General features: G+C 37.2%; 1 protein-coding gene and 3 long non-coding RNA genes across 5 annotated transcripts; 1 reads left to right on the top strand and 3 right to left on the bottom strand.

Annotated features, from left to right (window-relative positions):
* Positions 1-19,942: 19,942 nt before the first annotated feature.
* Positions 19,943-27,076, bottom strand: LOC102546573 (uncharacterized). Its single transcript, XR_015624651.1, has 3 exons — positions 26,817-27,076; positions 21,938-21,998; positions 19,943-20,592 (listed from the first exon to the last, which is right to left on the bottom strand). It is a non-coding gene; the product is annotated as an uncharacterized LOC102546573 (long non-coding RNA).
* Positions 27,077-31,717: 4,641 nt separating this feature from the next.
* On the bottom strand, positions 31,718-104,743 carry LOC134479690 (uncharacterized). 2 transcript variants are annotated; one of them, XR_015624650.1, is made up of 7 exons: positions 104,604-104,743; positions 101,993-102,095; positions 101,006-101,102; positions 95,283-95,411; positions 94,456-94,568; positions 33,705-33,763; positions 31,718-32,031 (listed from the first exon to the last, which is right to left on the bottom strand). It is a non-coding gene; the product is annotated as an uncharacterized LOC134479690 (long non-coding RNA). The 2 variants fall into 2 exon arrangements; XR_015624649.1 differs by lacking the exons at positions 31,718-32,031; positions 33,705-33,763; positions 94,456-94,568; positions 95,283-95,411; positions 101,006-101,102 and having other exon boundaries at positions 101,893-102,095.
* Positions 104,744-104,798: 55 nt separating this feature from the next.
* On the top strand, positions 104,799-108,323 carry Atxn7l3b (ataxin 7-like 3B). Its single transcript, NM_001136261.1, is given in 1 exon segment — positions 104,799-108,323. A coding segment is annotated over 1 exon segment (294 nt). The 5' UTR covers positions 104,799-105,069; the 3' UTR covers positions 105,364-108,323.
* A 10,846-nt stretch (positions 108,324-119,169) lies between these two features.
* Positions 119,170-136,605, bottom strand: LOC148004676 (uncharacterized). The gene is made up of 3 exons (XR_015624652.1): positions 136,384-136,605; positions 121,890-121,955; positions 119,170-121,299 (listed from the first exon to the last, which is right to left on the bottom strand). It is a non-coding gene; the product is annotated as an uncharacterized LOC148004676 (long non-coding RNA).
* Between the last annotated feature and the right edge of the window lie 7,574 nt (positions 136,606-144,179).

The raw sequence follows: 144,179 nt of genomic DNA, 5'->3' as shown, positions 1-144,179 counted from the left end.
AGGGGTGAGTGGATAGGTGGGGGAACACCCTCATAGAGCAGGGGGAGGAGGGATGGAATAGGAAGCTTATGGACAGGAAACCGGAAAAGGAGATAACATTTGAAATGTAAATAAAAAAATCCAATTAAAAAAAGAAAAAAATGATTGTGTGTTGTTCAGAACAAGTCATCCCTCTGACTGGCTGGCTCTCTGTCTCTGTCTCTGTCTCTGTCTCTCTCTCTGTCTCTCTCTCTCTCTGTCTCTGTCTCTGTCTCTGTCTCTCTGTCTCTCTCTCTCTCTCTCCACACACACACACACACACACACACACACACACACACACACACACACACACACACCCGGACCAGATAATTTGAGAAGATATAATTAAATCAACAATAAAATTAAACATAGAGTTTCCCCTGAAGATAAATGAGTTCTAAAGAACTTGTTCGTGAAGCTTCCAAGTAGTACATGTCTATAAGCAAGGAAATTCAAAAACACCACAGTGGCAGTACAACACCGTCAGTCTTAGGTTAAACTTCTGTTTCCTCTTTAGCCAGAATTCCCACTGCTTTGCAACTTCCTTCCAATACTGAACCCCTTAGCTTCTTTGAATCATCCCTCATTTGAAATCTGCTTTGCGAACCGGGAGAGAACTGTGCCTATTTTCAGCTGCCATCCTTTCTCGTACTAAACAGAGCTCCTTCTACTAATTCTCCAGCATTAACTGTGCACCCTTAATCCCGAAGATCATAGACCAAACAAGTTCCTGATATGAGGAGATAAGGAAATGTAGTCTGGATAGGATCCAGAGAAATTTCCTTTGGAAATCTTTACACGATTGTTCCTTCATCAGAGCAGCTTATGATCCATTTCTGTTATATGTTCAATGTACAGTCAACGCTCTGGTTATTTAGATGGCTGGGGGTCCTGTGTATCTTTTCCTAGTCATTCTATTCAGTTGCTGTCCTTCAACAAAGCTTTTCAATTTCAGAGGAAAAGTTAACAAAGCAAAAATCACCTGTAAAATGCATTTCCCATAAAAGATTTTAAGACAAATCCTCTGGATATGGCCCATATACATATGGAAAGCATCAGAGTGTTGAAAATCATGGTGTGAGTGATGAAACCATGGTGACTGAACAACGGAAAGCAAATTTATACTGAACAGTGTAACTAATATATAAAATAATTTATATTACAGCGAAATAATATATCTATAATCTGTGATGTGCACAGAATTATTTGACACAGTGATGGAAGTAAGATTTTCCATTATCTCTGTGGACAGTTTTATTTAGACAATGGGAATGTTGCACATCAATATACAGCTTTCTCTAAGCTCTAGGCTCATGAATAAAGGAAATCCTTCTTTCTTAAAAGCTTTTTTTTTTGCTCATGATAAAATTAACCTACCTTTAATCCCAAAATTCTTGATCATAAACGTGTCTTTTCTAGTTCAGGATCACTGAAGTTCTGTTGTAGAAAATTAAATGTTAACTCAGCCAATTTTGACTGAAAAGAACACAGACTTCATACTTCCTTTGTTAGCACACTGCCATCCATGGTCGATTTTTACAGCCTCCCAGGGCAGATGCAATATTTCCTCTAAGCACTCACACTATTATTAAATAATTATTTAAGTGAATACAAACATTGAGGTTCAGCCAAGAGTGATGCTAGCACAAAACTGAATTTGCTCATAGCATCTTGCCCCTGTTCTTTATCTTATGCCTGCCTTCTGCTTGCACTGGAACACATAGCTTTGATTGTGAAGAATCATAATCTCATTCCTGTCTGAGTCTGCGATCACATAGGACATAATATTTATGCTAACTAACAGTGACATTAATATTAGGTGATGAATTCTCTCACTATTAGCTGCCAGTGCTTATTTAAATGTTCTAATTTGTTTCTGGTTTGGGGAAAAATTCAAAACAGGAAATGTTTTAAAACCTCCAGCACTGAAGAATCCCTCACAAGTAGTCCAACATCTATTCCAACAATGCCCTCTCATTGTGCCGAATATCATGTCTCTAGGCACTCATGATCAGTTGATTCCTATGTTTATGTTTATTCCTATGTTTTATTCCCTAACATCTATTTCATTTAGTTTTAGATATATTATTCATCTGTATGAGTATTTTGCCTACGTATAACCATTGTTCTGTGTTATCAATGAAATAACAGGAAGGTCACATGACACATGAAAGGTTAGCTATGTTGAAAGAGCATCATCCAATCTGGGCTGATTTAATTTTTGTTTGTTTGTTTCTCTGTGAAAAGGAAGATGGTGAACCCTTGTTTCTTAACTATGGACATTTTCATTTGAATATAAGTGCAAAAAAATATTTTCAGAGTGGATCCTGTAAGATAGTGAACATTTCTACACTGCCTCCACCTGGTGCCAGAAGCAATTTCTCAACCACAAAAAAAAAAAAAAACAAAAAAAAACAAAAAACAAAAACAAACAAAAAAAAACAAAAAAAACAAAAGCAAATCCAGAATTCACGAAAACTTCCCTCTGTGTCACACTCACCATGGGCTGGGAAATTCTATGGATAACTTCAGAAATTTATACTTAACAACATCTTCATTTTTATAAATATTGTCTTCATAATAATACTAACAGAAGTCCATTTCTGTAATTGTTAGATGAGAAGAGTGAGGAACAACCAAGGGAAAGAAAAAAATGATTGCACTTGAACTTTCATTCATTACAGCAGGCGTTGTCTGAGTAAATACTGAGCATACATTTATTACAGCTTTTCCTAGCATGCATCAAATAACTAATTATTCAGAGAAGTTCTCAGTTGATAACTTGACATAAAAATCTGACATTTATTACTCCTACCCTTTCATTTAATTTGTAAATTAGAATTCCAAGTGTATGTTTTTAAAATTACTTCTTCACAACATGCAATGAAATTCATTAAATTAGTAACAGAAATTGCTTATAGAAACAGATTCATGCAATGTTTTGTGGACACCCAGCCACTGATTTTCATCACCAAATCCTGCTATACATAAATATGCAAGCCGAGCTTAAGCATACTTTTCTTCCTGCAGGAAATTCACATATGAAGGCCTAAAAGGGGGACGAGAATTCACGGTCTCTGTTTTTCAAATAACCATCATTCGTGGGTGGTATTTTTTTCAGGAGCAAAGTTTAAAAGTAATTTTGGAAGGGACTGAGGATACATCCAGCTCAACCTTGTCAAAACAATAGTAACAGCAACAAAAACCTCAAAGTTTCTGTCTTGGTCACCGTGCTTTTTAATCAAAAAACGTTTGTACTTTGTTCTGGATTCACACCAATGTGCCCAACCCTATCTGTGAGAGAGCGCAGAGGCAGTTACGTGAACTGTCTCCTTGAAAAAGACGTATTTTTCTCAGCCCTGATCACTTCTATGGAATCCTCGAGGCACCTGGCCCTAAATGATTCTGATATCTAATGTTCATTACTAGACACAAAACCAAGACTATTTTGGCACGAGGCAATGAAAATATAGTGACACAGAATTACTGTGATTAGTGCCCATTTCAAAGTCAAGAATTGCACTGAAGATGTCTGGCTCAGTTCCAGGATGTTCGGTTTCCTGCTGCTGTCCTCGTACAGGTAATTATCATTTTTGATTAGAGTGTACATCAACTTTTAAATACTGATTTGGCCACTGACATGTCAGGTGTGTGGTAACTCTTCAAAGGAGCAGGACTTGAAGCCTTCTGCATAAACTCCACGATAAAAATCCCATAGACTTCTCTTGACTGCCACCTCGTGGTGGATTTTTCAAAGTGAAACTGAAAGCCACGTTTTTTTACTTACGTTAAAAACAAGGAATTTTCCTTTGGTTTTCTATATCCAGGGTTGTCTCCCTTTATGCTTTCTTTATTGTTTCTATTTCCATTTTTCAATTCCTTCACCTGTTTGGTTGTGTTTTCCTATAATTCTTTCTTGGATTTTTGTGTTTCCTCTCTAAGGGCTTCTACTTGTTTACTTGTGCTTTCCTGCATTTCTCTAAGGGAGTTCTTTATGTCTTTCTTAAAGTCCTCCATAATTACCTAAAAGTGTGATTTCAAATCTAAATCTTGCTTTTCTGGTGTATTTGGATATCCAGTATTTTCTTTGGTGTGAGAACTGGCCTCTGATGACACCAAGTAGTCTTGGTTTCTGTTGCTCAGGTTCCTGCACTTGCCTCTCACCATTGGGTTGTCTCTGGTGCTTGCTTGTCTTGCTGTTTCTGGGAGTGACTTGGCCCTGCTGTAGGTCTCTGTGTCAGCATTCCTGTAGAACTGTTTTCCTGTTTTCTTTCAGCCTTTCCTGAGAGCAGGTGCTCTGCCTTCAGCTGTGGCTTCGCTCCTAGAGACTGTCTTCCAGCTCTAGGCGTGGACAGGAATCAAAGGGTCCTGCCCCTGATTGCTCCTGTAGGTCCTTTCACCCAGCGGGCACAGAATTCGATAATCTTTTCATTATGTTGACAGCTACTTTTATAAAATCAGCTTTAATTTGAAATCACCATCAAGATAAATACTCCTAATTTCTCCAGTGCTTTGATCAATAGGGAAGAAATCAGGAAAAATATCATTTCCACTTATTTTAAAGTGTGATATCACCAAATTAATTCAACACAATCCTCTGTTTCGGTTATTACTTCCTAACTGCTTAAAAAAATCAAAATGCTTAACAAATATTTATTTAACTAGAAATTATATTTAGCACAAGCAAAGTTTCAATATACTGTCAATTTCTAAAAGTATCTACTTTCAGTTAAACATCTGACACACGGTTTGGCAATTAATTTTACTTCCATTATAATCAAATCAAGCAACTGATAAATAATATTATGTTATTAATATATCTGAAAAAAGTATAATCTCCTCTTTCCTCTTGGAATACATCTTCTGCGTCTTTCAAGGTACATTAATTTGTGCTTTTTTACCCCTAAGAAAAACCTAATTCCCTCACAGGAATAAAATAATTTGATTGCAGCCTACAATTGAAAAGCTACAATAGTCTAACAATAAGGAATAAAGCAAAATCTTGCTCAATTGCAGTGCTAGCCTAAATATTGATACAAAGATACTTACGATGTTCCGTGTTCATAAACCAGGGGTTAGTGACTTTTTCATCGCTGAGGCAAAATTGTCCATCAACTTAAAGACAGAATGGTTTCTTTACAAACAGCTTACAGATTGAAGGAACATAATTCATTATGATGGGGGAAGGCAGCGAAAGCATGAGGCGTCTGCGTACTTCATATCTGCCGTTACTACGTAAAAGATGATGTTTCCTCAAGGAAAGATGGATGCTGGGTCACCTCTCCCTCAGTTCAGGACTCCAGCCAGTGGAACGAAGCTAACCACCTTCAAGGCTAACCTTCGCATCTAAATTAATCCAACTTAAAACTCCTTCCAAGGGGTTGGGGATTTAGCTCAGTGGTAGAGCGCTTGCCTACCAAGTGCAAGGCCCTGGGTTCGGTCGCCAGCTCCGAAAAAAAAAAAAAACACAAAAAACAAACAAACAAACAAAAAAACCCAAAAAAACAAAAAACAAAACAACTCCTTCCACACATGCCCAGAAATTGATCACTAAGGAAGGTCTATATCCAGTCAAGTTGACAATCAGTGATAAACATCATACCAGACGCTCCGAAGGCAAATTTACATAATGGTAGGTCATTAAAAATTTAACTTTTTAAAACAAAATTAAACGTTCTCACCAACTACCTGTATTGTAAATTTGAAATGAGTTGGGATGATCAGATGGACTGGAAAGTCTTGCTTCAAATACGATTTCACAGGCTAAGAACTTTTGTGGTTGTTGGAAATAACATTTTTATTTTTTCTTTCCCCACCATGTCTTTACCAGTGTAATTTATCCCTTCAAGAAAAAAAAAACAGTTTGACTCTGAAGTCAAAGATTCTCTTATAGGGACCCAGACAAGGCAGGGTGACAAGAGTGATGAGTGGTTTGGATTCTAGTAGGTAACATATTGTCCACAGGATAGCATATTTAAATTGAACCCAAGTCTAAGTGAGAAACCATCCTTCCTTACAAAACCCAAGCATCCTCATCATTTCCAGTGATCCTCCAAAGAATAATGTGTGACAATGGCTAGGACGTCATCCTTGGACCAAGGATATGGTCGTTTTCAATTGCTATTGGCTCAGAAAATAACCGTGCAAGAAACTGTTGCAGCTTTTAAAAAATCCTAGATAGGATGTGGAACTCTTGGCAGTAAATAATGATGATGATCATAAGAACAATAATGACAAAAAGAGGTCAAAATCCATAGGGAGACAGACTTAAATGAAGGAGTGCTTTAGGATAACTGTTAATCCATAGCTACCTTAGGATGCCTAAACTCCTATAAACACTCACAGCATCCACATTTATCACGAATTCTAGAACATACGCCTTGTGTCTCACACCATATAATATGATCTTTCATTACAACTCTCTAACAGCAGTGGCTATGGAGCAAAAAAAAAAAAAAAAATCATTCAAGTTTCCACTGGTTTCTTTACATTGCACATGTTTCTTTCATTCAGTCTGCCCCAACTATTGCAAAGTTTGTGCTTTAATGACTTTATGAAATCTTTTTCACTATGCCTTTGAGGTGGTCCCATTTTCTTAATGGGTGAAATATATTTAAATTGTCTAAGAGATGTGTTTGTTCTCCCTGCTTGCCGCCCTAGGATATGTGAGACTAGAAACTCTATCAAAAATAGTCTTAATTTACTTGCTACCATTCCCTCTCTCGGTAGGACTAATTTTGATTAGTAGGGAAAGTGGCTTTCTCATTGCTTTCCTTCACAGGCAAATAATGCATTACAGTTGTGTCTCTCTTTGTCGAGCCTGGGAGCCTTCGGATTCACTGTCTAATTAATTCTCCTAACACTGCAGTAGAGTAACACTAGGGAGTAAATTCGCATTCTACATCCAGGGATATTAAATGGCTTGTACTATGTCACCATGCCAGTAAAAGGCAGACTTGAGGAAACTGCTTGGGGCCGGCTTTTATTGCAACAGTGGTTCATTATTTATCATATTACAAGAAACTCTTCAGAGATCACTGGTCGTAAGAGTGGAGAACTGAGCAACTTTCTCTGTGTTTCATTGTAAAAGCTTTCCTAAGGTGGTCTTCTACAGAAACTGGAATATAAAGCCATTTACAGCAGCATAACATAATGCCTGATATTCTAATGACATAACTACTTAGCATTCATTAGTAAGTGTGCAACATTAAGATTCATTAATAAGTGATTGTAGAATTGAATGTATTTTATTCAGTTGTTCCTTTCATTTATTATTAATAAACCAGTCTAATCACCCCGAACATCCCATGAGAACTATGCACTCAAATACATTTTAGTTCATTATTATAACAATGTATTTTAAAAAGTAACCTTGATATCCATAAAGGAACAATTTAAGCAATAACATTATTTCATCTCTATCACTTCTATATCTAAATAAGATTCAATTCTACGTATAGTCAAAGAAATATAAAGGATTAAAATGTGTGTTTTAACAATTTTTCTTGATGAATTCAAAAAGAAAGAAAAAGAATAAAAAACTAGAAAATGACTATGTATAATAGATATAGTCCATTTGATTATAGTCCTAAAATTTATATGTTAGAAATTTCTGAAGCAGAGGATTAGCATTTCCTGAAAGACTAGATGGTGAAGTGTGTAGTTCAAGAAAGACTGGGAATTTGATTTGGATTCAGGTGCCTACTTGAACGTTGGTATCTTTAGAAGAACAGAGATTCAAATTCATTTGATTTCGGCAAGTCAGTGGATATTAGGTATGAAGCAGTTTAAGAAATGCTTTTGAATTTCCCTTTTGCATAAACACTTATGGAATAACTGAAGTGAAAAGTGAAGCTACGAGGTCACAGAGAGTGTGAACAGCTCTGTCCCAGTCAGTCTCATGGGTTAGTGTCACCTCATGGGACTTGAGAAGGACTCCACTGTCTGTTAGAACAGGCATGGAAATCTAAGATTCAGAAAAGTTCATAACTAAAATTGATACAGTAGAAATGCACGACTTGACATTGCTCCTACATTCATTTTATATTTTTAATTTGATGCATGGGTGCTCTATTTATATTATTTCTACTCTCAAATCCATGAGCTCTTATTCTACAATTATTATAGTCACACACATATACATGTAGGCTCATATAAACATGTTTAAGGCTGACTACATGGGATTGAAATCCTTTTAGGAACTCTTTCTTTGAGAAAACTAACTTTCCTTATCTCATAGAGGAACCACGTGAAATTTCTCCCATTTGTGAGGCATAAAATTATTTTCCCTGTCTTATTATTTTTAGTTACTGTATCATTTGGGTGATCTAGACACTGCTCTTGCCATTGTCAATTAAGAGAACAAAGACATCTTCAAGAGATACTCTTGGTTTAAATATCCACAAGAAGATGAACTATTTTGTTGTCACTTGTGATTATAAATGTAATCAGAAGTCAATACAAGATTATTAGAGATGCTTGACATTATTTCCAGACTATTTACTGAAGCTCTTAAGTCATTCTCTGAAAGAAACCCTAGATTATACATTACTCTTAGGACTGCACTATGTGTACATAGACTTAGAATAATAGCATCAAAAGTCTTGTCCAGCTTAAGATGTACGTTACAACTTCTTAATGGCTCCTAAAAAAACATAGGGGAAATTTTCCTTATTACAATCTAATATTTTTTGGATTAAGTGGTGCATCATTGCTGATACAAAGAGCAACCATTGCTGGAAAGCCAACGGCTCTGCTACCTTTTCATGGTGAAACTTCTGCCAGTGAATCATGGGTAGTGCTGGAGAATGGTAATAGAAGCAAAAGAACATGAAGAGGCCTGAGGAAGCAGTGAAAGGTGATTTACCACAAGAGAGACTGATGGCTTAGACCAGAGGTTGGTAGAGCTAGAAAGGAAGTAATTAAAGCTGTGAGGGCTGCGTGATCATAACTGCAGCACCTAACTCTGTCATTGTTCAATATAAACACCCTTATATGATAAGCACATAAACTGATGCAGCTGTGTTCCAATAAATTTTGTTATACAAGTGAACTAAATTTGTTGGGTGACCCATAGTGTATTAATGCCCATGTTAAAGTGGAAATAATGTTTGATACACTGATTTGTCACAGGAAGAGTCATTAACTCAAACTCTGGAACTAGCTGTCAAGAGAAGGCTTTTTTTTTCCTTTTGAGAAGTAGTTATCTTGGGAGACATTGCATTTGTCTTCTCAAAAGTTACTCCATAAAATATAGTTTTACAGTAACAGAAATCATTTTTTTTCTGTAGTCAATAAAAAGCATTCAGAAAATCATTCTAATTGTTTTAGTTTTCTTAATGGTTTTTCTTTGGTAGGAAGAAAAAAAGGAAACTCATGCCACATGTATTTCTTTATTGTCTTTTCTTGGTGAATCATCAGAATTCATCATGATTCCCTTTTAAAAAAAATCCAAACAGATTTCAGGGAATGTGAAATCCTGGGAATCATAGCACAGGCTAAAGCATTTGTTTCTGACTGGACTGATCATATTTATAGAGAGAACATGTTTGGTTTGCTTATTCAAAGACATGCATTTTATCACTCTGGAGTATAAATCTCAGGTTTGGATTCCATCCCCTGCTTTGTCTGATTCTAAAATTCTCAAGGATGACTCACTTTCTGGGTTGATGAAAGCACAGTACCTGTGTCTCTATAATTTCTGATATCCTTGTATCTCTACCTATTTCATGCTATGTTTGTGTCAATACCTTCCTACAAATAAGAAATTATGTTGTTCAAAAGCCTTCGGAATTCTCATGTGGCCCTGTCTAGCCATGTCTTCCACCAGAACCAGGCCAGGAAATTCCATCCTTACTTAGCCTTCCTCTCAGGATGGTTGGACTATTATGATGGTGTTAATGGGTTATATACTTCATAAAGATAAAGTGACACATTTAATAATCTTGTGTTCAAATGGTATAAATAAGAATTGGCTAAATTCAAAGCATGTTTATATTTATTTTTTATTCTAACACAGGTGCTAAACTAGCCAACTGGATTCAATCATAATCATTTATGAATTCACCAGTTATTGTAACTAGAGTATATTTAATATTGGTTCTCACACTTGCCATGATCTCCAGGTTCAAATGAGTAATGAGTGATATGTAATTCAATGATCACAGGAAAAGAAGGCATATTCACAGAAATGGAACAGAATAACAAAAGGCAAGAAGGAATAAATGAAAAATCTTTAGAGAAATATCAAGCACATCAAGGCCAGATCTTGAAGGATATGAGTTAAGATGAAGATTTTTTTAAAACATAGACTTAAAGTGAATTGTGAAACCATTGAATATCACAGTGAGGAAATCCAATTCTTTTTTACCCCTAAGCCCAATGACACTAGGTATGTAGGAAAGAAGTAACATTATCAAATTTATAAACTCAGCTTGTATTAAATCATTGAAAATGTATAAGATAATGGAAAATCTGGAGGAAGGGAGACAGGAATGTAATGAATTCTTCCCTGCACAGTATTGAACTGAAGTTGGATTTACAAGGACAGAAAAAGCTGAGAAACTTTAAGATCTAAGAAACGAAAAGGCAACTGCTGGATAACATCTGTTGACTTGACACTCTCACCGTTACTAATCTTTATCGTCAACTAACCAGACCCACTAGAGCTCCTGGGAACTAAATCTCAAACCAAAGAATATACATGGATGGGTCCATGGCTACAGCTCATATGTAGCAGAGGTTGCTTTTATCTGACATCAATGGAAGGGGAGGCCCTTGGTCCTGTGGAAGCTTGTTGCCTTAGCATAGGGGGATGGTAGAAGGGTGAGGCTGGAATTAGTGGACGGGTAGGTGGAGAACTAATGTGGCTTCTACAAGAAGGCAAGTATCACTGATTGACTGATAAAATAATAAAAGTATAACAGAGGGTCATAAAAGACATCCTATGACCGCTGGATACTTTAGAAGTCTGTTTTAGATATAGAAAGTGAAAGTGGAGGGGGAAAGGGGAGATGGGATAGGGATTATTGAGGGAGACTGGAAAGGGGAATAATATTTGAAATGGAAATACATAAAATAACCAATTAATAAAAAAAAGGAAGGAAGGAAGGAAGGAAAGAAAGAAGGAAGAGAGAGAGAGAGAGAGAGAGAGAGAGAGAGAGAGAGAGAGAGAGAGAGAGATGCTCTGCTTTGAAAGGGCTTTTGCTTTCTTCTTGGGAAGGACTAGATTCATTTCATGACAGTGAGGTTGAGCTTTAGCACCCTCATAGAAGGGGGCATGGAATAGGGGGATTGTGGAGGGGAAACCAGGAAGGGGGCTAACATCTGAAATATAAATAAATAGAATAACCAATTAATAACTTAAAAAAAGAGATTGAGCTTTGCTCCACTTGCTATGTTCTCTAATTAAATATCTAGCAATTTATTAACTTGATTTATTTTACCTACCTAATGCTTGCTTCATTTCGGCATATTCTTCACACACTTGTTCTCCTCAGATCCTGCTGCAAAGATCTCATTCTGCTTTGTGAGGGGTACTACATGAGGGGATTTTTATGTCCACTTGAAAATGAGGGTGATCTTTGGAAGAATGGTTTTATAAGATTAATGTCTGTTCCAAACAACATCTGACAGTGAGAAGGTATAGAAATTTAAAATACAAATGATAAAGAATGTAACTGTAACACCAAAAATAAAAAAGTATTTTATTAAAAATAGTCTATTGCATCTATTATGGTTTTATACAAATGAAGTAGATTTTGATTCATTTGGTTTGTTTTGTTCTAAATGATTTTTATTTTGGTTTTGGGTTTAAGTATGAAAAAATCCGTAGAAACAGCAGGGAAAAGAATAGTGTTCAATAGATAGAATGATACACTTTTAATATCATAAAATTGTTAAAATTAAATTACAATTGTAAATAAATATTAAGAACCACTAATAAATAACATGTAATATATGAAGGGGTACAAATAATAGAATAAGTGTACCAAAATAAGACGTTATTATGTCATCTAATCTAGTGGTCAGCATTTGGAAGAGTCTTAGTGTGGATATGGCAAATGAACTAAATCGATACCAAATGACTTCCTTTATCTAAAACAGACTTCTAAAATATCCAGCGGTCACAGGATGTCTTTTATGACCGTCTGTTATGCTTTTATTATTCTTCCAGTCAATCAGTGACACTTGCCTTCTTGTGAACCATTTGTTCTAAGGTATTGGTAGAAGCCACATTAGTTCTAAACCCACTGTTTGTTTGACATCCTTAAGGAGAATAGCACAAGTAATCATGGTTTAATTAACTAATGCACTACAGCTATTCTTAAATATTAACATTTAAAATAAAGTGAAATTAATACTCGACTTTTTTTGGTTGCTAGACAGTCAATTTATGAGCTAAGAATTCAAAAGGGGTGAGAATGTCTTTACCTCAAATGATTCCCAAGTTAGTACTGGCTATAGAAAATAGTCTATTCATCATCATAATGCTAGGATTGGAGAGACAGCACAGAGGTTGAGAACTCTGCCTCTTTTTCCAGAGGACTCATGTTGGATTCCTAGCACCCACATGGTAGGTAGCAAGTCTCTGTAACTACGTTTCCAGAAGATCCAATCCTTTATTCTAGATTACATGAGCATTGTACACATGGGGTAGACAGAATAACAAGCAGGCAAGATACCCATACACATGGGTTTTAAAAAATAATAAAATCTTAAAGAAGAAAAATAGTTATAAATCTAAGCGATAATTCCAGATTTGATATACAACATTGAATTTAATGTAGTCACATAAAATGAATAAAGTCATTTTCAGAAACCACACATTGCTCACTGACTCCATACCATATTGTAATTACAGGCCCTTTTCACTTTACCACAGAATAATAACTCAGTCTACTAGAGTGACATGTAAGCGAACACATTGAAATATATACTGGTAAGTACAAAATTAGAATAAACTAAGTATCGCACTGGGTAGACCTTTGTATCTACTTGAGTCACCCAAGGAGCTGACACTCATTAGAAACCTGATGTGAACAATCCAGTATTTGGGAGAACCTCTGATGAACGTAAATGAACAGAAATATATGGGGAGGATGGTCAGACCACAAAGGACTACATTGAAAGAAGAAAATGAGAGTTGAGCAGAAAGGTCCTTGGATGGCATCAAACCTTCTAGAAAATTCTTTGCCATACTAATGAGAATCTTAAGGAAATGTTTCTCCTTTAGATGCCTTTAAGATCACCTGGTCACATGAAGAATCTCTGCCAGTTCCTTTAGTTTCTGCCTTCTATGATACAGAGATCATTCAGTCATCTCCATTTTTGTCATCATAGGTCCCCATCATCCTAAGTCAGTAGTTTTCTTCTCTGAGGAGTCCATGTAGGGTTACATCCTATGTTGTAATAAAATATTCATAATTGGATGGACTTATGACCTTTTTACATTTTGGTCTACTGGGCACCTTCAAAGCACATGTTCTGTGTCTCATTTCTGTTCTACCATTGACCTGTGATTTGTTTCTGTAAGAAGCTGAATGTAGGATAAATGTAGTTTGTAGCAGGAACAGTGGGGCCACCTCTCTGTATATTCTAGGAACCGTGCAGCTGCAAAAGCATGTTCTGCAAGAGGACCAAATCGAGCACTGCCTGAGAGACCAAGGATTACAAGTACAAATAATGCCAGCCAATCAGGAACTACTGTTTAGAAGAGATGCTTTCTTGGGACTAATAGGGGTGTGGGTGAAGAGTATTAAAGGAGATTGTACCAATACACAAAGGAGCTTGCTGCAACATTTCCCACCTGCTACCAGAGTCTGTGTCCTTGACTCTGTGCCAACTCACCCCCACAACCACAAGGGCAGATAGGGTCAAGTGGAGACCTGTCCAGGGCACAGGCAACAATAGTTGTTGACCAGTGTACTGCTTCTACAGAGGACCCGAATGCTGTTCCCAGCACCCTAGTAGAATCTTTCCCAACTACCGTCGACTGCACCACTAGGGTACACAACATTGTCAACTAAATTCTGAGTGACCTTGCACTCATGTATGCATAAACACCTCCCCTCAAAAATACACAAAACTTAAAATATATTAAATTAAAGTATTCCAAACACACAGAGAAATTTGTTAGGACCCTGTACACTTAAGAGGTCTTAAGGTATGGATATATATCTAAGCTCAAGTGTCTCATTACTAAATGTGGGATTAATCTTATTCATAAATTAACTTGAGTGTTAATTTTTAAGTGTCCATTAAATTAAACACTTGTAAGACTTATTAAAATATTAAAATGAGTGTGATTGGAGGGATTAATTAGCAGAGGCTGTTTTTCCAAAGAACCTGAGTTTAAATTCTAGTACTACATGGTGGCCAACAATTTTCTGTGTCTCCAGTTCCAGGAGACTTTATGCCTTATTCGTCATGCCCAATTATTCATACAGAAGGAACTACACAGTACACTTGTATACCTGTAAAACACTCCCAAACATAAAATAAAATTAAAAATTAAAAAAGGTTTTAAAAATGAAAGTTTAAAAATGGCTTATTCCTTTAAATAATTTCAATCCTAAGAGAACCCTTCTGGATCTTTCTAGGATATAGTAAGGAATCGTTGTAATTTTACTCTTGGTATGTGATTTCTTAGCTTCATTATTAGCTTCACTACTTTGTTGGTTAGCTTACTGCACGACAGATAACATGTATGTAGCACCGTGCTTGGCTTATGCTGGTCTGTAACATGGGCTGTTGGCCTAGGAGTCAGGTAAGGGGCAATTCACTGGAACAAACTTTACTACGGGGTACAGGAAGAGTCCCCAGCTTTGTGTTTTGATTCAGTGCAGCTCATTTCAGCAAATCTGGGAAGCCTGTACAAATTCTGAGAGCTGAGGAATATCAACAGTAGGGTCAACCTCAGTGGTATAAATCTTATATTTAAGTTCCCATGTTTTTTCTTTTTCTTTTTTCCTTTTGCTTTTTGATGTTTTTAAATTTATTCTCTCATATCCTACAACTGGACCAAAAATTTTCCCTAATTTTTCCCTACTCTTTTTAAATACTATCTTAACTGTATCGCATCAAATTCATCAGATGTTCAAGACTTCTGGTCTAAGAGAAGAAAAAAAAAACTAAATGAAGAAATTAAATAAATTAAATAAATTTTGTTATTTAAATTCCATGAGCTAAAAATTAGGTTAAAAATAATAATTTGCAATGTTTATTTTTCCAGGTAACATAAATGCATCTGTTATGGAACAATGTTTTGTTGGGAATACATTTAAATAACAAGTTGTATAAACAGACATGTTGTAGGTATTTGGGAAACATCCACCTCATCAAAAATAGGAGAGGTATTGTTACCAAACAAGTACACATTTATGGTCATGTTTTCATGCAAATAATATTTTCAAACAAATCAGGAAAGGACAACTACCAATAACATGAAGTTGAAACATTTTATAGTTGAAAGCAAGAGCCAATATTACCATGTAAAAGTCCCTTCTGAATGACCATGGCTCTTTCTGTCTGCCACATCTCCATCCTGACTAAATGTTTTTATCTATTTAACTTGTGATACATTCTTCTCCCAGCAGAAAATTTCTTGAACCTTTAGATCCCAAACTGTCTAGTTGCTTGAAATATTATCACAAAACGAAGCAGATTCCCAAAGACTGTTTACTTGGAAATCGGCAGTGTACTGTAAAGAAGCTCCATCAACATCAGTAGACAGCAGCTGAGGTCACCCATGTCAATAAGCAAATGTCAGAGACATTGCTCATGAATGCCATAGCTCTTCTTTATGTAGAAAGCAGTAGTCATACCTGCCAAGAACACAGTCACATTTCTTCCAAGTTGCATGCTTTCTAGTGCCACAAGTAGGAACATCATAAATTTCAACTTCTACCAGAGAATGTCTTTATTTTCTAGTTGAGAGCACAATATACACTACGATTTATTCAGTTAAAGATAAAAGAACTGTTCTTTTTATGAAAGGGTTTCCAGTTTCATAGGGAAATTACTATTATTATAATTTATTGCCGAGTGGTAAGGTAGCTGTCACAAGTTATTTGAGCACGTTTGCTTTAAAGATGCTGTTGTTATCTGCTGGCATTTATAGAGCAGAAGATGTTCCTGTATCTAACACTTTAAAATGTTAGCAAGCCCCAGCTATTAATTATGCTGCCTATAATGTGTGCATGTAATTCAACTTCTGGAGAGTGGAGGACTAGGATAAAATTAATATTTATGGAGAGCTAACTTCATTTCAGGAGCTATACTAAGCTTGTAATGCTTATTTTCTTATTAAATCATTAGAGTGGCATGAAATGAGTATTGCCCAACTTTGACAACAAGTACCAGAGAACCTGCCTGACATGGGGATGTCATACTAAGTATCCAAGATGTAACACAAGCCATGTCAACCATCACACCATACTTTAGGGGTCAGTTTATGACAGGATACAGACAGATTATTTCCCAAGTACTAATTACAAAATCAGAATCATCCTAGTATATCAAGTACTAACTGGCAATCATATGCATAATTATATTCACACTAATACTGACATTGTAAGCAGTGTATGCAATAGATTCCTGTCTTCTACAGTTACACATGGCTTTTATAAGTCAGTCTGTGATGGAAGGAGCTAACAAATTTGAAAGCGACAAAATCTCAGGACTTAGTAACATGTACAACAATCTCTACAGAAGAGATAAACTGTGGTAGGAGTATGGCGGGTGACGTTAAGATTCCATGCTGTACCTTTACACGTTGTTACAAATGTTCTTAAGGGATGGATGTGTACTGGGCTTTGTATGATTAGGTGGGCAATTATATCTTATCAATTGGGTCAAAGATTATTGTGTTGTGTGTTCTTTTATGTGACGGTTTGAGTGTAGGAAAGTGTGCGGCGGCTGGAGACACTGGGCCGCCGAGGAGTTGGGATGTGTTTCCCCTGAGATATCTAGCAGATATGTTGGGGCACTGTGGTGCCAGACCTAGTGGGGTAAAAGACCAAAATAATTTTTTATTTTTGTATTTTTACAACAGATGGCGAACTAATGTGATGGGCAAGAACCCACTAGTAACCCTAAGAGTTGAGAGAAAGTTTTTATTTTCTAAGTAAGAGGAAGCCAGCGCCATGTTAAGTCATGTGATATCTTAAGGGAGGGAATTCAAACAAAGAAACAGGGAAGTAGCCTGGGCTGGCAGGCTGTAGGTCCCCTGCTGTGTGATAAGTATTGGCAGCTCAGAGAGTTAGAGATTAAAGCTGCTTTTTAAAGGAAGTTGTTTAGAAAGTCTTTCAGGATACTCATATTTTTTTTAATGTGGGCTCCACAGAAATTTTGGGTTGAAATCCTAGTTAGACAAGCTCCTTCTTAATTACAGGTATTATTAAAAGGTGATTGAGTTTGTTTTTAGAAAGAGGAGAGTAAAGAGATTACCTGAATCAGGTAGGGATTTTCATTCATGGTTCAGAATTTAGATAGGGAAAAATTAGTCACTACCTCCAAGTAGAGAGTTGTGATGAATGTCTGTAACACCAGGGAGAGTGAATGTAGACATATATTATAGAAGTTATTAAGGTTAAATAAAAATCTGTGGCTCCAGGTAGAGAGTTTGACAGATTGAGATATTTTGGGCTAAAGTCCTGGTTTGATATGTTGCTTATTGATATTGAAATTGCTAGAAAGTATTTGGTTTATGAATTACCCTGCTAAAGGCCATATGGCTCGTTGATGCTGGCTAGCCAGGGGTTTGTGGTTACTTTTGATATTTACCACAACAGGAAGTTCGGATTCTCTTAACATGGGCTCCATGGGAATTTTGGGTTAATTTCCTGATATCACAGAGTACAAACGCCTATCAGGCTCATTGTGTAGCTTACCTCCTTTTTAAAAAATTGTTTAGTCTTCATGATGGGTATGACTTTTGAGTTTTATGGTTATATTATTACTCTGGGAGAGAGAGCAAGATACAAGCTTTTCTGGTTTCAGACTAAGGGACACAGTATTTTGGGAGAAAGATTTTGTCTTTGTGCTTTTAAAATTTGTGATTAGGCTCTGGAAACCTCACAGAGTCATACTGATCAGATTTGATAGAGGTAGACCACCTGAAAAATTTATTCAGGAGAATCAAACAAAAAGATATCTTGATTCTAAACTTTTGTCTTGAGAGTTGTATTTTACAGAGTGTGCCTACTTAAAATCCTGGACTCAAGGACTTTCAGCTGTGTCCAGTCAGGACACATCAGCTACAGCATTTGCTTCATTTTTCCTACCCCCTACCCCCAAGGACATCTCAACGCCCATGTACAGCTTGAAGAAGTTATGGAGGAGTCGTCGCCCCAATTCCCTGGACTTTGAGGGGGCTGAAAGTGGTAATTCTAAAGTTGTTTTTATGAGGAATTTAAAATTGGTTGTAATTTAACAGGGAGGAATTAGCTAGATTGAATTGTACAGTCATAATCTCATTTGGTGACTAATCTTAAATCATATGTTTGGGTATAGAATTTATTTGTCAAAAAAGTTTAAAAGTACAAGATTTAGAGTCAGTCCTTCTATTGTTGTCATTACAAACTTCTGAGTTGATTACACCTGTGAGTTAAGATTCAAATAGCAAAGTCAAGGCTCTGAGGTTGTGAGAGTACTTTCAAGATAAAATTTAGGATATGGAGACATCAGTTCAGATTACCTTATATAGATAGATGGTTTTCAAAACGTCAGATATCCACAAAATTTGAGATTTAAAGTTATTTATCTTTTGTTGAGACATATCTGCTCCTAACAGTTCCCCTTTGGAGGATTTAATGAAGAATGTGAACATCTCTACCTCCAGGTGACGCAATACTTTGTGGTTAGGCAGCCACTAGACAAATCTGCATGTTTCATCTGCAGACTAATACTGTCCAGAAAAGGACAAATTATGCAGTATAGTTGACTGATTAAACTCTGCCAAGACAGGGTGATCAGCCCTTCGAAATCTGCATTTCAACAGTCTGTCAGTTGATTTTGAGCCAGAAGGCTGAAGACTTGTGCTCACATGTTGCTAACAGGGGACTGTGCTAGTGGAGATTTGTCTCTACCACCTCTCAGTTCTGGAAGCCGTGTTAGGCTTCCTATGTGTATAGATATTTGGTCATTCTCAGATTTCTGACGGGGTTGAAGACTGATTATAATCTCATAGCCTATCAGGCTGTTTAACTCTGAAAATACATATTTTATTGGATAGTTATCAGACAATATACAAGCTAGCCAAGATATAATACAGATTTTAAGCCTTTCTTAAGCTGGAATGGATAACTAAATGTTCTGTTTAACTGATATAGTGTAGTGAGCCATACTGGATTTGGGCCTAGCCGCTTTGTGACTGCATAGCTCAAGGTGGCTACTTGACTCTGGGCTGCATGGCCACAGAGGTTTAACCTTGAAATGACTGCCATACAGACTTGAGATTGTTGAACTAAGAGCCTCTGACAGGAGCAATGACAGGATGTTTCAGCCTGAGCAAAACACTGGATGTCCCTGAGCAGATTCCTAAGAAGGGTTCGACCTTTTCAAAGAACATGTCCCCGGAAGACTGTTGCCTCTTTGTTATAGGAGGATATCTTGCAGTATAGTGATTCACCTTATATCCTTGGGCACTTCCCAAACTCCCCCACCCTAAGCTTCAGTTCCCGCTTCTATTCCTGCCTCAGAGCTTTAAATGCTGTACATTTCTCTCAATAAACGAGACCTTGACAACAGAACTTTTGCTTGGTCTCCTTCTTCTCTTCACCCCCATTTTGGCCCACAGGTAGAAAGCCTCTTCGGGACCCTGAATGACTGGGTCCCCGCTGGCGGGGACAATATAGTGTTGGACTGGGTTAGATATATTTTACGCTCTTCATTACAAAATGATAATAGTTGCACTCAGCTTATATTTGAGAGAAGTTTTTTTTTTAATTAGACAAAAAGGGTGAAATGTGGGATGATGTTACAGGTGAGGCAGGCACAAGATAGAAGGAGGCCTGTCATTGGATGTGAAGGAAGATGGGCGGGAGAGAAGTTTGAAGGAAGAGGAGGAGACTAGGACACAAAGGAGGAGACAGGAGGGAGAGAGGAGGGAGAGAAGCTGAGACAGGAATGTGGTGGGTGACGTTAAGATTCCACACTGTACCTTTACAGGTTGTTACAAATGTTCTTAAGGGATGGATGGTACTGGGCTTTGTATGTTTAGGTGGGCAATTATATCTTATCAATTGGGTCAAAGATTATTGTGTTGTGTGTTCTTTTATATGATGGTTTGAGTGTAGGAAAATGTGCAGCGGCAGGAGACTCTAGGCCCCGAGGGGTTGGGATATCTAGCAGATATCTTGTGGCACTGCGGTGCCGGACCTAGCAGGGTAAAAGACCACAGTACTTTTTTATTTTTATATTTTTACAACAACATTGAAGTAGTAAATAAGTCTCCAGTTCCCAAACCTCTTAGCTCACTTGGGAAGTTAAGGTAGGAGGATTGTGAGTTCCAAATCGGCCTGGGCTACATCGTGAATTCCAAGCCAGTCTGGGTTACACAGTGAGAACCTGTCTGAAGAAAAAAAAAAGGAAATACAAATTAACTTGTTTTGCTTAGTACATACTGTATGTTTTCATGATGTACCACATTGTACTTACAAACTAAGTAAAATTATTAAGAACCCATCAAATAGCTTTACAATGCTTAAAGAGATGTAAATGTTAAATAGTCTGATTTGGTCTCTATACAGGTATCAAACTGTTGTACTGCCTTCAACAAATAATACAATTAAAACTTGATAAAAGCAAAAAAAAATCTCTATAGAAAATTCTATAGAGAATTTTATGAATCTTGTCATACAAGGCTTTGTCTAGAGCTGTGTTTATAGACACAAAGATTTTACCTAATGGCTAAGTAGAAAAAAATCTGTGTCACTGTTGTCAACCAGCAAGGAAGAAATGATGCAACCCACAGGGAAGCAATAATGAATTATTATATAAAACAAAAAATACATAATATTCTGTTACTATATTAACACATCCATGATAGAACTGTGAAAACAATGTCAGCATGCCGTCATACACATGGTTATAATGAATGAATGATAAGTTATTAATGGCAATGTCATTATCATAGGGTGAATTATCCAATAGCTGAATGAAACTAACTCATCAAGCCAAGCCTAATTCCTCATTAAGCCTATCTTGTGGAATATCATATTCCATTAATTAATTAAAATTCTTTTTATTGCTCAAAGATTTAATGAATCGCTTTCTCAAAAACGTAACTAGCCATCAAAACATGAAAGATACAACTGAGTTAAATGATTATTGGCAAGCCTCAATAGAGTGCCAGCTTATGGATGATAGCACATATACCCTATGTGTAATTAAAACAGGGGGAGATAAATAAAGGAAAACGAAGATGCATTCATTACTTTTCTACACATAACAGAGATTCAATCTAGATAGCTCTTTCCCTGTTAAGAGAAAGTTTCTTTACTAACTTTAATTTTTATGATTTCCATTTCTATTGGTCAGCATCACAAAGAGTGTCTCATCCACGTAACAAGGATGCATTTTTCAATGGAAAGCAGATTCAAAGACTAAAACGCTGATAAACTTTCAGGATGCAAAAGGGTGAGGATTGGAACCCATCTCAGTCCCTGATATGATGAAGCTTTATCAAGAGTTTATCAAGAGTTAAACATTGATAATATTAGGCTGCTTATTTAAAGGTTTTCTCAGGTAGAGCACAAGAATCCCTAAAATTATTCTCACAGAGTATTTATTTCATCCTTTAAATTTCAATATGTTCTTCTAAAAAATACCTAAGGATAACTTCTTCCCAAATAACTCCAACTCAAATTATTGTTTTCCCAAGTAAACTAGGTAAATATTAATATCAGGAAACTTACCAGGCAGTTTAATCCTTCCATTCTTTCAACAGAATAGACCTGTGAGGTTTGATTTTGTCACCTATGTATGTGTTAAGACAAGAAAAGTTTTAAGATGGTTAGTTCCTTTTCAGTTACCAAAGCTTATCCTAGTCACTGACTGTTCATTGTAACTCTGAAACCTTCATGAATCTGAAGTGCTTGGGAAGAGAGACTGTGTTTGGCTTCTTTTCAAACTTTCAATGGTTCATTGCTTGTAATGTGGGCAATTGTGTTATGATGCCACTGAACTGTCTTTGGGACCTATCTGGAAAAAGGAAGTAATGGGGGCACTTGGTTTTGTTTTCTCTGCCCCGTGCATTATATATAATGGTTCTCTCATATATAATTCTATGTTAGCTTGCCAGCTTTAGATTTGTGATACCGCAGCTACTATATGGCAGCAATTATTTGAAAAAGCATTATTGCACTTACCGGACGTTTTACATTCTCACAGCTTTAAAAAGGGTGTATCTGTTTAAAAGATTAAAGTGTGGATCACATAAAATTGCCAACAAGGTAGAAGACTTAAGTCTTTTGAGGGCAATTACTGTTTTATGTATCAAAATAAAATGTTCACCTGTCTTTAATCAAATAGTTATCATGCTCAAATAAAATCTAGGAAGTTGCACTAAAACTCAGGTACTGTAATCTTGAATACTTTCGACATTTTTAAGTAATGAAAACTATCTGATTAAGATACTCTGCTGTAGTAAATATAGTGTCAGAGTGAACACACAGGTACTCACACATGTCTGTCTCACATACACACACAGATGCACACATTAATGTGTGTGCATGCACATATAGGCAAGTACTCTTCTATTATAGTTTTTAGTTCAATTCAAAGTAATTCAAAGAATTCCCTTTCATTCTTTCACATCACACCCTAAATGTAAAAAATGATGAATACCCTCTAGAGTGGAGAAGTGCGCATCAATGAGGTACAGTTTCCAATAGCGATATTAAAAAAAAAATTAGCTTTGCTTGCCAATGGTCTTGAACCCACTTCATACTCAGAATCGGTACAAATGTCAACCACAGTGCTAAATCCTCACTGTTTAAGTGTATCCACGTGGCCGAGCAAGCACTTCTAAAAAGAAGCTTGTGTATACTCAAGATCTTTACAATCCAATACTCAAACTAAAATGATGCATAGAGAATTTAAGAACAAAAGTAGACTAAAATATCTGAGCAATTGAGAGCATTAAAAATAAACCCCTCTCCCCATTTTCTGGAGATCTCTTGGGTCTGTGTCTTGCTTTAACAGTGTTTGGACAGGGGGTTGGGGATTTAGCTCAGTGGTAGAGCACTTGCCTAGTAAGCACAAGGCCCTGGGTTTGGTTCTCAGCTCCGAAAAACAAAACAAAACAAAACAAAACAAAAAAAAACAAAAACAAAACAAAAACAAAAACAGTGTTTGGAAGGAACAGACCCGGGGACTCCCACTTTATTAAATTCCAGTCACCTCATAAGCTGCCTTGGCCCTGGAGAAGAACCTGAACCAGGCCCTCTTGGACCTGAATGCCCTGGGTTCTGACTGCACAGCCCCTCACCTCTGTGACTTCTTGGAAAGCCACTTACTGGATAAGGAGGTGAAGCTCATCAAGAAGATGACCAACCTCCATAGGGTAGCAGGGACACAACTAGCGCAGAGGGTCCATCTCTGGACCAGTATCTGTTTGAGCGCCTCACTCTCAAGCACAACTAGGCCTCTGCGCCTTCCAAGAGGCTCCCTCCTCTGATCTGCATCAGACGCCTCAGACCTCCACTTGAATGAACATCTAAAGCCGCTGGGCACCATTGTAACCACCCTGGAGCCTCTCACAAGTCTTGGACCAAGTAAAAAGAAAGCTTTTTGAAGCAGAAAATAGAAAAACCCATAATGAAAATTCAATTTTAAGTTCTTACTAAGAATTTAATAATCAAATTACTCTAATATAAAATAATTTCAAATTTCACATAAGATTAAAATATAATACATGATTCAAATAATGTGACTAATCTAAAGCTGGCTAATGAGTTTATTTTAAGAGACCAAGGCAGTGAACTTATTACTCGGTACCTCAGTTATTATTGCTGAGTGAGAAACACATCCCAAACCTCTGTGTCATCAATAAATGGATAGAGCATGTTCCAGAAATCAAGGGTCAGGCTTTAGACAGCATTCAGAGGGTATGGATGGTACTGATCTCTGTGTTAGGCACATACTGGAAAGATGCAATGTTTAGACCAGAGCCATTCAGTGGAGCATCCTCAGGCATGCCTAAAGGCTGACCCTGAGGTTGGCAGGGGTCATCCTGAGAGTGGTGTTATCTCAAACACACCCCTCCCCTCCTAGTGACTGAACCTCACTGTGGCACTGTGATTGGCTGCTAGAGTGAGCCCATCTAGATAACCTGTCTGACCTTCAGTGACCCCTGCTTACTCACTTCCACTGCACACACTTCAGTCAGATTTAATGGGATGAGCAGTGTGCTCTGGTGGAAAAGTATACGGCAAGGGAGCTAGCCTCAAACACTCACCATTTCCTTCACTAAAACAGCGAGGAATGCAAACAACATTCTACTGGATGGTACTTTCCATCCACCTTGTTCTCTCTTTCTTTCTTTCTTCCTTCCTTCCTTCCTTCCTTTCTTTCTTTCCTTCTTTCTTTCTTTCTTTCTTGTTTGAATTTGGGGAGAATGTGTTTACATCTAAGTTGAAGCAAAGATAAACTTTGTATATATAATGTGAAGGGGTTTCTATTAAGAATAGGAAGGTACATTTCTCATGTGTTTCAGATTTTAAAAAAATGTATACCTAGTAACCTGGAAGGGCATAGACAACGCACAGGCACCTGGAGCACAGTCCACACCAATACTCCTGAATTAACTCCAGTCACTTGCAATGCCTCAGCCTCTGCCTCTGAACAACATCACAATCTCTGATATTCTGTTAGTAAGTGTTGACATGTCTGTATGAATTAGAGACTTGGGAGTAGGATCTGAAGCTTTCTAAGCTGGATAATATGACAAATCAATAGCCAAGATTGATACCTTTAAACTGATACAACGATATCAACAAATTAGCAAAGACAGGATTTGTACTTAACCTGGTAATGCCCCCTGTATGTTTTACTTTTTGCAAATCACTTTCAAGAGGCTCGGTTTGGGTGTCTGATCGGGCAAGGATGTCATGAGTAGCAAATCTTACTTCCCCCAAGAAGATATACTGCAGCTAATGAGTTAGCTAAGACACTCGCAGTGACAGGAAGCCTTGGCATGGAGCTCAGCTAGGTCCAGCTCGATCCCCGGATGAAACAAGCATGCATTCAGAAACAAGAAGGATGCGATCTATTTCTCCTCCTCTAAGGCAGTGACAAGGATTTCTCCACTGCTGGATTTGCAATTAAAATAGCCTCTATCCCAGGCACAATGATTCAGCTTTATCTGCTGTTTGCACTCTGTCCATTGCATAAGCCTTGTGGAAAGAAATGGCATTCCCTTGTGCCACCACTCCCACCACATCAACTGTCATTTTAAATGGCAAGAGATTAAGAAACCTCTGAGCAGTGCATTTTCTGATATTTCCAGAGCAAATAAACTGCAGGAAGAAAAATTAACTTACTCTATCAAGGGAAAGTTATCAGTATTCTTCCCCAAATTGAGAGCAATTCCATCCATGGAGCTACACATAAACATTTTATAATGCATTTAAGATTCAAAATCCTATGAACTAATACTTGGTGCAAACCCTTATTGTCAAAGGAGAAAGTCAGGAGTTCTTTTGTGTGAGGGAAATCCAATATACACAAAAATGAAACTGTGGGATAGGCACATGGAGAGAAAGGTTTTTTTTTTTTTAATTCTGTTCATGTGGACACAAACATGCCTTAGCCAGCTAAATATAATGTTTTCTTAACAAAATATACATCTCACCCAAATGTTTACATTTTAAAAGAAGTAAATCCACACGCAACATTTATAATGGGTTGTACACTCACATAACACTGTGACTGAAACACTGAACAGAAGAGAAACAGCATCCATTCTCACGAAGCACTGCCCAGCCCCAGTTAAAAGGCTATTACATGATCAACAGTTGTATAAGTGGACAGAAGCTCCTCACTTTCTCAACATGGCAAAAGCTTTACTCTTCTGAGGAAAGTCTAGACATTAAGTGAGAGTTAACCTGAGACATGCCCTTTGGAAGAGTGAATGGCTCCAGGATGGTAAGGAATACAGCCCAAGACCCAAGGAGCATTTGAATGTGTGCCAGAACTAAAGCATAGAACAGGACAAACAGACTGACACCCGGACAGGCACCTGAAGGTGTGCAAACCCCTTCAGCTCCTTCAGTCCTTTCTCTAGCTCCTTTGTTTTGTGGAGTGACTTTGGTTTCTTCTGTAATTCAATTTCTCTGTTGATTTCAACTTGGACTACAATATAATCAATTTCGGAGAAAGTGTCATGCACCTTTGAGAAGAATGTGTATTCTCCATCTCTTATCAGGAATAGTTTGTATATGTCTGTTAAATCCGACTGATCTACTTGTTTGTATAAGATCTTTGCTGTTTCTAGTTTGGAAGTCCTATCTAAATGCAAGCATAGGTATCAAAGCCTTCAACTATTACTGTGTCAATACCTGTATGGACTTCTGTATTGACTTTAATATATGATATTTATTAAATATACATTCGCACACATATATCTTTGGCACATCGATGTTTACCATTACCTTTCAATAAAACATTTACTTTTTACCTGTATGAGTCTTTTGTCTGAATTTCTATATGTACACTGAGTGCATGCAGTTTTCTTGGAAGCCAGAAGAGGACATCAGATCCCCTACAACAGGAGTATAGAAGGTTGTGACTCACTTTTCTGGATATTGAATCTGTATTCTCTGCCAAAGAAGAACATGTTCTTGACTAATGATGCCTGGATGGATTCTTCCCATGTAGAAAGTTGTTTACCCTGTTCCTACTGTGTGGCATTCCTTTGAGAATTTTCCAGAGTAGTGGCCATGAATTACTTTAATTCACATGTGTCTTAAAATAACTTTTATTTCTCCATCAATCTTGAAAGATAGCTTTGCTGTGTGGAGAAATCTTTGTTCACAGCTTTTCAAGTTAGAACCTGAAATATGTCATAATGTTAGTCTAGCTTCTAAGGTTGCTGATGGAATGTCGGATGTTATTTTGATAACCTTGCCTTTGTACATGACTCCTCAGTTTTCTTATATGATTTTTAGTATTATTTCTTTCCTTTGAATTTTTTGGAATCTTACCTAAGACACCTTTGGGGTCTGTTCATGTTCATGTCTGTTTGAGATTCTAAATGTCTTTTATTCTTGTGTTGGGATGTCTAATCCATTCTCAGATTTGCAAAATCTTCTGCTATAATTTCATCAAATGTTCTATTTATCCCTCGTGATTTATCTCAACTCCCTTTTCTGCCCTGTGAGTTCTCAGGTTGAATGTCTTGACTATATCCCACAACTGGTTAACATATTGGTCACATTCCTCTTTTCCATCTTATTAATATCTGAATGTATTATTTTTCTCACCTGGTTTTTGCACAATCCTGATATTTACTCTTCTATGTGGGCTTGTCTATCACTGTGCTTCCTGATGCGGTTCATATATATATGACTACTTCTGTCAAGCTTCTTTCTTCCTTTCAGTGTTTCAATTTTTCTGCTAAACTTTTCCTTCATATTATACTTTCTTTTCCAATTTACTGTCTCATTTATTTTGTGAACTGTCTTACCGAAATCTTAGTCACATTTCCACAAATCATGTATCTTTTGTTGGAATCTTCTCTTAAGTTGTTAATTATTTTGAAAGGTAAAAATGTAAACTCTTTCTAATCAGGTAAGTTATCTCGATAATCTTGAATTGCACCCAGCTGGCTTCAAACTTACGATGTAGAATAGGTGGGCTGTAAGTAGCAGATCTTTTTCACTTTCTCCTGTGTTAGGGTTACAAATACACATCACCATGCTCAGCTGCCCCAAACTTTTGTCTACCTAAAGGACAAGTAGATTTCGGTTTCAAGTGAACATGGTACAATTATTTACCATAATTTCCCAATTCATTTAATTATTCCTTCTTTGCAAAACAAAAGAAAATTAACTTGGCTGATAAACCTAAAGATCACTCTGAATCCTACCCCAATGTAAATCTGTTATATCTAAGAGTTTTTAGGGTCTGATAGGAAAAATGTTAATAAAACTTATTTTCAAACTGAACGAGTATAGAGAGATTCTAATTATAGTAGATTTTAACTTCTCAGGCTCTCTAATCCTGGGATACATCTTTAGATTTGGACATAACTCTAAGCCAGGGGACAGTAGAAGGCAGAGAAACCTCTAAGCTGGTTCACCAAGCCCTATACCATGAACTAGGTATTATAGAAATAAACATTCAGAAGAAAAACAGACTAAAAAGACTTTCTCTTGTCAAAAATAGTCATAAGTGATACTGATCACACCACTCTAATATGTTGTTTCACAGCACCTGAAGTCCACCTTTGGTATTTATGTCTTCTAATTGTTTCCTGTGGGAATATTTTCATAACTCTATTAATCACAAAACAAATTCCAATTGCATAAAGTTCCTAGTTCAGATTTCTATCATAGAGTTTGAGTTTATGAGTTTCAATATCATTTAATATGTATCGCCCACTTTGTAATACACAGTAGATGAAGGTGACCTCATTCCCAGACATTTATGTTCTATGTAGAAAACAGGTGGATGGATAATGGATACTGATGAAGAACGAGACTGTTATTGCCCTCAGTGGCCCCCTTTACCTGCCCTATGGCAATGTTTTAGATTCAGGATGCTCAGTGTTGATTGAATAACAATTCACAGCTATCTCCTTTCCTTGATAGTTGTGCCCCCTCCCCCTTCAAATTCCGGTGCATTGGCCAGTGAACTTGAAAATGAGATACAGAGAGAGACAACTCTCTGTGTTACAGGTCAAACTAACACTAAATATAGTGGAATGTGTAACACAGATACTCATTCCCCAAGATCCTTCCTCCAGAAGAGCCACACTTTCCCTTGAGTTTGTTTCTGTCTGCTTTATTTCTTGTAGTTCCCTTTTCCTGTGAGCAACCCTTCTAAAAATTATTTTTTAAATAGTTCTTTATGTCACTGTCTACCTCTTGCATTGAGGAAGGAAGGGAAAAAAGAAAGAATTAAAAAAAACTGTATGAATGTAAAAGTCTGTCAAGGTCTGGACTAAAAGCAAGAATATCATGAATACAGACTCTGAAACTAGAGGTAATGATGCTTGGGCAAGAAGTCAGGTACATAAACCTTCATGGGGTTATCCTTGAAACTCTGTAAGCAGGTTTCACTCTGGGTTTAGTTCCTGCATGCAAGCTTTTGCAAGTAATTCAAAAACACCACTGAGTAGTTCAGAGCCAGACAACGCTTTACAGAAAGATAAATATAAAACAAGACATGAAATCTATCCAAATCTGGGTAGGTAGCTTAAATATCAAGCTTAGAAAGTTCAAGAATATTCCTGTGAGAAAGGAAAGGAGTCTAAATTACTTTCTCTGAGAGCAAGAACAAATCTCAACATGTTGCTGTCCAACATGATTTTACCCCAGGATGTGACTACAGATCTGAAGCTCAGATACCTTCAGTAGTATCACTGTGTTGATATTTGATATTCCATATAGCAACTGAAATTCATGGAATGTGAGCCCTCCTGTGTATACGTGAAAAGTTTAGTGTAACTTTAACATAAAAATAAGGAAAGGCAAATATGAAATTTATTTTTTAAAAATTAAAGAATTTTTTACAATTTGGTTTTATTTTATCCTAAGAGAAAACCAATCTTGCTGCCTATGGTATACATTATATCAAAAAGTACTGTACCACAGAACTGAATAAAAAACTAAATAATATTATTTTAATTTCAAAAGGAACCTCCAAACTCCTAATGGCAAAAGTAACAAATTCAATGGGAAATTTTGAGAACAAGGTGATCTGAGGTAGGAATTTTCAAGAAATGGCTCTGAGGAATGCACTGAGAATATGAAAGAAAGCAAATAACACAACAGACCAAAAATGTACCTGCTGTTGCAATTGAGAACAAAACTCCGTGTACTCCCCCAGAAACTTTGTGAGCTTCCTGCTCTGTGAGGGGAGATTACTGAATCTCAGCAGACACTGACCCCTGCACATAGAAACCTCCAGCAAGAGTGAGGAGACTGGAAGGGCTGATCACAGTTCCAGAAGGGATTTGCTATAAACTGTTAATCTCAGACATCAGCATCTAGAGCACCAAGAAGCACTCAGTGTCTCTACTGCATCCTGTGTGTACACATGTGAGTGTGGGTATGAGAGAGAGAGACAAAGAGAAAAGAAAGTAGTGTGCCGTGTTTACATATGTTTATTTGGTGGACTGAGGCATTTTTTATGGTTTACCAGTCCCTATTTGAAAAATAGTTTTGCTTTTCCCCTCCCTCTTTATGCCCACTTTTGCAACACAATATATTCAATCCAAACCTCAAGGGATTAAAATCTAAACAGCTTCCTTACGGTAATGGTGTTTTCACTCTCACAGATTTGTCCCACAGGGACATTCACAGCCGCCCTTTATAAAATACTAGCTATAACTGGAGCAGAGACGAGTGTTTTTACAGATTTGTATAATCCTTTTCATCAGGATTATTAAGATTTGCCAAACTCAGCCTCATATTTTATAGCTTGTGTAGGCTTTAGCTGGAAATATCAAGCAAATTCCATGAAGAGTCAAAACTGTCTCACACCGAGCTGACAAGTTCATGAGAAACCTAAATGTTATACAGAGAAAATAGTCCAAATTCCTCTCGTGATATGCAGAATGAACAAACTAGAATTAGGCAAAAATCATTCCCACTTATGAAAAATTGAAAATGCCCAATGTATACATGATTAAATTCATATAATTTAATCAAAATATTTTGTGTTTATAACCTAACACTCTAAGATTCGATATCATTGAGTTTAGTTGTTTTTGTCTCCAATGTTTATACATGGAATTGACTTAAAATTAATTCATTAAAATAATATTTCCATCATCCCTGTCAATGTGATTATAGACAGAAGATTTGCCTATAGATTACTGTGAGGGTTGAATAATATTACCCAGTAGAATTCCTAGTAGCCCAAACACTACTTTTCCCCCACAGGTCATGAGAGCTGAAAGTAACAAGCATTTGCAGTGGTTCTCAACCTTTCTAATGGTGACATATTTTAATAAAATTCTTATCCTCAATCATAAAATTATTTTCTATGCTAAATTATAACTGTGATTTTGATACTCTTAAGAATTGTAATGTAGGGCTGGAGAGATGGCTCAGCAGTTAAGAGCACTGGTTGCTCTTCCAGAGGTCCTGAGTTCAATTTCCAGCAACCACATGGTGGCTCACAACCCTCTGTAATGGGATCCAATGCCCTCTTCTGCTGTGTCTGAAGACAGTGACAGTGTACTCATATAAATAAAAAAAAACTAATACATAAAAAAAAATTGTAATGTAAACATCTGATATCCAGGATATCTGATGTGCTACCCTTAGGAAAGGAGATGTTCAAACCCCCTATAAAGGTCAAGACCCATAGGTTGAGAAACAATAAGCTGTAATGGTGTTCAAGTTGTAATGATCTTTATAATTTGATCATGATTTGACTTGCTTTTAAATTGGTGTTTAGAAAATAAAGAAAAAGCATAGCCTGTCGCTTGTTTCGGACCCGCAGAAAAGAGCAACGACATAGCATTCTTCTCAAAGCAGTTTATTCAGGAACCTTACAGCATGCAAGCAGGAATCTTTCCTTTCTTTTTTCTCCTCCTCAGCCCCCAGCACACTCCCTTACATCCTCCCTCAACTCCGCCTCCTCAGTCCAGACTGTGTAATCTCAGTTCATAGGTCCACGTCACATGGCCTGATCTTGCGTCATGGTGCGCCTGCGCAGCTCTCACAATGGACGTGGCTAGTCTCAGGTGTGTGAGGAAGTCAGGTGCTAGTCATGAGACTTAGCTGTAGTCCCGGAGCATCTTGAGACTGCCGCCACACCCCCTCCGCACAATAGCCTGTATTTTGTGAGGAGATTTAATTTTAGGAAAAGCAACATCTGTAATTCTAGAGAGTTCTAAAGAGAGACTCAAGGAGGAGTCATGGTATTCAGGGAGCTGAAGAAGTTACCTCAGTGTTAAATAGAAATAGAGCAGGCCGGTCTTCAGAGAGACAGTTATAACTAGGTATTGATCCTTTTCTGACATGCCAATATAATATTGGGGGTCAGTGCTTACCAACTTAGTTTACTTTTGCTGGCATTTAAGTTCTACACGAGCTAGGAACTCACCTGTCTTCCTGCATTCTGAGAATATAAGGGATTTCCTGAGTTATACAAGATTGGTAGAATACAATAATATATGTAGTATAATCAAAGCATGAAATACAAGGGAAGGTAGCATGGAAAAGCAAATTTGAAGATTTTGTAATTAGACTCAATTGATACAATGAAATATTTGTTGTTTTTTTTTAATAAAAATAACCTTACATGTTACTATATTTTATGAACTCCTGGGATTCACCGGGAACATTATTTAATAGGTCCAGATCATTTGTGAGTCAAGAGATTCGCTTATTTTACAAGCTGTGGCAAAATGCAATAGTGATGCCGCTGAAGTTGTGGAAGCACATGCGGCGACCAGTATTCAAAAGGAATAACCAAAGGATAAGGTCTAAATACGGAAATTGAAAAAATCCAAAGTGGATATATCAGCAGTCAAGCCTCCGATGCACCAAATGCTACATAGACCAGTAGTTCTCACCTACGGAAATCCCTGTCTCGGAAGCTCATTTCTAACTAGTTCAAGACAGCCTTAATTCTCATGGTCACAGGCATGTACAACTAAGGGATGATTCTAAGCATCCTGTAATGTGTGACCAAGATCCATACAAGAATCATCTGGCCCAAAGTGTGGCCAAGTGTGGAAATTAGACATCCCTTATGAAAACAAATTGGAATAAGTTCTTATAAACATCATAATTATCATCATAAGTGGGAATCTGTTGAAAGATTAACAAGGTCCAGAATTTTTCACAATAACTAACTCATTTAATTAATATTTCATTTAATTCAGAATAACATGTGCATTAAGTATTATTATTTCTCTCTCTCTCTCTCTCTCTCTCTCTCTATATATATATATATATATATATATATATATATATATATATATATATATGTATAGTTAACATGGTGTCCCAAAATCCACAGCGCCTCTTCTGCTTTACCTGTCTAAAGTAGAAACTGCATTCTAGGGAAAAAAACAGATATTTCTTACTGATGGTGTACTAGATTATAAAAATGAACTTACGTTCACAAAATATTGTCTTTCAACCATAAGGTTGAAGGGAGGAAGGAAAGCAAGAGAATTGAAGAAAAGAAGGAAATGAGAGAGAGCAAGAGAGAGAGAGATACAAAGGAGATACTTTCTGTTTTTGTTAGAACACATTATTTATTTATAGTACAAATTTGCATGCATAGATATCCTCTATTTTTATTTTGACTTTTTGAAACTCCATATCAGGTACCCCATGACCTCTCTAAGTCTTCAAATGTCTCTCTCTCTCTCTCTCTCTCTCTCTCTCTCTCTCTCTCTCTCTCTCTCTCTCTCTCCTCTCTCTCCTTAATCTTGTCTCTGTCAACTGTGCTATAATTTTAAAATTATATTTAAAAATATAAACCTTAACTTACCTTATTTCTTAATCTTTGCAATAAATATGCATAACATCATACAGCTTGGTAGATACTACCTTTGGGGGGAAAACAGCAAGAATGAGCAAATAGGCATGGAGCATGTTGGAATAATAATGAATTTGTGTTTATTTTTATGCCATACATAAAACAAATTTAGTGCAATTTAATTTGCTCTTTGTTATTTTGTTACACAATGGCTGATAATTAAATGTCAGAAAACAGGTGAGAAATTTAAGTTAGGAAGGCCATTACTGCTGCTGAGATCCTCACAGCCTATTGAATAGGGAAGAAAACAATATTATATAGCAGAAGGAAAGTCACAAAGTTAGAGAGTGTAGAAGGAGACCTAAATGAGAAAACACAAGAACAGGGACTGTTAAATCTTCCTCTTGCCTGAAGTCATAGGTATCTTGGGTAATGTTACCATGGTGGCCTAGAGATGAGCATCAGAGATAGTGCCCAATCCTTTGTTGTTGTTGTTGATGTTGTTGTTGTTGTTGTTGTTGTTGTTGACATAGCCTGCTAGACTGTCATGCATTTTTGTTGAATCACTTAAACATTATTCAGGACTAACTGGAAAACATTTACATCTACAAGCCTTTCTCTTTTTCTATTTTTTATTGGATATTTTATGTATTTACACTTCAAATGTTACCCCCTTTCCCAGTTCCCCCCTCTCCCATACTTCCTATCCCTGTTTCTAGGAGGATGCTCCCCCTCCCACTCACCACTCCCACCTCACTGCCTTGGCCTTCCCCTACACTGGGGAATCGACCCATCATAGGACCAAGGTTTTCTTCTCCTAATGATGCCAGACAATGTTATCCTCTGCTACATATGCAGCTGGAGCCATGGGTCCTTCCATGTGCACTCTTTGGTTGGTGGTTTAGTCCCTCGAAGCTCTGGGTGTTCTGGTTGGTTGATGTTGTTCTTCCAGTGGGGTTGCAAACCGCTTCAGCTCCTTCATTCCTTTCTCTAACTCCTCCATTTGGGTCCCTGTACTCAGTCTGATGGTTAGCTACAATCATCCTCATCTGTATCACTAAGGCTCTAGTAGAGCCTCTCGGGAAACATCGATATCTGGCTCCTGTCAGCAAGCATCAGCAATAGTGCCTGGGTTTGGTGTCTGCATTTGGGATGGATCCCCAGATAGGACAGTCTCTGAATGGCCTTTCCTTCAGTCTCTGTTCCAATCTTTGTCCCTGTATTTTCTTTAACAGTGACATGCTGCCACCTTCTTCAATAAAATCATCACTCTAAAATTAAAAAATCTCCTAAACTTTTCAATGCTTTCATCCAGCAAATGGTAACCACTATTTGGCTGTCTGTATTTACAAGTCTGATGATCTTACTATTTCACTAACGTGTGAGATGATACAATACCTAACTTTCTGTGATTGACTTACTGTATTTTTATTTAAAGTAATGGCTTTCAGGTGCATCTCCACTGTTGAAATGACAATATTTCCTCTTCTGGATTAATAAATATTATTCCCTCATTTATATTTATTTCAATTAATATATGAATATATAATTATACTATATATTTACGTGAATAATATTTGGCTATATATAAATATATATACAAGACATACATGCATGCATACATACCATATGGTTTTTACTTTTTCATAATGAGCATTAAAACTACTTCAATAATGGCTCACAATAAATGTAAAAATAAACAGAATTTAATTTTCTTTTAAACATATACTCATACTGGAGTTACTGGATGACATGGAATAATTAGTTTTTGAAGGACCTCTATTCTGCTTTATAAATAACAATGCTCAGAGGAAGATTTTTAAAACCAGTGGGAAAACTCACTTAATATTGAATAATAAATACTATCAGAATGATCTGCATGGTCATTAATAACTTAAGAAAAGAAATGAAGAAATAAAACATCGATGTCAAATACAAGTTATGCATATCAGGATTGAAAACATGAACAATGAGATATGACAAAAACAGAAAGAAATTTGAAGACTAATTTGTTTGCCAAGATGACAGAAGGAAAGGTAAGAAGTCACATGAAGGAAAAACCAAGTAAAAAGTACTGAAACACAAATCAATGTACAAGTCTATGCAAAATACGAATATAAGAGTTCCAGTCGGAGAGTGGTCACACATGCCTCTACCACTTAGAAGGCAGAGGCAGCTCAAACTCTGAGTTCAAGGCCAACATGCTCTATAGAGTGAGTTCCAGGATAGCCACAGCTGTTACACAGAGAAACAATGTTTTGGAAAAACAAAATAAAACAAAACAAACAACAGCAACAACAACCAACAAAAAAAAAGACAAAGAGAGAGGGGGTGGGGGAAAAAGGAAGAAAGAAACAGAGAGAGAGAGAGAGAGAGAGAGAGAGAGAGAGAGAGAGAGAGAGAGAGTTAGTTCCACAAAAAGAAACTGAAACATACAAGGAAGTTTTCCAACACATACACATACATTGGTAAAGACATTTAAAAAATGTAACCAAAAGACCCAATACATTTTTTAAAGGTTAAAAACTTGTTTGAAATAATTCGTTGAATGGTAACAATTTCATGTCCAGAAAAACTGTCATTCACTAAATAAACTTAAAACTATATAAATATTCCAAGATATCATCTATCATCTAGCTGGATAGTACTTAGACCCAGGTCTTCATGAGGAGTCTCTGCAGAGACATCTGATTTTTAGGAAATGATATTTGATTAATACATTCAAAGTAATTGATAAAATTAAATCAATGTGAATGATAATTATGCAGAAATTAATATCTGTAACAATATATTAAGAATCTGACATTGTTTTCCAGCTCAAATTGAGTGAGAACACCCCTTTAGAAGACAAAGACAATAAATGAAACCAGGAAATTGGCAAGGAACGCTGAGATTGATCCTCAAGTTTTTGTTTGTTTGTTTGTTTTGTTTTTGTTTTTATTGGATATTCTTAATTTACATTTCAAATGTTATTCCCTTTCCCAGTTTCCCATCCATACACCCCCATCCCATCCCCCTTCTTCTATGAGCGTGCCCTACCAACCAACCACCCCTTCTCATCTCCCCATCCTGACATTCCCCTAAACTGGGGGTTCCAGCCGTGGCAGGACCAAGGGCTTCTCTTCCCATTGGTGCCCACCAAGGCCATCCTCTGCTACATATGCAGCTGGAGCCATGGGTCTGTCCATGTATACTCAAGTAGTGGTCTCCCATGTGCTCTCAAGATTGTCTGCACTTCTGAGAGTCCAGCTCTCTCCCCCACAGGATTTGGGTACAGAGAGCAGTGGGACTGGGTCAGCTCCAGGCATAGGCCAAAACCGGAAGGGTCCTGTCCCAGACTGCTCCTGCCTTTGTGAGTCCTGAGGGCTCCAGGCAGGTCCCTCAGAGCAGAAATGGTGGTCTTATCTCTGCTCTCAAGTGTGCCAGCGCTCCTGACGACTGGCTTTCAACTCTGAGCGCAGGCAGAGACCAGAAGGATCCTCTCCCTGACTATTCCAAGGTTCCTGTGTCCAGAAGTCTTCAGGTGGGTTCCTCTTCGGCCAGGAATGTGAGCAGAAGGGGCAGTCTTCCCCTGAGCTCTCAGGATTGTCTGCACTTTTGAGAATCCAGCTCTCTCCCCCATGGGATTCGGGAACCTATCTTGAAGTTTTATAACCTATATTTCTATTTCGACATTTAAGGAACCATCCGCTTGTCAGATTTCCATGACTACATTTAACTACGCAGTACAGGTTATAAATAGGAAAGGTCAATTTTACCTTTGAGCCCTGTTCCTTAGACTCTCAGAAATAGAATTTTCTAGAAGAATCTGTTATTGCTTACATTTTTCCACTTCTAGCCTCGGGTACATCCACTTGCCTAATGCACATATAGAAGAGGCATTGTTACCCTTCTCCATTCCCTTGATACTAGAGAAGTTATTTTGAGCTCAAAGGAACCAGGCTAAAGACAGGGTTTTAGAAAGAGAATTACGGTTTGCTGATTTTCTTAATTTAGAACCCAAAGAAAAGCTAAAGCTTTCTACCCCACATAAGAATCCATCTACGTTATTTTGGGTTACAAACTTGTACAATAAAGAGAGTTGTTTGATTATTGTTTCCATTCTTTCTATGTCCAGGTAAGAGTAAGAATCTTCCTCCAGGGGCTATAAGCTTTAATTATGAGAAAACCTATTACAATTTGGGGGAAATCATTTGAAAAGAGCAACCAAGTAAATCAATTATAAGCCTTTAGTAGTTGCCCTAGTCTGTTATCTTCAGAAGGATTTTGTCTACTTAATTATTAAAAATAAGCATAAAACCAATGGATCCCATGATATCCATTCAATTCAAATCCTAAAATTATTCAAAGAGAGGCTGGAACTAGCTCTCAGGTAAGGATGATATAAATACCATAGGGAAAGTAGAGATGAGCAATGTTTTACTTCCCATAAGTATATTAAACCAGTATTTCAAAGTTACAGTACTGCCTGTAAAGCTAATCCAATATTTAATAGTGTTATTTAATGACTTAGTAATGTACTCATCTTAAATGTAAAGCTGTACTAAAAGGTTATCCTTTGCCAATATTTTATAAGCTCTTACTAGAGTTGTATCTGAGGATGAAAAGGATCAGCTAGCCCTGACTTTTCACTGAAGCATTCAACATGGCTTCGAGCTGTAAGTGGTAATGTTATAAATTTACAAGTGAGATGCATAGGCAACTAGAAACTAATTGTAGATATTATCAAAGTTGAAGAATTCATCCTGCATGTTAATTTACAGAATTGATTCCCTCCTCTTTCTGCACTTTAATATACGGTACTTCTGTTATATGTCATTAGAGTGAAGGACTAGGAGATGAACTAAATTGGAAAATATGATCGCAGTTTCTTGTGTTCTGCCGAGGACCTGCAAGAAGCAAAAGCAATTATGCATCTAAAATGATTAACACAGATGCTACAAACTTCAGGTGTGATGGAACCCTGGAACAAGTTCCTGGTACTTCACTCCAGACATAATTAGACTGGTTGAGCTCTGGATCATCATTTGATAAATGTTTCATTCTTCCACACTACAGCACTGTCTTGCCCCAGGAGGCTTTGTCTTTGGTCTTACCTTACTTACTGCCTGATAAGTGTATATATGTCCTAATTCTTCTGGCGGTAACATTTTCAGCAGTATGTAAAAATATGGTGAAATAATTCAGTTTTAAAATCTTCCTGAGAATGGCAGGGGGAAATCAATGACGAGTCTCCAGAGGTTAATGATATTTCTAAATGGCAAATATTTTCCTTATTATTGCAAAATACATTAGCATCAAATGACCAAGCCAGCTCGGTCAGTCAACAGGGTCTCCAGGGAGGGAGTGAGAACTGAAAAGAAAAAGACAATTAGGCATAACATGACTCCAGCCAGTGCTGAGGCTGAGGCCACATATTTCTCGCCAGCCTGCTTTTATATCTTTCTATAGTATATGCAAAAACCATGATCAGTTCTTAGATCAACAACAACATAATGAAGACAAGTAGTAAACAAGGAGATCATACAAGATAGTAATCAAACGAAGTAGGAAACAAAGAGATCACATAGGGTAGCAATCAAGCAAAATAGAAAGTAAAGAGATCACACAAGGTAGTAATAAAGCACAGCAGTAAAAAAAACCCATGGTCACTATGTCTAATATTCTTATCTGAGCCTGCTCCCTTGTCCGAACCCAGTGACAAATGCCAAATTTCTAGAAGTGGCACCAAAAGCTCTCCACAATGAAAGGCAGTCACTAAACTAAGATGCATGAAACATTAAATCAACTTTTCATCACGCTGTACACACTTTCCCAAAGACAAAATATTTTATCAAGTTTGAAGAAATAGCTCAGTACCATTTTTCCATTAGACAGTGAAATAATTTTTTTAATTTTTTTAATTTTAATTAACATAAAACATTAATCCTCAGACTATTATGCCGATACTAAGAAATAACTTCAGTTTTCCCACTCAGCACATATCAAAATAATCTTCATTTATCAGAAGCTAATCTATGTTTAAGTGAGGAAATTTCCCTTGATTCAGATAACTAGTAGTTATTTCTATTCCACTATTGAATACTCATCAATGAAAGATAAAATATTACACCATTTCATCATCTGTTTCTATAAAGTATAGTTTGTAGAATACTGCTTAGCAACAGGCGTTATTACCTTATTTGATAGCTCCTACTTAGCTGAGAGATTATATTTATTTAATAGACTTATTAATATGGGACAAATCATTGCTCTTAATATAAAGCTTCTTACATTGTAACTTTGAAATCACCATCATTCCATCTTAAGAAACAAACAAAAACCAAACCATACAACAGAACAACAAAAACAAAAACAAAATAAAAAACCAGGGAACTTCCAGAAGCTCCTTTCCATGCACTTCTCCATGGGACAAGGAGCATGTCCCCCACACCCCCACACCCACATACTTAACAGTGAGAGACACTCATATTCCCATGGGTGACTTCTGGGAAACAGTCCATCCGAAACTTTTGAAAACTCTTTTATAGCTCTCTAAACCACTTAGCAGAACCTAAAGTTAAGAATTTGTGAGCAAGGCTGTTACATAGAAGTTTAGGGGTTAATTCTGGCACCCAAGAACCTTTTATATAGATGGCTGACATTGTAACATTTAACACCATTAATTCCTTAGCTATAAATAGTTGAGAGTGATCAGTGTTTATAACTTGGAAATTAACAAAAAAGATTCTTGTAACACAACAGAACGTTTTTTAAAACGGGGACAATTACTATGTACAAAAGAAAGGGAGGAATGGATCATTGTCTCTGGAGTCTGCATGCTTTCTCTCTTGCACACTGAATAGTAATGCTTCAGTGAAGTCTGGTTAGTTAACAAACACTGTGGGATTGTGTTTTACAGTCCCAAAAGGCTTTGGACACCCAGCACTTTCAAGTACTTAATTAGCTCTCTTTCAAGTGTGCTCACTGGAACATTTCACCCTATTTATCCCTGCCGCTCAATCTCAATATAATCCTGACCACAGTTCCTCTTCCCAGGAATGTAACATTTCATCGCACTTACTGTTATTTCTGCTTGACCTCTCTAGATTTTCTATTTGATGTTCTCCCAATACACAGACTTGACACATAATAAAAGCTCAAATATATTTGTTGAATCAATGAACTAAATAGCAGAGAAACCTAGGTAGACTCAAATACATCTTAAACTAAACTACAAAATTCAAGATTGTTTATAATGTTTCTGTGACTCTTGATCCAACCAGCATGTATTCCATTGGCTGTAGAAAGACCAGAGCTTATAAGTTTCCCTTAGTGCTAATATTCTATAAGTACCTAACCTTTAGCTTGGCTATTGCTCGCCTTGATTTCCCCAAAGGATACCAATCAAATTATAAACCCATGCATGTATCTGTCATCTTAAAAAAAAAAACATAACCTACACTAAAGGGAATATAATCACATTTCTGAGAATTCTTTAATGCCTTACTATTATTCATTTGGTTGGAGGAATTTTAAGACTGTAGTCAGTTTAGAAATTGGTTTATTTTTATTTTTAAAAGTTTTATTTTTAATTACTTGTGTACACATGTGCGTGTGCGTGTGCATATGTGTGTGTGTGTGTGTGTGTGTGTGTGTGTGTGTGTGTGTGTGTGTGTACATGTGCATGCATGGGTATGCAAAGGCCTACAGAGGCCAGAAAAGGGCATCAGGTCTCACTGCAGTTCAAGTTATAGGCATGCATGGGCCACCAGAATTGGATGTTCGGAGTGGTACCCTCTTGGAAGAGAGTACAGACTCTTAACCATTGAACTATCTTCCCTTAGTTTTGTTTTTAAACTAGAGTTTAAGGTATCAGACTTTTTCTTTTCAGATCCCATTGACACTGAGAAGTCATTACCTCATATTCCCACAACCCTATTGCATCTCTCAGTAATAAGGGAAAATTATATCTCTACAGTTCCTAAGACTTCTTAGAGCTTTCTTTCAGTGTATATGGGACAAATTGACTTGTTTGCTGAGATTAACAGGGCACGAGACCAATCTCAGCTCGAAGTTCTGGAACTATACACAAAGGACATGAAGAATATAGGAAACGTCACGTAGATCAATGGTGGGAGTGCTCCATGACCTATGGCAGACATGTAAGAAATATTCAGTTTATTTTCAGCTTTTATATACATATACCAAGGCTGTAAAAGAAATGACTTGTAAAGACCCTTAGGGAATGATGTTTTCATGCTGAACTGTTCAGGGAAGTAAGTTCTCCAGCTAGAATATATGTCTCCAGCTCCAGGACATTTAAGAGAGAATTAAAGAGGACCATTTGGAGAGTTCAATGAGCTGGTCTTGCAGCTCCTTAGTAAATAAATGACCCTACTATCCAAAGTATGTGTCATGCCTTCTAAAGATTCAGTGATGTCAACAAGGCTCTTTTAAAGACTGGAGAAGACAAACAGTTCTCAATGACTCTTACGATGCTGCCACAAGTCAGGATCATAGCCAAAGCTGACTTGTTTTAACTGAATCACAATGTACTGTGCTTCTCATAAAGAAAGGAAAAACTATACTTCAAGGGAAGCAAGCATGCTAACTTGAGATGGTATTTAAAAAAACCTGACGAAGAGAGAAAATGGGAAAAATGGTTAGGGATGCCATAGCTGACTACTGGAGATAAAAGAAACTTTAATTTATGTAAGGAGCTATTATTGCAATAAATATTGAGAGTCTTGTATTATTAATAAGCCTAAGGTGGAAGAATATATTTTTAAACATTTTTAAAGATAAAGAAAGAAAATGAATACCTGTTTACAGGATAAAATTTATAAATATTGAATATACAATCATCCCTTCTTCATTTATGACCATTGAGTATTTGATACAGTATTAATCAACACTAATTTACTCCAAAGACAGTAAAAGATGGAGACATATTAAGCAAAATCATATTTTTCTAACCATTCCATATTTCTGCCTAAGATAAATAAACTGCATATAGATGTACCATCAAATGACCATCATTAAATTATAAGGCCTAATCACTGCATAACTTTGAAAGCTATAGTGAGCTGTAGGCATAAATAAGATTCAGTTTCTAGTCGTCAGCTACCCAGCAGAGGCAGTGGAAGAGAAAAGTTATTAGGACATGGGTCAGTGGACCTGCCCAGCATCAATTCTTTGGGGGCGAGCTTAATCTTCTTTGGCAATACATAGCAAACACCAAATATGATTCAGCAGGTAGAGATCAGTCCTCTAGTCAGGCAGAGGCCAGGCTTAACCAGCAGCTACAGTCCAGTCCTCTCAGCAAGCAGATAAAAGGCAGCTGTAGTTCAATCTTGAAGAAGCCACCAAGCTCACTCACTGGCCTGAGGCAAGGCAACAGAAGCCACAAGCTTCCACAGGAACTTCGGGAGCAATATTTTGGGAGTTTCTCTCAGTGGTAGGATTAGCACAAGTTGAGCTCAACAACACTATGTAAGGATAACCAATACATACCTGTCTTTTGTGAAGAATGGTGAGGCAGAGCAAACCAAACCAATGTTTAGTGATCGTCTCCCACTGTCTGTGTGCTCATATTTATGCTCCCTCCTCAAGCATGCTTTCACGTGTCTACTTTATCCAAACATCCTTTCACCTGTGTCTGTCTCAGGAAAACAGTCTTTCACGTGTTTGTTTTAGCAAGACATCCCGTGTGCCCCAGAAAAACATCATTTGACATAACTAACTTTCCAAAGAACTAGAAATTTCCACCTCGGTGAGGCTATATGCACAGTGTCCAGGAAATTCTTTACCTACCTTGTATATCTTCCCAAGGTAAAAAAAATGAAAAAAAATCTAGAAGATAACTGACAATGTTGTCTGGAATAAAAATAAATAAACACTGAAATACATACACTGTTGCCTATTGCCTCTGGATTTTAATTTTCATAATTAAAATTTGTAAATTATCAAGAAGAAATCTTTTTTATTCAAAATACTTTTTTAAACTCTACAGTACAAGTAAATTATAGCCTCCTTGGATCTATTCATTGTTCACTGGTTTTATTCTTTTATGTACCTCCAGTCAACCTAAGTTCTCTCTTTCCTTCATCTGTCTTTTCTTTCTCATATATGAGGGTTTAACTTTTATGAGACATTTTAGAATACTTAACTTTGGCACTTTTCTTATTACTTTAGTCCATATTATAAAATTTTTGCTTGTTTTTCTGCATATAGTGCATTTATATCATGTCTATCCTCCCTCAACTTCTCCCAGATCTTCCCATGCATATCCCTCCCTCTCCCTCTCCCCCACCCCGCACACTCCCCCCTCTCTCTCTGGCTATTTCAGATAAAAGAATAAACAGACAAAAAGAAAGCAAACAAAAAATAAGACAAAAGAAATTAAAAACAAAGAAACAAAATGAAGTAAAACTCTGCCAAAGGTATGAAGTTTTCTCTGGGTTAGCCAACTATACCTGAACATGGGTCTGGGGTCATCCACTTGGTATGGGAACCTTATCATAGTCATATTTCCTCCTCCAGTAGCCTGCAAGTGCCTTTAAACTCATCAGCTAAGAGTGGAACCTCAGAAGAATCTCCTTGGGGGCTGGAGAGATGGTTCAGTGGGTAAGAGCACCCTCTGCTCTTCCAGAGGTCCTGAGTTCAATTCCCAGGAACCACATGGTGGCTCACAGCCATCTGTAATGGGATCCGATGCCCTCTTCTGGTGAGTCAGAAGTCAGCCACACTGTATTATAATATACAATAAATAAATATTTTTAAAAAAAGAAGACGAAGAATCTCTTCACCAAGATGAAATTGTAAATTGGCTTAATTTGTATTTTAATTTCTTTTGTTTTCGACATTATAATACTATTACATTTCATTTCCTATCCTCTCTCCAAACCTTCCCATATACACCCATAAAGTCTTACCAACATGATCGCCTAAACACTAGCTGAACAAAGATAATAACAATGGTCACGCTAACGTGTAACAGGTGAATACCCGAGTCCTCCATCCTGCACAGAGAGTACCAGCGACTAAGCAAAGCTGAGAATACGAAAAATGAACTCAACACCAAATACTCAGCTCTGAAATCTACCTGCGAGAAACATTACACGGACTAAGAAGGTTACATTAAGGAATATATGTGTACATACATATATGCATGTAGCAACAATTAACAGTATCGACAAAAAGAAGTGGCCAAAAATTCAAGAGAGCAAGTAGAAGTCTATGAGGGGGGTTGACAAAAGTAAAGGATGATTGATGATAATAAGGTAACTAAAATATAATCTCAAAACATAGAAGATACAGTAAAACACAAATTTAACAAAGCCACCCTGAAATTTCTTACCTATTCACTTGGCAAGTATGTACTATCCTTGAAAACAGACTTTGTTCTCATGCCAATAAAAACATAAAAGCCTTGAATCCTTGGAGAGTGTAAAGCATTTGAAGGAAAGTTTTACATCTTTCAGAGTTAAAATGCCAGGTGCAGCTTGGTTCAGCCACATCGCACCCTAAGACTATATTATGCAGTCACGTTGGTAGAAAGCTCTACTATCCACATTAAAACACATGCAAAAACACAACATGCCTCAGAAAGACACATGCACAATTTGCATGTATATGAGTAACAGCACTCTTTGTTCTGTTACATATTTGTACTCACAAGAACATAACTCCTTTATAAATGAAGGGTTTCTATGTCTATTCACTTTTATGAAGTGAAATTTTAGTTTTGTATTTATGTCTGAATTTTCCATTGGTGCTATAGTTCCCTTGGTAGAATGCGTGCATACAGTAAAATCATGCATTCTATTCCAGCAGCACATAAATTGGCCATAGTTGTGTATCCCTCTGACACCAGTACTTAGCAGTGCTGGCAAACCTCAAGATCAGAAGAACTTCAGTAACTTTCCTACACTGGAACCAATCTCAGGGCTTTGCAAAGCTAATCAGTGCTGGACAATCACATAAAAAGAAAGGATCTTGAGGATGACAATTGGCATGAGCATGAGCACAGCTACCAGAATGCTAGGGTAACACCAGGACTTTAGTGTTAAACGAGAAGGAAAATTAAACAAAGAAATATTATATATAGGTTTTATATATATATATATATATATATGTATATGTATACATATATATGTATATATATTGTATAAATAACATTTTGCCTGCTTAGAGCAATATTTTGTGAGTGGTGGAGTTGTTAATGCCATTTTGAATCTTTTATGCCTTTTATTGATGGAGATGAGTTATTTTAAGGAGTTTTCTAGATGGTTGCAAAAAATATGAACTGCAGATCTGATAGGAGTGAGATTCGTGTCCTCTAGGGCTAAACTTAAATTGGAAATATGAGAAGCCAATACTTGAATAAACCCACTTTTTTTCTTAATGTATGTGGCATAGGCATGAAAACATGCCCAACTGTACAGGGCAACTGACAAAAATATTACATTCTATCTATGAAATCGAGTTGGAAACATTTGGATGTTTAAGTATAGATTGTAATGTGTTCCATATCAGAAATCATAGAAAAGAGATCAGTTGAGTCCTGCTCTTCTGTCTAATTGTGAGCATTTACCAGCACACCCACTGTTAAACATTCTGAGTAACTATGAACAGACGTTGTGATGAGGTCAGGATGTGACAACAAGAAAACACACTATTTAGAAAACCACCAGTCCTGCCTTTTTTTTTTAAGAACAGCTTTGTTTGATGGTATGTGTTAGAGATTGAGTCATGCGCTTTCAGAAACTTTCTCTATCACACTTCAAAAAGGTGCTTGACAGCAATTATTATACATACATACATACATACATACATACATACATACCATGCATATGATATGTACCCTGTGCCATATGGTATTATACATACCATACATATAATATTTACTCTGTACCAGCTAGTTTTGAGTACATGTCTATGAACTAATTTAATTTTTACATAATTAGAAACATTTTCAGATGTATAAACCAAGACTCAGACAGATGAAGCAGCGTAGTTCAGGGTGTACGTACATTTCTGGTGCACAGGACTGAAGTCTAGAAAGCATGAATTAGAGCCTGAACTCTTAGTCGTCTGAATGTACTGCAAGCCAACACAAGCCCAATAATGCTTTAAGATATTACAGGACTCATAAGAAAAACTTGCCACCAGGAAAAATATATTGAGAACCATAAATATGTTTTAATGTGCACTATGTATATAGTAACAGTTATTGCTTCCAAATATTTTATTTAGTCAAATTACTACATAGACACACAGACTTAGAGAAATACAATTTTTCCTTTGTGAGAGCATCAACTGTATTTTATTAAAATTGATAAAACGTTCCAGGACAATTGAAACTTTGATATATGTGTTTAAATCACCAAAACTAGTCCAAAAATCTTTCTATGGCAACAGGTGAAAGAACTCATCAAATTTCTGTAGATAACTTAAAACTTCAATTCAAATGTCTCAAAAAACAAATCCCATGTAGATGTTTAAACACTACTGTACTGTTCTTTGTGACCTAGTTACAAAGTCTCTATTATATTTCATTTATTGGCTTCACAAGTATTAGAGTGGATATAATATCCCCACCTAAAGGACCCATGTGAAAAAAAAACCCACAATATACGTGAGGATTATTCTATTATTTTATTTATTCTTTTTGTCTCACTTTAGCATTTCCAAATGCCTTCTTATTTTTCTCCTTGCCTTGCAATGATGCTTTAGTAGGATAATTATAATTAGGATAAAAAGAGAGGAACCACTAAAAGATAATAATAACCCTTCCTTTACTAGTCCTACAAGAAATGATGGAAGGCTTTTATTTATAGATAGATCTTTAAAAAAGAAACTACAGCGAAGCACAAATAGGCACTGTACAATAATAATTAAATTGATTGGATAAATATGCAGTTTAGTTAGTTTAATACATATATGCAGGAGTTGTCTTCAGAACACCTGAGGATTTTTCCCTATCTCCAGTGTGACAAAAGGTCTCCAATAAAATTTAGAAATGCTCTCTGTGTTGTTATTATGGAATCTATCTCAAAGAATGCATTAGAAATTGCTGGTTTTATCTCCACATATAGGAAAAAGGCCTAATAATTTAGACTGGTCTCCTATCAGCTATAAATGATTTCTGCCTCAGATATTCTTTTGCAGTTTGAATTACTCGCATTTTATAAACTAATAAAAAATATTTATGGAATGATCCTTGCTTGCTTTTAGAAATAAAGTCTGAGTGGATGAATAAATTTGCTGAAAGATTTTCCAGTCCTTATCTATCCACTGAGGGTAATTGGTTCTACTATTTTCTAACAAGCAAGTTCCATTTACATCTATTTTGATAATTACCCCCTTTGCCTCCGTAATATAGGAAACCAGTGTTAACACTATGTGACAGAATGCTAATTGTTCCCAAGAGTACGTTGAGGCTTCGCGTTTTCTGAACAACATTAATGCCTCTAATTTTTAAAGTGCATTATTTGTCACACGTATGGAAACTTCTAGAAGCTTTACTGTGATGTACAGCAAAGGTTCTGTCTCTGAAAGGGTAAATAATGCCATGCCTCAGTGTCATTAATGGACATTAGGCTATCATAGGCACCAGATGTAGGAGTAACGGCTACTCACCTGTTTTAATTGTCATCTCCAATGCTTATAGCTGCCACCGGCTAAACCTAGAAGCCTCTGTTCAATCTTTTCTAGGCCTCGAAGGTTTTTACTCTTTGAGACTTGCTGCTGATAAGTTTACCCTTTCTAGCTCTTTCTGTGCTCTGGTTGATTGTTTCAACTCAGCTGTCCTGGCTCAAACTCCTCTCCAAGCTGACTGATTCAATCTAGCTTCTCTTGGTTTCTTACTGAATTATTCTGTCTCGCCTCATACTAACTTTGACGATCTGTTTTAGCCTTCTGGCTCCTTCTCATTCTCTGACTCATTCTACCGTCACCTGCGTCTAATTATTCTATCTTTAACCTGTCTCTGTAAAGCTCTCCCAATAAAACTGCCTCCTTCAGAGAGGTCCTTGGTCCAGTGAAGGCTCGATGCCCCAGCATAGAGGAATGCCAGGACCGGGAGGCGAGAGGAAGTGGGTGGGTAGGTTGGTGGGGGAACAGCCTCATGGAGGCAAGGGGTGGGAGATGGGATGGGGATTTCTGGAGGGGAAATGTGGAAAGAGGATAACATTTGAACTGTAAATAAAGAAAATACCCAAAAAAGAAAAAAGAAAATGGAAAAAAAAAAACCCTGCCTCCTTCATCTCTTTGCACTGCCCCTTAAGTAACTTCCCCACTCTCTGTCATGAGAGTCAGACATATCCTACTCTGTAAAATCGCTTGGATTCTTCACTTTGTCTGCCACTCACTGAGACACCATTTTTCAAACACCGGAGCTTCTTTCTACAAACCAACTTTATCTTCATTGTTTGGGATGAAAGGTGTGTACTAAGGGAGTGTCTGCTTTCCAGCCAATGGGATTAAGGATGTGTCTAAGACTGAGCCACACCACAGCTAGAAATAAGTTTTTCCAGTAAACACAATCTCAGGTTTCGCATTGTGCTCGAATATCCTGTAACAAATAATATAAAAATCCATTACAGAATAAGTGCATAAGCGGTTCTTCATATATTTAAAGCTTTGGAAGTCTGTCAGTGAAATTATAAATCATATAACCATGGCACATGAGCCATATCTGTCATAGCCAACAAAAATTGTTCTGGTACCTTAGGAGTCAATATAAAATGTGGTACATCTGTCTAATCCGTCTTAAAGGGAAGTTCTGTAATTGGTGACTGTCACATCCAGCCACAAATCAGTAAGTTACCTGAAGATTTTTTCCATAGAAAACGTGCTTTCCTATGAAAAGATTGATGGAAAACTATTGATATACTGGAAATAAGAAAGAGTTTGAGAAATGAGCTACCCTAGAACAATTATACACCAAACCTCTTGAAAATAACCTGCTGTGCTACTAACAACTGCAGTATTTCACAGGTATTGAGAAAACCCTCAGGTGTGGCTGAGGACACCCTTAGGGATGACCCATGTGTTGTGTATTTTCTTCAGTGTGTGCTGTGGCCTTTTGCTTTGTAGATTTTGTAACTGAGTATGTATACTTTGTTGACTATGTTCATAATTGGTTCATCTTTAAGATTAGATGAAGTGTCCATTTTTTTGTCACAGGTTTGATATACTTTTTTTCCTAAGTCATTTCATATTAGATGTTTCTTCCCCGTTAGAATTTTCCTCTGTGATACTTTGACAGGTTATGTAAACATTCTGCTTCCTTAGAAAATCCCAAGTTGAATCTGTATTTTAGAATATAACACACAATACAGAATTTAAGGACATGGGAACATTTCTCTGTGTGTAACATTTCAAACTCCATTATCACCAGCAGTATCCACTTATTTAGAATCTTTACCTTTGAGGGACATACATTAATCATGTGTATAGTAAATATGAGAGAGTAGACACAGATAAATTAAATGTGGAAAGCCTCTGCTCATGCCTTTACATGAGTAAAAGACAATGGGAGATGGTGCACTTACAAACAAGACATTCTACTTTTTTTTTCCCGGAGCTGAGGACCAAACCCAGGGCCTTGCACTTGCTAGGCAAGTGCTCTACCACTGAGCTAAATCCCCAACCCCGACATTCTACTTCTTTATTACGTAGTTGGTGATTTAACAAAACTGGAATATCCTTAAGAAATCTGCAGTCTCCAAAGGGATGTTAGAAATCTTAGATTATACCTATAAGGTAAAAGAAGTTCAACACTACTTATTTTGCAATTTGAAGTGTGCTGAAATATCATCTACTAGTAACTGACCAAGCCTTGAACCTAATTAGACTAGTTAAATATATTCTAAAGCACGAGTATAAGTATCCTTATATTGCTTTTGTTCCTTTTGCTTAGTTTTGAGATTGAACTTTAGTTATAACATTTCTCCTTTCCCTGCTCCAGACCACCTCCTATTCCTTTTATCACCATCCTTCAAATTCATGATCTGTGTTTTCATGAATTGCTATTTTTGCATATATATTTGTATAAACATATATTTCTAAATATAGTCTTTGAATTTATAAATGTTGCTTGCATGTATCTTTTTAAGACTGACAGTTTTGAACTAGCCAATCAATTGATTTGCCCTTACCTACTTATGCTGCTCCTGGATTCTCTCAGTTGTGTATAGTTCTTTGTATAAGGTGGAGGAGGCACCATGGGGTTTTCCCCTCCATTTCAGGCATGCCCACTGGTGTCCTAAATCAGTGCACATTTCATTTTGTGCAGTCCTTTTCGTGAGTGAGACTTTACGCATATAGCCTCTGATTGATGATATCCTGACCTGCGCTTGAGACACATATTCTCATTCCAAAATATTCACTACTTATGTGCCCACTCTTTTCTCTAAAGTCCTGTTTAAATCTATGAGAAAACTTTTTCTTCCTAAACTAAATAAAAGAATGACTAATAACTTAATAAACTAAATAAGAGAAACTAAGAAGAAGATTAAGAATATCTAAAATAAAGAGATTATTGAGTGATCTTATAATTAAAAATCCATGAAAGGGCTTGAGTCAGAGGAGCACCTCCATAGTTAGTGTGTGTCATAGCTGAATTTTCTGGGCTTTTAAACTTGCATTTGCAATAGAAAGTTTTGATAACCCAGTGAAGCAAGCTATAATCTCAAATATGTATATGCATATAAAGTTGTAAAAGTTGATTTTTCTTATAATATAAGCCTTTAAATGTGAGCTGAAATAATTAAATACTTCATAGTCAGCATTTACAAGGGAACTGAATATATATTTACCAAATGGTAGTGTTAAGTATTTACATATCATCTCACAGATCTGAGGGTCCGGTGTGAAAGTAAATCTGGCTGTTTTCTTGCATATTTCATTTTAGTAAGTTTAGAAATATTTTGGTATTTCAAGATTTCTAAAAGTTTATGTTTTCCTGTAATGATACTCTCAACAGATTTATTCAGCAAATACTTGATGATATCTCATTACTGTCACAAAATTCTAAACTGCCTGATATTTAAGAGAAATGTTACTAATTGTTTTTATCAGGAGGGAAATCCACTTCAATCCGTGTGTTGTAAAGACAAAAAAATTATTTTCCAGTAGGTGATAAAAGATACCATTATGACACGTGAAAACCAAGTGAACATCCCACTTCAGAGGAACTAGAACATGATGTCACATCTAGGACTTACCCTCACTGATTTATAGCTCTAAAAACTCAAATGAGAAGAGGAATAAAAATGATTATCGTCAGTTGAAGTAACATGTTTAAGATGGTAAATTGTAATTCTAAAATATCCAAACGACTTTTAGTTGCTTGTGACAGCCAAGATAGCATTCCTCTGTTTTATGGTATGCATATAACAAACACAACAAATTTAATACATTAACAAATGGTTATAAAACAGTCAAATTTAATGTGTGAGCTCTGTATTTGACTTCCCCATTTAAAATGAAACTCCAAGGTCAATGAATGTAAAAGCACACATCATAAAATACCAGTTATTACAGCATCATATTTATTATATATTACCGAGCAACCTTCTTATTCAATAGTAGAGCTGTAGGAATCTCATTACATGGTTTTGTCATGGGATGTCAAGCAATTATTTAAAAATGTATGTCCAAGCACTACATACAGGCATGGTAAAATTCCATCTGTTTACAAGAGAACAAGTACCTCACCTCTTTCTTGTTTGGTAATAGAAGGAGTGGGATGTATATGTGTAATACTAACAGGATGATCTTTACTATGTAAAAACAGAGCCGATACATACATAGTTGTAATTACATATATATGAAGTATTCACATACAGAAACATGCATATACACACATACAAACACACACACAGGCACACACACACACACGCACACATGCACACAAAGAACTCACATTCTTTTCTGAAATGCTTGTTATGTGAGCATTCTTGTGCTAGAAGTGGAGATGTCTCCTGCATCAAGGGGCAGACTCATCTTCACTGCTGGAATAAAGGCAGAGCTGACCTTCCATTTCCTCTCTGTTCTGTGATAATAGAACCTTCCTTTTCTCATCCCAGAAACAATTGTTTTTAATCCAGGAAAACATAAAGCAACTCCCAGTCTAGGAACAGATTTAGAAATGACATACCCTTATTGGATCTTTTTTTTTCAACCAAAAAGGCACTTTTGTTGTGTATTCTCCAGCTTACACAGTCACTGTTGGGGCATTCCTATATCACAATCTAGGGCCATGGCTCTTAAGTTTCCTAATGCTATGACTCTTTAATACAGCTTCTCATGTGGTGACAAGAAAAATAAAATTAATTTTGTTGCTACTTCATAGCTATAGCATTGCTACTGTGGTGAATCATAATTAAATTAAATATCTGCATTTCCCAATGGTCTCCTTTGACAGAATCCTTTGATCCACAAAGGGGTCTTGACCCACAGTTTGAGAAAGATTGCTATACGAAATGGGTGGGCAGTTAAAGGCATTATTCTGGTTCTTGTTCTTCCACGAGTAAGAATTAGTCTGTCTCTGACTAAATCGAACACATTTCCCTCAGTATATGCAGATAAAACTGTAGCAGACTAAGTTGTTATCTTGGAAGAGGGGTAGAGTCTCATCTCGGTTTCCCAGCTGTTAGTAGAGGGATTTATTACTGAACATAAGCAATATTCAGCACCATTACATAATAGCAGCAGACCCAAATTTCTGCTTGATATTTATTTCCTCAAAGTGTAAAGATATAGAAACAGATGCTGCTTCCCTCCTCAGCTGGTCTTCTAGCCCTGAATCAACACTGAAGGAGACCTTAAATGATACATTAGTCTTATAACTGAGAGGAAATCAAGTAACTGAGAGAAACATTGCCAAAAGCTTGGTCCATGATGCAGCTGACACATGTATGTCACATACCACTAGCCAAGACAAGTTTCAGTGACGAACAATATTAATGTGACGTAAGTGTATCTATTCAGTATAGCAAGTCACATGTCAATGTGAGGTGATGGATAATGCCTTGCATGAAGAATGTATATTTGGAAAGAATAACTTATACTAACGTGAGTGAAGGATGACATATGTAATCACAGCTCCCTAAGGCTAACAGAGGAGGAGCGCCACAATTCTGAGGTCAGCATGGGTTACACAGTGGGTTCTGAGGTAGTCTACACTGTGCAGTCTGACACTGACACAAAGAAAAGAAAGATAGAGGGGGAAGACAGTGAGAGCAAAACAGACAGACAGACAGACAGACTTTTTTCAAACTTTAAGTCAAAATAAACATACACAAATATAATCATTTTATGGAAAACTGATAAGAAAACATTAAGCCATAGTAACATTGTTTTCCCTTTATTGTGAAATTCTTGGCATACTTTCCACTTTTAATAGTCTATGTATTACAAGGATTATCTAAATGCATAAATATTTTTAAACCAAATGATGCAAATGCTATTTAAACAGTGTCATCTTGTGATATGTTTCAAGTTGGTGCTGATTAGAACTAATGTAGAGGACATTACATTTCATTGACTGTCCAGAATTATTTTCACAAAAGGTAAATATGGCCTCTTCCTTTGAATCAATAAATCATGATCCACTCCTCAGGAGAAGTCAATATCTACTTTATTGTTTCTGTAGACTCCAAATGGGAACTTTGATAAATGTCTTTAAATTCTTTCCAAGTTACCGATGGGATGTTCTTTAACAAAAAGCAGAGCTGCCAATGTTATGCAATTAATCACAGGACAGATCCTCATTTCTTGAAAATAAATGGACCAATATGTAGTAAAAAGATGAACAGTTCCATTGCATTCTTCAATCACATATTAATGCATTTGAAAAAGAAAATTAATCCACTTAAATGTTTTTGTAAATCTAAGATCTTCACATTCCAATGGTTTTCTGAAATTTGATTAAAAGAACTTATTAAATATTTTCTTTACTTTTCTCCTACTTGATTATTATAGTATCAGATGTTTCATTACGATGACAGAGAACTAGATGAAAATAAACATGTATAATACTTTCTCTTTTCAAATGTTTGTTTTCCATAAAAAAAGGAAAACAGATGTGTATGTACACATATACACACAGGAACATACAAAGACAATTTAAGATGGGTAGAAAACCTGTTGTTTCACAGAATAATATAATAAAATAAGATTATATGTATAAAACTGAAAATAATAAAATGCTTGTGAAGCCCATAGTGATTATTTTATTTATTCTTTCAACAATGGTTATTTTAAAGCATTAAGGGTTGCTTAGGGTAAAATAAATGAAACCCTTTTAATTGTAATTTCCTTAAAGAGAAGTTATCATACAGATTATTGGAAGTCATAGAAAGTGTTTTTCATAGGTAAATCTATTAAAATGCAGCATTGCTTTTATCTATTAGAATATTTAATTAAATTTGCTAATTGAATGTTAAAAACCACTTGTGCACGTTTTAAAATTTGTTACTTATGTTCTTTTCCATTGCTGGCTTTGTCTTCCAGAGTATAAAAAATAAACAACCCTGATGGATGTAGAAATGAAAAGATGAATTGCATGAGATTGTGTGTTACTAGCAACCCAAATGGCCATGTCACAGTGAAAACCTGTATCCTTCCAGGTGTGCTTGTAATACAAGACGCAAATCAAATTACAACTCAGGTTACCATTGTTGTGATTCTCCATCTGGATCATTTCTATTCTCCTAGGTAACTCTTGCAGAGCCTCCTGAATCTAGCTTAAAAATATAAAAAGCTCTCCTGAATCACTGGGAATAGCAAATTCACTCTACAACATATGGCAAGTGCCATTGGCACGTGTATTTATGTGTTTGCTTAGCCTCTGTGTGAGTGTTTATTCATCAAATGCTTTCCATGGTAATTATAGTTAACAGTTCACTCATAGTTGACTCATCTGTCTAGTCCATTAAATGTAAAAGCTGCATTTAGCATGTAACTGTTCAGTGTTGTTCTCTCAATCAAAAGCACTTAACTCTTTGCAACATGAGGAGCTGTCAGCAAGTGCTTGTTAAATCTCACAGGGATGATGTTCGTTCCCTTTATTTATTTTTTTTCACTGAAAATAGATTCTTCTCTCACACAATACATCTCAACCACAATTTCTGCTCTCTCCACTCCAAGTTTTCTCCCAACTCCCCTCTCCCGGAGACCCAGTCCCTTTTCATTTCCTTTCAGAAAAGAGCAGGCCTCCAAGAGGCAACAACTAAACAAAACAAGATACAATAAGATAGGGCAAAACCCTTCACAGCCAGCCTAGACAAGGCAACCTGAAAGGATAAAAGGAGTCTAATGAGCAGGCAGGAGAATCATAGACACACCTGTTCCCACTGTTGGTGGCCCCACAAAAACAGCAAGCTAAGAGTCACAACAGGTAAGCAGAGGACCTGACAGAGACTGATGTAGCTCTCATGCTTGTAGATTCAGTTTATGTGAGCCTGTGTGAGCCTTGCTTAGTTGATGTGTCGGGCCACGTTCTCCTGGTGTCCTCCGTTCCCTCTTCCTTTCTTTTCCCTCTTCTGAGGGGTTCCATGAGCTCCAATTTGAAGGATCAGATAGAAACATCTATTTTATAGACTCTCTCCCAACACTGTCTGGCTGTGGGTCTCTGCACAACTCCCATTGACTACTGCTGAAGGAAGCCTCTCTGATGATGACCGGACAAGGCACTGATCTGTGACTCGAGTAGAATAGCAGAATATTTTTAGGAATTATTTAGTCAGGTTTGGGCAAGGAGGGCAGTCCTGTTTGCCTTTACACTAGGTCTCTGAGCTATCCAGTATTTAGTTCCTGGCCATCCACTCACTGTAGGGTACGAGCTCCCTCTTGTGGTATGGGCCTCAAGTTAAAGGAGATATTGGGTTGACACGCTCACAAGTTCTGTACCACCACAACTCCAGCACATCATGCAGGAAGGACAGATTGTAAATTGAAGGAGCAGCCTATAATAATATTACATCCCTTTAACCCAGCACCAAGAAAGCAGAGGCAGAAGAGGGCTGAGGCTAACCTGGGCTATGTTATAAAACCAAAACTAAAATAGATAAATGATAGATAGATAGATAGATAGATAGATAGATAGATAGATAGATGATAGATAGATAGATAGATAGATAGATAGATAGATAGATAGATGATAGATAGATAGATAAATGATAGTTGGGTGACAAGTAGACAGATAGATAGAAGATAGAAAAATAGATGATAGATGATAGGTAGATAGATACACAGATGATAGATAGATGATAGATAAATAGATGAGAGAGAGATAGGTAGCTAGATAAATGATAGATAGATGACAGGTAGACAGATAGATAGATGATAGATATAGATAGATAAGTAGATAGATAGATGATAGATTGATAGATTATAGATTATAGATAGATTATAAATGGATAGATAATAAATTCATACATATGCATATATACAAACAAAAATACATACATATTAAAAGTACGAACAAAAACTCAGACTATCTGAAACTGACTCTCAAGTTTGTTACTCATTAGTCCAGAATATTTAGCCAGTTTAAATCTTTCTGTTTAATTTCTACTTCTACAAAAATTAGGTTTTCAGTTAGAGTTTCATAAAGATTATGAGTTACTCTGTGTCTTAGGATCGTTATTGCTACAATGAAGCACCATGACTGAAAAGAAAGTTGGTGAGAAACAGATTTACTTAGCTTACATTTCCATATTGCTGTTCATTATTGAAGAAAGTCAGGACAGAAACTAAAGCAGGGCAGGCACCTGGAGGCAGGAGCTGATGCAGAGGTCATAGAGTGGTGCTGCTTACTTACTTCCTTCCTGTGGCTTTGCTCAGCCTATGATTTTATAAAACCTAGGACTACCAACCCAGGAAAGGCACTCCACACAAAGGGCCAGGCCTTCCTCCATTGATCACTAATGGAGAAAATGTTTTACAGCTTCCTCAACTGAGGCTTTTTCTTCACTAATGACCCTAATTCACATCAACTTGATGCAAAACCAGCTCATACAACCTGTAAATTACCTTAATTGTTGCATATGTTATAGTAGTTTATATTATACTGTATGAAATAAATTTCAGTGTTACTTTAAATTTTAAAAAAAAAACTAAAGCATAAGGTCAACAAAATCATATCAACCAACAGAAATAGGACACACAAAAATTCTAACTTCTGAAACACCATGTTGACTTGTTAATTCAACAATTCAACTGTTTTTGAATAATTTTCTTTCTGACTCACACTTATCAAAGTTATAATACTTTTGCCACTGAAAATATATAATTTATTAGTCAATTTATGTACCTGTGTACCAATCTATATCACCTTGAGTATACGAATGAAAACAAGAGAGATAATATCTATGATTGAGTGAATCTTTCATTCTAGCAGGAGAATAGAGTTCACAGAAATAGAATAAATACTAAGCCAGGCTTGATGCTACAAACCACAACTTAAAAGGAGAAAACAGAGAATCCTAAGTATGAGATCAGCCCTAGGTATATAGAAAAAGCCTATCTTTTAAAATGTAATTTAATTTCAATTAAACAATACTTAATAAATACTAGATAGGGGAGACACTAGGCAAGTTAATAAAAGCCATATAACAAGACTGAGATCTCCTGCTGGAGGAGGGCTCCTACAGTCTGAGATTTCTAAGAAAAAACTAGATATTGAAAGGGACATTTAATTTAGTCAAAGATATGGGTATTGAGGACTCATATGGTTGGGATAATCATAAATATCTTCTAAGAAGAGATAACAACTTCTGGAAATCCATAAATACTCAGGGAGAACAAACTTACCATGATGAAATATTCAAAACAATCCCAAACATTAAAGCATAGAAAACCAAACCAAAACAACAACAACAGAGAGAGAGAGAGAGAGAGAGAGAGAGAGAGAGAGAGAGAGAGAGAGAGACTGAGAGAAAAGCTGGTCCATCATGGGACATGGATGTTTAACAAGTTCCTCTGTGTGTATGGATGTTAAGGCTCTAAAGTTCTCTTAAGTCACATTAAATAAAAGACAATGTAAGGATGTTTTGTTTTTAGGACTGGCATTACTTAACCATTATTTCTTAGGCCACTATTTATGTCATGCCATGAATAGCTGAAAGATGGCAATAAGAGACAGAAAATTTACAAAACTGTTCTTGGGGCTCTTTCTGCAAATCCAGTACTACAAAGTATAATAGTTGGAAAACTCCAACACAAGAAGGGAAACTACACCCTAGAAAAAGCAAGAAAGTAATTTCTTTGCAACAACACCAAAAAAAGAGAGACACACAAACAGAATTCCACTTCTAACAACAAAAATAACAGGAAGCAACAATCGCTATTTCTTAATATCAAATAACATCAATGAACTCAATTCCCCAATAAAAAGACATAGATGAACAGAATGGATATGTAAAGAGGACCCGGGATTTTGCTGCATACAGGAAACACACCTCAGAGACAAAGACAGACACTACCTCAGAGTAAAAGGCTGGAAAACAATTTTCCAAGCAAAAGATTCAAAGAAACAAGCCTGAATAGCGATTGTAATATCAAATAGAATCAATTTTCAACCAAAAGTCATCAAAAAAGATAAGAATTGACATCATACTCATCAAAGGAAAAATCCACCAAGGTGAACTCTCAATCCTAAATATATATGCCCGAAATGCAATAGCACCAAAATTCATAAAAGAAACCTCGCTAAAGCTCAAATCACACATTGCACCTCACACAATAATAGTAGGAGATTTCAATAACCCCCTCTCATCAATGGACGGATCATGGAAACAGAAATTAAACAGAGACATAGAGAAACTAACAAAAGTTATGAACCAAATTGATTTAACAGATATTTATAGAACATTTCACACTAAAACAAAAGGATATACCTTCTTCCAAGCACCTCATGGCACCTTCTCCAAAATTGAACATATATAGGCCACTAAACAGGATTCAACAGATACAGGATGATAGAAATAATACCATGCATTCTATCAGATGACCAAAGAATAAGGCTGGTCTTCAACAAATACAAAAATGACAGAAAGCCCACATATACATGAAAGTTGAACAACACTCTACTCAATGATAATTTGGTCAAGGAAGAAATAAGAAAGAAATTAAAGACGTTTTAGAACTTAATGAAAATGAAGGCAAAACATACCCAAACTTATGGGACACAATGAAAGCAGTGCTAAGAGGAAAACTCATAGTTCTGAGTGCCTCCAAAAAGAAACTGGAGAGACCATACATTAACAGCTTAACAGCATACCTAAAAGCTCTAGAACAATAAGAAGCAAATATAGCCAAGAGGTGTAGAAGGAAGGAAATAATCAAATTCAGGGCTCAAATCAATCAAATAGAAACAAAAAGGACTATACAAAGAATCAACAAAACCAGAAACTGGTTCTTTAAGAGAATCAACAAAATAGATAAGACCTTAGCCAGACTAACCAGAAGGCACAGAGAGTGTATAGAAATTAACAAAATCAGAAATGAAAAGGGAGACATAACAAGAGAATCTGAGGAAATTTTTAAAAAATCATCAGATCCTACTACAAAAGCCTATGTTCAACAAAACTAGAAAATCTGGAGGGAATGGATAATTTTCTAGACAAATACCAGTTAAATCAGGAAGAGATAAACCATATAAATATCCCCATAACTCCTAAAGAAATTGAAGTAGTTTTTAAAAGTCTCCCAACCAAAAAGAGCCCAGGACCAGAGGGGTTTAGTGCAGAATTCTTTCAAACCTTCATAAAAGACCTGATACCAATACTGTTCAAACTATTCCACAAAGTTGAAACAGAAGGAGCACTATCTAACTCCTTCTATGAAGCCACAATTATGCTTGTCCCTAAACTACACAAAATCCTAACAAAGAAAGAGAAGTTCAAACCAATTCCCCTCGTGAATATTGAAGCAAAAATACTCAAGAAAATTCACACAAACTGAATCCAACAACACATCAAAATGGTCATCCATCATGATCAGGTTGGCTTCATCTCAGAGATGGAGGAACAGTACAATACACAGCAATCCATCAACATAATCCACTATATTAACAAACTCAAAGAAAAAAAAACCACATGCTCATTTCATTAAATGCCAAGGAAGCATTTGACAAAATTCAACACCCCTTCATGATAAAAGTCCTGGAAAGATTAGAAATACAAGGCCCATACCTAAACATGGCAAAAGCAATATGCAGCAAACCATTAGCTAACATTAAACTAAATGGAGATAAACTTAAAGCAATCGTAGTAAAATCAGGACTAGACAAAAGCTGCCCACTCTCTCCCTAATTATTCAATATAGTACTCAAAGTCCTAGCCAGAGCAGACAATGAAAGGAGGTCAAAGGGATAAAAATTGGAAAGGAAGAAATCTAAATATCACTATTTGCAGATGATATGATAGTGTACTTAAGTGACCCTAAAAGTTCGACCAGAGAACTACTAAACCTGATAAACAACTTCAGTAAAGTGGCTGGGCATAACATTAACTCAAATAAATCAGTAGCCTTCCTCTACTCAAAGATTAAACAGGCCAAGAAAGAATTTAGGGAAATGAAACCCTTCACAATAGTCCCAAACAATATAAAATACTTCGATGTGACACTAAGCAGTGAAAGATGTGTATGACAAGAGCTTCAAGTCTCTGAAGAAAGAAATTGAAGATTTCAGAAGATTAGAAGACCTCCCATGCTCATGAATTGACAGGATTAATATAGTAAAAATTGCCATTTTGCCAAGTCAATCTACAGATTCAATGCAATCCCCATCAAAATTCCAACTCAATTCTTCATAGAGTTAGAAAAAGCGAAAACCATTTTCTACAATAAAAGAACTTCTGGGGGAATCACCATCCCTGACCTCAAGCAGTATTACAGAGCAATAGTGATAAAAACTGTATGTATGTTATTGGTAGAGAGACAGGCAGGTTAATCAGTGGAATAGAATTGTAGACCCAGAAATGAACCCACACACCTATGGTCACTTGACCTTTGACAAAGGAGCTAAAACCATTCAATGGAAAAAAGCATATTCAACAAATGGTGCTGGTTCAACTGTAGGTCAGCATGTAGAAGAATGCAAATTGACCCATTCTTATCACCCTGTAGAAAGTTTTAGTCTACGTGGATCAAGGACCTCCACATCAAACCAGATACACTCAAACTAATAGAAGTAAAAATGGGGAAGAGTCTCAATCACATGGGCACTGGGGAAATTTTCCTGAACAAAACACCAATGGCTTATGCTCTAAGATCAAGAATCGACAAATGGGATCTCATAAAACTGCAAAGCTTCCGTAAAGCAAAGGACACTGTCATTGGGACAAAATAGCAACCAACAGATTGGGAAAAGATCTTTACCAATTCTTCATTTGATAGAGGACTAATATCCAATATATACAAAGAACTCAAGAAGTTAGACTCCAGAGAGCCAAATAACCCTACTTAAAAATGGGGTACTAAGGTAAACAAAGAATTCTTAGCTGAGGAATATTGAATGGCAGAGAAGTAGCTAAAGAAATACTCAACATCCTTAGTCATCAAGGAAATGCAAATCAAAATAACCCTAAGATTCCACCTCAAACCAATCAGAATGGCTAAGATAAAAAAGTCAGGTGACAGCAGATGACAGCAAAGACGTGGAGAAAGAGAAACACTTCTCCACTGTTGGTGAGATTGCAAACTGGTACAAACACTTTGGAAATCAGTCTGGAGGTTCCTCAGAAAATTGGACATTGCAACACCTGAGGACCTAGCTATACATCTCCGGGGCATATACCTAAAAGATTCTCCAACAAACAACAAGGACACGTGCTCCACTATGTTCATAGCCATCTTATTTATAATAGCCAGAAGCTGTAAAGAACCCAGATGCCCTTCAAAAGAGGAATGGATGCAGAAAATGTGGTACATCTACACAATGGAGTACTACTCAGCTATCAAAAACAATGGTTTCATGAAATTTATAGGCAAATAGATTAAACTAGAAAATATCATCCTACCTGAGGTAACCTAATCACAGAAAAACACACATGATATACCTCACATATAATTGGATATTAGCTCAAAAGCTTGAATTACCCAAAATACAATCCACAGACCACATGAAGCTCAAGAAGGATGACCAAAATGCAGATGCTTCATTCCTTCTTAAAAGGGGGAACAAAAATATTCATAGGAAGGGATATGAAGTCAGAATTTGGAGCAAAGACTGAAGGAACAGCCATTCATAGCCTTCCCCCAAGTTGGCCCATATACATATAGCCACCAAAACTGGTTAGATTGATGAAGCATGCTGACAGGAACCAGATATAGGTGTCTCCTGAGAGACACAGCCAGAGCATGTCAAATACAGAGGCAAACGCTACCAGCAAACCATTGAATTGAGAATTGGACCCCTTTGGAGGAATTAGAGAAAGGATTCAAAGAGTTGAAAGGGCTTGCAACCCTATAAGAACAACAATGCCAACCAACCAGACCTCCCAGGAACTAAACCACTACCCAAAGACTATACACGGTCTGACCCATGACTCCAGTGGCATATGTAGCAGATGATGGCCTTGTTGGGCACCAATGGAAGGAGAAGCCCTTTGTCCTGCCAAAGTTGGACCACCAGTGTAGGGGAATGTCAGGGGTGGGAAGGAGGGGTGGAATAGTGAGGGGAACACCCTTATAGAAGAAAGGGAGAGGGATAGGATAGGGGGCTTATGACCGGGAAACTGGGAAAGGAATAACATTTGAAATGTAAATAAAAAAATCCAATAAAAGAAAAAGATGAATGGTATGTGAGAAGGATGTACAAATCTACTATATCTCAAAGATAATTTCAGGGGACAGAAGAAAATATGCAATATAGTCATAGGAAGGAGCATATTAGGGATGAAATTAAAAAAAAAGTCACAAAAACCAAAGCAAAATGGAATAAAACACAAATAGCATTAAAATCAAACTCACTGAGTCAAGAAAGTGCTCAGACCATTGCACTGTTCCAATCCTCAAATTTGGTGATATATAGCACTGTCCAAGGTTATGAGAGAAAGAGTATTAGTGATAAGACAAACTTGGGTGTGTATAATGGCCACTGAAATGACCTATAGTTACCTTTACTTCATTGGAACTCATAATCATCCCCACCATAACACACACTGAAGACTTAAAGTTACAATGATATATGATTCATACAAGAAGCATGCTACTCTCTTGGCTGGGGGACATGGGGGCAGCGTGGCTCAGGGAGGAAAGTATTTGTCTCCTAAGCAGAAGAAACTGAGTTGAGATCCCAAACACTCACTTAAGCCGGACCAGACTCACAGGGTTGATCTCAGCCTGGGTGGGGGTGGAGGAGGTGAGGATGGAGTCTAAGCCTTAGAAGGCTTTGGCAGTCAGTCTAGTTTAATCAATGACTGGTAGGTTCACTGAGTATTCTCATCTCAAAATACAAACCGATGATGCATGGTGGAATGAGGGAATGAAGCTGAGAAAAACATTCATCTTTCATCTCTAGCCTCCAAATGCAAATTTGCATGCCTATCTGTAAGATCGAGGAAGGTGGGGGGCAAGAAGAGGGAGGGAGGAAGATAAAAGGAAGGAAGGAAAGAAAAATTAAAATGAAGTTTTACTTTCTTAGGTAAAATTCCACCTCTGTGTGCATCCATACCAAGCAAGACAGCTGGACACTGGTTAGCTAGTGGATACCATAAAATCCTTCACTTTTGCTTTCGGCTTATATTCAAAGCCTTTGGGATTTTTCTCTTCCACATGCCGACTCCCTTATAATCAAATGTAAGCCTAAAGAGAGACTTAACTGCACCAAAATGTCTGATTCTTCTCTAAGAGACGAGAAAACATATGGGGACAGTAGCAGTAGGGTGATGAGAAACATGGAGCTACAAAAGTAACCTGTGCTTTATGGGTATAGTAAAAGATCACAAAGCAAGGGAGAGGCTTAAAATGATGACAAGACACAATGACACCCTGGAAGTGGGTCTATGCCGTTGTTCAGAGGTAATTTGTAAAGGTGACTAAAGGAGAGGAACGGACGTCAAACTCCTGATCTTGGCCTCAGAATTCTGAAAAGAGCTGAATCTGAAACACAGAGTTGGGAATGAGAAATCGGCTTGACTATCCATAGAATAGGAATGTGATAATGCTATTATTATTCAATTTATTTCAATTCTTAGCTCTAATTTCCTACAGAACTTCCATCTACTGTTGGTACCTACAAGAGTTAGTGTGATAACAAATACCGGCGTTCTTTTGTAATTCAAGTACATTATGTCAAAGCCGCTATACATCAATTTCAGATATTTTTCTCGCTGGCATTTTATCAATACTTATCTGGCAACTAAGCCTTTCCAGATATGAGGACAAAACAGATAACTCGAAAGTTACCTGTGACAGATGCTATATTGAGTTGATTAATGAGTTTATCCTGCTTTTCAGTTCACTAGCAGCTCCCATTCATCACTGCGGATTGCCATTAAGATTACTAAAAAATTCTAAAGAGGGTTTATGTGTAAGTTCAACGACCAGCTCTCTTCCTGAAGGTGTATACTTTGAAACACAATTTCATTCTACTGAGAAGACACCTAATTGAATGTTCATGTATTCTCGGGATGAGATAATGCAGTAGTTAACTCGCATTTGCTCACTAGAGTTCCAAATGAAGACGCACTTTCTCCAAGTCTAGATACGAGCATCCGGCCCTTTCCAATATAATTTAAACTGTTGGCGTGAAACAAAAGTAAGACTGGCGTTAGAGACAATCAAACTTAACTGCATATATTACTCATCTGGCCATTGTTACTCTCATCTGTAGGTTCCTGGGGAAGAAATATGGGGGAAATGAGAGAAAAGGAAAGAATAATTTTGACATAGGAAACTGAAGAACAAGGAAGGGTTGGATATGACACAGAAGTGCTGGAGAATTCCATGATGAGTGTCTCTGTGGAAGGGTTTGGATAGGTGCTCTCCGGATGTTTATGAAGCTTAGAGGGGCAATTGAGAGGCTGTGCTAGGACATAATAGATAAATCAAAATGATCTATTTTAACTATTCCCCCCTTCCCTGTCTTTCTTCCAAACATCCCCATGTACCCTCCTTGTTCTCTTTTAAAATCCAAGACCCCATGTTCCCCTAATTATTTTTATGTTTTCTTTGCATCATAAGGGGATCATTGCTGAAACCCATAATAAAAATTCAGAGGTATGGAGCCCAGTCCCAATGGATACATCTACAGCACACCTCCTGCATGGATGGCTTTGGGATCCTTACAGAGTAGTGGGCAGGAAGAGTTTTGGAGTCAGAAGATCAGGGAGTTTCCTTTGAGATTTTGTCTACTAGGAATGTAAGGAGCTACACTCATAAAGTCTCACTCATATGACTGACTGCCTGAACAAGAGTTCAACAGGGATAGCGCCAAGGAAGACATGCTAAGGCAGATGGAAGGAAGCTCACGAGGCTTCATCCCTATCTAAAGAACTGCAGATACTGAAGAAGTGCCTAGAGTGAGAGAAATACTTTCCCCTAGGGAAGAGGACACCAACTGATGATCCAATAGTAGATGGTCATCCTGAAAACGTACATTTATGCAGCATTATACAGACTGTATATGGTTTCCTATTTAGGAATGTGTGTGTGTGTGTGTGTGTGTGTGTGTGTGTGTGTGTGTGTGTGTGTGTGTGTGGTGTTTTATTTTAAAAATTCTCTTTTAATAATTCTTAAACTTCACAATAAAATGATATTTAAACATAAATGAATTGGGCGGCTTTAAACATAGTGGGAGAGTTACATAAGTTGCACTTTTTACCTCACCTGCTCAACTTATTTGCCAATATCCATTTGAAAAACAACTCTGGAATTTGCCAGTGTGAGAAGAAGCGAAATGATTCGTGATTTAGAGAAACCTAGTTAGATGATAATTGACTTCGAAAATAAACAAATATGGTATTTATAACTGTCTTGGATAGTCATATTGGTTTAAAACTCACTATTTTTGTTTAAAACTCACTATTTTTTATTTTCTCATGGTGTTCATGTTGAGAGCAGTTCAACATGCTCCAGTCTTAGAAAGAATGGATCTTTGTCCCTGCCTATTTTTTTAGGAGAGATACCATTGTCGTGATGCCAGCACATCACTTCCCAAACTAAATCTGTTTTCTTCAGAACAGAGGTGGGGCCCGCGGGGGTAATAGAAGCTATGAGTTTCATGGTAGTAGCCATAATGCCACAGTGGAAGTCAAACTGTTTAATTCTGGGCAACTGAATGACTACTTACTAGCAAGCGATCATCATTTTTCCTGACATCCCATTATGACTCTGTTCTTATCAGCCACCACTGTGAATTGATAACTGCTAACAAAGCATTGCGGTACATTTGCCAGATTTAAACAGATTTCATGGCGCACTGCTGCAGTTTCATGCCCTTTCTTCAGAGGCTAAATGCGTGTCAGCTCCAGGGTGTAGCACATGGCACCAGACAGCAATGTTTGATTAGCTGGTCTACAGAGAGTGACGAGTGTCAATCTGTTCTCAGATGCTTCTGTTTCAAACGGGGGAGCTAATCTGTGATAAGAGTAACTTTTATTTAGCAATTTTCTACCAAAGAGCTTCAGCAAGTCTCACAGTTCTTAAGTGTAGGGCAGACTGACAACAAATCCCAATTTTCGGTATTCTATAGAGACAACTCATTCTCATTTCACATCTTTAATTTATAAGATGAACCGCTATGACTTTATTCTTCCTAGGTACAAAAAGTTCATGAATGTTGAAGAGAAACAGTAAGGTGAGAGATGGAGAAACTATCTACAGCCGACAGAAAATAAAACACAAGTTGCTATATTAGCTGGAAAATTTTAAGAGCTAAGTGTGCATAGAAAAGCCATCTTCCAATTATGTATGTAAAACCCGAGACTCGAGAGCCAATGAGAACTGCATGGGACAACTTATCAGAACCAGTTTCCCGATCTGCTCTTCTCCTAGGCATTATCCTTTTCTTGTTCATTATTTTAGGGTTCATCAGAGCCACAAATTAAAGTGTTATTACTTGCATACATTACTCTCAAGTTGACTTTGATGATAAGCTGGGGCGCTTCCTGTCATTATCATTGCCAGAAATAAAGGTCAAACTTCTTCCTCCACCCATCCCCAGAGAGGCGACATAAAACAGAGCTGCTCACAGTCAGCTAGGCAGATCTATTCCTGCTGATCCCCTATGGTTCCTGACCATGGATTGCCAGATGTTTGGAGATATGTAAAAAGAGATTGCCCCATTTTGCTTTTTTTCTTTAACCTTGGAAGTGTAACTATAGAATAAACCTGGTAAATAGCTCCAGTTTGTGCCAGTAAAATAATACCCTGCCTTCTGGACAAAAATTCTCTTTAAAAATGACTACCAACTTGGCAATCGAAATAGAAAGTATGCAAATTTTCAACACCTTGTTGTGTGCCTGTGATGTGGTCCAGCTTATACAGTGTTCTATGAAAGTCACCATTCTATTCATAACCCTTAGCAGAACCCTTAGTCTCATTTAAAGTAACTTTTGGGTTTTCAGAATAAAATCACAGAAGATAGGAATTCAGTATATGTCTGATATTAGCAAACAAAAAAGAAAAGACATCGCTCTAGGAGCACAAGTGATAAATTCAAGTTGCTTTGGATTGTTGAATATTATGGCATGTAAGAGTGGGATTTATAATGCCATTCCTCAATAGAATCTTACATATAATCCAACTCAGGATGAACTAAAGAAACGGTTGTTGTGTCAGGATTTCTTTTTCCAGTTGTTTCTTGAAAAGACACTTTGTGGAATCTGTCAACTTTACTTCCTTTCTGGTATATTAGACGTGAGATGGTTTTTGGCTTGCGTTCTTCTCTATACCTCTTTTCTTTTCTCCAACTTGATCTAAATAATAACAGTCTAGTCTTGCTTGTTCAATATTATGATAGCTATACATGTATTCAAAATGGAAAGATCCACCTTAAATCTGGGTCACATCCTCAGGTGTTTGTAAACCTATATAAAAAGAGCACGGACAAAGGAAGCTTTTACTCTTTGCCTGCATTGCCCCACTCTCTTGGGTAACTTCATTCTATCATAGTCTACTTCTCTGGGATTCAAACATATACTGAAACCAGGCTGAGACATCCCGTCTCCTGGACTGAACAGCTAGTAGATTCTTGGATTTTCCATTTGTAAACAGCTATTATTAGATTAACTAGTCCACAAACTATAAGCAACTCTTAAGTTCCCTTTAAACACACACACACACACACACACACACACACACACACACAGAGAGAGAGAGAGAGAGAGAGAGAGAGAGAGAGAGAGAGAGAGAGAGAGAGAGAGAGAGAGACTCATCATATCAGTTTTGTTCCTGTACAGAAGCCTAGTTGGAGGTCTGCAAGAGGCTCTGTTGGTACTGCTACTGCTACTGCCTCTACACAGTCAAGTTTCTGTAAGAGTAGAGCTGCAGGAGCCAGATTTGGTAGGGTTTTAATTAGGTTTTCATTGTTCTGAAGAAACACCACGACCAAGGCAACTCTTACACAGGCAAACATTTAATTGGGGCTGGCTTATAGATTCAGAGGTTTAGTCCAACATCATCATAGCGGAACTCATGGCAGACATAGTGCTAGAGAAGGAGCTCAGAGTTTTGCATCTTTCTCTAAAGGCAACCAGGAGAGAATGGCATCCTCAAGCAGCTCGTAGGAAGCTCTCTTCTGCAATGGGTAGAGCCTGGGCACAGAAGGAGACTTCCAGAGCTTCCACGGTGAGATACCATCTCCAACAATGCCATACCTCCTAACAGTGCCAGTCCCTTTGGGTAAAGCATGTTCAAACCCCAACAGTAGAGACTGAAGAAGTGAATGACAGGACAAGACCGAGACGTAAGAGTTGGTGAAAAGATGGATAGTGTATCTAGGATGAGGGCAGGCAAATTTCAGTTGGACTACACTGACTTCCCGCCAAGGAGGGGGCTGAAGGAGAGCACGTGGACAATCAGGAGTTCTCTGCCTTAGAGCCTTAAGCCACGCTCAGTTGTGGTTAGAAGAGCAGTCATCTGTGCCTTGACTCGCAGGGTCAGACTCTCTTTTTATGAGCTCCATCCTCATAAGTCTTAATTTGCTTCAAATGCTTATAGGGTACCAACATTTCTACTTTTGCTCTTTTAATCCATCCATCTGTGGCTTATGGGTGGAACTGGATAAGTGATTTAAGAAGGTTCAAAGTCAACGTCATCTTCAAAGTGAAATCAAATGCTACTCATACAACAGAGTTTCTCAGGTCACGGGATCATCTGATAAATCAATGCTACACAATGTGGAGTAGCTTAGAGCAGTGCACAGCGTGATTCCAGAATGCGTCTACAGAAAGGGGGAGTAGAGCCAGGGTCATATGTGTCCTTTGACATAATTTCCCCATATCCCAGGTGTCATTTTATTCTCCTAATATCTCTGATGATGTGGAAACTTTTTAAGTTAGATGAATTTAAGTTTGGATAGCCTGAAATTTGCCCAACCACTATTCACAAATTAAAGTACAAACAACCAGTACTGTGTAGGATATTACAACATTTGCAGACAAGGTTTTTACAGAGATAATTGGTTTACAATAAAGCTATTTCAATGGCCCTATGTTTGGCATTCTTCCAGCAAAAGAAATACCAACAGCCACACCAACAGAGAAAAGAATATACAAGCATGCTATTAGATGTTGACCAGCTAGCAACAAACCAGCGACTGTCTCCCTGGAAAGAAAAGCTTTCCTCAGCAGACCTTTGGGAGGAATACCACTTCAAGCGCACTTCAGGAGCTCTGGGCAAACTAATTTCTGATGTTCATATCATCTCATCAATGGTACTGAAGTAATACATCAAATAACCCATTTTTCTTTCTTTGATGCTTTTGGGGGTTGAAGCTAAATGTTATCCACCAACCCAAAGGCAGCTATATTTCACGCAGGTTGTTTTTGCCTTGTTTTAATTTGTCACCCATCGTTATACTACCCTGTTTAGGTTGATATATATCCACAGTAAATGGAGCTACAAGGTCAAAGACTATGCATTGCTTTTTGTGTTTATGTTTTTGCCAAATATTTGCCAAATACTCTCTCAAAAGACTCCTATACTCTAGTATATTACTGGTAGTTTAAGGTGTTTGTTTCCTTTCACTCAAGTCAGTACAGGGAAATATTCCATTTTAACCTGCATGGTGATACCAGAGAGAAAAGTTTATTTCTCAATAAGAATACATTTAAGACTTTTGCTTTTTCTATGTATGCATTTGGGTTTGCATGTCCATGAGCGATGGATGCTTTGATGTGTATGTGCATATATGTGTAGATTCATTGTGCATGTGCATGTGTGCATACTGAGGCTCCCTGTTGACAAAGTGACTTTCTAGGATCATTCTCCACTTTATTATTTATTATATGCTCAACCACATGGGCCAATCTAGCTAGCCATCTTGCCCTTGCTAGCTTCTCTTGTCTTCAAGACACTAGAATTACAAGTAATTTGCCACCTATACCCAGTAATTATATAAGAGGTATGGTTCCACACTTTGGTCTCCATACATATATGGCATGTATTTTAACCATTGCACCAATGTCCCAACTCAAATTTAAGACCTTTAGAAAAATACTCATGTTCTTTTAAATGTCTTCACAGTGAAGCAAGTATTTATATCTATTTTCAGAACATTCTTATTTTTGTGTGATAATTACTTTCCATTCCACAATTTATAAAATATGAAAGAAAAATCAATTACAATTAAATATATAATCATTCTAAAGTATATCACGACCTTTAAAATAAAATGTTCACTGTGATTTTTACATGTGTTAATTAGATGAAAAGTAATGCTTCTGCTGTTCTAATATTTTAGCCTTATATTAACCTTTGTGTGTGCTTAAAGAAGTATTCTAAACTTTCAACAGTTACAGTGGTTTGCTCAATATAGACTTCTTTAACATCTTTCTGTGCTATTTGTCAAAAATATGCTCATTTTTTATCATTTTATAATTCTTAGTTGATTGGTTGCTTTGTTTTGCTTGCTTGTTCCCTTGTTTTAGTGATTTGAAGGTTTTTTGCTACATAGTAAAAGTATGTATCATGGTTCTTGAACTGAGATTTTTTCCAGACATCCTGTTTTGTTAATTTAGCCTGCAGACCCAAGTGTGGATGCTTAGAAATTAAACACCCCTTGCCTTCTCTCATGTCTGTGACAAAATCTGTTTGTTTTGCCTCCCAGCTTCTTAATTAATGTACCGTTTCCTTGAAATAAGTTGAATGACATATGAAATTACTGCAGAAAAGTACAATGTGATGTGATTCAACCTAGTATGTAATTTTTTTAGTTAATCAAAATTAAAGCCTTATACATGAATCATATGCATTTTTACCCTGAGACATATTTAAGATTGTTTCTTTATTTTTCTCTTTTCTATTCTTTTTCTGGTAGTTTGTCTATTTGTAGAACTGTGACCTAACAGATTTCTTTCTCTCAGACCTCCAGATAGATGACATTTCTTGCGGAGTCTTCTTGTGTCCTCTGTGTCTCATCATTTTGTATTTTCTGTTGTTGTTGTTGTTGTGGTTGTGGTTGTGGTTGTGGTTGTGGTTGTGGGTTTTTTTTGTCACATTGTATTGTACTTTATAAGAGTATATTTTTAAAAAGATTTATTACTTACACAGAGTTCTGTCTGCATATATGCCCGTATGCCAGAAGAGGGCATCAGACCTCATTACAGATGGTTGTGAGACAGCATATGGTTGCTGGGAATTGAACTCAGGCCATTTGGAAGAACAGTGAGTGCTATAAAACTCTGGGCCATCTCTCCAGCTCTGTAGAGTATCTTTACGTCTATCTTCATTTTTTAAATCTATTAGTATCACAATTTGATATTTCATTTTTTGAGTGGTATTTCTCACTATTTTAGCTTTGCTGTTCTTATTGAAATTAGGTTATTTAATAGCTATATAAGCAGAGAAGAGACACATTTTTCTTAAAGAATTCCAAAAATCTATGCAAAGATATATCAACTTCATAAAGTAGAAGGAAAGTATATCAAGTATTAACATTATCATAAAGAAACTTTTGAGAATCCTCTCTACTAAATATTCAAAGCTACCAATTACTGCTATTAAATTGAAATTATGTAGCACTGATAAAGAATTATGACAAGTATTTGTCACCATTCAACAATCCCTCTGAATCTGTTACTGAAATTAATCATAAGGAATCATTGCATAACATCAGATTGGAAGCAACCTAGAAAATAGTCAACTCTCTTTCAATTGATAAATGTTATGTTCAAAATAACTAAAGAAAGGCAGGCATGAGTAAGAAGGCATGCTATCTCTTGAATGTCTTGGCAATTTTGATTCTACTCTCACGAGGAAATTATTGCCAACAACTGAAGAAAAGCAAATCATTCCTTTAGAGTGCCCAGTGTCATACTAAAGCTAATTTCTTAGTTTCAGTAAAGAACTCTCATTTAAAAGATGACCATAATAGGATAGATTAATAGGATTATCATTATTTTTTTCAAATTTATATGAATGTAAATTATATCATAATAGAACTTTGTTTAATATTTAATTGGCCCTTATGATTTAGAGGGTTTCAAAGGCCATGGAGTTAAATAAGAAAAGTAATGTAAAGACACATGTACTATTACTGTTACATTTTAAGACTTTTTTCCATCTTAGGTATTTTTATTGACATACAATAATTGAAAATATTTATGGAGGAAAGTATTATATTTTAATCTGTGTATACATGTAAAATAATCGAGTTGTACTAATTATCATTTTTTCTTATGTAAAACTACCAAATTGGACTAATTTTCATTTCTGTAACTATCATTTTCATGGAGGGAAAACTTCATTCTCATTTATCTTACTCATTTTATTTACCAATATGTATGCTAATGCAGAAGCAAAGGGGGTTCCACACATAGACAAAGATGTACAGGCAACTAATGACTGCTATGATGGGGAATTACCTCTCCCAGGAATGAGTCCCCTAATTGGTTATCCAACAAATGGCTGGCTCTGAAATAATAAACACACAACAAAAATAGACCCAGCATGTTATATTTGTATCCTCTAAACAATGAGCTGTGCCTGTGATAGGGTGATGGATTCTAACTGTGTAACTGAAACTGAAAGTTGGAGAAACTACCACCTCAGGAGTAGTAGGACATATATGTTATCTTTTATATTATAACATATCTTAAAGTGGAATTTATCTTATCCTTCATGACATCTCAGAATTATAACCAGGCAGCAGTTGTGATTTTATTTTCAATTGCTTTAATGGTAGAACTTGATTCCTTTCATAAATACAGGTTTTTCTGTCTTCAACATATTTTTGCAAAATAAAATATCCATGTGCCATTTTTAAGAGAAGAATGTTGTCACCCTGAGTACATCAGTGTATCTAGATCAATTTCCTCTCCATGCCACTTTAGTTTACCTATAGGCTAGGATGGCTATAAGGCAGAAGCTCTTCTTCCGATGACTCGCCAACCTTGTGAATGGACCTACGATGATTGCCAGAGTGAACATAAGACAACCTTTAACTTCATTATAAACATGTGTATGCTCAGTGACACAGCCTCCATTTCCATGAGAGTGAATAGCTACAGGATTCACTATAAAATTTATGAAGGGGTAAGTGAGGCGTGGACATAATTCTTTGAAGTATAAATCTCCATTATTAATCTACCCCTCTCACATCCTACTCGATGCAATAGCCTCTGGCCTTTGAAAACTGACAAAGCAATATGTAATTTTCCTTCCATGTCTACCATTGGCAAGGAATGAGAGGTTCAACCCCTACTTTGCCTTGCTATCTTCCCATAATTCCAATGTCCCAACCGGGAATCAAAATCTGACAATAATGTGGTTCCTGCATGTTTTTAGAAAACCAACTAATACTGTCTAGTAAAACTTAAGTAGCCTCTATATTAAACCATCAGAATGACTGTCAAAATGGAATAAAATCTTCCACAAAGTGGGGAAACACTGTTCTAAGAAATGCTTCATGGCAGCTGTATTACATCCGCTCACACATGTTGCTGTGATAAAAGACCCCCTATGCAATTAATGACAAAGAAGGGTTTATTTTGACTCCGAGTTTTAGCTCAGATTCCAAGGGAACACAATCCACCAGGGCAGGGAATGTGTCACAGTCCATGGCACCAACCATCAGGCAGTAGGGAGTGTACAGGATGAGGGGCCAAGCTCCATCTCAGGGACTCACTTCCTCTAATGAAAGCTCCCAAACCTTAGGGCTCCACAAACTTCCAAACCACTCTGCCAGCTGACAATCAAGCATTCAAATGTATGAATATATGGTGAATAGTTCACTCTCAAACCACAATAATTACTTTATATTTTACCTTTTATGTTTCAGTTGAATGATATGTAACAAGAAGACAAGATTATTTCTAAAACCCTCCTTTTAATATAGTTAAATTAATATATGTGAGAGAAAAAGGCTAAATTGGCTCAAATCATTCTTTTCTTTCAGTGCCTAAAAAAAATGCCATGTTGTCTGATCATGGTATATTGAGCAAAGGAAAACAGAGTCACATATTATCATTAATATTACAATAAATTTGATCATTCTCTCTCTCACACACACACGTGTGTGTGTGTGTATTCATTCTTTTCAAAAAGAATTTTGCTATGCTGTTTTCCAGATTTCTCCACCCCTTATACTCAAACAACTATCCTGAATAGCTGAGACTACAGTACAAACCACCACTCCTTTCTATTTCCCTCTTGTCTTCAAGAGATGGAAGTAATTGAGTTTTAGAAGAAATTGCATCTTAATATTTACAACTGAATATAAGTTCATCTATGGGGCTGAACTGCTAAAGTTAACGCTAAATGCATTGCTTAATTACATGGGGAAAATATTCATAGTTTTTTTGTTTGACAATTGAATAATCTATTTAATGAATTTTTGTCACCTCACCTCGTCCACTCCTACGGAAACCTTTTTCCAGCAAATCGCCTCAATTGTCTCCTGTCTTCTTTTGTGTGTAACCCACTGAACTGAGTCTGCCTCTTGCCAGAGCATGCTTGGGAGCTTCCACTCCAAGCAAGAGCAATTTATCCATGGTCACAACCTTGAAGAAAGTGACAGCTCCTACTCCAGCGACAGGAACCCAGTGCCCCCCAGAGAGACTTGAGTCCCCATGGGGCCCTTTACTATTGGTAAAGAAATGTGGATAGGCCAGAGCTTGTTCAGATCTTGTGCAGATAACCAACCAGCAGGGGATTAGCCAATGCAACAGGCATGTCATCCCGGAAGACATATTTAGCTGAAGATTTCTCTGTCCGTTGGCTCTTATATTTTTTAACACCTCTTCTCCTATGTTCCCTGAGCTGTGGAGGGGAGCATACAGCCGCCCCATTTAAGCCTAGTAGCACCCTGTCATCATTTACTCTTGGCAGGTTGTCCAATTTCAACTTTCTACAGTAACCCCACTGTAGTGTGAAGCTTCTCTCAGGAAGGAGAGGTGAAGCACTAATTCTTCAGTATAAATGTAGGTATTTAGAAGGCAGTAGCAATGTAACCATTTTGCAAACAGTAGTCATAGGTTCACCTACTATGCCCTATTAACACCCTTAGTTCCAGCAGCCAGGGGCTCTTAACTCAGAGTAAGCTTTAATCACCTCTCCTTTTTAACATCCTTCCCTAGCTTGTAAGTGAAGCTATTGATATGTGCAATAACTTCTCTTTGTGTTACTGTGTCAAGACTAATTGCATCTCGGCTTACAGCAATTGAGACACTTGTAAGCAATAGAAATCAGCCTTACCTGACCTATCTGAAAGGAAGTTAAAAGGGAGGCTATAGGTCTGGTTTATCCAAGAAAATAACAGCTGAAAAACAACGTGGAAAAACATCCAGCAACAGGCTTTCAGGTGGCTGGAACGGACTGCCTGCCTTATATGTACTTACATTATCTTGCTCTATTACAGTAGCATCTTTATTTTCTGTGCAAGGACAGGGAATATTCCGTGTCAGCCTTTCCTAGGAAACGCACACACAGGGAGAAGGCATTCACATGAGGAAAATTGGATGTTATTTGAGGAATGAAGCCATGATTTCCAGGGGCTGGAGAAAAATAAACCCAAAGAGCAAATACCTATTACAGAGAATGTACTTTTGTGTTTCTACAGCCGTTACTTGGGCTCTTTCCGAGTTCACAAGCTTGGAACATTGGATCTTATGGGCTATTCTTTATTCTGTGAATATGTATTGAAAGCCAACAGAGAGAAAAATTAGCAAATTCAAACACAGTGACCATACCTCAATGAACCCAGGTCCTCAAAGCATCTTTTACATCAAAAGTGACAGTATGTTACTACATTAACTTTAGGTGATGAGTGGACGCTGAAGTGATGAGTTAAATAGACCCCTCAAAGTGGCATTTCTGTGGTGTGTAGAGGAAGGAACCTCCTGGTAATGGTAGAAGTTCTCTGAATAAGAGATAGAAGACAGAAAGGAAAGCATTCTTCGGTTAGATTACGTACTTGCATTGATAAAGTTGACATGGGAGGCTAAGGAGATAATATGGCTTATTTCACAAAATTTCTTCCATTCCATGGTCATGTGAAAGTACGGTACTATTTTGATTAATAATCAATAGAATAGGATAAGAGAGATTTGCAAAATAAACCAAATACAGGTCTATAGCTTTCATAACTGTAATTCACACATACCTTATAGATAGAGAGTGATGAGTTTAACCCCCATATTTATTCAAGCTGTAGCTGACATTGAGTAAACTTCAATGATATAGGAAAATTTTAATTAATTTCTTAGATACTGTCTACCCTTCTCTTAGTAGATTCTTATCAAATCAGGTATTTCTTCCTTATACCTCTTTGTGTTAACCTCACTTGGGCATTTCTTTCTGCTTCCAATATGTCATATAATTGCTCTAATAACACAGATTTAGTGCAGAGTCAGAGGCTATGAGTACAAGGAATATTTCTTCCAAGTTCCACCGAGAGCCGTTGACCCATCAGTAGTTGGCAGCTTTTGCTGTTTGTAAATTCTTTTTATCCTTGCTCTGTTGTTGCAGTCACAAATGTTTTAATGGGATGAAATATACCAGTACCCAGAGAGTTTATTTCTGGGAGGTTTTGTCATTGCTACAACCTACTTGGACATCATGCCTTCTCCACTGAAGTGACATGAGATCCTAGGGGAAATAACTTGGTTGTTTTAGCAAAAGTTACCAGAAGCTCTAGGGAAGAAGTGGTGATCCAGGAAGGGGGGATGGGAGGAGGGGGAAAGCATAGAAGGAGACTCGGAAAAAATACACTACTGGTCAAATTTAAAAGTACCAACTGACATCTATATAAAATAATCTGTGTCTGGATCACAGAGCATAAAAAATAAGTGGGAAGCACAATCTGCAGGAGAGGTTGATGGATGGCAGGGGGATTTCCTTATTTGCAGGAAGGTGGGCCTCACCATGAGAACAGTGACAGGACAGGCAGGTCTCACTGTTGTCATCTTTCTCTGCCTTGACAGGTTTTCTCATGGGAAAGGTCAGATTAAGAAAACTAATCAAAGAATTAGAAGGTCAGGGAATATGAACAGATACAATGAGCCCGGAGGGGAATCTATAATTTAGCTAGCCAACAGGAACCTGTCATTCCCTGGTAGGGAATTAAACTGCACCAGAGGAACTACTTTTATGGAAATCGTCACCGTAAAGTGAGTATAGTAATGGGCATTCAGGAAAATCAGAAAGAAGTAGAGAAGAAAACCAGGTCTGGCTTCACACATGAGCATGCGCAAATGCGAGCTCTTTCTTCACATCCTTCACAGCACGAATAGTAAATGAAAATAAATTGTAAGGGATCTTACGAATTTCAAGAAACAAGACTTGTCTGTGGGCAATTCTTTGTGAATGAACTATGGAAGCTCAGACAATACAGTTAAAAGATGAAACTGAAGTCAAATGTGGGATACCTAATGACAGACCTTCCGTCCAGCATCAAGCCTCCGTGTAGCGGAGACAAATATTGGCAATGAATATACGGACGAAAGGCTAAGCTTTCCAATATGTAAAAAGACGTTGCAAATCAATGAGAAAAATGGACTGAGTATCAGAAAAGTGTACTAATGGAAGGTGCAGAGCAAAGTAAACATACTTTAAGTATATGGAAACGGTTTCATATTTCCTTATAGTAAAGCACATGCAAACTGAAAGTGCACCAGTGAAGTGATAATTAGAGTGCCAGAATTTAAAAGCTGAAATGTGTCTGTGAAATCCATAGCCAACGATTGGGGAAACATGTGTCTCTGTGGTTTACTGTCTAGAGGCTGTTGCCACACTTACTCCATTCTACCATTAGCATTACATTAAAAGAAATACAGAGGGTAAGCATTGCCCAGTGTGTAATGTGACCTCATACTTCCGGGCAACTATATTTCAATTAATTCAAAACTCAAGATTGATATTTATATATGTATATGTTGATATTTATATCAAATTATTCATTGTTAATATCAAGTACTGAATATTTGTATCAATTTACAGTCAATTTTTCAATTAACTCAAAACTTAAGATCGATATTTATATTTATATATATTGATATTAGTATAAAATACAGTAATTAATTGAAGCAGTCTATTTCCATGTTTTCTATCTTCTCTCTCTCCTGCATTTATCATTTCTTCTGTTTTACTAATTCTGCATAAAATTTTGCCCTGTAAGTGTGCATAGAATGTAGAGATTTTAGTCTACAGAGTCGTGTAACAATCAGAACAATCACTTTATAGTGTACTGTCTGAGTATTTCCTTTGTTTCTGGAAGTTAGCCTGAACTTATTTAAAATCATTCTTCATTATCAGCCCATCTTCCTGGAAATGATGTGCTCTATTTGCTGTCTTTATCCCTGGACCGTCTTTGAATTATGTAGAAATTGAATCATACTGCGCTGTTTTACATGGGGCTACTTTGGTACACATAACACTTTTGACTTTCCTCCAAGTTATAATTGAAGTACTTTTGTTTCCTTTATTATATAGTAATATACCATTGTATGGCTATACACTATTAGCTACCCATTCTCCCACTAGCACATACTGGCTTGTTTATAAATCCCATTAGCATAGGAAATGATTTCTTTGAATATTCACTCAACTTTACATTTGCTTGGAATAGAATCCTAGATAGAGAGTTAAGGAATAACATGAGAAATTTTTGTATTTTAAGTCAAAACATATAACTCGTTTGTTTGTTTGTATTGCAGCCTAGCCTGGCTTTAGACTCGGATACATAGCCGAAGATAAGCCTCCTGATCCTCCTCCTCCATGGCCCCGTGTTGTGATTCCATGCATATGACACCATGGCGGGCTGACAAAGGACTTTGTAGAATACAGCTGCTACTGCACACAATACCAACACTGTATGAGCGTTCTAATTTCTTCTGTTTGAAAACTGTGTGCCATGATAAATGCGATGTAAATATTAAAAAGGAAAGAGAGCAAAAAGTTCATAAAATTGTATGAGAATAATGTATGAAAATTCCCAAATTCTCAAATTACTCAGAAAATGCAACTGAAATAATACACCCTGTGATAAATTTAAACACAAATTATTCAAAACTAAAGACAGAGAAGAACATGAAGACATCAAGAAAAAGAATGATAAGTAGATGACTTATCAGAAGTAACGAAGGCCATATGGCATGGGAAAACAAAGTCATAAACGCTAGAGCAGAAAAAGGTTGTGAACTAAAACCCTTCTATGCAGGAAAATGCACAGTTCTCTAAGAACAAATGCAGGATTTTAATCATTAATGTATAAAAAATCTTTAGATAAATATTATATAACCATTTCCTTCGCTTATTCTAACATGCTATTTTAACATTCTAACCACTTGCAAATATATGTGTCTGTGTGTCTCTGCACCTGCATATGTGTCTATTTTATTGGCACATATTTTTGATATCTTAATAGATTTCATAATGACATTTTTGCAAAAATATATAACGTACTTTGTACCAGTCCTTCACATACACACACACACTTTTTTTAAACATACACAAATACATATTTAATTATAAACATAATATATATGAAGTCTGTAATATCTTAACATCAGTGGAAGCCACTGCATACTTGTGACACATCACTTTTATCATTTGACAATGAACAAAACCCTGTGGTTTCAAATTGCAGTAAAATGTGAAATGAATAAGCTTCGGAGCTGTAAATGTGATTCACAGGGATCGGATTCAATTCCTATCACCAGAAAACTCTGGATTAATGGCCCTTTCAACCAGTCCTCCACCTAATGAAATCACCCTTAGTAATTCTATTACCATACCAAAAGCTGTATGATGGTGTGAGTATCCTTGCTTTCAACTACTATAAACTTACTAAACTACAATACACTATATTCTAAAACACATACTATATTATATACCTGTTCTTCACAAAAGACAGGCCAACTATTACAGTAATAGTAAAAATTACTTGATCATTCATGATGCATATTGAGTGAATTGAGAGAAAAAATCAGCAATCAGCATTTTTATGAATATCTTGTACTCAAAAGGTATAAAACATGGGTAGACATAACAAAATTTTTTAAAGAACTTACACAAAAAGAAATGGGTTACTTATTTTCAAAACAGCAAAAAAATGAAGCAGGACACAGTTGTCCATGCCTTTAATCCCAGCATTCGGAACACAGGGCCGGTAGATCTCTGTAAATTCCAAGCCAGACTAGTCCATATAAAAATAAAAGATATGTTAAATTTATACTTCAGTTCAAAAAAGTTAAACAGTCATATAAAATTCAAAATACCAGAAGAAACTGCTCGTAAGCCAAAACCATACAGTAGTCATTTATTTGACAATCTAAAGTTCAAAGACTGATTAGAGCCATAATAAACTAAATAAACTAAATGCAAATACTAAGAAAGAAGTATTTTTGCAACACTCATAGGCATATCAAAGAAAGAACCTGAAATCTTTATATGCATTGTTTTCACATGCTGGCCATTAATTTAATTTAGAATTAAAATAAAACAGGAAAGTAGGAATGAAGTTGTTTAAAATGAAATTAGCTTTCTGACTTACAACAAAATATAATTTGTTGCTAATATTTTAATAATGATGAGTAAAGTTTACTAGTAAAAAGGTAAATTATTAGAATCTTTTAAGTAGACATTTTCATAACTCAACATTTACAAAATGTTTTCTATGATGTTGCAAAAGTACTGTGACATTAGTATAAAATTATTGTAACTTATAACATTCACGAACAAATTTATTAAATTATGATGTAGTTTTGATAGTGTACAGTTTTATCAGAAAGAAAAATCAATAAGGTAACTTTTTAGTAAATGGTTCAAAAAATGTTTACTTTTGTTTTAAATAATCATATACTGTAATAATGAAGTACTGAGGATATTTCCTCTAGTGTCTGCCCTTTAACTTCCAAGAAAAACACATGTTACCTTAAAATGTCCATCATCTGTGATCTTTACAGGGCTTGTGCACGCACACAAACATACACATACTGCTTAATACATCGTTGCATCTGTGCCAAGAGTCTGACTTGTTAGCTGTTTACTAATCTCCAGCAGGCAGCTTGCATGCCAGCAGGTTTTTATTTCATGGAGGGCTGGAAATAAGCTTTCAGAAAACACCACCTCTGACCCTGTGTCTTGGTGATAATGAAAACTTCTAATTTAGCAGTAAATTCCTGCAGGCTGGCCTTTTCCAGTTGCCTTTCTATAGCTCCAACTTTAGCTCATATGTCTATTCTTCCTTTGGATGAGAAATGCAGTCCCCTTGGAATTTTCACAAAAGTCAAGTTCCAAGGAGTACTTTAGCCAGTTAGTAGCTCCTGACTTTTGAAAAGTTCAGGTAAAGACTTCACTTTTATAGGACATGTATCCTGAATCATGTGTCCATAAAGTAAACATCTCTCATGTAAGACTCATGCATGAATTTTACATACCCCTTTTTGATCCCAGGGTGCAAAGTATAGATCCTCCTTAGAGAAAAAAAACTTGTATAGGAAGATACTCAAATCATACGCAATGCATTTATTCATAAGAGAAGTTTGTCACACCGATGCACAATTTATGAAATGCTGTCCTTTAACTTGTATCCACAGGACCAGGCTCAGTGTTGGAATCAAGTGATGAGATAATAAAGATGATGGTAGTGTTAACTCGTTAGCCCCTAAACTAGGCAAAATTCCTTTCTCTTGCCTTCCTCTGTGTAAGTAGAAAAAAGAAAGAAATCCTTGACCTTTCCACGGTTTTCCTGAGTCTGAGGTGATCCTGAGCCACACCTTTCACTCTACGAGGCAGAGAAGTTCAGATGCTGGAGGAGCCCCGTTTGAAAATGCTTGGAGATGGACATGATGGCACATTGTCCATGCTTCCTATACTCTTCACTCTTCTGTGAAGAGCAAATATCTGAGAGAATAGAAGGAATCCAGCTCTACAAAGTCAAATAAAAAACTCCACAAATTCACAGTGGCAGGCCTTGACAGTCAAAAGACTCGGATGTCAAACGTCCCTGACAAGAAGGGACAGCCCTGACTGAAAAAGAAAGCAAAGAGATACCTCTAGTGGAAATCCATGTGCATGTAATACCTGTGTAATAGACGCCCATAATCACGGACCTATCGTGATATGAAGGTCAACATTCACCTCACAGTTAAATGGAAGACTTCATTGTTCTTTCGACTGGGTTTAAGTCATCCTCTTCTAGCGTTCTTATTAGACTCCAAGTCATAGTTTTAAGACATCACTTATTTCTGTATTTAGACTCTTCTGTTGTATATGAAGCATTAATAGCCTTATTCATATGAGGTCATTTCATATTAAATTAGAAAACCAGCCCTGAATATAAGTAGGAATCAGTAGTTGATGTATCTTGCATGGTTCTGTGAAACAACCTAGCAGTATAAGCAAAACAAAATAGAGGCCCATTTTTTTTAAGATCCTGAGTAGCTTTTTGTTTTTATGTTTCCCAAACTCTAGCATTGTGAATTTGAGAGAGAGTGTCAATAGTCTGTTCATCAGCCTGGCAACATTTCCACCACTATTAAAATTATTATAATATCTAAAAGTAACAGCAGGGGAAGGAGAGGGAATAGGGGGCTTATGGACAGGAAACCGGGAAAGGGAATAACATTTGAAATGTAAATAAAGAAATATATCAAAAAAAGTAACAGCAGCATTATCCTATGATCTATGATAAATTGGGTCAACTGTACAGGGGTTAGTGTTAGGCAATTTATCGCCTTTCTTCGTGCTGTATAAGAGTTTATTTCTTAAAATTGACATTGCAATATTGTACATAGGAAAGGTTGCCTGCAAAAGACGTGTTTTACTTTAAATGCATTTATCAGAAATAAAGTTATTCCTAAATCTAACATTTTAAAATATTAGCATAATAAAATTAAAACTGTGGAGGTCGGTGCCATGCCACATGACTGGAGAGCTCTATTGCAGAGTGAAATCAGCAGGGCCTTTCTGTTTAGCCGATGCTTTCACTCTTTAACAACATAATACTGTAAGAACTTTATTTTGTAAGGTGTCTATTGTCCTTGATAAATTAACTAAATTATAGTTTTCTTTCTTCTACTACTAACAGAGCCTTAAGCACTATTTGTACATGCTAGCTTAGAAATGGACTTTGCAAGATTCATTTAATTTTTTTCTCTCCAATTCATACATTTTCCTCTTTAAAGCCAGTAATATACCAATGACTGTGTTCTTGCATGGTATGCTAGGAGTCATGGGGAATTTCCATGGCTCTAGAAGTGTATTTTATGTTCATGAAATCAGTGAATAATGCCTTGCCCCCATAGACTGTGGACTCAAAGGAAGTGGTTAATTTAGTGGATATAATTTAATTCCGTGCATATTTATTTATTTTTCTACATTTCTCCATGAAACCTTTGGTAAGTTTTCTGTCCCTCATTTAAAATACTGTTTGAGAAGATATGTACCCTTCTAGGAATGGTTAACAAGTCCTGAAAGTCCTGATTTATTTTATATTCGTCTAAAATAATCTGAAAAGTTCAACCTAAAGTTTGCAGAATTTCACAGAATACTTAACAGCTATTTCTTCTTTGGTATCAAATATTAAAAAATACAATAGTTGTTTGGGATTTTGAGCATAAATCTTACACTATTAAGGAGAGTTTTAAAACTTTTCATGACCGCTCAATAATGTTGCAAGAAGGGGTCATAAATGTGCCAAGATATATTGATGGATATTAAAATTTTAGGGAAAAAGTTACTAGTGTCTAGGCTTTATTTTTAGCTGTTCAATCACATCTAGCATTAAAATAATAATTATCTCCTTATATGGCAATTCATTCTCTACCTGTCAACAGCTGGGACTAGCCTTCACTTTCCATTGGGCATGAGCATGACTATCACTGAAATATACGAAAGGATTCTTTTTATACCAGAACAAGAGTCCTAACACAGTTTCAGTACTTGATGGCAGTCCAGTGTTCTAAGCACTTCCCCTATTTTTCTTAGAGAAATAGACCAGAGACATTGCTGACCAGATGCACGCTTAAGCAAAGCCAGGTCCTGTCTCGTGGAAGTGGATGGAATAATTGGGGCATTTTCCTGGATGAACTGAGAGAAGTCTACCAGGGGTCACCTGGGTTTTACGTAAAACAATAATAGTAAGAAGGCAACTCCATTTTTCAAACTCAACACAAGTTCTGTTTATAAATAATCTTGCCTACTTGTTACTGAAAGAAGTGCATATTGATGGAAAATCATTTAAATTGTTATTCTGTAATTTATCTAAATGGAAGGGAATATAAAAGGTACTGACTAAAGTAACCTTGGAAAATACTAAATTCAGGTCTAAATATAAAATACAATATACATAAGGATTATTGTGGTTGGTAAGGTTCTTTCTAATGCTACTGGTGAAAAATTCTGAAAAGTTAACTTAAATTTATGTTTAGGGTAAATCATAATTAATCATAAAAATCATTGAACGAACTTACATGAGAAAACAATACCTGGCTAGTTTGCATGCATATACTATATGTAAATATATGATTATTGTATCACATATATAACATATAGTATACTATAGTTACATATTATTTACTTTATATATAATACTCTTAATTATATAATATTATATATTATAAAATGATATCTACAATTGTATTTTGTTTTAATATAACTAATGTACATTACACAGAATACTGCATGTATTATATAACATATATAATAATTATATTTTGTTAGAAAAATAAAATTATAATACATAATATAATAAATAATTTAATATAACTAAAATTATATGTTTTGTTTAAACATATATATAAATATAATATAAATTATAGTCAGTTCTAGTCTTGTTAGTGAATAGATCCACTATATAGAAAGTTATACATTATATAAAGAGAAAATATATATATATTAAACAGAACTGTCTCTGTTCACTAACAAGGATGAAATTAATTATACCTAAATAGCATTATCAATATCTAGAAACCAGAATTTGATTTTAGAACCATTTTTCCAATAAACTGGGGGTTCTGTAACAATGGACCTAAATCTATTCTTTTGGGCAAAACATGAAATGAACTTTGAACAAATTTCACGGCCAAATATTAAATTTGATACTCCAAAAGAAGGGGTTCAATCACAGGTAAACAGGAACCTTTCTTAACATATTAGGATGAAAAAAAGTCAAGCACCTAAGCACATATCACTGGGTGGTGTTGTGTTCCAAGAAGCAACTAATTACTTCTGGTTTAACGCTGCAGGAAATAGAAACAAGCAAAAGTTCATGGAAGTAGTCTATCTTAGTTAGGGTTTCATGACTGTGAAGAACTCCATGACCAAGACAACTCTTATAAAAGAAAACATTTAATTGGTGCTGACAGAAATAAACAGGAAAGAGCATATATCAGCAGCTTGACAGCACACCTAAAAGCTCTAGAGCGAAAAGAAGCAAATACACCCAGGAGGAGTAGAAAGCAGGAAATAATCAAACTCAGAGCTGAAATCAACCAAGTAGAAGCAAAAAGGACCATAGAAAGAATCAACAGAAACAAAAGTTGGTTCTTTGAGAAAATCAACAAGATAGATAAACCCTTAGCCAGACTAACGAGAGGACACAAAGAGTGTGTCCAAATTAACAAAATCAGAAATGAAAAGGGAGACATAACTACAGATTCAGAGGAAATTCAAAAAATCATCAGATCTTACTATAAAAGCCTTTATTCAACAAAACTTGAAAATCTGCAGGAAATGGACAATTTCCTAGACAGATACCAGGTACCGAAGTTAAATCAGGAACAGATAAACCAGTTAAACAACCCCATAACTCCATGACACCCTTCATAATAGTCCCAAATAATGTAAAATAACTCGGTGTGACTTTAACCAAGCAAGTGAAAGATCTTTATGATAAGAACTTCAAGCCTCTGAAGAAAGAAATTGAAGAAGACCTCAGAAGATGGAAAGATCTCCCATGCTCATGGATTGGCAGGATTAATATAGTAAAAATGGCCATTTTACCAAAAGAGATCTACAGATTCAATGCAATCCCCATCAAAATACCAATCCAATTCTTCAGAGAGTTAGACAGAACAATTTGCAAATTCATCTGGAATAACAAAAAACCCAGGATAGCTAAAACTATCCTCAACAATAAAAGGACTTCAGGGGGAATCACTATCCCTGAACTCAAGCAGTATTACAGAGAAATAGTGATAAAAACTGCATGGTATTGGTATAGAGATAGACAGATAGACCAGTGGAATAGAATTGAAGACCCAGAAATGAACCCACACACTAATGGTCACTTGACTTTTGACAAAGGAGCTAAAACCATCCAATGGAAAAAAGATAGCATTTTCAGCAAACGGTGCTGGTTCAACTGGAGGTCAGCATATAGAAGAATGCAGATCGATCCATGCTTATCACCCTGTACAAAGCTTAAGTCCAAGTGGATCAAGGACCTCCACATCAAACGAGATACACTCAAACTAAAAGAAGAAAAAGTGGGGAAGCATCTCGAACACATGGGCACTGGAGAAAATTTCCTGAACAAAACACCAATGACTTATGCTCTAAGATCTAGAATCGACAAATGGGTTCTCCTAAAACTGCAAAACTTCTGTAAGGCAAAGGACACTGTTGTTAGGACAAAATGGCAACCAACAGATTGGGAAAAGATCTTTACCAATCCTCCAACTGATAGAAGGCTTATATCCAAAATATACAAAGAACTCACAAAGTTAGACTGCAGGGAGACAAATAACCCTATTAAAAAATGGGATTCAGAGTTAAACAAAGAATTCACAGCTGAGGAATGCCAAATGGCTGAGAAACACCTAAAGAAATTTTCAACATCTTTAGTCATAAGGGAAATGCAAATCAAAACAACCCTGAGATTTCACCTCACACCAGTGAGAATGGCTAAGATCAAAAACTCAGGTGACAGCAAATGCTGGCGAGGATGTGGAGAAAGAGGAACACTCCTCCATTGTTGGTGTGATTGCAGACTGGTACAACCATTCTGGAAATGAGTCTGGAAGTTTCTCAGAAAATTGGACATTGAACTACCCTGAGGACCCAGTATACCTCTCTTGGGCATATACCCAAAAGATGCCCCAACATATAAAAAAGACACGTGCTCCACTATGTTCATAGCAACCTTATTTATAATAATCAGGAGCTGAAAAGGACCCAGATGCCCTTCAACAGAGGAATGGATACAGAAAATGTGGTACATCTACACAATGGAATATTACTCAGCTATCAAAAACAATGACTTTATGAAATTCATAGGCAAATGGATGGAACTGGAAAATATCATCCTGAGTGAGGTAACCCAATCACAGAAAAACACACATGGTATGCACTCACTGATAAGTGGCTATTAGCCCAAATGCTTGAATTACCCTAGATGCACAGAACACATGAACCTCAGGAAGGATGACCAAACTGTGAATGCCTCACTCCTTCATTAAAAGGGGAACAAGAATACCCTTGGCAGGGCATAGGGAGGCAAAGTTTAGAGCAGAGGCAGAAGGAACACCCATTCAGAGCCTGCCCCACATGTGGCCCATACATCTAGCCACAAACTAGATAAGATGGATGAAGCAAAGAAGTGCAGGCTGACAGGAACCGGGTGTAGATCTCTCCTGAGAGACACAGCCAGAATACAGCAAATACAGAGGCGAATGCCATCATTAAACTACTGAACTAAGAACGGGACCCCCGTTGAAGGAATCAGAGAAAGGACTAAAAGAGCTTGAAGGGGCTTGAGACCCCATATGAACAACAATGCCAAGCAACCAGAGCTTCCAGGGACTAAACCACTACCCAAAGACTATGCATGGACTGACCCTGGACTCCAACTGCATAGGTAGCAATGAATAGCCTAGTAAGAGCACCAGTGGAAGGGGAAGCCCTTGGTCATGCCAAGACTGAACCCCCAGTGAACATGATTGTTGGGGGGATGGCGGTAATGGGGGGAGGATGGGGAGGGGAACACCCATAGGGAAGGGGAGGGGGAGGGGTTAGGGGGATGTTGGCCTGGAAACTGGGAAGGGGAATAACAATCAAAATGTAAATAAGAAATACTCAAGTTAATAAAGATGGAAAAAAAGGAAAAAAAGAAAAAAGAATGTTAAAAAAATTGGTGCTGGCTTACAGTTTTGGAATTTTAGTCCATTATCATCATGGCAGCAAGCATGGCAGTGTGCAGGCAGACATGGTGCTGGAGAAGGAGTTCGGAGTTTTAATTTTTGATACTAAGACAGCCAGGAGACTATCTTCCCATTGTGGGAGTAGAACATACATATCAGATATCAAAGCCCAACCCCACAGTGACACCTTTTCTTGAACAAGATCACACCTACTCCAATAAGGCCACACCTCCTAGTAATGCATCTTCCTATTGGTCAAGCATTCAAAGCCATGAGGCTATAGGAGCCAAACATATTCGTACCACCACGCAGTCCAAATAATTTAAACAAATGTTCTCTTCTCAAAGAGGTAAATTATAGTCTCCTACTCAGTATTAATTTGTGTTTATTCTAAATATGGAATAATTGACTGTAGGAGAGGTAGCAGTGGAGAAGCCTGCCAGTCATTACTTCACAGAGGAAATCACCATTAGGACTATCAGTGTCCTCGAGTGTTGTTGCATGTTTAATGCTGATGTGCTATGCCATTTTATTCAAAGCACCGTTATCTCCATCTGACCATCAAAAGGATCACTAGATATACTCCAATTAACATACATTTTATAAAAATATTTGACCAGTCCTCCTCAAAATTGTCATCAAACATAAGAATAATCTGAGAAACCTTTCACAATCCAGACGAAAAAAAGGAGACCCGTTATGTTATCAAATACATCGTAGCGCTTTAGGTAAGATCTTAAACCAGAAAACAGTGTTAGGGAAGGAATGACTGAAATCTGTGAGAATCGTAGAGAAAAATGCTAATATGTTTTGATTGTGGTTTCTCAGTTGTAAAGAATGTAACACGCTAGTGTAATATTTGAATGACGAGACACTCAGAGTAGTGGGCATATGGAAGTCTCATGCAATATTTGTATTTTTAAGCCTAAAACTCCTGAAATTTAAATACTTAATACTAACAAATATAGTGATTGTTGATAGCAGAACGCAAGCAGAATAATCTCCCACAGCTGAAATTAATGCAGAGAAAGTTTCAAAATTCATATGTGCCTCCATTAAGGTTGCTTTGTTATGCCTATTCTGGAATTAAGTAGCCTTTGGACAGTAGAGAAAGTCATATAACAGACAGTAAGACCTGTATTATAGTCATTATTTTAAATTTGATGAATAATTTTACGTATATGTAAAAGTTATACAACTATCTATGTGCCCGGACCTGTGACCGGCCTGTGTACACTCCTCATTGGTGGCTCAGTCTCTGGGAGCTCCTTGGGGTCTGGGTTAGTTGAGACTGCTGATCTTCCTAATGGAGTCGCTCTCCCTTTCAACTTCCTCAATCCTTGCCCTAATTCAACCACAGGGATCCCCAGCTTCAGTCCATTGTTTGGGTGTAAGTGTCTGCCTCTGTCTCAGTCAGCTGCTGGTAGGGTCTCTCAGAGGACAGCCAAGTCAGGTAAGCACTTCATAGCGGGTGATGGGGAGGAGCACCCTCTCAGAGGCAAGGGGGAAGAGGAATGGGAGGAGGAACTGTGGGATGGGGCACCAAGGGTGCGCAATGACTGGAAAGTAAATAAATAAAATAACTTGAAAATAAAAAAAAAGTCATGTAACTTAAAACAATCTTATTTTGTGATTTAAACTAAATATGAATATCAAAACCTCAAGTGGGGTTTTTCTTTCTGTGCTTAGACATTTGTCTACCTATTTTGAACAATAGATAACTCTCATTTGTGGAATGTGGAACTTCTGATCACCTGGAAGCAAATGGTAGAATTTTGGTCCCTAGAAGCTAAAACTAGATCACAGCACACAAACACAATTGGATGTGAAGTACTAGTTCTAGGGTTCTCCAGCATTGTAGGATGACTTCAGTCTACAACACAAGTTATACACCTCAAAAAATGGGAAGTGTTTAGAATTTTGAGGCAATTACAAATAACAAATGTCTAAAGATATATAAATACTGATTAACCTGATTGTATAAATCTACTGAATTATCAGAACTACCTAATACATGTGTGTAAGTGTTTTATATACCAGGAGATTCAGCATAGACTAGCACTAAATATAGTAACACTGTGTTACTAACTCAAGAAAGCAGAATTAAGCATCCCTGGCATATAAATTTGGATAATAACCAGTCGGTGTGCAGTGTCGGGAACAGAAAAAATAAAACCTATAATCTTTATTTGATACTTCTTTAAAGTAAAAAGCAAATTAGTGGTTAAACAACAGAACAGCATTTTATAGTATGTGTGAATGTCTTTGTGTTTAATAAATAACAAAAATTATTTCACGGCAGTATCTCTGGTATTCATATTAATTATTCTGGTAATGATTAATGAGCTCTACTTCCACAGTATTGATATTCCTTTTGAGATTTTTCTTTCTCATTCTAATGGCTTCGAATGTATCACACACTTTAAGTGATAATTCCACAAAATTGTTTTATGGATGTAAATTCATTTCTGCATTAAGAAGCAATAGAAACATGTGATTCTAGGGTGCATCACTTTCATAACAACTTAAGGTGAAAATAAATCAACAAAGGTTTGAGAGCTGACAAAGTACAGAAAATAATTGCTGTGTCAGCATGAAGACCAGACTTCTGGACCTCAAAACCCATACAACCACTGAACTGAGAACGGGACCCCCGTTGAAGGAATCAGAGAAAGGACTGAAAGAGCTTGAAGGGGCTCAAGACCCCATATGAACAACAATGCCAAGCAACCAGAGCTTCCAGGGACTAAGCCACTACCTAAAGACTATGCATGGACTGACCCTGGGCTCCAACTGCATGGGTAGCAATGAATAGCCTAGTAAGAGCACCAGTGGAAGGGGAAGCCCTTGGTCCTGCCAAGGCTGGACCCCCAGTGAACAGGATCTTGGGGGGAGGGCGATAACGGGGGGGGGGAGTTTGGGAGGGGAACACCCATATAGAAGGGGAGGGGGAGGGATTAGGGGGATGTTGGTCTGGAAACTGGGAAAGGGAATAACATTTGAAATGTAAATTAAAAATACCCAATTTAATAAAAATGGGGAAAAATGTAAAAAAAATAAAATAAATCTAAAAAAATAATACAAAAGCTGGGCACTTGATGGAACATATCTTAACCCTAGCTCTAGACAGGCAGAGACAGGAGTATCCAGCAATTTGCTGGCTACATTGTCTAGCAGAAATGGAAAACTGTGGGTTTAGTGAAAGACCCTGCCTCAAAAAGAGGGGAGGAAGAGACTCAGTAATATACCCAGTATGTCAATCTCGGGTCTGCACATAGGTATGCATAGACTTTACCTGTGCACATGGACACATACTCACACTATCTGGGAAACCTCTACAAAAGAAAAAACTAAAAATTGTTTCTTCTAAGCACTCTATTTCCTCTCCATACAGTGTAAGGTGCTAATGTTTAGACCTTAAATTAAGGGAGACTTTAGATCTGCTGGTGTGTTGGAAAGGACATGAGTCATTACCAGAGGTAATGCTTGTAATAGGACTGGATCAAATTCCAAGAGGTGAATACAGTGCTCCAGCATCACCAGAGGATGACATTGTACACAGATGTTGTCAACCATCTGAGCAAAGCATTTGTCAGATTTCCCAATTTAACTTTAACACACAGATAAGAATATTGCTGTCTGTATACCACAATGAATTAAGACGTGTGATTTTTTTTCTCTTTAAAATCCAATGTATAATGTACGCATATAAGGAGATGGTTTATTGGGTAAGTATTCCCCAAATAATCAATTTTTATTTAGAAAGCTGCTTTTATTTGTGTCGCATTTTAGGGGCTGAGAAATAAAGGCATAAAAATACCAGTGACGGATAAAACTGAGAAAATTACTTCGAACAAGCTCTTCTGGAACAGAGCCGTGCATGTAAATTAGGTAAACACTAAAACTAGATCAAAAAGAACTTCTTTAACTTTCATTTAAATGCATGAACAGCTGTGGCAGATCTAATGTCACTGGATATACTGCCCAACAATGTGGAGTATGCGGGGAAGACCTTGGGTATTTTTAAGCTCCTGCCAGGCATGGCTCTATCCCTTCGACAATAAATGAACGAAAGTCCTACGTTATCTATATGGTAGTCAATGTCAAGGTTTATAGGACTTTGGGTTCAGAAATCTGTCACTGTCTCTGTGAACAGAATCAATTATAACCTAGAATTAATTTGTTCCTTACAATCACTGCACCAATGAAGACAAGTCAAGCTGCAATTTAAGAAATGCATGCTGTGCATAACTATTTTAATGTCTTTAAATTTTACCACCTTTACCTTTATTGGATGAGATAACTTATATTTTAGCTCAATAGCTAAATCCCTTATGGAAAATCTTTAGTGTATTTAAAGACACAGATTATGCATTCATAACACTCATAACAACTCAGAGTCACATAGGACTTTATTGTTTTTTTTACAAAACGCTTTTATTTGTAAATTCGCCTCTGTGAAACTGTTATTTCATTGCTTTTAATCAAATCTCAACAGGTTGACTTTACACACCAAGGTACTTCCCCCTCTCTCATGGTCAGTGTTCTGTTTGCCATCGCAGCTCTAATTATGACTTTCCAGCATTCCCTTTCATCAGAAGCATCAACTCCTCACGATGCTCTCATATAAAATCTCTAAGGGTATGTCACCTGCCATAAGCCTTATATCTTTCTGTCTCAACTTCAGTGATTCTCAGTTTCCATGGGCTTTTCATTCACCCCAGTGCTTTATGAACTTACTTCAGTGATAAAAAATATTGGCATATTATTTCATCTCTCTATTTTTAATACCCAAATGTCCCTCATTATACCCATATTTGCTGAGCAGCAATACTCTTCTTTCAAATTTTTTACATTCGTTTATTTATTTATTTACTTATTTATTTTTACACTCCAGATTTTATTCCTCTCCCAGTCCATCCCCCTGACAGTTCCCCATCCCATATTTTCTCCCCATAGACCACTCCCATCCATGTCTCCACAAGGATATCCCCACCCCACCCATCCCACCATACCTCTAAACTTCCTGAGGCCTCAAATGTTCTCTTCTTATGTTCTTTTTCTCATCATAAGATTGACCATATCATGTTGAACTTAGATGCTGAATTATTGAGATGCTCAACCACTTCTATAATATATAATTGCCTGAATTACTCCTTTACCTCCATTAAAAAGCTACACAGTTGATAAACTTTTAGTAGTATCTTCACAATTTAAGGTACACAGATACAAGGCTTCGAATGTATGGTAAACATATGAAAAAGTTAATGAGAGAACTGTTTACATTTGAAGACTAATATTTTTCCACAAGAATTTTTAAAGACTTTTTAAAAAAAAGAGTATTTGGAAATTTCACAGAAGTATCAAAGTACTTTGGTCACATTTTTCTCTCTTCTCCTCATTCCCACTACGTCCAATTAGAGCTGCCATTCTGTACCCAGGTAGAGAAGCAACCACTCTGTAATTTACAAGAGACCACACCCTTAAAGGCAAAGGACTCTCCCCTGACAGCAGCTTTCAGCTAATAATAGCTCTCAGCTAGGGTGGGGCCACATGACTTCTTCCCCATCCATGCTACCATGTTGACCAGAATGCTTATTGAATATTTAATGATTTCTAGACAAGTTCCATCGTCGTTTACTTCAGGATAGCCTTTATAAGGAACATATTATGATAATATAATTTCCCAGAGGTCATAACTGTTTGAGCCATTAACAAAATCCCTAATGCCTTAAAAGTGGGATCTATCCAGGGTCTGTCATAAGTCTGCGGATATAAAGTCCAGAGTATGATTCTATAAAAAAAGTGATGACATGCAGAAGTAAAGTATGAATGAAATTACCTGTCGGATGGAAGAATTTATGCTTTTGAGCTTCGATGCAGGATAGCATCTATCTCACTGCACAGACTTGCTTCAATTGATGTATGGGTGCTAGAAATTTGGGAGCAGAGATGTTTTCATCATCAACACCTATGTGATAAAAGTAGAAACTCAAGATAAAATACAGAAATGTAGTAAGCCTAAAAACTGAAATGTACGCATGAATTCTACCTCACCTAAGTACATATCTTCTAAATATTCTTTTTATTAGCATTTAGTACATAAATATATCAAGAAAATAAATCACCACTATCCTTTGCCTTCTGAGTTGATACATATAAAACTAATGGAGTTTTCTATTTAATATTTTTTTCACTGACTGATTTACAGAAGTAGGAATAAATGTGAGAAAGCCACTTCGCATTGGAAACTTGAAAGTAAGCATGGGTTTAATCATTAAAATCCTTCTTTTAATAAGTCAATTTGAAAAAAAATGCAAATTAAATATATATTGTCACATTTCCCTTTACTAAAGTAGTGCAGTAGGGGGCCTGTGTGAAAAAACATTACCTCATAAATTCTCATTTGGGCAATCAATGAAATTGTGATGACCCCATTGTCCTTGGGAACATATTAATCATTTATAGTTTGAGAAAATTTATGTTGGTATTTTCCTCTGAAAATTCATTGATGACATTTTGCTTGTATAATTCACTTTATACTACTATCACTCGATTGAAAGCCAATAACAAGCTATGCAAACAGTGTCTCTGGACTTGTTTCACTTATTTTTTTTCAAAGATGGTACAGTACTCTAGGCAACATAACATGCAAACTGTGGTGGTTTGAATATGCTTGGCCCAGAGAATGGCACTGTTAGGAAGTGTGACCTAATGGGTACAGCTGCCGACAGGAAGTGGAACCAGACAAAGAATTATGTTGCAGTTTGCAAAGATGAAAACACTGGGAGATCTGAAGAGAGCTTTGACATCAGATATGAAGATGCTGAGTTTGGGGTTTGCCCACCTTGGTTTTGGATTTGCTTTGGTCAGTATTTCTTCACTATGAAGGTTTGGAATGATAATGTATATCCTGTGATGGTGGAGGCAAGAGATCCACTTTCTTGATTTTAATTTTATAAGGAATTGCAGTTAAGTGACAGGACAAATCTGAGAAGAGACTTTGAACTTTGTTCTTTTAACTTTGTTGAGACTGATATAGATTATGGGACTTAGGAAGTTGGACTAAATCTGTGCATTATGCTATGGCTAGGCATGATCCCCATATACTCAAGAGTTTGAACAAGCCTGTGGGCCAGGAAGTAGAATGTGGTGATTTAAATATGTTTGGCCCAGGTACTGGTACTATTAGAAGGTGTGTTGGTTTGAATACGCTTAGTCCAAGGAGTGCCTCTATTAGGAGGTGTGGCCTTGTTGGAGTAGGTGTATGTTGTGTGAAATATTTTAAAAAGGCAATCCATGCTACTGCTGGCAAGGCACCAGCGGGCCTGTTCTCAACCAGGCAGACTCTTTGACCTGGAGCTCTGAAATCTCTCCACTTGGCTCGCCTCACAAACCCACACTTTGCTGCCATACCTTTCTCTCTGAAACCCAGTTGAGTCCTGCTTTAAGGAAAACACTATACAAACTTAGTTAAGAATCAACAGGTAACATAATCGCTGGGCACATCAACTGGCATCATAATTTGTAAGCTCTTCTAAGTTATAAATCTTCTGGTAGCAGAACCCAGCGGATCTGCCACCTAAACTGGGGCCTCTGATACCTACACTTTGGCCTCCAGTCCAAAAACCGTATCTTTTCCCCTCTTCCCCTCTCCCTCCTGGAAGTCCCACCTACTTGCCCAGTGATTGGCTCCTTGAAATCTCTATTCGTTAGGGGAAGGTTCTGCAACAGATTTGGCCTTGTTAAAGAAAGAATGTGACCGTGTGGGTTGGCTCTGAAGCTCTTTCCCAGGGATAAGAGTCAGTCTTCTCCTGTCAGCCTTCAGAATAAGATGGAGCTCTTGGCTTCTCCGGTATTGTATGCCTGGATGCTGCCATGCTCCCACCTTGATGACAATGGACTGAACCTCAGAACCTGTAAGGCAGCCACAATTAAACATTGTCCTTTATAAGAGTTGCCTTTGTCATGGTGCCACTTCTCAGCAGTAGAAATCCTAAATAAGATACAAACCCAGGTTAATAACTTTTTCACAGCTGTTTTAGCATTTCACATATGGTGTAAACAAATGTTTTCTTTTTAAATATTTTTTATTATATATAAGTACACTGTAGCTGTCTTAAGACATACAAAAAGAGAACATTAGATCTCATTACAGATGTTTATGAGCCACCGTGTGGTTGAGGGGATTTGAACTCAGGACCTCTAGGAAGAGTAGTCAGTGGCTCTTAACCACTGAGCCATCTCTCCAGCCCAAACAAATGTTTACATAGCCGTGTAATACTTTATTTTTATGGAATAGAAATTTTCATTCACAGCTACAATAATTTGTTGCTGAAGTAAAGCATGTGTGAACAGTACAATTAATTGTAAGTCCAATAGTTTCCTGACAAATTTTTACATTAAATTTTCCAATTACAAATTTTTATTAAATATATTGTTTAAATACTTCATAACACTCATATGTGTGTTTGTAACTCTGATTTTTTTCTTTCTGAGAAACTTTATTAGTATTTGGTAAACAATTCTTTCTCAAATGACATTTCTCTTTGTTCTTTGGAATAATCCTCATGGGAGAACAAAGCTGTCAGAAACATCAATTTTATCAAGTTAGGCTACTAAAAGATAAAGTGTGAATCTAAAAGTTGCTGCGATAGAGCTCTTTTTAACTATGGAGTATGAAGAGTCTTCTGTGCACATAGCATTGTGCCTAATAATGCAAATGATGATACACACATTTAATGTGTTAGTATCAGTCTTAGGGTTTGTCTGCTGTGAACGGACACCGTGACCAAGGCAAGTCTTACAAAGGACAACATTTAATTCGGACTGTCTTACAGTTCATTATCATCAAGGTGGGAACATGGCAAAGTCCAGGCGGTCGTGGTACAGGCAGAGCTGAGAGTTCTGCATCTTCAACGGAAGGCTGCTCCTGGAAGACTGACTTCCAAGCAGCTAGGATGACAGAGGGTCTTAAACTCATGCCCACAGTGAGACATTTACTCCAACGATGCCACCCCTCCTAATAATGCCACTCACTCCCTGGACCAAGCCTGTACAAACCATCACAGTACCTATAAAATGAATACCCAAAGTTCTGGAACTAAAAGCCATCCGAATCAATATATATCCAATGACTATGAGATGTTCATCCATAGTTTACTAAAATAAAATTAGAGTAACACTATGGAAATGGCTAATAAATTAGTAGAAATGATAGATGGCTACAAATATAAAGGGTCAATAAAATAGGGGAATGATCGATAAAGACAGTAGTTAAAGAAATAGAGAGATTAGAAAGAAATTAATTACCCTTATGAATATCAGAGCAAAATTGTGGAACTTGTTAAAACTGAAAATCAAAGACCAGATTCACCACAGATAGAGGGAAAGCGTAAACAATGCTGTAATGTTCATTTCGAGAAATTAGAATGAGTCACTTAGAAAATATTAGTAATTAACTCACAGCCAGTCCTGAGCTACTCTCGTGTTAAAATCCCAATTTTCTCTTAATTTTACCATTTTTCCCAAAGAAACTCAATCTCTTCCTTGGTGGCATACGCCAGATGACTATCTGAGTAATATAAGAAATAAAAGCATACCACCCACCAGTTTAACAGCTTGACTTAAGGAAATAGTTCTTCATGTGAGAAAAGAAACAAAAACAAAGTCAATAAGCATTAGTCAACGTACAACAATTTTGTTCTATTAATTACATCAAACTGTCTTCCTAACAGAGAAGCAAAGCACCGTGGAAAAGGACACAGACATAACTTTGATTTTATTTCAAACAATTAAAATCTGTCTTGGTTGGAAAGTTGTAAAAATGATGTCACATTTAAGGTGGGTATGGTTGGTGGCACACCACTGTAATCCTGATATTTAAGCGTATGAGGAGGCAGAAGGATCTGAAGATTGAAGACAGCCTGGATTACAGAGCAAGAACGTGTCAAATTAAAAAAAAAAAAACGAAGGAAAGGAGAGAGTCTTAATGAATATGTGGTGCAGCTCTAAATTAGGTGTGTGATTTTCTTTTGGATTGAATCATTTGCTAGTTTGAATTTTTGAATTGCTAATCTGAAATATATTCTTTTTCAGAATATCAAATTAATATAACATTATGCCGAGTCTATAAAGCCATGTAGTTTACATTAACTAGCACGTCCTATATTGATAGTATGATTGATATATTATAAATTATCTAGTTTTTTAAAATAAAATACATTCAGCCATCACTAAACTTTCTGCTGCTAAGAAAACAAACCCTGGGGAGAGCATTCTGTACCAGGAAAGGAATTAGACTATGAGTCAGAAGACTTAGCACTTGGTACTAATTTTGCCACAGGATTGAACAAATCTCCTCACATCTCTCACTTTAGTTTCCTGGTCCAAAAATGAAACCATCATTTTCATTGTCTGTGTTTTCTATTAAGTTGGATGTGTGTAAAACTTATACCCTGAGTGTTTTTCATAGAGATTTCCATTCAAATATCACATACCACCTTGTTTACTCTGAGGAACACTATCAATTTGTAGACGTGTTTTACTGATCTAGACTGGCTTGAAAAATAGTTTTTCCTGTCACCATAGTACTCTTCCCAAATCTCTAGGGTTGTGTTTCCAAACCTGTGTGTTTGCACAAACAGCAGTTAGCAAGATCAAGATCTTTTAAAGAACATGGCTTATCAGGAAAGAAAAGGGATTCAATGAACTGTCATGTAGACATTGATTTAATAGACATTACAGAGAGTTTTTATGTGTAGAGGGAGTCCTTATTAGCCTGGTAAAGCTTCTGAATAGATACCTTTCTTCACAACCATCTTCATTTTCAGGTAGCACTGCTGACCTACTAACCTACTAAAATAATTTTACTATGAGCTTTCATTGAACACATCTTTAAAACATTTTATCTCATCCATATGTATTGATTATACTACCTGTTGTAATAAAAATAAACAACAACAAATAAAAACCCTGATAAAAGCAACTTAAAGAAGGAAAAGTTTATGTTCATTTACAGTTCCAGGATACAGTCCTTCGTGACAATCAAGGCATGATGGCAGGGACAGAGAGCCTACTGATTCCATCCCATTCGAAGTTAGGGTGCAGCTAGTAACCAGGAAGAAGGGGCTGAATATACAGCCCTAACCCGTCAATAATGACACACTTTATCAGCCACTCCTTAAGGGAACACCCCTTAAAGCTTCTACAACCTCAAACAGCTCTCAACTAACTGTGGACCTATGGCTCAAAAGCACCAGTTTATGGGATATAGTTTGCCTTCAACTGATTATACAGTATTAGGTTAAAATTGAATTTATTTCACTTTGAATTGACTCATTATTTCTGTGTTATCCAAGTGTTCCAAAAATCGAAATAGCCATGATATAAGAATATAGGATCCTGGGCCAAATACAAAAGTAACTGCATAAAAGACGTAGGACAACTGGCAACATTCAGATGGGTCATATGTTCTACAATGATATCTGATACCGGACTCCATCTGAATTTCTTAAATTTCACTGTGTGGTGATAATGTGAACGAATGCATTCTTCTTAAAGTACCTGAGTAATGAAAGACGTAGGAATGATAGGACCGGTTTTCACTTTACTGCCAGATTGTGCAGAACACAATCATTCAGACTTGCTTCTGAAAAAGAATCTTTAAGGAAAAACAAATAAATCAAAAGTGATAGAATCGTCAACATATCTATCTGGGTAAAACGTTATTTTTTTTTAACTAATTCAATGCAGGTTTACATTTGAAACTTTTAAGGTTTCTATTAACAGTTACCGCATTCTGACTGCTAAAGCTTAACTAATTTTTAGATTTTTTTTTTTTTAGAAAATTTCAAAGTTTCTATATTGTGTTTTGGAAGCCCATCCTTAAATCCAAACAGGAAGCATAAACTTTCTGTGCTTCCTTTTATGCCTTTCCTCATTAAACCCTCACACTATTACTGATACCATGTTGTGCTTGCAGAAAGGAGCCTAGCATGGCTCTTCTCTGAGAGTCTCTGAGAGATTCTACCAGCAGCTGACTGAGACAGACACAGATACAGTCAACCACTGGACTGAGGTTGGGAATCCCTATAGAAGAGTTAGTGGGAGGACTGAAGGAGCTGAAGCAGACTGCAAGCCCAAAGGAAGACCAAGAGTACCAACTAACCTGGACCCCTGGGAGCTCCTAGGAACTAAGCCACCAACCAAAGTGCACACATTGTCTGGTCCCTGACCCTTGGCACATATGGAGCAGAGGACTGCTTTGTCTGGTCTCAGTGGGAGAGGTGTGAGATTCGGGTGCGTGGGTGGGTGGTTGAGGGGGTTGGTGGTGTGGGTGGAGGAGTTCCCTCAAAGGCAACAGGGAGGGGGCATGAGGTGAAGACCTTTTGAAGGGGGGACCAGGAAGAGGGGGGGCAACATTTAGAATGTAAATAAAACAATTAAAAATATTATCAGTAGTTATTTGATTTTTATTTAAGACTGACATGAAATCCTGAAGGAATAAACAAGCTCCTTAAAAATAGTTTTAAAGCATAAACGTGCGCATACAAACATGTTCTCTGACAAATATCTCTAGACATGACTGGGAATCCAGCATGTTGACTTCCAAGTCCATCTGGATGCATTCTGCTGTCTCGTTTGTCTCTATTTTCTGTGAAGACAACGATGGCATACTCAAAATTTATGTGTTTTCTTGTTTATTTTACATGAGAGACACAAAGCACAGTTCCTTCCACCACTAATTATGAAGCTGATGTCTCCCATTTGGGGAAGACGAGGGTGCCAATACATCCTAAGTATAATGGTGAACTCCCACCATAAAAAATGCTTTCTTGACCATGCTATCTCCCCTGCCAGGTACGTATCAAATATATGGCTATGCCTATTAAAATGCGTTTACATAAGGATTCAAGTGTTTTCTTCTCTGAAAGAGTGGCTCCTCCCTCTACACACTTGGTCATGGGAAGAAAAGCAAAGATGGTTGAAAAGTTAGTGTGCTCCATATTATTTGCATTGCACGTAGAAAATGAACTATTGATAAATACAGTGCATTCAATACTCCACTAAGATCACCAATAAATCCTCACTCCCTGATAATGTTGACTTAAAATGAAATATCCAGAATATTTCAACTCGAATTAAGAAAATTTAGCTAGCGATACTGAGAGAAGACAAAATGTGAATAAGACTACAAATTTTCAGCACAGTAGTCTCCATTTAGTAAGAGTAAATGGAATCAAACACTGACAGAATATTTAAAATGATTCTAATCCTATTATTTGAATTTCAATGAACATAAAAGCACATATATTCGAAATAATTTTTATTGAACTGTATTAAATTTATGAGATAAATAGGAGACAGTTTCCAATTCTCACCATATAAGGTATTTCTTTTGTCAAATTAAGGGAACAGAGACTCTGATAAGCAGGCAAGAACAAATTATACATCGATGGTGACAAGGGACAATTGTCCGTTAATAAGAACTTTTGCTCGGCAATTAATGTGTTAGCACCAGCCTATGTCAAAGCGTCTGAGAAATGAAGCTAGACAGTCAGTCCCAAACCAAGACCTGCAGAAAAAGAGAGTCTAAATTTCACAAATGTCTCTGAATTTGTACATATACCTGGAAAGCCGGGTTTTAAAGTTCGTTTGAAGAGCAACGAGTTCAGCAAAAATGCTTAAAGTCACAACTGTATTTTTCTCACCTAACGGCACATAACAGTTTGCATCACTGTACATCATGCAGGCACTGTGTGAAAATTCTTATATTTACTGCCATGTGTCTCACTACAAAACTATGTGATGACATCTGTGACTGAAATTTCAAGAAAACAGATCCAAATTCAAGATTTACATAGCCATTTACTGTAGGAAGCAGTCTGATTCAGCAATGTGTGCTCTTAGTCATTGCATGGTTTATTGTGTGGCTATTAGGAAATCCCACATTGCATCAGTGTGTTAATTTTTGAATCTCGAACATATAAATTATACAAAAGTCCAATTTTAAAAAAAAAGTCTTGAATAAAAAAAAAAAAAAACAGAACTCTGGGAACACAAAAGGTAAGCAGTACAAGCTAAATGGTACGTAACTGCCAAACTGTGATATCTAAAATGACTAAAGAAATAAGAAAATAATTTTTTTTACAAATAATTTACCCTGTAAACCAATCAGTAATTCTATACTGAGAAAAACACAGTGTTCTGATGATCGTATGCTTTTCTCTAATCTGGAACCTGGAATAAGAAAGGTATCAATGAGCATTTGAATTTTTCTTTAGCCAGTTTTCTGGTAAATTACAAAAGTAAAGCAGTTGCAAAGGAGGATCAAATAATGAACAAAGAAAGAGAGAGAGAAAGAAAGAAAGAGAGAAAGAAAGAAAGGAAGGAAGGAAGGAAGGAAGAAAGAAAGAAAGAGAGGGAAAAAGAAAAAGAAAGAGGAAAGGAAAAAGAAAAAGAAAAAGAAAGAGAGGAAATAATACAGAGACTCCTTATGTTTGAATCCACAACTAATCTGTTTAGGAATAGCTGCCATCTTCTGATCCATTGCGGTTAATCCTGTGTTTTAGCAATGACCTTAACCACAGAATAAGGGCTTGCTTTAGTCAAAGGAGAAAAGTTGTTAGGAGCTGGCTGCAGGGGATTTGGTGGATTCAGTTCCAGTTCTCACAATGAAAGCAGTGTAACATGAGGAAAATCTGCCTCTCCTTTTTCCCTGCCTCCCCAAAACAATGCACACATCATTTTTATCTTGTAGCACATTTGGAGACGTATATAATCATTTCTTTACAGTCACGCTGACTTAATGGTCTTATAAGTGAGATAAATGCCTTAGGTTTATTTGATCAATATATTTGAATTATGCCTTTAGTGTCAAGATTCTCGTTGTTTTCATTCGAAGACTCAAAGAGAAACTATAGAGCAATTTGTTTCCTTGCACCATCTAGTGGACTTAAATGACAACTGCGGCAGTACTGTAAATAATTGCAAGTCAATCCTATAAGACAAATTTTCACTTGTACTTGGATAAATATGCCTAACGTCATTATTCGATTGATCACACAACAGGACAAGTAATTATTACTCCTCAGTCTACATAGGAAATCATTTAAACACAGGTGAACTCATTAGCGAACGTTTAAATCCCTAAACAAAATACCATATGCGTCGTCGATGGCATTTTATGAACCGAGAGAGCGACAGGCATGACAGTTGTCCCCACTGGCTCATACAGACCCACAACGCTCTAAGCTAGCGGTCTGCGCCAGAGCCAAAGCCCTGCCTCCGCGCGGAGTCAGTGCGCAGGCGCAGCGCTGGGCGGAAGTGGGGGGGCGGGCCCAGACCGTCAGCTAGAGGAAGAAGCCGGAACGGCTGGGTGAGGCGCTGAGACGGTTTAGCGGCGAGTCGTTGCTCGGGTGCTGCTCAGAATCCCGAACGTGGGTGTCGTCGGAGCCGTGCGAGCGTTGGGGCTCCGGAGCAGCAGTTACTGTCGCCGCGGACGCCGCCGTTGCCGACCGGGAGGACGCGGCCTGGAGAGGCCTTGCAGGCCTAGCGCGGCCCGCGGAGCCCGACGAGTGTGCCGTGAGTAGACCCAGCGCCCTCTGCACAGTCGCTTACCAATTAAGATGGAGGAGATTTCGTTGGCCAACCTGGATACTAACAAGCTGGAGGCCATCGCCCAGGAGATCTATGTAGACCTGATAGAGGATTCCTGCCTGGGATTCTGCTTTGAGGTGCACCGGGCAGTCAAGTGTGGCTACTTCTACCTGGAGTTTGCAGACACTGGTAGCGTGAAGGATTTTGGCATTCAGCCAGTGGAAGACAAAGGCGCATGCCGCCTCCCGCTTTGCTCCCTTCCTGGAGAACCTGGGAATGGGCCCCAGACGGAGCTGCAGCGTTCACCTCCAGAATTCCAGTAGTCACAACATGAGAGAGGGCGACAGTGACCAGGACAATAATATAGACTGGTCCCGTGGCTTGGAGGAGTAAGCTAAGTTGGAGAGAAAAATAAATAAAAAAGAAAAAAGCAAACAAAAGTCTCATTTCCACTTAAAGATCTTAGCATTAAAACACAAAAACGAAAACAAGAAGACCAAAACAAAAAACCCAGAGAGGAGAATTTAGGAATTCGGGTCCATTTGAAAGAGTATCCAGTGCCAGCTCAGAAATCCTGGACAGGAGAAGGGCCAGAGGCTTTATGATGTATTTTGAGCTCTATAAATACACGTGGATGTACAAGATCCCTGAACTGCCCTCTGTACACAGGTGAGCAGCTGTGTACCCAGCCTATAAAATTCTTTTGTTTCTCAGATTTTGCATCTGATTGATGTCAAGGGCTCCCTGTGAAGTTTGGAATCTGTAGATGGTCAGGCCATGATCAGTCAGCTTCAGTGGACTGCTCCTCTGATTTCTAAGCCTCCAATTGGGCCTCTTTGATACAAATGCAAGTCAGGTATGAGACTTAAATATTAAAAATATTAATTCCCGTTTGAAATTGGTGGGAAGCCCTTGTGCCCTTGTCTACAAGAAGTTCAGAATCACCTGTTTTCCCAAGGTCCAGCATTTTGTGGGACAAGGCCTCACCTTTGACTCATCAAAAGACCTGTCTTTCCATCCTACTGAGTGGCAAAGATTTGGGACAAGGTGGTTTACAACAGCTGAAGATTCCGTTTTGATGCTATGAGGATGAAGTATACCTCTGCGATTGCATATCATCTCCACCTGGAAGACTCATGTCTTGAATTATATACTGTGGACATAAGTTTGGTGGGACAGTCTTTACCTGCTTTTGAGTTACTAGTGATGTAGGCAGCCCATGGGTCTGACTTGATCATTATGACAGGTCACTGTCCTCCAGTGGTACCACTGAACTACAGAAAGGCATCATGGCAAGCAGGAGGCTGTTTGAAAATTGAACCAGAAGGAAACTTTCCATCTGCCTTCAGTAATGTGAATGAGTTTAATGCTAAGAGCCCTGAAATAGGCCTGGTTTACCTGGTATGGTTGCAGAATCCCGTCTTAAATTGGGCAGTCAGACCTCTGCTATGGTGAATAAGATTGTCTCCACCTTCCCTGCCCTTACAGGGAAGGGAAGTCCGTCACTTGGTCCTCAGAACCTCCTTACAGCAGGGGCTGTGTTTTTCTTGCTGGGAGTTGGAAAGTTGGGAATATCCTGACTTTGGAGGCAGGGTTAGAAGTAAACGGGAAGTGAGTGGCATATCAAAACTGTTCTGTTTTAGTCCCTAAATGGGGGCTTATGGAGGGTGGGAGTCCGGAGGTGAGCAGAAAAGAAAGGTGCTGCTTTATTTGAAATGTTTTCTTACCTCATTCTGTGCCCCAGTAAAGGGTCCAGCCTCATCTGTCTGGCCTGGCCATGTTCCTGTCACTGCTCCCCTGCCTATCTGGTGCAGCTCATGATTCCAGGTGCTGCTTGCCACTCTAGGTTTTATCTTGACCAGTTTCAGCTCATCTTCCAGTGCTCCTGCCCTGAAACCTACACAAGTTTCCCTTTTCCCTTTCTTGTTCTCTAACTTTTTAAGTTTCTATGTTGGTTTTGTTTTACCTGTTATTATGGAAGCCTTAGAGGAGAATCTCTCATGGCTTCCTCTGTTTGGATTGGAATGGGAAAATAACGAAAAAAATTTCGTTTGAATTTACAAGGCAGTGTCATGTCTACATGTTTCTCTTATATAAGCCTACCTTGCTAGTATATCTCCCTGCCTTGTCATGAGTTCTTTCTTCCCATTGCTACTTGGATACTGCCTCTAGGACTGCAGAACCATGAATGCTGGTATACACAGGAAGGAGTTGGTTCTGCTCCACTTTTCTATTCTATCCTTGTTGTGTATGTATGTATCTTCCTTCTCCCAGGACCTATTTGAACTGTATGGACTAATTTGGATTACTGTACTCAAGAGTTAAGGAAACTATAGTGCTTGGGCCTTGAGACTATCTGTTATTGCCTTCTCAGAGTTTTACAACTCAGGGTTGGGGCCTACTTAAAGTTTGGATCCTTAGTCCAAGAAGATTGAGAACTTGGAAAAAACCTTGGCAGGAGCTAAAAATACTTTTAAAAGATACCTTACTACATTCTTGAACATTTAATGAATTCTAGAAAAAAAGCAGTCTCGAGATTCCTGCTTATGTAAAGTACTTGGGAAACATGAAAGGGAGAAAGGCCATGGCCCACTCACTCTTGCCTTCAGATAGGGAGCTCAAATGTGACTTTAGTTTTCTTGCCTTTTCTGGTTAGAACATAAAGATGTGGGTGGTAGTTTGGGGTAATGGTTTGCTCATATTACTTCCCTCTTTTTATTAGTGTTTTTGTTTTCTGTCTCCCATCATTTCCATTAGGACCATAGCTCCCCACTCTGTGTAGATAAAAGGTGGGTTCAGTCCAGCTATTATCGCCCTGAGGGAACAAACTACCTTTTTGGGAGCAAATGTTCTCCATCATATAGTTGACAGTGGTTAGGAACTCTCCCCTTCCCCTACCTTTCCTGTAACAAAAGAATTCTATCCTTCCGCTTCAATTAATTGTATTGACCGCCCTGTAATCCTATTATGTATCTGAGTGTATGTATATGGGGGAAAGGGGTTCTTTAAATTTTCTGTGGTTTGTGGTTTTTTCCTTCCATAAATTAGTTGCCACCACCGCATGCCCAGGGGCTACTACCTGGCATTATCGCATGCTGGGATCATTGGGGGAGGGTAGTGTGAGGTTCACCACTGTCCTTGTTTTGGAGATTCTTATTTTTTAATAAGTAATCCGTCCTATACAAATAGCTAATTAACTCTTGTGTTCCCTGCCCATATGGCTGCTGGTGTAAATAAATTGCATTTTCCCATTGCTAAACAATAATAAAATTCAAAAAAAACAGTTTGACTCATCTTTTTAATGACCTATTTTCCAGGGGTTGGCATAGCAAAATAAATGTTTTACCACTCTTGAATCCTGGTATGTGAATGGGAGGTACGGCAGAATCTATAGAGGAACTCTGTCTAGCTTTCTCGATCTAATCCTTCAAATCCTTCTGTCTACACTATTCAATGAGAGAGAAAAAATACATACACTGTCCTTTTTCAGATGAGGTAAGAAGAGGGTGAAAACAGTCTGGGCCTACTGATAGCAATGCCTTATGATAGTTTAACTTGTATAGAACTTTTTTTAAGTATATGTATCATCAAACTAATTTGATGTAGCAGAAAATGCTTCTACCTAATTCTCCCTTAGTTTGTTCCACCACCGCATGCCCAGGGAATAACTTATATCTTAATTTTTATCATCAGTTTAAGCATTTTCTAGAAATTGTATATAAAATTTAGTTCTGATCAAAGTCACTTTCTACCCATCTTTCTAACTCATTACATAGTTCAAGGTGGGAAATAGACAAGTCAAAAGTCACGGGAATAGGACCAGAGAAGGAAACTTAGTTGAATACTTCAAGTAGCCGTCAGACATGTAATATAGTATTCAGTCTCTCTTCTGTGATCATGCATTATAATTAAATGCAATTGGCCACTTAAGACCTACAGTCATATTTGTTGAGAAATTGTTTTAAAAGAAAGTGGGGGCAGACTGTTAAAGATAATGTGACAGGTTTACTAGGTGAAATCCTAAAAACCGATTTTCCTTAAATTTCTATTAAATGAAGTGTATATAGGAATCTACTATAAGTTTGTATTTAAACTGTTGCAAACATCCTATGTTTTAGAATTAGATTTAATATAGTCTTTCATTTTCTAAAATGATACAAAGACAAGTATGTTCTATAGTTAATATCTTTATTGTCAGAAAAGAGATCAAATAGTTTATAGCTCTGCATGCTGGAATTAGTCGTCTCAAGTTATTTGAAGTAGTAAGGATACAGTCACACTTGCTCTGCAAGCATTAATGTAACCGCCCTCTGAACCTGGCTTGTCATCTATTTTGTTCATTTAACAAATGAAGAGCTGGTATCCATGTACTTAAACACAATGTGAAAGTGGTGTTTCACATTAGTTTTGCAAAGTTTCATTAACAAAGTGTCAGATCTCAGCTTACCTTCAGAAAACACCTGTTTAAACGTTTACTGTGCTGGAGAAGGTATGCCGTTCGTATATCAACAGATGGTCTTGATAATACTTCGGAGGAGAATGGTAATATATAATTATTGAAAAAGATGTTGCATAAAAAACTAGAAGGCCTTAGAGTTTTCCCAATTTTAAAACATTTCTAGTTCTATTTGAGCCTCATTGGCAATAGGTATGCAAAAAAAAAAAAAAAAAAGGTTAAAGTTGACTTTAGAATTGAAAACAATATAAGTCGTCTTGCTGGCACCTAAAAGTTATTACAAGGTCTAAACCCTGAAGTCATTAGATGTGATAGAAACAAACTTAAAATACAAATAATGTGATTTTTTCAGCCAGTACTCATTTGCTGAAATAGTAAAAGGTAATTAAGTTTCTAAAACTGTAGTTTAAAAAAATGAAACCATAATTCTTAATAACTTCATGGTACTAGATTTGAGAGTGTAAAATACAATTTATCAGTGGTGATTTAAACCCAGCATGGTAGTGCTTAGCTGACTTAGCTCCTGAAGAAGTGAAGTTTGATTATCTGGAGTTCAATAGCAGCTCTAACTCTTAGGATTTCAGTCACTAGGTTATGTGAGATCCTGTCTCAAGACAAAATGGAGACAGGACTTAAGGATTTCCCAGATACATAAGTATAATAAATTATGAAAACGCTCAACAGAATTTTATAGGTAAAGCAAACTATCACAAAACCATGTATTGCAAATATATTTAGATAAACAGGCCACCTTTCAAAAACAACAAAAGTATAATGAAGTTTATCACATACTAGCTCACAATAAATGCAGTATTAGAGGAAAATCATATAAATTTGAACATACACAAAGACAGTTTTCTAAAATGTATTGTTGATTTGTAAAGTGATCCATGTGGTAATGGGGACTACAGACTTTGGTCACTGTATAGTCACAATAGTTACCGTGCTTTATGCTGATACTTGGAAGTACCTCTTTGAAAAGCAAAAGTAACCGGGCGTCAGTCCTATAATTCTGGCAAGGGGAGGCAGGAAGACTGATGTAGCAGCCATCCTGAGCTACATATTGAATCCAGTGTGTGCTCAGACTACAGGGAGAGACCTCATCTCAACTTTATTTAAAAAAAAATGAAAGTTCAATTCATACTCTTGTATGGAAATACATTGTTAGCATCAAGACACTGCAGTGTTGTTTGATACAAGACCAGTTACCACAATCAAAACTCAAAAGCATGTGAAGAATAAGATTTAAGATCTCAGCACCAAGTACATGACATGAGTAAAAAAATGATATTGATAGAAATAGAGTAGGTTTTTTTCAAGTTTGCTAAATTAAAGATTTATATGAAGAGAGATGTAAGAGTAGATAACCATGTAACAGATTTTAATTCACATTTAACAAATATTTCACATTATGACTATTTGAGAATCACCCATGGTTGTCATTCTGATAAGCAGATAAAATAGGGAATTGCATTAGTTAATTAGTAAGCGAATAACAGAATCTCATTACTGTTATAAATTTTTCTCTGCAGATTAACAACTTAGTGTAGAAAGGTAACTTTTAATGGAGGACAGCTTTATAAATGTGTGTAGGGAAAGATAAAGGTAACTAAATAGTAGATCTAATAAAATCAAAACTTGTTTATAAATCAAAAATAAGCAAACAACCTGATATAGTTTTGCTGTCTTTTTAGGAGATAGATATATGTAGAAAATAATTATAAATAATTATTATAATTATAAAATTTACAAATGTCCAGAATAAAAGGACAACTCAATCTTAAAATATCTAAATGACCAAAAGGATATGAGAAGTTGCTGTTAAATTCAGACAAATGTAACCTAGAATCAAATGGCACAACACTTTGTTAGTCAGTGTGGTAGACTAAACTGGCATTGACCATACTGAGCACTTTCTTACTGTATGCCACATCCTGCTACAGAGATGCTCACACACTGTATTGCTACTCTTTCTCAGTAGGGAGGAAAGGAAATCATACTAGGCTCCATCAACGGATAAATGGACAATGATAGATAATACGACACAGAATGGAATTTATTGAGTTATGTATCGAGAAAATTTTGTTATAAGAACTTTTAAGTTTATTGAGGAAAATTATGAAATTGACATAGAAATGGGTGGAACTGCAAGACATTAAATGAGGTAACCTGGAAAGTGTCTCATTGATGAGAGAGAGATTAGCAGAAGCGGGCTGGGGAGCTAATAGACATTATGGTTCATAATGTTGGAGGATGAATGTTGAGAGCAATAGAATACAAAGAAGGGAGAGAAAAGGGTAGAGGTTGGGGGCAGGTACTCAGCAAAAGTGGGAAAGGATAATCAATTCTCACAGTCATATGGAACAAATTTAAACCACAGCAAGTGTACAGCAAAGGCCTTCCTGTCACATTCAGGCAAGCACCTACTGTCACATTCAGCTTGTAATACGAAGTTCAAGAGACAAGTGAAAACAGGAAAGCAAACAAGAAACTACACTATGAAAACTGTAGACGCCATTATGAAAATGGGGTAATAGGCCCTGTTGAAATACCTCCATCCGTGTGGAAAGGATGGGCAAGCATGATGCAATGGAGGAGATAAGTAGATCCGTACATCCCTGTCTTCAGAGAGAAGAGTTGAGAAGCCGAGAAAAAATGACAGCCCATGGTGAAATAAATGAAATCTGCCAACATCCTGTGGTTCCTTTCCATTTCCTTCTACTGAAAGTGCAGGGTGTTTAACAACTGTCCTTTGTGACACCTGACTCGGTCTCTCAATAGTTTCACTAAACATGGACTTAAAACAAATATGCACACTTCATTAGGAATTTCATTTGTGCCCTCGTTCTTATACCTAATCATTTACTTAAAGGATTGTTTTCTGAACTTAATTATTTCGCCTAAGGCTACTGAATTAGGACCACTTTCTTGCGAATACTATTATGTGTAAAATAAAATTGCTGTGAATGAAACATTAAATGAATAGCTGAATTTTAACATGACGGCCAAAAAAAAAAAAAAAAAATACCAGGAAGATAATGCCCATCACTTCAGTTCTTTCTGGCCAGAGTGTGTACCTAAGCGCAGATCTCCAGTAACTACATAAAAAGTCAGGTATAGTGACACCTGTAATCTCCAACAATAAAGTGGCCAACAATCAAGAAAAGACACCCAACATCAACCTCTACCTAGCATGTACCAGCATGGACACGGCACACCCCTACACTAACAGCTATATAGACTGCACACAGCACAACACAGACACACAAAATTGAATAAACACCTAATGAACACAGTACTGAACACCAAGGGAATACTACTTCCAGACATGAAAAAAAATGTAGATGAAAGAGTTTAATCAAATTGATAAAAGAAGGGACAAATTAAAGAGAGACCGCTGTCACGGAACAGTTCCTCTTTGCTTGTCTTGTCTCCCAATGGCAAACCTTCACACTATAGTGGCAGATAGAGAAGTATGTAGTGGGAGGAAGGGATGGGAGATGAGAGAAGAAGTAAAAGGAGAAACTGAAAAGAAGGATTGAAACGGGAAGAAGAAAGGGAAGGAGGGAGGGAACCACTAACAGGGGAGTGGAAATGAGTTTGATGGCTGATCACCGCAACTGGGGCATGGCTCACACTCCAAAGTCCATGGATAATCAGCCAGAGGAGCTCAGTCAAAGAGAAATTACCAATATAAACATGGAAGTTTATTTTAACAGGACGGATAATGTATCAGAGGAAAGTAAAGCCGCAGGTCAACTTGATGCTAAATACAAATCATAAGTATTTCAAAATGTTGATGGCAATAAGCGTAAAAAGTTGAGTGGTGAGCACAATCCGCCTTTCACTGCTCCTGACCCCTGTTTATTCAAGCCCAACATGAGTTTAAATACTGTTATAAAGGAAATTTACAAATTAATTAAAATAGCAAATCTGTTGGCTTCGAATATGTGCAATATTTGGGTGGGCTTGACCCAGTCACTCATTTAAGCAGAGAACTGTCAGATCATAAGTGATGGCTGTTTTAAGGAACACTTTAAGAGAATAATAAGCTCTTCAGAATTGAAGGGTATGATGCCTCAGCCAAGGAGGGAGAGAAACTGTGCAGTCGTATTACTCGTACGAGAGGAGGCAGCAAAATAGTCATTGTATTTAATTCTGGTTTTCCTATTTTCTGATGTTTCTAACAATGAAAATAAGACGTTTTTGCTTATAATGTTTTGACTCATTTTGACAACATTAATGAGATCCCAAATCTTTACATTGATTGTTTGAAAATTGCATAATTTCAGCTTCTATGGTTACGTGTGTGGTCCCTTAAAATCCAAGGTTGCACATACTGATATTGTTTCATAAACAAGTCCAAGATGCTGAAGGGGTTTTCAACCCCATAAGAAGAACAATATCAAGCAACCAGAGCTCCCAGAGACTAAACCACCAACCAGAAAGAGTACACATGGAGGGAACCATGGCTCCAGCCACATATATAGCAGAGGATGGCTTTATTGGGCATCGATGAGAGGAGAGGCCCTTCGCCCTGAGAAGGCTCAATACCCCAGTGTAGGGGAAAGTCAGGACTGTGAGATGGGAGGGAATGGGTGCGTGAGTGGGGGAACACTCTCATAGAGGCAGGGAAAGGGGGGAAGGGATAAGGGGACTCCAGAGGGGAAATCCGGAAAGGGGATAACATTTGAAATGTAAGTAAAGAAAATATCCAATAAAAAATAATATGTTTTGAAGAAAAACTAAGTCCAAGAATATTGTTATTTATCTTCTATTCACGTATTTAAAATGCAGATATTACCAGTTATGAAAAGATAAGTTGATTTTCTACTGATAACTTGAAAACAGAACACAGAGGTGTGGATGTGTTCTTGAGGCAGTGGTTTTAGGACGTTTATAAAAGTTATAGGGGTTGGGGATTTAGCTCAGCGGTAGAGCGCTTGCCTATCGGGCGCAAAGCCCTGGGTTCAATCCCCAGCTCCGAAAAAAAGAAAAGAGAAAAAAAAGTTATAGAAGAAAAACAAGAAGTGACTAAAGCAAAGAAGGAGAAGTAAAATATTTGGTGAAATAAAACTATTTAAGCAGTTATTGAGGAGAGGAAGTACTGGCTGAATTTACAGCACTAACAAAACTTTCAGAATGAATTTCATAGGTGAGACAGCATCCAGTATAAGGAAAAGAAAGTTCTTGGATCTTATAATCAAAATATGTCTTCTAATCCTCAACCTCCTATTGATTAGTGACTTGGGAAAGATTATTTTTAATGAATGTCAACATTGTGTTTAAAATAAGTAGCACTATAGTTTACTCTTAGAATTGCCAAATAAGTTTAGCCTAATGGGAAGTGGAAGGTAACATGGGTAAGTGAAGAGCTGGCAGGTAGCAAAGACCGTTATGCAGAGAACTGGCGTAGTAGTTGTTAGAGTGGATTTGTCAGCATAACCAGTGATTCTCAAACTGTGGGTCATGATCCCTTTTGGAGGCATATATCAGATATCCTGCATATTTGATGTTTACACTATAATTCATAATAGCAAAATTATATTTATGAAGCAGCAATAAAAATAACTTTTTGGTTGGGGTTACCACAACATGAAGAACTGTAAGGGGCAATTGGAGATAAGGATGAGGTATTTGTGTGTGTGTGTGTGTGTGTGTGTGTGTGTGTGTGTGTGTGTGTGTGTGTGTATCTGTGTGGGGGGATAGGGGGAGGGAGAAGGTCAGGGAGAGAAAGGTGGGAGAGGGAGGGAAATTGGGAAGGGGAGAAGGAAAGAGAGACAGAGAGAGACAGGGAGGGGGGAGAGGAGAGAACAAGTTTAAAGGTTAGGATCATTGTTTCTAATTTCATTCAGAAAGAGAAATGTGTTCTTTACATAAAACCTGCATCTTCCCCTTGCCCAACATTTTGCTATTTCTTGGAATTGTCAGTAGATGATAAACTTTATTACTAGCATAGGCCCTTTACATTTGAAGTGAAGAAATGATAAGTAAAAATATTATTCCAAAAATGTGCTCTTTTTCCCAAAAGTAACTTCTGTAACTAAAAGTTCCCCAGTTCCCCAGTTCCCCAGTTCCCAACCTCCCTCTCTCTCTCTCTCTCTCTCTCTCTCTCTCTCTCTCTCTCTCTCTCTCACACACACACACACACACACAGAGAGAGAGAGAGAGAGAGAGAGAGAGAGGAGAGAGAGAGAGAGAGAGAGAGAGAGAGGTTTTAACTTAAGACAACTCTGAGATAAGGAGTCAGAGTCATTGAAGCTTTCATAAGCTTTTTATCTTGATGCTCTGTAATTATAAAACAAGTCCTCCTTAGCAACCAGCCCCTTCTGCAGTTTGAAGGTATTCATGTTGGTCTCTTGAATATTCCCCTTAGAGCTAAATTTTCATCCTGAAGTAAAATTGTTGTGATTTCTTCTTGGTTTTGTATTCAACAAGTATTTATAATGTCAGGTGGAAATGTTCTTTATGATCCAGTGTGTTATTTCTTTCAATTTCACATTTTCTACTTTAAGGAAAAGGAGCGGGATGCTTTTCACTTTCATTATAATAGTTCTTTAGATTCTTGCTTACATTTAGTAAACCTGTTGCCCTTTGAATTTATATAAAGCCTCATTCAGTGTTTACTACCTCATTCATGGTTTGGTGTTACACAATATCCCTCTGTAAGTCCTATATCCCAGGAAGATAATAGAGATAGATGACAGTCATTCAGTCAGACAGACAGACAGACAGACAGACAGACTGACTGACTGACTGACTGACAGATGGGAGATTTTCTACAATGGCTTACAGTCTGTGATCTAGGTAGTCCAATAATGGATGTCTCCAAATGGAAAGACCAAGAAAGCAGTAGCTCTTCAGTCTAGGATGCTAGATGTCACATCTTGTCATCAGTCTGTGTCAGAATCTTGAAGAAGTCGGCTCTAATGTCCATTAAGGAACAGACTAGCTGAGAAAGTGAGAGCAAGCAGGCAAAGAAAGTTCCTTTTTTCCACGTCGTTTATCAGCTTCCAGCTGATGGTGTGGCCCAAATTAGAGGTGGGTCTTCCCACCTCAGATGATCTGCATTGAAGGTTATCATTCCACCTCCAAGGTCCAGATTAGAAGTTGATCTTCCTACCTCAAATGGTTGAGCTAAGCAAACATTTCTCTCACAGGTGTTCCCAGACATTTTTAGGTTTTAGTTAATTCCAGACATAGTCAAGTTGAAAACCAAGAATAAGCCTCACGGTGTTTCCATTTTCTTACTATATTGAACAGGGTGACTGTGAACATCGCTGAAAAGGTATTTGTAGAGGATGATGTTGCATCCTTTGCATAAATGCCAAAGAGTAATAGAGCCCGGTCACTTGGAAGATTTAATTTTAGCTTTTTGATGGTCCTCCACACATTTCCACAGTGGGTACACTAGTTTGCACTGGTTCCTCCACAAACTTGCCAGCATTCACTGGGAGATATGTGGTTGATATTAGCCATTCTGACTGAGGTGAGATGAAAACTTAATCGCACCAGCTACTTTTGAGTAATTATCATCAGGGTCACACTTTCCATGCTGACTTAGAAGCCGAAAGATCTGTCTGTCCATACAGTATATCATAAAGATATTTAAGTCACGGTGTTAATATACTTGCTGAAGAAATAAAGTTTTCGATGTTCTTTTGACTGATATATAGTAGAAACCCAAATTAAAATATATGCATCAGAGATCTATTGTTATTTTCAAGGAAGATCTTTAGAGGCAAAAGTCAAATTGATATGTAACCATAAAATATTCTTGAAGGTACTAGAAGTGCATCTTAGTCCTTAGTCTATGCGCGTGCATAGATAGCATCCAGTTCCGGGTGCCATGCATGCACCTACACCAATGCTATGCTGACATATATGACATCTTGGCTAGAACATGACAACAGGATTTTGTGTTAAACAAGCTGCATGCGAAACACAGCATACTGCAATTACTCCCACGTTCTGTTTCTAGGGCTTTCGTCCAAACTTTCCCGCTGCGGTATTTCATCTCCTTCCATGTTCTATGCTCTGTGTGGCTACCCACTAAATTACATTTCTTTCTCCGGTTAGTCCGATGCACATTTATTTCTTCTAATTTTCTAGTGTTAGCCTTCCCCATTTGGAACCAACACCCAAATTTCCTAGATATTTCCTTCTGTGGATCTAACCATTCCATGCCCTTGCTGCTCAAATGAGAAACCAACTTGCCACATCTAGTTCTTAAGAATAAGACTGGGTCTGCTCCAGTCTTACATTACTGACTTCCCACAACGTGATTCTTTCCAGGCTACCTTGGTTTTACAGCTATGACATATTCTGTAAAGACATGTTCTTTTCTTCATATAAAATATATACAGATATATTTTATTACATTGTTATACCTATTATATTATTACATATTTTATGTATTATATATTAATTTACATAGAATATGTAATTTATATTATATTGTATATATATACATATATACATATATATATATATATATGTTGGCTTCAAAGCCATTGCCCAATCTTCCTTAATTCTGTCACTACCTGATTTATAGGCAGATATCCCCTAGTCTTCATCTTGGTCGAATGAAATTAAAACTTACTAAAGTTACCTCAGTTCTCTCACACATGAATATATTTTCTCTACTCCTGTAGATTATGGATTATAAAGTACAGTGAATCCAAAGTACAGTTCAGAAATAAATTTATTGAGATGGGCATCAGAAAAACACTAATGTATAAGCCAGACTTACGCAGCTTTTGAATGAAAGCCACAGCTTAGATGACAAAACAAGATATACATACACCGGGAAAGTAAATTACTTTAATTTTCAATCGTATATCATAGTCATGTGTTATATTTCAAATAATATATCAAATAATAAACCTTGGAAAATAATTATAAAGCTTCTCTTGCATGCTTCATTCTAAAAGCAGTCAGCATAGGAACAGCATGCTTATGAAATTTCACTTACTTTCTAATATGAAGATTAAATACCAGGTTCCACTTGATTAGATTATAAGAGACAGAATGTGACATATTTATCATGATAAATTATTCATAAAGTGAACAAATTTACAGGATGCATAATATTTTCAGAACATCCATATACGTTCTACTGTTGGCTATTCTTTTTTAAGTTTTTCACTTGTTTGGTCGATTGTTTTAGAGACAGTGTTTAACGCTGCAGGTGAGCTTAGCTCAAACTTTCTGTAATCCTTTTTGCCTCAACCTTCTGAGTGAAGAATTCCAGGCACATGCCACCAAGCCCAGCTAAAGAATCTATTACATACCATTGCTTCCGTTGGAAGAGAGTATGGGACAAGTTCTGTACCAAAAATGAAGGTAAATTCCAACTAGACAGGAACGACTGTCTCCATCCTGGTTCTTTCCTCCACCCAGAGAGGAGAAACCTGGGCTGCCATAGAACTACACTATTTTATTTTTAAATAGCATGAGATATCAGTCTGAATAGAGTAAGATCAAGAAGACAGAACACAGGAACATGAAAGAACATTTGCAGGCTTTTGCAATGGGTAAGTCACTATACAAAGAACTTGAACTTGACTGTGCATTTCTTTAATAGGCGTTCTTTTTTTTAACTTTATTTTTTATTGGATTTTTTTATTTACATTTCGAATGTTATTCCCTTTCCCGGTTTCCAGAATATAAGCCCCCTCTCCCATCCCCCTTCCTTTATTCTATAAGGGTGTTCCCCCTCCCCAACTACCCTCACCTTTCTGCCCCTCCCCACATGCATTCTAAAATACAGTAAGTTTGTGTGGAATACAGGGCATTTTAGGTCTAATAAAAAGTAAGTTTTGATGCTAGTAAAGAAAAAATGATTCTGATGGCATGGAGTGCTGAGTGTGCAGGATTTTATGGTTTTACAGTGAGTTCCATGCATAATGGGTTATTTACCATTTTGGGGTATACTTATCTGTGGAATAGTCACTTTTTTTTGCGGATAGCAAAATGAAATTTAAATGCATTTAGGCACTTTCTTTTTCTATAATAATTTCAAAGAACTACTTTATGGAGGTATAAAAGTGAGAAAAGAAATACATTACTGCATTCTTACACAATAAAAACCATTTTTCTCTTAGGAAAAAAAAAGCATGCTTATAACCCCTAATCATGATTCAACATAAAACACCTGATATTTTTATAATATTTTTTCAATGACTATAAAAGTGTATTTCTTTAGAGTCCATGAAAAATGAAAAACTGTAAATTTAAATTTTAACATTGTACATATTATATATCTGTGCATATACTAATTTAGAGTTCTGTTCATGCTGCTAATATTATTGAAATAAGTGCATATTTTATGGGAGGTATAACCAAGGTTCTCATTTAGATTAAATAACAATTAGGATGAATTTAACTGGCTGAACATAAGTCTGGATTTCTTTATAATATTCTGTCCCTAGATTCTATAATATTCTATGTGAAAAGTGAATACTTTACTGCATTTGATGCTCCTTTATGGTTTAAATAATTGGGATAATGTAGTTTGTCTAAACTACGAGTTAACCTTACTTTTATTTCATACAAACACAACAATTGAAAAGCATCAAACATTGCCAGAGTAAGTATGAGGCCAAGCAGAGTAGAGTCAAGAGGCTGAGGGAGAAGCCAAATTAAATCAGTCAGCTTGGAGAGGATTGTGAGCCCGAACCTCGGAGCTGAGTCAGCGAGAGAGAGAGTTCAGAAAGGCCAGAAAGTGTAGGCATAATCATCAGTTAAGTGTCAGAGGCTGAGAGCATTCTAGACCTAGATAAGATTTTGCAGAGGTTAGGAGCTTCCAGGACTATCCCTGGGTTAGCAGACAGAAGCAGTATGCTTCCAAGATGGCAACTTGAGTTGAATAAATGATCCTTTCACAGTTATCACACTATTTGAGGGAACCAATTTTTCCCCCTTCTACCTGATGTAGGTGACAATTCAGCTGTTAACCTTTACTGCTGTTACTAGGTTTTCATTAATTATTTAAAAGTAAAATAGAATAAGATAAAACAAAATCTATTACATCACAGTTGGGCAAGGCAATCAATCAATCAATCAATAGATAAATAAAATATTAAAAAATAGCAATAGAACTCACAAGAATCAGAGACAAACTCATTCTCACACTCAGGAATTCCATAAAACCACACGAAATTTGAATCCGCAATATATTGACAGAGGACTGGGTGGAGACTCCTGCAGGTCCCGTGCTGTGTCAGTCTCTGAGTTCCTATGAGTTGTTCTCATGTTGATTTAAAGGCCCTTGATTTCTTGGTGTCCTCCAACCTCTCTAGCTCTTACCCCTTTTCTGCCTAGTATTCTTTGGGGTTTACTGGGTTCTCGAGAGAGGGATTTGTTTGTGGTAAACCATTGAGGGCTTCGTGTTCCAAGGTCTCTACTCTCTGCATAATATCTGGCTGTGGGTCTTTGTGTTTGTTCCCATCTTCAACAGGAGGAAGCTTCTCGGAGGACGGTTGAACAAGGCACTGATCTGTGACCATAGCAGAGTATCAATAAGAGTACTTTTATCGCTACATGTTTTAGACCAGTATTCTTTGCTTTTACCCTAGGTACCTGACCCATCTCGTCTCAGGTTCTAGGTCACCCAAGCAGTGTCAGGTATGGATTCTCTCTTGGAATGGGCCTTAAATCAAATCACTTACTGGTGATTTGCTCCCACAAGCTTTGCGCCACCATTGCCTTAGTCGTCTTGCAGGCAGGACATCACTGGAGAGAAGTTTGGGGGCCACCTTGGCGTTTACGCTTCCCTTTTGAGAGCATGCAGAGTAAGTTTCTGTAACAAAGATGCTGGGATGTAGGAGGCATTAAGGCTGTATGTAAACACCATCTCGTCGTCGTCTCCATTTCTATTTAGTTGTGCGGGTGTTGTCTTTAATAATGGACCCTGGCTGTCAGTCTGTAGAGAGCAGCTTACTGGCAACAGCCCGGGTTGTTTGGGGATTTCAGTAAGGCCCCATTAGCTAACAACTTAATTAGATGTAATCCAATTCTTTTTCTGAAGGGTTCATTGGGTAACAAGAAATACCCGGCTGGGATTCTTTCTTATTATTTGACAGTTTCATTTAGATTATCTCCACGTATGTCTATAGTTTTGGAAGTTTCTACTTGTACACCCCAAATACCCCCCAGTTTTAGCTGTCACTTCCTATATTCCCTCACACCATTCTCTCCTCTCCTGTGCCCCACTTGGGCCTCCCATTCCACACAGCCTTCATCTATTCATAGCTATCTCTTCTATTTCCCTTTGCTATCCACATCTATGTGTTCTTTTTATTCTCCTACTCTACCTTCTGTGGATCTATGGGTTGTAGCCTGGTTATTATTGCCTTCACAACTAATATCTATATATATGCAAATACGTACCATATATGTCTCTCTGATTCTGGGATATCTCACTCAGGAATGCATTTTCTAGTTCCATCTGTTTGCCTGCAAATATCGTGATGTCATATATTAAATGGCTGAATAATATACTTTCTTTATTCGTTATTCTCATTTTTTGTTTTTTTTTTTGTTGTTGTTTTTTCTGTTTTGTTTTGTTTTGAAAGGGCCAGACATACCTTGAACTTATAAACATTCTGTGGTACCCTTCTGAGTGCTGGTAACACAGAATAGTCCACTACGTCTGGACTAGAAATTGGTTCTTGACTAGGCCTGCTTTTCTGTTTATAATTTACTCAATCGCCTCATGCTGTTTACTTGGCTTCACTTGTGTTTTTCCAAACAAGCATACTGTTCATGAGGGCAAAAAAAACAATTGTAATTTTTTTCTTAATGAATGGGGAAGCATGCCACTATTTGACAATTTCATCTCACCAAGCTGTTCATCTCCAAAGTTATTAGGGTTATTTGTCTCTGAATATATGCTGGATGGATAGCAAAGCCAAAAACAAATCATTGCAAACTATGTGCACATTTTATTAACACTCACAGCTAACACGCATGTACTGCGTGACCAGCCAAAGTATTCCAAAATTAGTTAATAATCAGCTTTCAATATAAAATAGAATATTCACAAGTTGGCTTCTTGAATTTTTAAAACTAACAAATTTATTGAAAAAATAGGAATAGAATGCTTGATATTCCCACTGCCTCCCTTAAGTTTTAAATTTTTACTATTATTATCATTATGAGTGTGTGAGCTGTAAGCGTGTGTGTATGTGTGTACGTGTTGTGTGTGTATGTGTTTGTGTGTGTGTGTGTGTGTGTGTGTGTGTGTGTGTGTTTGTGCTGATACACTCAATGTGTGTGTGGAGGTCAATGGCTATCTTTCAGAGCCAGTCCTCTCTTTCTACCATGACCCTAAGGACCCAGCCCAGGTTGGGAGCACGTGCTCTCCGAGCTCCATCATCTCACTTGCACGGAACTTTGTCTTGGAGCCTTCACTATTGATCTGCTGTCCCCCCAGCTTGTAATTACCCATCCTGTTGGTTTCCTGGAGGACGCTGATAGCCTCTGCTGTGCTTCCTGGCCAGCCTGTTGTTAGTATTAAAGTCTCTATTATTGGCACAATATGTGCTTAGTTTTTGGGAAAATGGTTTTACTTCCCGTTGTTTTGGTGAAAAAATGTGAACACTCACTGTAATTCTGTGACAACTTAGCAGCATCTACGGACACCTGGTTACACTAAAAGAATTCCCTCCCCTCAGAATTTGACCATCAATTCTGAGAAAAAAAAGTCTTTGCTTTGAATTAGATTGCTAGAGGTACAAACAAAAAAGTCACAGAATGAATGGATTAAAGAAAAAGTTTATTTTTCTGAACATCAGAAAGACAAGATGAAAGTGTTGGTGGGGTTCATGTTATTCTGAGGTCCCTTCTCTGAGATAAGTGCTGCATATGGACATTTCTTTCTTCTGTCTCTGTTGTGTTGCCTGTAACTTAATATCTTTTTCTTAGAATGGCATCAGTCAAGTTGGGTCAAAGCACAAATATAAAACCCCACTTAAACCCAATTCTTTTCTTTACAGGCTATATTTCCAAATGCAGCCATATCCCAGAATGCTGGGCATTAATTAAGACTTTACCATATGGGTTGGAGAAGGAATACATAAAGTCATAGTAGCAGATTTTTCTCAAGACAAATCCCCTAAAGGAATTTTTATGGTCATGATATGTTAACCATTTAGACCCATCCCGTCAAGAGTGTTAAGAATGTCATACATAGGTGACTGGCAATATGTGGAATAATAAAAGTTAGAGATAACATTGTCTATAGAAAGTGCCTAACTATGTTACATCAGAGGAGAAATATGTTTTAATGGTTTGATTACATCATGTAATTTATATATGTGGTTTATTGACAGATGGAGTCATTATGCAGGCCAAGAACATGAAGAAAATTAGAGGCAACAGAGAAGAGATACAACACAAACTGTGTAGTTGTACTTTTTCTCTCTATATAGAAGCACATGCATAAAACTATCACTTTATCATTTACTAATTTGAATCAAGATGTGATATAGAAGATAAGTTAACAATCCTGCAACAACAAAGAAACTTAGATTACTAAGATTTTTAGAATCAGCAGATAAGCCATGAAAGTTGTCAAGTCACGAACCTTGGCATTGGCAAACCTAAGATTTTCTATTCTATATTTTGTACAGTAAAATGAAGGAACAGACTGGAGAAGTATGATTAAAATCCCTGTGAGAATCATTTTTGTGGATGCATCCATGCGATGTTGTGAGAATTCTGGAGAACCTAACCACTTGTCTCACACTTAGAAGCCTTGGGGGAAAGAAATATACATGTATGGGTGCAACTTTAAAGGTTTAATTGCTATGCCTTTATTTTTCTTATAGATTGTTGGACAATCCCATCATGAAATCAGTGGACTTGATATCATTCACCCATACAGACACGAAAATAGAAAACTCATGGAGAAGTGACGTTTTTTTATTTTAAAAAAATGTAATTTATACATGTAAGCTGAGTGAAACGAAAGCTTAATATCAATCTCAGAAAATACCATTGAGAGTTAACATTAAATATCTGATATGAAGATTTAATATCTGATTATTAAATTACTAGTATTAGTTACCATTATTAATTATGATCATAATAGAAGTTACTAACTTACTAAATATTAAATCTTAATATCAGATAACATACTAAATTGAGAGCCATTCATGAGCCCTCCACTACATCGCTCTACTGAAAATATTAGCAAGCTTTGGATGTCTTCTTGCTACAGCCCTTGAGCGTTGACAAGTCTGCAGTAACCAAGTATAATGCTCATGGATACTTTCTAAATCCTGTCCTATTGGCAACCTTAATTAGCTCTATAAATATCACTAAATTATCTGTGATAGGAAGCATGATTCCCTTTCAAAGTTGAAAGAAACTTGAGTTTGAGACCATTTGTCAATTCTGACAAGATATTTTTGTGATAGAACTATTCTAACTTTTTTGTGTCTCCTAATTTTTAGTCTGAGGATTTAACTCAGCCTGCCAAAGTTACTTTGAAATAGTCAAATAAATTCATTTGATCCCTCTTTGTGATTGCCGTTGAATTCTTTTCAGATCAAAGGCACATTTCATTAAGTAATTCTCAAGGCACTTCACTCATTCTCTGTCTGAAAGGCTCAGTAATTGGTTGACCTCTTGCAAAACCACATAATTAAAAGCCAAGAACAAAATCATTGGGGAAGAGTGGGTGCCACGTAAAATGATAGCTTGAGTGATCCATAAGGTAGTTGTTATTTTCTTAATGAATATACTGTCTTTGGTCTCATATCTCAACGTGATTTTTCAATTGTGTGAATTCTGCTGAAAAGTGATTGTTAAAAATTTCTACCTGGATGTGACATTTATCACTTGTATTAAATAACCTACTAATCTAAATAGACCTCAGAATTGGCCACTATTGTCTAGTAAATTAATGAAATTAATCAAAATCTAAATTTTTATTTGTTTTCCAAATAAAACAAATATCAAGAAAACATATGCTAGATTTGATTTTTAAAAAAAAAGTTTTGGGTGAATTAATTTTTCAGATACAACAGTGAAAACCAAAAGACAGAGACAAGAGTTATACAGATATATTGAAAAATTAAGTCAGGAGGTTTCTTTGCTCTGTAGCCAAACTCAATTGCAGACCTCTAAGGTTTATTACAAGGATTTGTTGTGGGGTTTTTTAATTTTTTTGTATAAATTTTGTTTGTTTGTTTGTTTTGTTATTTTGTTTTTCTATAGTTAGCTACCAAGTAGAAGATTTTTTTCATCTTTATAGAACTAAACTATAAAGTTCGAAACTAAGTTGTTGTAGAGATGTCCACTTGTAGCTTTTTAGCTTTTTCCAACTCTGTAATAATCTCAGTAATGTTGATCTCCTAAGAAGAAAATACATTATTTAAACTGTGATTCTCACAGAGCTCCTGGGTGAAGGAGGTTCTTAGGTGAATATTAATCCACCTTATTTACATTTTGCAACCTAAGAGAGTACTTCCAATTCCACTGCTTGGGTTCCCAAAACACTGGTAAAGAAAGATCAGCCACACATAGTTGTAGTTCTCAAAGACAGGTAAGTGGTATTGAAAATTCGTGAGTCTTAGATCTGTCTCTGAATCTGTTGCCTGCCCTTGGATCCCCTTTTCCTAGCTGGGCTGTCTTGTCTGGCCTCAGGGGGAGAGAGTGCACTTGATAAGCCATGGGGGGGTCCCCTTCTTTGAGGAGAAGGGGAGAGGGTACTGGGGGAGAACTTTGTAAGAGTGGGACTGGGAGAGAGGAGGGAGGGCTCTGTCATCATGATGGAAAGTGAATAAGTTTTTTTTAAAAAAAGAAAAGACATAATGAAAAAAGAAGACACACTACAGGCTTGCATACAGCTCAGTCTTATGGAGGCATTTGTTTAATTGGGCTTCCCTCCTCTCAGATGATTCTAACCTGTGTCAAGTTGACATAAAATTGACCATTTCTCATTCAAGATTCCCATCTTCTTAGTTCTGACTTTCACTGACCAGCCCACTGTTTCCTTTTTTTCTCCAGTTTTCATTTATGCTTCCCCCATTTTCTTTATTTATTCAACAAGTGATTATTAGAGCTTTCTTAAACATCAGTAGAGAAATGTTTAGTGTTGAAGAATTGGTAGTATGAAAATAATCACTAGGAGGCTGGAATTAAGCTGCCTTCTTTGCTTAAGATTAGCAGAAGTCAACCACATGGTTCTTTGAGGGCATTAACGGTGACTGATGTTTCTTACTGCTGTGATTCCTCTGGTTCTTCAGAGTCTGTTTTTATGACTCAAGCTCTTATCCCCATCCCCTAACTATTTTTAGTAGGCTAACGAGCAAGGATGTCAAGGTTCAGCACTGTCCAAAGTTCTCAGTAAAAAAAACAAAACAAAACAAAACAAAACGCATTCCATATTCTGATCTTAAAGACTTGGGATTAACTCAGCCTGAAGGTTTAAATGCCTTTAAGACATAGAATTGATCTCAGCTGAAGTAGCGACTCTGTACTCTTCATTTTCTGAGACTATAAGGACTCAATTATGTTTCAACTCTCCTTCCACTATGATAGCAGTGACGGAAGACAGTATAATTCTAGTCCTTAAGGATGTAAACCCTGGACCAAACTACTGGGTTCAAGAGGCTGGATGATTATGGACAAGTTACTAATGTCCTGTTTTCTAAGCCTGATTTGTAGGTACAGAATGATCTTTTCTGTGTGCTGTTGGACAACACAAATGTGCTGCTGATGTAACTAGATACTCACTGTACTTTGATTTTGCTTTATCAGTATTTATGTTCATTAAACTTCACTGTTATCATTCTGCCTACATTGATTCTGCCGTAACGGCTGTATACTTTATTTCTTCCCCCCAAATAGAAGGCATCTTATATTTTAAGCCAAGATTTTACATGGTATAGTAACAGGTGAACTCTGTCTTCATCAGTCCAGCCCCGGCAAACTGTGGCCAGAGAGGCAAACACACAGGACTCCTTTTAAAAGGACATTCAGGGCAACAAGGCCTCAATGAATCCTCAGTCTATGACACACCAGTGACTATTGGGTGCTCTTAGGTTGAAAGCACCCACTAGATGCCTACAACTAAGAGGCCACTTTCACAATACTGGAGATATCCATGAAAGGAAAAAACTGTGTCCAAAAACTAAAAAAAAATAATAAATAGTAAATTATACTGAAAGAAACTAAAATGAGAAGCCCACCCCTGTACCACACTCAGAAAAAGTAAGTTATGTTTTCACAGCTGGAAGCTAAAAAGAGCAGCATTATCTATAGTCTATTGAATGGATCCCAGTCATTAATATTTTACTCATGTACATGTTTCATTTTGATGCAATTTTCCTGTTTAACCAGCCAGAATCATTTTCAGGATATTTAACAAGAACGATGAAAATGCTCGGCTGCATCTGTTCATCATTTGACTAACCAATTTTTTTGCATAAATTTAGCCTGAGTTTAAGCCACCATTACTCCTCTCATCTTTGGTGTCACCCTTCCAATCTGCAAGCCAAGGTTTGCTATTACCTGGGTATCTGATCACATACTGTCTTAGCAAGTCAAAAGAAGCCAAGAGATACTGAAAAGATGTTTTATAAAACCGCAGGCACAGACAATACTCCCTGGGACAACTTGTGTTGGTTGCAACGACAAACAGCTTTAATAATGAAAATAGACTCTTGATTTTTACCTACACAGACACAGGTTAATATTCTTCCTCCTTATTAGAATCCTCACAAGCTCTCTGCCTAAACCTTGCCTGTTGTTATAAAAATGAGTTGGCAAACAAAAAAGCTCCATTCATTCTGATTAATATACAATTTCGTGTGTGTGTGTGTGTGTGTGTGTGTGTGTGTGTGTGTGTGTGTGTGTGTGTGTGTACAGGCTGAATTGGTTTCTAAAATATTGGCTGACAATAAAGACAGTAAAATCTAATCCCCTCAGGTACCCACTTGATACTTATCTTTCAGCTGGAGAGTGTAATAAGGTCTTCAGGGTTATTGAAGTTGATAGAGCACCAAGCTCAGATTAATTACATTACAGACTTCAGAAGAAATTATGGAAAGCAACAATATCACTCCTGGCAAGCACACATATTTTTACAATTCCCTAAGGACTCTAAGTATAACATAACAGAGTATCTGATGCAATTGATATGAATGTTTCACCAGACAGTCTCTGAAAGATTAATTATTTGCAGAATAAGAAATATCCATTACACATCAAGACATAAATATTCAGACTGAAATGCCTTGAACAAAGGAAGAATAATTGAATGCAAATAAAGGATACTAAGATATGTGAGTCTCATGTTCTAGAAGATTTTTATTTGTGACATCCGTGAATTTTCAAAAACAGTACACTTGTAGGAAGGTTTATTACTTCTCTAGTTTGAGAAACATTAACTCTTTGATGCTGCAGGGCAGGCAGTGAAAAGGATAGCTGTGATTTTAAAGCAAGCCCACTAGTTCTTCCTAGGAAGAGGGTGGACAGGGTTCTTACAATACCCATCCCAGGCTGCACATGCTTTACAAAAGCTAGTGTTTCTTAGTGATACATGCTACTGTGGTATTACTCTATCTCTCCTTTACACTCTCTGTGGAGTCAGATAGCCAGGTCCTTTTTCTATACTGATTGTAGACACCTGAGCATATAATTTGCAGAGCTTTCAGTTACATGTATTAGAAAAAATACTCATTATAACCTTTAGAAACTTATGGGGAGAGATAGGCCCCTAACTCAGTATGAGAGGGTTTACATACTGTGTGCAAATGTAAAGTCCTGGGTTCTATTCCCAGCATTTCAAAACAAATTTTAAAAAAAATGGGGGAAGACCCTTGGCAAAAACATTTCTTATAATTAGAACAGAAGGGCAAGCATCTGACCTTCACAAGTCAAAAGCTTTCTGACTGAACCAGAATAAAAGTTGGAAAGAGGGGTATGAAGGCAGAAAATGGGGGTACACTTACATTTCTCCTCTTTCATACAGGAAGAAATCTGTAAGTTTTGTGTTAACCCCACAGGAAACCCTACAAGAGGCAGAGCAGGAAGATGTGTAGCAGAAGGAACCTTCAGCTCAGTTGTTCAGCCAGCACAGGGCAGAAGTTCATAAGGGTGGAGTCAGGGATTCATAGAAAACAAATCACACCACCGATCAAAGAGAATGATGTACTGTTCACGAGGTACAAAGGAATTACTAATATGTCCAGGAAGTATATCAAGGACAGACAATGGCCCAAAACTAAGGGAGAGCCCTGGAGAAGAAACTGGTAAGAAAATAACAAAACAAGGAGATTTTGGAATAAAATATGTGAAGTCAAGACGATCTCATCCTGCATCCCACTCATTCCTCTCTGCTGGGACCAACAGTACCCTGAGGCCTGGATTAGTGAGAGATAAAAGCTCAAATAGAATTCAAGATTAATGATTTCATTTAGATTGGATGGGAAATGTCCCTATTTGAAACTGACCCCCAAAGACAGTGCATTCTGAATTGCCATCAAAGGGCAGAAAACAGACCTCAAGAGGGCACGGTAAAGGCAGTAGAAAAGCAAAAATGCAAAGCTGTTTCTATAATCCAGAAATGATCAAAGTCGTTTCCATATGCAGAAGAGAGACCTTTGAACTTACTGTTACAGAATATTTGCTGTGATTTTGCAAAGAAGCTGATCTGTGTATGTGATATTTATTGTAGTTTTAGGGTGTGATTCATTATAGTACATTATTCAGCACAGGGATGGCTGTTCCTAGCTCAGATGCTGGCAGCCGGGAACAATGGCAGCTGCCAGACTCAAACCAAGGGAAAAATAAAAACAGTATAAAAAGCATCTCTAAGCTCAGTCACGATCCATCATTTTACATTGGAAGAAACATTCCCTGCCTTTTACTTACCTCCATCCCAAGGATTTGTAGACAACTAGTTTTTGAAGCTCAAGAAGAAAGACGACCAAAGTGCAGATGGGATGCTTCAGTCCGTCTTAAAAGGGAGAACAAAACTATTCATAGGAGAAGATATGGAGACAAAGTTTGGAGCAAAGACTGAAGGAAAGGCCATCCAGAGCCTGCCCCACCTGGGATCCAGCCCATACACAGCCACCAAACCCAGACAATATTGTTGATGCCAAGAAGTGCATGCTGTCTGATATAGCTGTCTCCTGACAGACTCTGCCACAGCATGACAAATAGAGAGGCAAATGCTAGCAGCCAACCATTGAACTGAGAATGGGGTCCCCATTGGAGGAGTTAGAGAAGGATTGAAGGAGCTGATGGGACTTGCAACCCCATAAGAATAACAATCCCAACCAATCAGAGTTTACTGAGACTAAACCACTATCTAAAGAGTAAACATGGACAGACCCATGGCTACAGCTACATATGTAGCAGACGATGGCCTTGTTGGGCATCAATGGTAGGAAAAGCCCTTGTGTTGGGAGCGATGCCCTTGAAGCCCTCTATTATTAATGTTATTATTATAGTTAGAACTAAGTATGACTGGGTTCTTGGAAAATCCCCAGCCAGCTGCAGAAGACTAATACAAATCTGGTGGTCAAGAAAAATAATAATATGATAAAGACATCTGACTAATAGATATGACAAACCTGTAACCTTTCTGACATCCTGTCAACATCAGCTTACTCCCTGACCACACGAATATTGTGTCCTTGGCCTGCATAAATGTTTCTTACTTTCCCCCTCCCTCTGTTACCCATGTTATGGTATAAATTCAGCCTTGGGGAAAAATAAAGTTGTTGCCTTGATCAGACTCTTGTCTTTGTGTCCTTCTTCGCGTCCCTTGTCCCCCATTCTCTTCCAGGTACCCCAACACCCTTCACTTACAAATCAGAGTTTACTGAGACTAAACCACTACCTAAATAGTACACATGGACAGACCCATGGCTACAATTACATATGTAGCAGAGGATGGCCTTGTTGGGTATCAATGGGAGAAGAAGTCCTTGGTCCTGCCAAGTGTAGGGGAATGTCAGGGTGGGGAGGCAGAAAGAGGTGGGTGGTTGGAGAGGGGGAGAATAAAAAAAGAAGTCTAAATTCAGGCAGGTGAGATGGCTCAGAGGGTAAAGGCACTGACCCCAGGCCTGATGCTGGATTCCGCAGGACCCACAAGGTGGAGTGGGATGAATGTCTCTTACAAGGTATCCTCCGATCTTCATATGTATGCTGTAGGCATGCTTACCCATGCAAGCCAAATGAAAAGACGGAATTGGAATAAAAATGTTTTAAGTGTCTGATTTCCTAGGTTAACATTGCCTGGTAATCTCAACGCTAGAAATTGTCAAAATGCCTTTGTATGGACTTGAGAATTTTGAACAACAGCCAACACATAACTGTGTCAGAATCTTCCTGCCAGTGGTGGTAGAGAAGGTAGTCTTGTGACCCAGTGCATCTTATATCCAGGCATAGGACAGGCATGGTAAATCTTAAATGGTGTCCACTCAGAGTGAGTTTTAAGACGTTGCTGTTTTTGAATATCTTCAGATTTTTAGAAGACTCGGTTAACTAAAATGCTTCCTACATGAAGCACATAGGAAAGGTTTTGTGCGGTGAATTGTCATACCTAAGTACCACTCCAGGATTCCTGACATCAGATTTTCAGCAGAAAATGTAGGCATACTCGGCTGCCATACCTCCTTTGGGATCCTTGATTTCACCCCTTGCACTGGCTGGTTTTGTGTGTCACCTTGACACAAGCTAGAGTTATCACAGAGAAAGGAGCCTCAGTGGAGGAAATGCCTCCATAAGACCCAGCTGTAAGGCATTTTCTCAACTAGTGATCAAGGGTAATTGTGGGCGGCGCCATCCCTGGGCTGGTAGTCTTGGGTTCTATAAGAGAGCAAGCTGAGCAAGCCAGGGAAAGCAAGCCAGTAAGTAACATCCCTCCATGGCCTCTGCATCAGCTCCTGCTCCCTGACCTGCTTGAGTTCCAGTCCTGACTTCCTTTGGTGATGAACAGCAATGTGGAAGTGTAAGCTGAATAAACCCTTTCCTCCCCAACTTGCTTCTTGGTCATGATGTTTGTGCAGAAACAGAAACCCTGACTAAGACACCCTGGAATTTTAAGTTAAGAAATAAAGACAGTTCATAAGTATTCACCAACACGGAACACAGCACAACATGAATTCAAAAGGCAAAGCAATTGCCCATGTTGTCCTGAGGGCAGGATAATGTCAGGAGAAACAATCTACACATTTGGCTCCCAGCATGTGTCTGTGAAGGGAGGACAAGATGAGGAAAATGCCTGGATTTATTTATGAGATGGTTTAAAGGACACATTACACAGAAGATAAACTTGAGAAATTGTGTGGCCATGTTTCCCCACGCACAATCAAAAGTTCTGTGCCACTGACGTGTCCCATAAAATCAAGAGACACCATATAGATTCTACAAAATAGCGAAATTAAGGCTGTCTACTTGGGCAGTGTCCAAATAATTTATTGCATTGTTTAAACTCTAAAATCCCAGATACCCAGGGGAAATGACTAATTGGGAAGAAATATACAAGGAAACAATGAGAGAAAATCAGAAAGAAAAATAATGTGAACAAGAAGGGTTATTGCTTTGCTCAGTTTATCTCCTTGTTTCTCACAGTGCTCAGGAACATAGTGAATGTTAGGGATCTACAAAGTCTAATCTTTGAAAAGATGACCTCAACTTCATAATTGAAACTTGGTTGACTCAAAAGAGTAGCCAGAATGATACTTGATAAATGTGTGTATTTTGAGGCTAAGTCTTTAAGATTCTGTTACAAGAAAGGTGCTCATAGCACAAATGGTTCATCACTGAAAAGTCATCTCTTGCTTATCACGCATGCTTAGCATGGGATGATGATAACATTATGTCCAATCAGCCTTTTAGGTATCAGATTAATGGGAATTCCAACATCTTGCAGCATCAGCCCCATGGAACTGGAAGAGGACTTTGGAAAACAATAGCTATGGAAATTAAAACGTGGATTGTAACTTTTGCTAAAACCCCTTTGTTTAGAACAAACCATGTGGGTCTATCAGAAAACCAAATGGCTTGGAAATGTGGAAGGTTGCATTATTATTAGTGATTGGTAATTATCTTGGGAATATAAGACTTTATAAATGCTACTGAATATTTGACTAAGGAAGATTTTTGATCACAGTGAAAAGAAGAACATGAATGGAAAGCAAATGGCATAGAGATTAAAACATTTTTAAAAGCAACCTGTGTTTATATTGGTAAGGGTAAAAACGATATATATAGTAAGTTAAAATGAAGATTGTAAATATATTTGAATGCAACCCTTACTGAATAGTTTGAACTTTGGACACCAAATCTTCACTAATTTTTTTTTTTTAAGTTTTGTGAAAATGAGTATGGTGTTGGAAAAGGGGAAGTACTTTTGTTTCTCCAAGAAACAATATTGAAAAAGTAAAATGGCTGCAAACTGGGAGGAAGGTTTGAGATGGAGAAGAAACGTATGCATCCGGGTAAATACAATAATACTGCAGCCAGTTGACTTTCACAATGTCTCCGCAACTGTTCCTGGGAGTTCACATATACAGCTTCATTAAATCTTCCCCAAAAGCATAGGAGATCTACTCCAGTTTCTCCCAATTTAGAGATGAGGAAACTGCCTTATTAACCGAGTAATTGATGAGTTTGTCAACTGATAATATCTGTGGTCTGCTGTTTTCAGTAGCAATGCATTGCCAGGTTGCAAATAACTGACGTATGACTGAGCTTGCACGGCATGTGACACTTTCTTGGAGTCATTGTTGATTTCATAGAGTAAAGGAAACAGTCTGGCAGCCTCCGTCTCTTCAGTGTCCAGCAGTTTATCTGAGCCACAGGTGTTGTGACTGCTGAGAAAAGCTCAAGTTTTGATTGAAGCTTCAGAGGACTACAGATAATTCTTGAAATGTGAGTTTCAGGAATAAAATAATCCGAAAGCTCGTTTGGGATTTGTAAATGTCCCATCCTTTCAAACCTTTTTTTTCCACCAAAATACTCAGTAGTTGGATGAAAAATTTTCGACGATGAAAGGTCTCTTAAAGTTAGCTGTGAGGTTACAGGTAATGCTCTCTGTATATCTTAAATCTGATTGCTCTTTGTAGACATTTCAATGTTCTTTGTCACTTTCCAAATTAGAAAAATGCATTTTCAGTTTCATGTATGGGATTCCTTATGCTGTTTCATTACGTGGCTGTCTTGTGTAATGATTTAATGATGATCAAATGAGTGTCATATGTATCACCTCAAGCATGTATGACTTTCATTCTGATGAAAACATTCAACATCCTTGCTTTTAACTCTACAAAACATATATATGCCTTGCTATCTACAATCACCCTTCTATCTAATAGAACAGCAGAACACTCCTCTTGGCTAATTTTAACTTTCTACACAATGACATGTCTTACAATCAAAAACAACAACAACAACAACAACAACAACAACAAAAAAAAAAAAAAAACCTGAATCAGAAGATCAGAAGGTGACATTATTTTTTACATATATCTAATTATCTTAACTAGGTTAAATTTGTTATTTTCAACAATATCATAAAAATTTGATGAAACAAGAAATTGGTCTATTTAGAAGATTATTTTCTTAATTAGCAATACAAGGTTTTAAGTAGTTTCTGGTTACCAATTTACTAGCATTGTTGATAATAAGAGATAAGTATATTTCTCATTGAGCTGAAGGGCAACAGCATTTTCCCTTTGTAATATTGCTAATTTTAATTAGGTCATATTTTAAAAAAAACTTGTGAGCTAAATAAAAAACTAGATACCAAGAAGTTACAGGCCATCAGACTATTTTTTGCCCTACAAAATCAGTACACCTAGAAAAAAAAATGTGTCATCTGGTTGTGCAAACTCACTGTTTTGAAAGCTGGCACAAGCTTTGCATGAAGCAATGACAACTGTAGCCAATCAAACAGCCTGAGGAATCATTGACCACTTCCTAATGTTGAATGTCTCAGATTGTCCCATGCTCTCAGTTCTAGGATGTATACTGTTACTTTGGAAAAGAGACCAGAGACATTGAAGCTTCTTTTAAAATGTTACACTGCTTGAGTAAAGTGTGGTCAGTACCTTCAGCACAAGCCCTTCCGTTCACCACTAAGGTTGAGTCAGGAACAAAAGAAAAAAGTATATATAAAGACATACAGCCACTGCCCCAAAGAGAGCGCTCCTTCCTGCTTTTTGAAGTATCAACACTGTTCTTGAACACTGTTCTTGTATCTGTCAAGTGTATATGGAAAGACTGTTATACGGACACATCTTTTCCTAAGGGAGGAATTATATGGTTAGAGACAAAGTTTCTAAAACAGGCTTAGTTGAACTGATGTCTTTTCATCGCAACTCTTGAAACATATTTATTGGTTAAATCTGCTCTTTTTTCAAACATTAAGGTTAAGAAAATATCCATATTTTATTGAATATAATTGAGGAGGCAAAAGGAAGAAGCTGGAAGAAGTGTGTGCACGCGCACATGTGTGTGCATGTGTGTGCACACTCTACATGTATGTGTTGTATAGTTTATGAGGGTAAGAAATAATGTCAGATTTATCTGATAAATATATGAAGTATTTTAATATGTCTTAATTTTAAAGATATAATCAAAATACAAAATATCATCCTTTGTAAAGGTACAATTTAATGATGTTGGCAAATGTGTGTAGTCTCTAAACACAAATATGAGACATATTTTTACGTCTAGTACAGTAAAAGCTTTTTCAAGTATCTTATCTTCCCAGAAAATGCCACAACAAAGGACTTATTCTTTTGTTGGTAAATACTGTTCCATTGCATATTTTACATATTGCATTTATCTATTCACTTATATGATTTGATAGTTCGAAGTGGGAGTAATCATGAGCAAAATGGCTGTGACTTACTGTATTTGCGTCCATTTGTTTTCAAGATTCATGGGTCCATAAATATATTGAAGGAGAAATTCCAGCTCTTCAGTACATGTCTGCCTTTATTAGACACTGCTCCCTTCTTTTCTAAAGCATCTTCACCATTTTGCATCCACAGTAACAGCACTTGAGGCTACTAGCTGCTCCCTATTTTCTTTGGTACTCCGTGTTGCTAGGCTTCTGTTTGGGTATTTGTTCTGTTGTGTTGTGTGCTTGCAGTTTTAGCTCAGTGCCCTTTCATTAGCATTTCCATGGAAACGAATGGACTTGGAGTTTCTTTCTATCATTTACTGACAATATAATATGTTTGCCCAGTGTTATCTGAGGTGCTTTTTGCTGCACTGTTGTTAGAGTTATGATAAATCCCATATGAGGAGACCTCATTTACAAATATTTTTCCTATGCTTCACTGAAACCTTTATCAAAAGAAGAGAGAAATAAAAAAAAAATAGGAGCTCAATATCCCAGGCTTGTTATAAACCTGCAATAAGTAATAAAGTGTAATATTGATATATGTATCCAGAGAGACATATTTTAGAATAAAGCAGATCATTTTCTTCTAAATAGATCATAAAAAAAATCATAGACTGAAAAATACCCTGCGACATATATAGTCAGATGATAAAATATAATGAGTGAGATTTTGTTTAAAAGAAAATGAAAAGAAAAGAATAGAAACAGACTCTGCTTAACCTGTTTGCTCCAGGGATCCTGCGTCTCTCTGTCTGTCCTCCTAGGTCCTTCTTGCTCTCTATGGTTGTTTTTCTTTTTTTTCTTAATAATCCTAAATTTACTTCCTGTCCTTTGGTTGCCTGCTGCACCTCTTGACCCACAATTGAGTTCATATAATCCTGTTTACACTATTCAAGCAGAAAGCTCTTGGATTAAAAGTGTGCACTAAGGGTAGGCCACAACTAAAAACAGGGTGTTCGGTTTGTTGTTTGTTTGTTTTGTTTTCAGTAAATTAACAGTCTTGGGGTTCACAGTTGATCAAATATCTTGCAACATTAATCTGTGAGCTTTGTATTTAAGTAGGAGGCTCTGCCTCAGTATATCAGTCCAAGAGAAATCAAGAAATATCACTGTGTCAGTTTGTGGGCTCCAAACTCACATGCATATGCACATGCTCTTCACTTCCTGACAGGTTTCACACACATTTGAAGACACAAATACACATTCACATGCACTCACCAAAATAACACATAATAATAAAGCAGTTTGGAGAAGAAAAGGAGAACATATCATTGTGAATTTTACATAAGCACAAACTTTTATTAAGGAAAACAAAATACCAAAATACATTGTGATGATGTTTTCTGGTTTTGGCTTTGGTTTTTGTTTGTTTTGTGACAAGGTCTCTCTCTCTCTCTCTCTCTCTCTCTCTCTCTGTGTGTGTGTGTGTGTGTGTGTGTGTGTGTGTGTGTGTGTGTGTGTGTGTGTGTGTGTGTGCTTTTGGCTGTCCTGTAGCTCACTGTTTAGATCAGGCTATCCTCTTACCTTTTCAAAAAAAAAAAAGAAAAGAAAAGAATAGAAACAGACTCTGCTCAACCTATTTGCTCCAGGGATCCTGTACGTCTCTCTAACTGTCCTCCTAGGTCCTTCTTGCTCTCTATGGTTGACAGAGATCCTCTTACCTTTGCCTCCCAAGTGCTGAGATTATACGTGACACCAGGATGGTGGTTTTTCTCATTTTTATTCTTACAGAATATCATACAATGTACAGTGATCACATTTAGGCCATCCATCCATGCCTCCCGTATACACATACCTTTTCTGTCCACTTTTAAATCCATCAAATACAGTGTGTACTGTCCATACATTATTGGATGTGTGTTCTTTACTGGAGGGGAATTAAGCCACCAGGGGACATACCCTAAAATACCCTAAAGAAAAATGACTGTCCTCCCCGTAGCTGTCAACTGCCATTTGCTCCTAAACTGGAGATGGTGCTTCTTGCCTACCTCACCTATCCATCTGCCATTTTGTCTTGGCTAAGCCTGCACAAATCATGTGCATTCTGTCTCAATTGCAGTGAGTTGTATGTGCAGCTGTCCTATTTCCAGACACACCATTTTCCTACATGGGTAGATATGGTCTAAATGCATTATTTATAGTTTATGAAATAACCAAGAATTTGAAAAAGATGTGCTCTGCACAACCTCACACTAAATGTACTCAATGACAGTTTGTAATGGCTATGACCATTGTTGTAAAGAAAGGGACCCTGTTACATTGAAGAGATTTGGGCTTGACTATTAGAGTCCTGGGGCTTAAATATTACAGATTCTACAGTGAAGACCAGAGTGGTTGTCCTTTGCTTCTACTTTTTCTCTGCTGAGATATGTCAGGAAGCATCTAAACATAAAGGAAAGAGAGATGCTTACTGTTGACAATGTTGATCGTGTCACTTACTGTCTCTATTGTACGTGACTATGTATTAGTGAAAAAAAAAGACATGATTTCTACTCTGAAGACTTTTCCATAGTATTTCAACACAAAATATGTGAAAATTATAAATTTTATAATTGTAATGCATGTCTTTTTAAATTAGTGTTAAACTTTTTGTGCAAAGTATTAAAAAACTTAAAACTGTTCAGATTTCAAGTCAATCAAATGTCTCTGTATTTCAGTATTTCATAAGAAAATTATCTCAAATTTTATCCCTTTACTGTTAAACTTCCATATTTGTCACACTGTGTCTTATGCCTTATTCTACAGGTGATATGTAATGTGATGTTGAATTTCTACAAATTTCTGATTCCAAAGAGTCTTTTAAGATTAGACTCTTTGCTAAAATAAATGAACAAAAATTATTAGACAAGTAGATATTCTCATCTTCTTTCTCGCTCTCTTTATGTTCACAATGGTCAGAGATGTTGCTGTAAAATTATAAAAAAAATGGTCTGTCTTTTACTCCCTCTAGATATCAGGTAGATATCTTGCCAGAAACATACATCTCAACTCCGGGGCAGCCCAGTGTCTCTGACATCACACACTCTCCAAAACTTAATTCTCCACAAGAAAGAACACACAACACAATAACCTCTGATCCAATTGATAAGATATAATTGCCCACCTAAATATACAAAGCCCTGTACACATCCATCCCTTAAGAACATTCACAACAACCTGTAAATACACAGAGTGGGATCTTAACATCTGCCTCCACATTCTCTTCGCAGCAGCTTATCTGCAGTCTCCTCCAGTCTCCTCTCCTTTCTGTTCCTGCCATCCTTCCTTCTCATCCAATGACAGACCTCATTCTATGACCTTATCTCACACACAGAGGTTAAGGTAAATTGTTAAAAACAAAGGCCTACAGAATACAGCAAATACATAGGCGAATGCCAGCAGCAAATCACTGAACTGAGAATAGGACCCCCGCTGAATGAATCAGAGAAAGAACTGGAAGAGCTTGAAGGGGCTCGAGACCCCGTATGAACAACAATTGCAACCAACCAGAGCTTCCAGGGACTAAACCACTGCCCAAAGACTATACATGGACTGACCCTGGGCTCCAACTGCATAGGTAGCAATGAATAGCCTAGTAAGGGCACCAGTGGAAGGGGAAGCCCTTGGTCCTGCCAAAGCTGGACTCCCAGTGAATGTGATTGTTGGGGGGAGGGCGGCAATGGGGGGAGGATGGGGAGGGGAACACCCATACAGAAGGGTAGGGGGAGGGGTTGGGGGATGTTGGCCTGGAAACAGGGAAAGGGAATAACAATCGAAATGTAAATAAGAAATACCCAAGTTAATAAAGATGGAGAAAAAAAAATTCCCTCCTGCAATTGCATCTAATGCTACTGGAAATGCTAAGATCTAAGGTACTGCTAGCTTTATTTAAGCCCTTGGTTTTCAGGTCTCCTTCATTCTACAAAGACAAAAGGCATTTCTAGTTAACTCAATTGCATTCAAGCCTTGTCCTGGGATTTGAGAACAGTGTCTCAGTGCTTTGTATTCTTAGTATTTTAAGACCTACAAAGGTGGCTTCAATGAGCATTGCCCCAAAGGCTTATATATTTGACTCCTTTGTTTCCTAATTAGTGGAACTGTTTGGGAGTGATTAGGAGGTTGGGCCTCGTTGGAATAGCAGACTTTGAGGTTTCTACATACTGGGGCCATTCCCAATGTGCTCCCTGATTCCTGTTTGTGAGTCTGGAAGTGAATTCACAGCTTCAGTACCATGCCTGCTTCCATTCTCCTCCCCCCCCCTCCCCTCCCCTCCTCCATAGACTCCTATCCCTCTGGAGCTGCAAGCCCCACATAAACCCTTCCTTCCATAAGTTGCCTTGGGCCCCGTGTTCTTTTCACAGCAGCTAATACACCTACGCTGAGGGTAAAGAGAAATGTCATAATCTCAAGTCTGCCACACCGACGATTTGTATTAGTAACCCAATCCATGTAACTGTTGTGATTCCTATTAGTCATTACTGCATGCAGGCATCACTTCCTTTTCCAGTACTGTATCTGGAAATATACTCCTATGTCAACAAATTTAATATCACCACTGCAACTCCTATGACTGCAGCACATTGTAAACATAGGAACTATGATAGAGTTTGTGGAAACACTTCATGGTATTTTGAGAGGGCATAGGGTTCCTAGAAAAGGACATGGTCCTCCATCGGGATGAGGTCTGAAGCTGTAACCGAGAGGCCAGATGGGCCAACTCTATCCTGTCCTCACATCCCAATTCCAGCTGGAGGCAAAGCAGCTGGGAAATACAGATTGCAGGGGGAAAAAAATCTACTGAAACAGTAGCATAAGACAGGAGGTGTTGTCTCAGGAATAAAAGTCTTCACTAACTAATAAAATTGTCTTTGGTTTTCTGTGGATCTAGTGAACTAACATTTGTTGAATAATTCAGACCTTCACTTTTATCAGCTCTTGCTTTGCCCATCTCATGTGTACTTATTTAAACTGGGAAACGATCTCACTCATGTGTCCAGCATATGCATACTGAATTCCAGGTAATATATTTAGCATTTGGGAAATGAATTGCCCAAGTCTGCATCTACCTGTCTACTGATTGTATACGCAGAAAGGTGTTTTCTTCTACTATGAAAATGGATGGCAAAGGGGAGTCGGGTGACAAAGGAGAAACATGTAATCTAGTGACATTAATCCTATACTGTGTTCTTATGCTGATCCTTAAGACTAACTTTTCAAAATAGTACTCTTTTCAATACTATATACTAAGAGCCATTGATGAGCAAATTTGGAAAGAAAATTTGTGTGGACTTTAATTTTTGACCGTATGTTTTATTTGGTAAAGATTTTCATAGTTAATGCTTGAAAACTCAGGGCATAGTGATTTTAAGTCACTATTTCAGTTATTCAATAGTAAATACCAGTGCCAGAATTTAAAAAATCATAAGAAATAAAAGTTTACAATGAAAATAACTGAACAAAGTTTTAAAACTATGTTTCCTGAAATTAATTTTCTTTAAAAAGCACTTTTACAAATAAATAAAATGCTTATAATATATGGTATGGATGAGATCATTAGGTCCTTATTAGTTACCTAAATTATCTCTTGGATCTATAGAGCATTTTTGAGTGCATATTTGAACACTGTCTAAAAGTTGTTCCTGCTGACTAGATCAATGTGGATTCACATGAATTCCATCTGTGCTCCCCATGAAGCTGGAGAAAAGCTAACATCATCAGTTATTCTGGAAAATTATTAAACTTTCTAAGTCTGTCAAAGCATCTCTCTATGCATATCCTACATTAATCTGATTTTCAAGTTCATGTATTTTATAAAATTTGAAGTTTAAAACTTAAAAGTATCCAATTTGTACTTTAGATATATATTTTATATATTCATATATATTACATTACAATAAGTATTTTGGAATTGCGCAGTGCTAACTAAATCAACTTAAAATTCCTACTCATGGAACAGCTCACTCTGAGAAGTTATTAAATAATATCTGACAATATTACATTTAAGCTCTTAGTCTTACTCCTGTTTTCAAAGGAAATAAGGTTCACTGACTGAATGTGACATTTAAGATCCATGATTTGAATGTAGACTGCTCAAATTTGCTTTAGCAAATTTTCTGCTGTGCAGAAACACTATCAGCCACCAGATTCTCATATATTTTTGACACTGTCTTATCAAAGCTATCAATTTTGTTAATGCCTATCTATTAAAAACCCTAGCCATTTTAAAAACAGAAGCAGAACAATGGAGGCTTGTTCCTCATTCCTTGTTTAGCTTTCTTCTTTATACAGTCAGGGACTGCCTATCTAGGGATGGCACCACTCATATTGGGCTGAGCCTTCTCATATAAATAAGTGATTAGGAAAATACCTCAGGGATTTGTCTACATGCTAATACGATGGAGATATTTTTTTAACTGAGGTCCCCTCATTTATGTAAAGTTGGCATAAAAGCCAACCAGCACAGTAGTAGTTTAAAATATCATCTTATCGTGTAGTCCCAGCTGAACTCAAATACCATCTTCCTTCCGTGTTCCCAGAGCAATGGATGATAAATGTATATGTTACATTGTTTATATAATAATGATTATTTTGAATCATAATGTTTCCTTTGTTGATATTAATGTTGAAATATAGGAGCATATGTTCTCATTTCTGGTAATGGTACAACCATGGTCCAGGTTCTGAAGCATCCTATTAAAAGGCCTTATCTCCAGTGAGAGTGATGTGCAGATTATTATGGTGAGGAAACAAAGTTGTAAAGAGTGACTATGGGTAAAACTGGGGAGAATTTTCACCTCTCAAATACTGGAAATCAATGATCATATCCCAGTCAGTTATATAATTCAAAATATCATCCCTGTATGTTCTGGCTTTGTTCGTATCAGTATCCCCTTTTCTTTATAGACTTTTCATTTAGATTAATGAAGCTTTTTATTTCCTTTCTTTCCTTTTGTAAAGCCAACACCTATACTTGTCTGGTCCATGGAAGAATGAGTGAAAGACAGACTATTACCATTTTGAATAAATTCTATCGTTTAAAGTGTTTAATATATAGGTTGCTGGTTATTGCCTTTGATTCAGTGAAAGTCACAATCTCACATTTTTGTGGGCATCATATAAACAAATGGGCTTCACTCTACCCAGAGCTGAGTGTTTCATTACCTATTCATTTAGTTAAATTTGAGAGAATGACAGAATTGTCCTCATTAAATCACCCCTTTCAAGATGGACATCACATTTAGGCAAATGTGCACTAGAAAATGCTGTGCTGTTAATGTTTTCTTTGGAGAATGAGTAATTATGTGTCACTATTTTGGTCAGAAAGATAATTTTGCTTTCCAATTCCAGGTAGAAGACCAAGATACTGATTCTTATCAGTTTAATAAACGCTACAGAAAGAAACGTACCTTGCATTTTCAAAGAAGGATGTTTTCTGTCTTCAAATGAGACTTAAAGGTTTTCTATGAAGTTAAGCTTAAATGCTCAGTTACGTGCAAGCTAATCAGGTAGCTGACTTTAATTTTTTTCACCTTATATTTTTCTCAAGCATTTTCGCATATCCTTTCACTGTGATTTCCCAGAAGGCTTCAAAAGACTGAAAACAGAACAGTATATATTATCGGCCAGCTTACGTCTCTAGAACTAAAGTGCTCTCAAATAGATTCCCAAATACAGAAAGTTGTTGGGGAGGGGAATGAGTGCAGGGATGGGTCTTTGCCTTTATGTCTTTAAAATTTTTATAATTAATGTTTTAGTTAGCACATAAAGTAGTAAACTTCACCATGACACGTTCATTCATTTATGTCATTGTTTTGGACTCA

This window comes from Rattus norvegicus, chromosome 7 (genome assembly GCF_021556685.1).
Source record: "Rattus norvegicus strain SHRSP/BbbUtx chromosome 7, alternate assembly SHRSP_T2T, whole genome shotgun sequence".
Taxonomy (NCBI): Eukaryota; Metazoa; Chordata; class Mammalia; order Rodentia; family Muridae; genus Rattus; species Rattus norvegicus.
Note: the sequence above shows the minus strand (reverse complement) of the source record. Positions and strands in the feature narration are given on the sequence as shown.